At 53.5% G+C, this 141781-nt stretch overlaps 1 protein-coding gene across 1 annotated transcript; it reads left to right on the forward strand.

Moving 5' to 3' along the window:
• Positions 1 to 39322: 39322 nt before the first annotated feature.
• Positions 39323 to 116966, forward strand: KCNK3 (potassium two pore domain channel subfamily K member 3). Its single transcript, XM_073335530.1, has 2 exons — positions 39323 to 39672; positions 107835 to 116966. The coding sequence occupies exons 1-2, from the start codon at positions 39390 to 39392 to the stop codon at positions 108719 to 108721; spliced, it is 1170 nt and encodes a 389-aa protein (XP_073191631.1). The 5' UTR covers positions 39323 to 39389; the 3' UTR covers positions 108722 to 116966.
• The last annotated feature ends 24815 nt before the right edge of the window (positions 116967 to 141781 follow it).

Genomic DNA, 141781 nt, shown 5'->3' on the forward strand with positions numbered 1-141781 from the left:
TCCCTCAGCCTCTCCTCATAAGTCATGTGTTCCAGACCCTAATCATTTTTGTTGCCCTTCGCTGGACTCTCTCCAATTTATCCACATCCTTCTTGTAGTGTGGGGCCCAAAACTGGACACAGTACTCCAGATGAGGCCTCACCAATGTTGAATAGAGGGGAACGATCACGTCCCTCGATCTGCTCGCTATGCCCCTACTTATACATCCCAAAATGCCATTGGCCTTCTTGGCAACAAGGGCACACTGCTGACTCATATCCAGCTTCTCGTCCACTGTCACCCCTAGGTCCTTTTCCGCAGAACTGCTGCCTAGCCATTCGGTCCCTAGTCTGTAGCGGTGCATTGGATTCTTCCATCCTAAGTGCAGGACCCTGCACTTATCCTTATTGAACCTCATCAGATTTCTTTTGGCCCAATCCTCCAATTTGTCTAGGTCCTTCTGTATCCTATCCCTCCCCTCCAGCGTATCTACCACTCCTCCCAGTTTAGTATCATCCGCAAATTTGCTGAGAGTGCAATCCACACCATCCTCCAGATCATTTATGAAGATATTGAACAAAACCGGCCCCAGGACCGACCCTTGGGGCACTCCACTTGATACCGGCTGCCAACTAGACACGGAGCCATTGATCACTACCCGTTGAGCCCGACAATCTAGCCAGCTTTCTACCCACCTTGTAGTGCATTCATCCAGCCCATACTTCCTTAACTTGCTGACAAGAATACTGTGGGAGACCGTGTCAAAAGCTTTGCTAAAGTCAAGAAACAATACATCCACTGCTTTCCCTTCATCCACAGAACCAGTAATCTCATCATAAAAGGCAATTAGATTAGTCAGGCATGACCTTCCCTTGGTGAATCCATGCTGGCTGTTCCTGATCACCTTCCTCTCATGCAAGTGCTTCAGGATTGATTCTTTGAGGACCTGCTCCATGATTTTTCCAGGGACTGAGGTGAGGCTGACTGGCCTGTAGTTCCCAGGATCCTCCTTCTTCCCTTTTTTAAAGATTGGCACTACATTAGCCTTTTTCCAGTCATCCGGGACTTCCCCGGTTCGCCACGAGTTTTCAAAGATAATGGCCAATGGCTCTGCAATCACAGCCGCCAATTCCTTTAGCACTCTCGGATGCAACTCGTCCGGCCCCATGGACTTGTGCACGTCCAACTTTTCTAAATAGTCCCTAACCACCTCTATCTCCACAGAGGGCTGGCCATCTCTTCCCCATTTTGTGATGCCCAGCGCAGCAGTCTGGGAGCTGACCTTGTTAGTGAAGACAGAGGCAAAAAAAGCATTGAGTACATTAGCTTTTTCCACATCCTCTGTCACTAGGTTGCCTCCCTCATTCAGTAAGGGGCCCACACATTCCTTGGCTTTCTTCTTGTTGCCAACATACCTGAAGAAACTCTTCTTGTTACTCTTGACATCTCTTGCTAGCTGCAGCTCCAGGTGCGATTTGGCCCTCCTGATATCATTCCTACATGCCCGAGCAATATTTTTATACTCTTCCCTGGTCATATGTCCAACCTTACACTTCTTGTAAGCTTCTTTTTTATGTTTAAGATCCGCTAGGATTTCACTATTAAGCCAAGCTGGTCGCCTGCCATATTTACTATTCTTTCGACTCATCGGGATGGTTTGTCCCTGTAACCTCAACAGGGATTCCTTGAAATACAGCCAGCTCTCCTGGACTCCTTTCCCCTTCAAGTTAGTCCCCCAGGGGATCCTGGCCATCCGTTCCCTGAGGGAGTCGAAGTCTGCTTTCCTGAAGTCCAGGGTCCGTATCCTGGACATATCAGCTGCTGCATTAGCCTACGCATTCGCTGCACTCCTGGGTTGAGAGCCTCAGGCAGGGGCACCAGGGGGGCTATGCTGATTTTCACCAGCTGAAGATCTGGCCCCTGGGTCTGAACGCTGCCTGAGAAACCCCAGTTCTGCTCTCTTCCAACCCGCCTGAATCTCTGCAAAGCCCCATCTGGTGACAGCGATTTGTTCTTTTCTCCCCAGTGGCCTTGGCAGGCCAGGATTGCTCTGTGAAGCCTGGGGGAAAGCCGTTAGCGTTAGCACAGGGCGGCCCTCGGGGTGGCATGAAAGGGAGCCCCACCCCTCTTGCAGTCCCCAGCACCTGCTCATGAATGAACCAGCTAGCTCCACTTAAAAGTCTGCTGCATGCACCCATGGCCACTGGGCCACCCGGCAGCTGGAGCAGCAGCTCGAATGATTTGCAGATGCAAACACAGGGGAAATCATTACATGGAAATCGGCTTTAATCTTCTACTGGTACTGCTGAGGCCCGTGGCTGGGAGCCACTGTCCAGAGCAGAGAAACGTATTAACATTTTCTCCTCTCCAAGCACCCTGACTGGTTATCGTAGGATGTGATCTGAAAGCTCAGAGGTCAGAGCTGGGGACCAGCAAAACACAAGCAGCGTCGCTGGGCCTCCCCAAACCAGCGTGTAGCCCACAAGGCCTTGCAATATGTGATGCCGGATCCAAGGGTGTCAGTGCTGAGGCCGTGGCCGAGAGTCTCAAAGGGGGCCAGTAATTTTGGCAGCCACGGGTTGGAAGTGCCCAGCCTGAGATACCTGCTAGGGGCCTGGTTTACAGCGAGCAGGTCCTCAGCACTTTCTGGGAATCAGCGCACAGGTCTAGGAGGGGAGATAACCATGGTCCCGTCCTTGCTCTGCCTGCTTCAGAGCAGAACATGTGAACTCAGATGGGAACCGGTGCCTGAATTTGTCAACTCGTACATTTCAATTAATTCAGGAATGGGATAAATCTGGAGAGGCGCTGAGCACCGGCAGCTGCCACTGACTGCAGGGTGAGCTGCAGGTGCAAAGACAAGACGTGGCTGGAATGAATTTACAAGGGAGTCTTTGCTGAGGCACTGAACCCAGATTGACCCTGTGGTTCTTTCTGGCTTCTCACAACCTGAACTGCCTAATGTCACCACACAGGGTCTCCTTAACTCTGGCCTGGAAGGGACACCAGCTGGCTATGGGTGTGTTATGTTCCTCTCTAGTGGCTGGGCCACATGGGGGATAACAACCTACTACTGCTACCAAATAAGTAGGTTAAATGGTAGAGTGCTGACAGCACTACCGTCTGTGCTTAGTACATCTCAGCAGTAGGTGCTTTAAGCTCCTTGGATGGAATGTGCTATAAAATATCAAAATTATTTATTATACCCCTCCAGTAACCCTTTAAAAACAGAGTACTTAGACTAGAAGCTTTTTAGGGCAGTGTGACAGGTTGCCCACCTCCGGGATGCCACCTGATGTACTGGGGTACCACTGAGACTGCCCATTCCACCAGCCTGGGCTCCCCCACCATGTGCTGCTGAGCCAGGCCCTCAAGCAGATCAAGACTTTTAGAATGACACCTCACAAGGCAGACTTTGTACAGAACATAACCTAATTACATGACAGTGGTGAATATTGAGATTTCAGGGTGTCACAGGCAGGAACTGTCCTTTTCATGGCTGGTGCATAAACCACCTCTTCGGAGAAGCAAGCCTGCTGGCCTCTCCCCTTCCGCCCAAGGCCCTTCCCCTTCCGCCCCCCTCGCTTTCCAGAACCTGGAGCCCTCCACCATGGCAGGAGGAGCTGTGGCCAAACCAGCCCAGCCCCTGGGCCGCTGGCCAGCCCACCCCAGCTGCGCCAGCCAGCCCAACCCCCAGGCCACCGGCCAGCCCCGAGTCATCCCGGCCCGCTGCTGGCCAGAGCTGAACCTCCATTGGCTTCGGGGGAGAGGGGTGGCCTTGGGGTGGAGCATAGGTGGGGCCACGCCTGGGTTATGGGAGGTTTAGCCTCCCTGGCCTCTGATACCCGCTGCCCACGGTCCTTTTGTTCTGTGTTTATACAGCTCCTACCACAACAGGGTCCTGGTCCGCGAGTGCTGCTCCTCTGGCCTAAATTAGTAAAATTGAAAGCACTGTAGCAGATCCCGAGCAGTGTCCAGTGCAGCCTCCGGTGGCCTTCTTCCCCAAGTGATTCGGACCCAAACGGATTCTGTTTTACCCATTCCATCACGTCCCATTTCTTTGCAGTCTGCCGCATCATTAATATACACTGCTGCTCCGCCACCTTTACCTGGAGTTCTGTCTTTCCTGAACAGCACGTACCCTTCAATCCCTGCACGCCAGTCGTGACTACAGTTCCACCTTGTTTCTGTTATCCCTAAAATATCTGGGTTCACTTCCTGCACCAGGAATTCGAGCTCCCCCATGTTGCTACCCGGACTCCTTGCATTGGTGCGCAGACGTCTTCGTTGTTTCTGCTCGGCTTTGCCCAGACTCCTCCCCGATCGGGTCCAGTCATTCTACTGCCAGTATCACCCACCAGACTGTTAGTGTCACTGGTATCAGCGCTACCTTTCCTCTTGTCCATTCTCCTACCCTCCGCTGGTCCTTTCTCCATTGCTGTGCCCTCTCTTACTTGATTTGCCTCCGGCTCTCTATTAGAATCAGGCGTGGAGATTACATGAGCATCTCCCAGCCATCTCCCCCGAGTTCCTTGTTTTAAGCTCTTTTAATCAGTTGCGCCAACATCCCAGAAGTCGATTTCCCTCCCTACTCAGGTGGAGTCCATCCCAAGGGAACAGTTCTCTGTCCGTGAATGCCTCCCAGTGGTCAAACATCCCAAAGCTCTCCTGAAAGCACCACTGCCCGAGCCATCTGTTGAGCATCATAATCTTGTCTCGCCTTCATTATCCTCCTCCAGGGACAGGTAGAATCCCACTGACGATCACCTGAGCCTCCATTTCTTTAAGTATCTCCCCAGCCTGCCACAGTCTCCCTTGATGTGTTCCAGCGAGAATCTAGCAGGATCGTTTGTTCCCACGTGAAGGACAACCAGCGGATTTTTTTCCTGCTCCCATTAGGATCCTCTTCAGCCTCAGGTTCACATCCCGTATCTTAGCTCTTCTCAGACAGCACACCAGCAGCTCTGGTGACAGGCCTGTCCATCCTTCTCAGGCGGGAGTCCTCAGTCACATAGACCTGCCTCATTGTGATGGTGGTGCGATTCTCCGGCCTTCCTCCTGTTGTTTCTGGCTGCAAGTCTTCTTGTCTTTTGTTCTCCCTTGCCATCTTCTGTGAGTCATCCTCTATCCTCCTGGGCTCCAAATGTAGCTATCTCCATTGACTTTCCCCCTCTTCTTACAGGACTAGCCACTCTTCTCTTCTTCCTGGCCCTCCCACCTTCAGTTACAGCTTGCTGTGCCCTTTCTTCATTCTCCAGCTCAGCAAACCTATTCCTGAGCTGTATTCGTCCTTCACTCACAGGTCTTGTCCTCTGCCTGGTTCTCGTAGTCACATGCTTCCACTGGCCACTTTCTTCACCCAGCAGCCTACCCTCACGGTTCTGCAGTCCAGCTTGTACCTCCAAGTCTTGACTTTTCCCTTCAGCCTTCTCTCACCTTCTCTCCATCCTCCACTCGAATCCCCTTTGAAACTCAACCTCATTTCCACCTGCATCTTCAAACCTCGGATCTTCTCTTCCACCAGCTCTATCAGGTGGCACTTCATACAAACGAAGCTCTTTTTGGGTACCCACTCCAGGATAATGTACATCTTGTAGCTTCCACCTCTGGTCATCTTCTTTGTCTCTTCCATTCCTTGGGTCACTACCACTGCTACCTTTGTATCTGTCATAACCTTCCAGTCTAAGCTCCTGTCAAGAAAAACACAGGCTCACACAAAACAAAAACAGAACACCACAGACTCTCCCCCACTGTGATCATTAGACTTCAGAGTTAACGAGTCATCAAGTTGAACAGAGGTTGTCAATCACTCTCAGAGAGAAACTGTCCCCTCTAGCTCTCCGGATAGTGAAGTCCTCAGTGGGAGTTGTGACAAAGATGTACCTGTGCCTGGGTTTAGAGTAAGACCAGCACTTCCCTGAAATGAATGAGAGTCTTTCCATTGGCTTCAGTGGGTTTTAGATCAGGTCCCATTGACGTCAATGGATAGAATCCCATTCGGTTCACTGAGCCCAGGATCAGTCCCTTGGTTTCTGGTGGGTGAATAACTTACAGCAAGACGATGTATTTATAGCAGCCAACCCATGAGTTTTTAATTAAAATTCCATTTTCTTGTGCTCCAGATGTCATGAATAATGCTGCTCTCAGTGTTCTGTTTGCTTTTTAAAGAAGCACTAAATGTTCTGGGTGATTTTTTGCCCTGCGCAGCACGTCGACTCTCTTTACGTGAGTGAGGCAGGCGGTGAGGGTTTGTTTGTTTAAAGGAAGAACCCGGAATGTGGCTCTGTTCGTTACTGACCCCTTGCCCTGTCAAGACAACAGCATGGTCTCACAGGTGTCGTTCATCCAGTCCAAAGAGGAGGAGAAAGAAGACTTCAGAGCAGGAAATCAGATCAGGAAACCAAGCTAAATCGAGTTGGCTGGAGAGGCCATTGAATTACAGGGTGCGATGGTGGCCGAAAATAATCAACAGCGGCTGCTGCCTGAATGCTGAGTTGGGACGTGGGTTGAAGTTTGCACAGAGCCAAGGGAATGCTGGGATTGTCGGAGTGGCAGGAAAGAGGAATTCTGAGATGGTGGGGGGGGTCACTCACTACTTTATTTATTCCTACTGCTACCCCATGCCTTAGCCTTCTGTTTGCACTGTCCAGCTCAGTGGCTCTCAACCTTTCCCAAACCCATGGACCTGGGATCTAGCCGGCACCTCCCTCCAATTTAGCAATAGACAGGAACACGGGCATTGCCTGGTTGGATCAGCCCCAAGGTCCAGCTAGTCCAGTGTCCTGTCTCCGATGCTGGCCAGAAGCTAGTATTTAATTATAACCCCACTGAATACTCTTCCCACCCAGCCAGCTCCACTCATCATTAGCCTTTGCTTGGGATCCCTCAGCCAGCTTGTTGCCCACCTGACAAGCCAATCTGAATGCAGCTTTCCCGGGGGGTTCCAGGATGCTTCCTCCAACACTTCTCCAAAATCCAGATCTGCTGCTGTCCCTTCATCCACGAACGGCGCAGAATCTCTGCCGGGAAATGATCACGTTTGCCTGGCAGGATTTGTTCATTGTAAACCCACCCCGCTGGAAGTGCTCTTTCGGGTGGATCCTCGCTTTCCAACAAGCCCCTCAGGCCTTGCCCATGCTCACATCGGTTTAGCTAAAGCTGTTTTAAAACTGATTTAGTTAGACTCAGAGGTACAAGGTGGGGGAGGTAATATCTGCTATTGGACCAGCTTCTGTGGGTGGAAGAGACAAGCTTTCGAGCTTACACAGAGCTCTTCTCTCTCCCCCACAGAAGCTGGTCCAATAAAAGCTTTACCTGGCCCACCTTGTCTCTGTAATATCCTGGGGCTGACCTGGCTACAACAACACTGAAAACATCAATTAGTTAAACTCATGCAGGTCTGTGCTGGATGTTTAGTCCCCTGGCATCTCAGCCCAGGCGGACAGTGTCTGAGTACCAGGATGTGTGGGTTACTTCTTGGGCAGAATGTGCTACAGTAGCATCCCTTTGGATCTTCTCTGAATGACTCTGCAGTGTAACGCTTGCCAAGCAATGCCTCACTGGGGCAGCGTTAAGGACGAGTCCTCATTGTCGGCCTTCATCGATGAGCTGCTAACAGAGAAGCAAGAGCGCTCCCAACCCAGTCAAAGGAATTTGTGGGATGGCTTTGAGATTACACCCGAGGCCGTGATGGATGGTTCTGCCCTGTGGTTACGGCACTAGACTGGGACTCAGGAAATCTCTTTCTGGCTCTCTCTTAGGGTATGATACTGCTGCCCATCCCCATAGCATCTGGGCGACGTCCATGTAAAATGACTAGCAACAGCAAAGTCCTGAGTGGTCTTTGTGGAGTCTCTGGCTCTTCTGCCCCTGCCCCCACTATCCCTTTAAGGAAAGAGGAACTGGGCTGGATGGGGTCCCAGTTATTCCCTTCCAAGTTGCCCCCACCATACAAAAACTCTGGGGAGAGCAGGGGCAGATGCAGAGAGAGAAGTGGTCCTGGGTTAGAAATGAGACTCAGCAAGAAGAGGTGACTGTTTCTTTAAGACCCCGGAGCCAGGAACCTTGTAGTGAAGTCGGGGGGGGGGGGAGCAGGGGAGGGGCTCCCCTCCAGTCAATCCCCCACCTGGTCAGACCAAACCCCTGGAGGACGAGCAGCCTACGTAAGCCCCCCTACTCTCACTGAGATGGAAAGGGACGACCTGGGTTCTCCTGTCCAGGCTGGGGAGGCGGAGTCAAAGGCCACCCCACCGAGGAGGAACATGGGGCAGAAGGACCTTTGGTATCCAGGTTTGAGTTTCAAGTCATTTTTGATCTGGAAAGGCTGGCAGCCAAGCCAGGTGGAGCTGGGGCCAGAAAATTGAAAGGGCCCACCCAGAAATAGAGTGGATCCAAGCGGTAAGCCCATCACAGGGGCCTAAACTCTGCGGGGGCGGGGGGTAGGGCTGTGGGTTAAGGGTATTTTAGATTTCACCCATTTTCTTATGGTCTTGGTTGGGATTTTTGAGGGAAAGGGGGTGCTCAATCTTGGAAGGGTCCCAGAGGGAAGGCTTGTCAAAGAGAGAGGGGTTTTGCAGGGTTTCCTAAGTATGGCCGCACTTGGGATGTGCCCGATCTCTGGAAGTCTGTTCCACAGCCTGAACCCCGCGACAGAGGATGCTTTGGCCCCAGCTGTCATGTGCTTCGTCCTAGACTCTGTGGCCTGCAATGTTCCAGAGGAGCGCAGCTGCCAGGGTGCTTCATCAAGCAACATTGGGGGGCTTTAGCCATTAGTTGCTTTGAAGATTAGGACCAAAGAATTTAACAGGGGTCGGAAGCTGAGCAGGAGCTAGGGGAAGGACTGGAGCACAGGCCTAACATGCTCGCAGCAGCCTGAGCCAGGACGAAGGTGGGCAGCCATGTACCGGCTGGACCCTTTGCATCTTCTTCACGTTCAGCGGCAGAAACAGTGAATTACAGTGGTCCAGCCTGGATCGGACACATGCATGGACTGCTGTGGCCAGGACCTTCTCTAGGAGGAAGGGACAAGGTTTCCTAGAGATCTGGAGGTGAAAGGAGGCATTTTGGAGACTGAAACTACCTGGTCATACAAGTATAGTGAGGAGTTCAATAGGAACCCGAGGATTTGCATGACGGTGGCCTAAGCACCCCTTTATGCCAACAGGCAAGGGGGTGCTGGAATCTCCTGAGTCTGCTGTGTACATTCTGGTGCACCAAGGAATGTCTTGTGACACCTCTAATGAAAGCCGGTGTCACGCTGGTCATCAATACTATTGTGAAAGATACGCACAGATACTATGTAAGGAGTTGCGGACGTATACCGAAAATATTCTTAAAGTCTGCATCAAGGTCAGCAGCAGAGGTGACAAACAGGTTTTCTGTCACACGGGAGATGTCCATCCATCTACCTGTTTACATGTAAATTGACTATTGTCTGGTTCGCAGTGGGGCCCCTTATCACCAGCTTGAACTGACTGCAAATGAAGGAGCGTGAGGACTTCAAAAAGAAACTAACAGGATGAGATAAGCAGCTGGGGGGAAGCCCTTCGTGGAGCGTACATCAACGGTTTGCTTGAATATATTTGGGGAGACAAAAGGGAGACCGAGGCAGCCTTCACCGAGGAAGTAAAAGGGCAGTAATTTTGCTTAAGGAGAAAGGGGTCTCAGCCAGGCTTGGCTGAGAACACTGGAGAGACCTTTGGGTGCGATAAGCTTCTTTAGACAAGAGCGTGACTTGTTAGTTAAGTCTGGTGTCTTGAAAGCATGGTCTGATTTCGTTTCGCATGTAGCCATTTGTTTCCTATATCCTCGTTCACTATCCCTTGGCTCTCCAGTCTTTGACAATAAACCTGTTCTTCTTTTCACTATCCGTCTATCTCAGTGCTGTGCTGTGAGGCAAGGTGCTGGTGCTGACTTGGACCTTAGAAGCTGGTGTGTCCTGCTCCGTTGGGAACAGCAGGCCTGGCAGTTCCGTGAGTGTCCAGTGGAGAAAGGACAGAGACGCTCCAAGGACTTGGGGGCTGGTGGGGGCCTGTTGCTACCCGTACAGAGAACGAGGCAATGCTTGTGCTCCCAGAGGCTGTGGTTTCAGGGAGATGGTCCACAGCAGGCACAGACAAGCCTGCTTCATGCCAAGGGAGGTGACCTCAGGAGAGCGTCACAACCACTTTAACCAGTGGGGACTGTGTGCCTTCAGTGGAAGGTGGAGCCAGCTCTGCCCAGCTTTTCCCCTCTCCAGCCAGCATCACTTCGGTCTTGCCTGGCTTCTGCTTGAGCCATCGGCTCTCCAGCCACTAGCCAGGCTCCCCAAGGCAGTCTGACATTTGAGGAGCGGCGGAGAATGAGCCATCGAGTTGAGTGTCATCAGCATCCCGTTGGCAGCTAAGCCCTTGGCTTCTCAGGATCTCTCCCTGTGGTGTCACATAGACATTGAAGAGAAGCAGGATAGCATGGAGCCATGTGGGGCCTGGTGAGAGCCTTGGGCAAGGAGGAGCAGTTACCCGTCGTCACTCACTGAGTTCTGCTGGACGGGCATGATTAAAGCCCCTGTCACACTGGGCCACCTACTCCTGATGTGCCATGCAGGCGGGTTAGCTGGGCCTTGCTGTGTATCGTCAACGGCTGTGTCATAAATATAAAGGGAAGGGTCATAAATATAAAGGGAAGGGTAACTACCTTTCTGTATACAGTGCTATAAAATCCCTCCTGGCCAGAGGCAAAACCCTTTCACCTGTAAAGGGTGAAGAAGCTAAGATAACCTCACTGGCACCTGATCAAAATGACCAATGAGGAGACAAGATACTTTCAAATCTGGAGGTGGGGAACAAAGGGTTCGTCTGTCTGTGGGATGGTTTTGCTGGGAACAGATCAGGAATGCAGCCTTACAACTGTTAGTAAGTAATCTAGCTAGAAATGCATTTGATTTCCTTTTGTTTCATGGCTGGTAAAATAAGCTGTGCTGGATGGAATGTATATCCCTGTTTTTGTCTCTTTTTGTAACTTAAGGTTTTGCCTAGAGGGATTCTCTATGTTTTGAATCTGATTACCCTGTAAGGTATTTACCATCCTGATTTTACAGAGCTGATTCTTTTACCTTTTCTTTAATTAAAATTCTTCTTTTAAAAACTTGATTGATTTTTCATTTTTCTTAAGATCCAAGGGTTTGGATGTGTGTTCACCTGGACAGATTGGTGAGGATTCTTATCAAGCCTTCCCCAGGAAAGGAGGTGTAGGGCTTGGGGGGATATTTTGGGGGAAGACATCTCCAAGTGGGCTCTTTCCCTGGTCGTTGTGTAAGACGCTTGGTGGTGGCAGCATACGGTTCAAGGACAAGGCAAAGTTTGTACCTTGGGGAAGTTTTAACCTAAGCTGGTAAGAATAAGCTTAGGGGGTCTTTCATGCAGGTCCCCACATCTGTACCCTAGAGTTCAGAGTGGGGAAGGAACCTTGACAGGCTGCAGAGAAGCCCAGCAGTGGGAGCATGGAGATCTCAGCTGTGTCCAGGGCTCTGAGGAGTTCGGGTTTTAGTGCCACCAGGGTGGTCTCTGTGCTGTGCCCTGGTCTGGACCCTGGTTGTGAGGCATCCAGGATGTTGACTGCTGTCATGTGTTATTATCATGTGTCATGAGTTGGCGCTTAGTGGTTGCTACTTTCTCAAAAAAAGAAAAGGAGGACTTGTGGCACCTTAGCGACTAAAATTTATTTGAGCATAAGCTTTCGTGAGCTACAGCTCAGTTATTTTGCACAGGAGTAAGAGGTTGGAGATGGGCCAGTAGTCGGAGAGGTCTTCAGAGAGATCTGGGCTTGATTCCTGGCTCTGCCACAGACTTCCTGGGTGACCTTGGGCAAGTCACTTAATCTCTCTGGGCCTCATTTCCCTGTCTGTAATACAGTGATAATGCTTCCCTACCTGACAGCAGTGGTGCGAGTTGCTCAGATGCGAAGGTGACTGGGGCCACGTAGGTACCTAGAGAGGAGGCCAGAGCTGGGAGAGGAAACACTTCGTCTATCTTGCCACTGAGATTTCTCTCCAGGGGTCTTGCTCCTCAATTACTGCTGATGGTGGCAGCTGTGCCCAGGTGGAACGGTGCCACTTTGGAGCCAGCTGTGCCACAGAGATTGCACCTGCTCAGACGCTGACAGGACCAGATCACACACGCTGGGCTGCCCGTTGCAGCAGGGACAACCGCGCCCACTGGGCGTGCTGTGCTTCCACGGGGGCTGGGTGCCCGCAGACAGAAAACCCCAGGGCTGCTGCCAGCATATCCCCATTAACGTCCCATCGATTCCAGCCCCTCCATCTCCTGAGCCGTGGGGAACGGCGAGCCCATTGCTGCACGGCTGACCTGGTGCAGACACAGAACTCTGCCTCCGTCATGCCGGGACGAAAGGTCCGTTCCGATCACTCTTCTGCCTAAACGCCACCGCCGAGAAACACACGCCCGGCCTGGCGATCCTTGCAGTTTGCTGGCAGGCTCTCTGTGCTCAGCTGTTCCCTGAAAAGTCAGCGATGTAAATAGCCCATCCTGGGAGCGTGAAGCTCTCAGCCCCTGCCAACAAACCTGGCCACAGGGCTAGGATTGAAAATAACCAGCTGCTCTTTTGACTTTCCCTGCTCTAGCCTCAGCTCATAAGCTAAGCAGGGTCAGGCTGGTTCAGAACATGGATGGGAGATCTCTTGGGGCTGCTGGAAATGGGGGAGCTGGCCCTCCATGGGAATGCCCCAGTGTGGAGTTAGGGGGTGCAGTGCTATAGGAGGGAAGTCTTTCAACTGCAAGCACCTCTGGTCATTAAGGTCCAGATCCTCATGGGTGCCTAACTCCTATTGGAGTCAATGGGCGTTAGGTGCACACATCCCTGAGAAGATTTGGGCCTATGCCCCTTCTAATCGGGATACGGGTATTAAATGTGGGGTGCTGGCCACGTTCCAGCTCAGAGAATGACATTCTGCTGCTTTCCATGCCCCCTGCCATTTTAATTCCACACCTCCTGTCTGGCGGCATTGCTGTGCGTCATGCAACAGCTGCCGTGTCCCACCCCAGCCGCGGTGGCTGCATCTCAGTGGCTGCTGAGCTGACCGGGATGGGTAGTTTGTCAAGCTCATCTGGCATTGTGAGGCCCTGTGGGTTGAGAAGTGCAGGAGCCGTGGCACGCCCTTGGCGGGGATTGCCCGTCTGCAGCGTAGTTATAAGGGAACCCATGGCTGCTCCCCAAAATGAGGAGATCATCCTGGTTCACCCCAGATTCAGGCTCTTCTGAATTTCCCAGTACACTCTCTGGCTCTAGCATGAGTGTGGGTCCTCAGGGCAGGGGCTGCCTTGAACTGTGTTTCCTTGGCGTCTCTCTCTACTCCCCTCCTCCACCCGCCATCGTCACATGGGTGACCGACTCTCCAACCTGCGGACTCCTCTCCCTCCAGCCAGACCCACCGCCTGGCCTGTCTCCCTGCCGTCTCTGTCAGCCTGGACCCCCTTCCCTTGCCGGCTGGGAGCCTGGCAAATCCTTGCCTCCACCCTCTCGTGTGCCGCCCCCCAAGCCAGATCCAAATGCGGCCCCATCTTTCTTTGTGACAATGCTAAGATCTGCTCTGCTCTGTTCCATACCCATTGCTATCCTGTCCTCATCAGTGTGGTGTCTGTGTGCCTTCCTGCCATGCCCTGAGTGATGTGACTGACACTTGTCCTGTGTGGTTCTATCTTGCCCCTCTTCTGTCCCCAAGCTGCTGAGAAATAGGGCAGACACACCCCAAAACTGGTGGTTATTCTTCTATAAGATATACCCAACCAGCAAGAAACGTCAACTTCTGTCTCACCACACTGGCTAACAAGAAATCAGAAATGCACCCTGCTTAGGTATTCCGGTCCTGGATTCAACACCCAGACACTACACTTAATGAGGAGTGGTTATTTAAAACCAATTTAATGAACCAAAGGGTTCTTCTGATCCCAAAGGACCAGCCGCAAAGCCAGGTCAATATATAACTCAGATCTTACCCAATAATCACACTGTTGCCAATCCTTTAGTATCTAATAACTAGAGGTTTATTTATAAAAAGAAAGAAAGGTGAGAGTTTAAATTGGTTAAAGGAATCAAATACACACAATAATTGCAAAGTTCTTGGATCAGGCTTGAAGCAGTGATGAAATAAACTCTGGCTTGTTCAGTCTCTGGTTGCTTCCAAATGATTTGGAAGGTCCTCAGTCCCTTGGTTAGAATGCTCCCATTAGTATAAATCCATAATCCAGATATCAGAGCAGGAAAGAGGCAAAATGGAGGTGTTTCCAGGGCCTTTTATAGCTTCTGCCCTGTAGAGGGAAACCCATTGTTCTAGCTTGTGGAAAATTACAGGTAACAAGATGGAGTTTGGGGTCACATGGACTAGTCACACGTCCTTGCATGCTTCGCTGAGTCATAGCCATATTCTAGCTAGAATGTCCACAGCTCATCGGGCGTGGATAGGCGTCTTCCGTGGCCCAGTGCGAGTGAAGCGTTCTTTGATGGGCCATGCAACTTGAATAGTCCTTTCACACTGTGCTGGCTAAATACCTCGTGGGTGTTAGCCAGAAGCAAACACATCTGAAATACAGGTATAGAGCCAATATCCATAACTTTAGATATAAAAATGATGCATGCATACCAATAGGATAATCATATTCAGCAAATCATAACTTTCCCATTGGCACCTTACTTGACACACTTTGAACAAGATTTGTTGCGAGGGTATAACAGTGGTAGTTTAACCATATAACGCCATAGGGGGTTCTTTGGAGCTCTTGCATTTTGTCTTGTTTTTCTGGCTGCTCCATTCTGTGTGTGATTGACGGCGTCTGGGGCCCAGAGCGGAAGGTGGGGAGGTCAGGACTGTTTTTAGTTCCCGGGAAAGTTCGTTCCACAGGTTCGGACCAGCCCCAGAGGAAGTTGTGCTCAAATGAACTTTCCCCAGATGGCAGAAAGCTCCCTGAGGCCTAAGAAGCGAAACTGTTGCCCACAGCCCCCTCTGGATGCTCTGGTCTCTTTTCGGTACCCTGGGCATCATCAGAGCTCCCCCCTCTGCGCTGTCCCTGGGGGCACGGAGCGCCACTCCTGCACTGCCCTGTCCTTCTGCCAGTCCCGTGAGGCGATGGCTGCCTTGCAATTGCTGCTCGGCAAATGCTTGGAAAAGGGGTGTGCATCAAAGAGTCCATGTTGCCCAGTGGCTGGGGCCCTGGCCTGGTGCTCAGTAGCACCGGGTTCTGTTCCTGCCTCTGCCACAATCTCTTACGCGACCTTGGCCAGTCACCTCCCTGCTCTGTGCCCGTTTCCCCTTCTACCCATTGTCTGTGTAGACCCCGTGACTTTCCCAGGACAGCAAGTGTCTCACACGATGCGTCTCTGCAGCGCCCAGAACAATGGGGGCCTGTGACTGGTTGGTGCGACTGGGCAACACATAACAATAAACGGGGCTGCTAATTTTGGGAGCCCAACCTGAGGCACTTGGGGTTTGATTTTTCCCAGGTGCCCAGAGCCAACGATTTCAAACCAAGTTAGTGGGGGTTACGGATGCTCAGAAATCTTAAGATGGGCACTGAGAGGTCCAAAATCCGCGGTCCCTTTGAAAGCACCAGGGCTCAGATCCTCGACAATATATAGACACCTAATTCCCTTTGAACAGCTGGAGCCATGTGCCTTAGCGCCCTGAGTTCGGAGTGCGATTTGGATGACATGAGATGGATTACCAACTCACTCTCTTGAGCAAAATCAAGGGTAACTAGGAGGCCATCTGATATATTCCAAGAGCCATGGGCTACTTGACTTCTGCCAACTTGCAGAATACAGGACTGTAAGTACTTTGTGTTACTGCTAAGAACAAGAAAAGGCAAAGCTACCTCTATCAGCTACAAGTCGCCCCCCTACCCATGCCCCCGCCTTGGCACTCTCTAGGCTAGAAATCGCACAAGCAGCTCACAACTGCAGTCCGTGTGGGTGTGTTAAAAATGGCACCAACTAACCTGGGCATTCCCGCTGTACACTCTTCTCACATTTCTGCACACGTCCTGGTGCCTCAGGGACTGTTACTCTAAACACCTGCTCACCACTCGAGAGGGGTACGGCCGAGGTCCTCACCACTCATGCTCATTAAAAACCCCACGGCCCATTTCCTCAGAGCAGTGGTGCGTTAACCGCAGTGTCTCGGCTTAATTCCACGGTGACCAGTTGCATTCTGCCACCCTACGCTGCACCTGCAGTTTCAGCCGGACACAGGAGTCTTCTTCACTTCCATTCCTGAACTGTTCCTGCGTGCAGTTAAACAGCTGCCGCGCTTCTCCCCAGAGGTGGCTGCATTTCCAGGGGCGGGCAAACGGATTTCTGCCTGTTTGTGGCGAAAAGCACTTTGGCATCTGTCGGGATGCAACGGATGGGGATAAGCATCGTTAATGAGTCTTGCTCGTTGCTAATCAGCGTGGCCCTCGGTAATGAGCATGGCATTGCCTATTCATGTCCAGTGCGAGTTGTGGTTCATGGGCTGAAACTACCTTACGCTGGCACAGCTCGCCTGGGCTAAAGAGCTTGAGGAAACAATGCAGCGGAGAGGGAGGAAGAGGAACATTTTGGGGGGGGAATAAATGGCCTTGCCTGAGTGCAAATACATTTGTGGCTTTCAAGCTGCAGCCATACCTGGATCTGGACTGGGAGCACTGTGCTGGCTGGCAGTTCAGAGGGCTCCCACGATTCAGTCACGCACATCTGGGCTGGGACAGGCCGGCGGCCGGAGCAGGAATCACGGGACAGGGAGACTCGGCAAAGCTCTAAGAGTTGCTGTGCAAAACATTGGGTTGGAGCAATGTTTGCAATCATGGCAGATCAAATGCACTTTGTTCCATGGGAGTGGGGCAGGCAGACTAGGGACTGGGAGGGGAGCTGGTGGCTGGGATTGGGGGTGGATGTAGGGGATGGGAGGGCATGCTTTCTGAGCAGATCCCTCGCTTGTGTCCTTCCGCCTGAGTGAACCCCTCCAACCCTGAGCCTGCATGAACACCTCAGTGGCTGAACAAGCCCCCGACTCTTCTCTCCCACCCGTTTGGAGCATCAGCCGGAGATCAGGGGACAGCACCTGGCGAAAACGCCGGCAGGAGATTTTGCTGAGTCAACGTCCCTGCTCCTTGCTCACCCTTAACCCAAAATGCTGACTCACCAGCTCAGTGCTCCACTCTCTGACCAGGGGCCCATGGACACTGCTGGGCATTTTGACTGTGCGAGGACCGAGCAGGGAGCTATCGTGGTGCCCCGGGAGATAGGTTTTACAGCTGGGTAAACTGAGGCCCAAGATGGTTGCAGCCACACAGTGACTCAGTGGCAGGGTCAGGCTCAGACCGGAGCAGCCCCATGCTGGTGTCCAGCGGGGAGGCACATACTGGATTTACTCTCTCCGTTCCCTTCGAGGGCTGCCGGAGGGGTCGCCGTTTCCCCCTTGCTCTGCCCTGGACTGCAGCCTCCTCTCAGATAGCAACAGGAGCAGGGAGCCTCCAGCCCTGCAACAAGTAATCCAGATCAGCTGCCATCGACCCATCCCACACCTTACTGCTACTGTTGCCCACAGCTGGGTCCCCTGATCGCACTGAGGGCTTCTGCAAGTCCTAAGGCCTCAGCCGGTGCCACCAGGGAGGAAGGGGGAGACATCGGCAGAGCTGTAGGGGGCGGGTGAAGTCCAGGACTGGGATAGCAGGGGGCTGTGGGTCGGGATTGGGGGGCGTCGGCAAAGCTGTAGGGGACTGGGGAAGCCCAGCACGGGGATAGCAGGGGGCTGTGGGTCAGGATTGGGGAGCATTGGCAGAGCTGTAGGGGGCAAGGGAAGCCCAGGACTGGGATAGCAGGGGGCTGTGGGTTGGGATTGGGGGTGGTTGGCAGAGCTGTAGGGGGCGGGTGAAGCCCAGGACGGGGATAGCAGGGGGCTGTGGGTCGGGATCGGGGGGCATCGGCAGAGCTGTAGGGGGCGAGGGAAGCCCAGCACTGGGATTGCAGGGGGCTGCGGGTCAGGATTGGGGGGCGTCGGCAGAGCTGTAGGGGGCGGGGGAAGCCCAGCACTGGGATCGCAGGGGGGCGGCGGGTCAGAGCTGAGATGTGTAAGCCTGGCTGGAGGGTGTCAAAGCCCCCTCAGGCTTTTCTTTCACATGCGAAGAGACCCCTTGCCCCGCACACACAGGGCTGGACTTGCTCAGCTCACTGGGCCGACACTTCCCGGGGGCCCAGTACTGGCCATTCATTACGTGGATGACAACACCGCAGAACACAGCAGAGCCTGAGGGCAGCCTGCCCAGCACCATAACTCTGCCTGTGGGGTCGCGCTGCCTTGTGCCGTGCGGAACAGGATCCTAAACACCTGCGTCCTGACCCACCCTGACCATGGGCCCTCTGTTGGAGGAAGCTTCTGAAGAAACCTGTCGATCTCAATACGCTGAGGACCTAGATGGAGAGAGAACTAAATGAAATGACAAAGCCCTGGCTGGGATGATTTAACTGGGAATTGGTCCTGCTTCGAGCAGGGGGTTGGACTAGATGACCTTCTGGGGTCCCTTCCAACCCTGAGATTCTATGATTCTATGAAATGCAAAAAGAAAAGGAGGACTTGTGGCACCTTAGAGACTAACCAATTTATTTGAGCATAAGTTTTCGTGAGCTACAGCTCACTTCATCGGATGCATCCTGTGGAAAGTGTAGAAGAAAGTGTACACATAAAGCATGAAAAAATACCTCCCCCCACCCCACTCTCCTGCTGGTAACAGCTTATCTAAAGTGATCACTCTCCTTATAATGTGTATGATAACCAAGTTGGGCCATTTCCAGTGCAAATCCAGGTTTTCTCACCCCCCCCGCCCCCCCACACACAAACCCACTCTCCTGCTGGTAATAGCTTATCTAAAGTGACCACTCTCCTTACAATGTGTATGATAATCAAAGTGGGCCATTTCCAGCACAAATCCAGGGTTTAACAAGAACGTCTAGGGCGGGGGTTAGGAAAAAACAAGGGGAAATAGGTTACCTTGCATAATGACTTAGCCACTCCCAGTCTCTATTCAAGCCTAAATTAATTGTATCCAATTTGCAAATGAATTCCAATTCAGCAGTTTCTCGCTGGAGTCTGGATTTGAAGATTTTTGTTGAAGAATTGCAACTTTCATGTCTGTAATCGCGTGACCAGAGAGATTGAAGTGTTCTCCGACTGGTTTATGAATGTTATAATTCTTGACGTCTGATTTGTGTCCATTTATTCTTTTACGTAGAGACTGTCCAGTTTGACCAATGTACATGGCAGAGGGGCATTGCTGGCACATGATGGCATATATCACACTGGTAGATGCGCAGGTGAACGAGCCTCTGATAGTGTGGCTGATGTTATTAGGCCCTATGATGGTGTCCCCTGAATAGATATGTGGACACAGTTGGCAACGGGCTTTGTTGCAAGGATAGGTTCCTGGGTTAGTGGTTCTGTTGTGTGGTATGTGGTTGCCGGTGAGTATTTGCTTCAGGTTGGGGGGCTGTCTGTAGGCAAGGACTGGCCTGTCTCCCAGGATTTGTGAGAGTGTTGGGTCATCCTTCAGGATAGGTTGTAGATCCTTAATAATGCGTTGGAGGGGTTTTAGTTGGGGACTGAAGGTGACGGCTAGTGGCATTCTGTTATTTTCTTTGTTAGGCCTGTCCTGTAGTAGGTGACTTCTGGGAACTCTTCTGGCTTTATCAATCTGTTTCTTCACTTCCGCAGGTAGGTATTGTAGTTGTAAGAAAGCGTGACAGAGATCTTGTAGGTGTTTGTCTCTGTCTGAGGGGTTGGAGCAAATGCGGTTGTATCGCAGAGCTTGGCTGTAGACGATGGATCGTGTGGTGTGGTCAGGGTGAAAGCTGGAGGCATGTAGGTAGGAATAGCGGTTAGTAGGTTTCCGGTATAGGGTGGTGTTTATGTGACCATCGTTTATTAGCACTGTAGTGTCCAGGAAGTGGATCTCTTGTGTGGACTGGACCAGGCTGAGGTTGATGGTGGGATGGAAATTGTTGAAATCCGGGTGGAATTCCTCCAGGGCTTCTTTTCCATGGGTCCAGATGATGAAGATGTCATCAATGTAGCGCAAGTAGAGTAGGGGCGTTAGGGGACGAGAGCTGAGGAAGCGTTGTTCTAAGTCAGCCATAAAAATGTTGGCATACTGTGGGGCCATGCGGGTACCCATAGCAGTGCCGCTGATCTGAAGGTATACATTGTCCCCAAATGTGAAATAGTTATGGGTAAGGACAAAGTCACAAAGTACAGCCACCAGGTTTGCCGTGACATTATCGGGGATAGTGTTCCTGACAGCCTGTAGTCCATCTTTGTGTGGAATGTTGGTGCAGAGGGCTTCTACATCCATAGTGGCCAGGATGGTGTTATCAGAAAGATCGCCGATGGATTGTAGTTTCCTCAGGAAGTCAGTGGTGTCTTGAAGGTAGCTGGGAGTGCTGGTAGCGTAGGGCCTGAGGAGGGAGTCTACATAGCCAGACAATCCTGCTGTCAGGGTGCCAATGCCTGAGATGATGGAGCGCCCAGGATTTCCAGGTTTATGGATCTTGGGTAGTAGATAGAATACCCCAGGTCGGGGTTCCAGGGGTGTGTCTGTGCGGATTTGATCTTGTGCTTTTTCAGGGAGTTTCTTGAGCAAATGCTGTAGTTTCTTTTGGTAACTCTCAGTGGGATCAGAGGGTAATGGCTTGTAGAAAGTGGTGTTGGAGAGCTGCCAAGCAACCTCTTGTTCATATTCCGACCTATTCATGATGACAACAGCACCTCCTTTGTCAGCCTTTTTGATTATGATGTCAGAGTCGTTTCTGAGGCTGTGGATGGCATTGCGTTCCACGCGGCTGAGGTTATGGGGCAAGTGATGCTGCTTTTCCACAATTTCAGCCCATGCACGTCGGCGGAAGCATTCTATGTAGAAGTCCAGTCTGCTGTTTTGACCTTCAGGAGGAGTCCACCTAGAATCCTTCTTTTTGTAGTGTTGGTAGGGAGAACTCTGTGGATTAGTATGTTCAGAGGTATGTTGGAAATATTTCTTGAGTCGGAGACGTCGAAAATAGGATTCTAGGTCACCACAGAACTGTACCATGTTCGTGGGGGTGGAGGGGCAGAAGGAGAGGCCCTGAGATAGGACAGCTGCTTCGGCTGGGCTGAGAGTATAGTTGGATAGGTTAACAATATTGCTGGGTGGGTTGAGGGAACCATTGCTGTGGCCCCTTGTGGCATATAGTAGTTTAGAAAGTTTAGTGTCCTTTTTCTTTTGTAGAGAAGCAAAGTGTGTGTTGTAAATGGCTTGTCTAGTTTTAGTAAATTCCAGCCACAAGGAAGTTTGTGTGGAAGGTTGGTTTTTTATGAGAGTATCCATTTTTGAGAGCTCATTTTTAATCTTTCCCTGTTTGCTGTAGAGGATGTTGATCAGGTGATTCCGCAGTTTCTTTGAGAGCGTGCGGCACAAGCTGTCAGCATAGTCTGTGTGGTATGTAGATTGTAATGGATTTTTTACCTTCAGTCCTTTTGGTACGATGTCCATCTTGCATAATGACTTAGCAGGCAGTGTCTGTTCAAAATATCAGACCTGGTTCTGACATTTGGGATGGTTAATTTCCTTGTTTCATTGGAGAAGATACATCTATGAAATTATTTCAGTCTGAGAGAGAGAGACCAAGGCAGAAGATATTTAGGTGACTTACTCCTAGCATCTGCCATCTACATACTTTTGAGAATCTGGGCCAAGCTGGCTGCTGGTGATAACGCTTAGCTTCTCATCCGAACTGCACCACATCTGACAATAAGCATCTCTCCAAGATCTAGCTGCCTATACATTGAGAGAAGTAACAGTGTCTGTTCTATCATTACCTTGTGACTTCCAGTAAGGTTACACCACTGTGCTCAGATGATAAGAAATCGCCATCAGCTCCAGCTGTTCACTCAGCTTTAGCGCCCTGCAATAAGAATAGGATCTTACTTGCCTTATGTTTATCAGGGCCTTCTATCCCAAAGGAGCTCTAGACTGGGACTCAGGAGACCTGGGTTCTATCCCTGACTCAGCCCCTGGCCTGCTGGGTGAGCTCAGGCAAGTCACTTCACCACTCTGTGCCTCAGTTTCCCCATCGGCAAAATGGGGATAGTGATGCTGACCTCCTTTGTAGAGCGCTTTGAGCTCTATGGGTGTAAAGTGCTATGTAAGCGCTCAATGTTATTCGTGTGGCTCACACTCAAATGAGCAGTCTCAGCTGCTAGATTAAAGCTGTGGAGAAGTGGGAATTTGGGGTAATATTTTTATGAGGGCTATGTGTGCCTCAGTTTCCCCTATATGCTGCATTGTTACCCAGTGGGATGGGAAAGGACCACTTGATTTCAGGGCAGGCTAAGACAGGTGTGAATGTAGCTTGGCTGTCTGGGACTACGTGGGTCACTGGAAAAGGCCAGCTGAGGCCAACCCCAGAGCAATGGAGAATCATAGAATCATAGAATCATAGAATATCAGGGTTGGAAGGGACCCCAGAAGGTCATCTAGTCCAACCCCCTGCTCAAAGCAGGACCAATTCCCAGTTAAATCATCCCAGCCAGGGCTTTGTCAAGCCTGACCTTAAAAACCTCTAAGGAAGGAGATTCTACCACCTCCCTAGGTAACGCATTCCAGTGTTTCACCACCCTCTTAGTGAAAAAGTTTTTCCTAATATCCAATCTAAACCTTCCCCACTGCAACTTGAGACCATTACTCCTCGTTCTGTCATCTGCTACCATTGAGAACAGTCTAGAGCCATCCTCTTTGGAACCCCCTTTCAGGTAGTTGAAAGCAGCTATCAAATCCCCCCTCATTCTTCTCTTCTGCAGGCTAAACAATCCCAGCTCCCTCAGCCTCTCCTCATAACTCATGTGTTCCAGTCCCCTAATCATTTTTGTTGCCCTTCGCTGGACTCTCTCCAATTTATCCACATCCTTCTTGAAGTGTGGGGCCCAAAACTGGACTCAGTACTCCAGATGAGGCCTCACCAATGTCGAATAGAGGGGAACGATCACGTCCCTCGATCTGCTCGCTATGCCCCTACTTATACATCCCAAAATGCCATTGGCCTTCTTGGCAACAAGGGCACACTGCTGACTCATATCCAGCTTCTCGTCCACTGTCACCCCTAGGTCCTTTTCCGCAGAACTGCTGCCTAGCCATTCGGTCCCTAGTCTGTAGCTGTGCATTGGGTTCTTCCTTCCTAAGTGCAGGACCCTGCACTTATCCTTATTGAACCTCATCAGATTTCTTTTGGCCCAATCCTCCAATTTGTCTAGGTCTTTCTGTATCCTATCCCTCCCCTCCAGCGTATCTACCACTCCTCCCAGTTTAGTATCATCCGCAAATTTGCTGAGAGTGCAATCCACACCATCCTCCAGATCATTTATGAAGATATTGAACAAAACCGGCCCCAGGACCGACCCTTGGGGTACTCCACTTGATACCGGCTGCCAACTAGACATGGAGCCATTGATCACTACCCGTTGAGCCTGACAATCTAGCCAGCTTTCTACCCACCTTGTAGTGCATTCATCCAGCCCATACTTCCTTAACTTGCTGACAAGAATACTGTGGGAGACCGTGTCAAAAGCTTTGCTAAAGTCAAGAAACAATACATCCACTGCTTTCCCTTCATCCACAGAACCAGTAATCTCATCATAAAAGGCGATTAGATTAGTCAGGCATGACCTTCCCTTGGTGAATCCATGCTGGCTGTTCCTGATCACTTTCCTCTCATGCAAGTGCTTCAGGATTGATTCTTTGAGGACCTGCTCCATGATTTTTCCAGGGACTGAAGTGAGGCTGACTGGCCTGTAGTTCCCAGGATCCTCCTTCTTCCCTTTTTTAAAATTGGCACTACATTAGCCTTTTTCCAGTCATCCGGGACTTCCCCGGTTCGCCACGAGTTTTCAAAGATAATGACCAGTGGCTCTGCAATCACAGCCGCCAATTCCTTCAGCACTCTCGGATGCAACTCGTCCGGCCCCATGGACTTGTGCACGTCCAGCTTTTCTAAATAGTCCCTAACCGCCTCTATCTCCACAGAGGGCTGGCCATCTCTTCCCCATTTTGTGATGCCCAGCGCAGCAGTCTGGGAGCTGACCTTGTTAGTGAAAACAGAGGCAAAAAAAGCATTGAGCACATTAGCTTTTTCCACATCCTCTGTCACTAGGTTGCCTCCCTCATTCAGTAAGGGGCCCACACATTCCTTGGCTTTCTTCTTGTTGCCAACATACCTGAAGAAACCCTTCTTGTTACTCTTAACATCTCTCGCTAGCTGCAGCTCCAGGTGCGATTTGGCCCTCCTGATAACATTCCTACATGCCCGAGCAATATTTTTATACTCTTCCCTGGTCATATGTCCAACCTTCCACTTCTTGTAAGCTTCTTTTTTATGTTTAAGATCCGCTAGGATTTCACCATTAAGCCAAGCTGGTCGCCTGCCATATTTACTATTCTTTCGACTCATTGGGATGGTTTGTCCCTGTAACCTCAACAGGGATTCCTTGAAATACAGCCAGCTCTCCTGGACTCCTTTCCCCTTCATGAATCCATGAAGGCGAGGGCAGATCCAATCACCAAGCAACCAATGGCCACAGATTGCTCTACCTCTCTGTGGGAAGCCGAGCAGTGTGTCTCCAGGACTGGGAAGGTGGGAGGTGGGGGAGAAGCACTGGCTGCTGGAAGGAGTCAGGGCTCGCATGTGGCCAAGGTCGGAGGTCAGAGGGATGGAGAGACGAAGCTTCCCTACAGCTTGGCTGGGTCTGGGTCACCAGCCCAGACAAGGCTTTAGCCTTCAGTTGTCTGACTACCCAAAGCACGGCCTGGGCTGCGTGCCAGGTAACAAACAGTCCCTGAGGAGCAGACACAGCCTCAATGGGCCACGTAGAGAGGAGTTCCCGGGGTGAAGCAGGGGTGCTGAAGGCCCAGAGGTCCCATCTAAGGAGGCAGTGAAGCCGTGTGGCTCACCCTGGAGGAAGAGAGAGACCCTGGGGTCTGGCATGCTGAAGACGTTCCTCCTCTGAGCCTTCAGTTCTCCTGCGTCACCCCGTGAGTGCCACTCAGCGGGTCCAACTGAGACAGACCCTGATGGAGACTTGGCGGCTCTGCAGGGACAAATGCACCTCTCCCAGCATTTGCAGTGGCCCTCACACAGCATTGTCACAGCTGTCCAGTTTATGCATTAGATGGGACAGCCACTTGGCTGCTTGGCTTCCTGCAGAGGTGGCTGGGTATGTGCGGGGCGTGCCAGGGAGCCGGGGGTGGCTGGGAGTGGGGTTGGCCAGCATGGTCTCTGGGTGCGGAGGCAGCCTTAGCTGTTGGTTTCCTTGGCCCAATTCTGCTCTAAGTTGCAGTGGTGTAAATCAGTCGCCATTCCCTCCAAGGCAGTAGCTAACTCCAGGTGCACTCTTGCTGTGGCTCAGAGCTGAATCTGGCCCCTTGGGTTTTGGTGACTGTCCTGGGGACATTGAGCATGTGAGCAATCCTAACTCTAAACTAACAACCGGGGGGGATTTCCCAGGCAGAGGTGATGGGGGGGGCAAGCCGGGTCTCGTGCCCCCCAACCCCAGATTTCTACTAGGGTTTATATTTTTATTTCTTTTTTTGCGGAGAGTTTCTCCCACAGAACCTTGAAATTGTCCATCAGCAGTTACGCATTGCCTCTGGCCCCAGGTGTTTGGCTACGTATCTGCATGGACCCTGGTCATTATTCACTTGGCCGTGAACATCACGGATCAGCATGGCCCTCCCCATGCCCTCGAAGAGCCCCCAGCCCTGGCTCCCAGCAGAGCTTCCCCTCAGTCTCCCAATGCCCCCCATTCATAGCCCGTGCGGCCCCAAAATACTCCATCCCACCCCGCCCTTCTCCCCCACTCCCTCCCAAAGCTCACGGCTCAGCATCATCCCCTCCCACATGCCCATTCCTGCCCCACTCAGCCCCCCAGCCCAGCCCCTCTCCCTGCACCTCCACATCCCCCTATGCCGCCACGTGGGCTCCCTGGGGCGCTGCTGCCTGATGCACAAGCTGCAACACTGGGCCTTGCTCCCCCAATCCTCCATCTGTCCCCAGTGACCCCCACCCAGACCCCCTCCCGCCACTGCCCAGTCACCCCCACTGGCTGCCCACAGGCTCGGTGCAGGGCAGAGCCGGAGGAGTAAAGAAGCGGTGCTGGGGAATGGCTGTAGCCAGAAGAACTACTTGTGTCTCCTAGCAGATTGCAGCAGCCAAGGGGAAAGGCTGCTCCTGCGTCCGTGTAAACAGTGGTGGAGCTGGAATGGGAGAGGAATGGGAGCTCACGGCTGCTCTGTCTCCTCTTTCAATGGTTTCTCTGCCTCCGCTAGGGAGGGAAAAACACATGGTAGAACATGCAAGTGGCCACAAACCCCCGTTCCCGTTGTGCCCCGGATGGCTCCTCCCAGCCTCCCCTTCCCCCCAGGCCTCTGGCAGCCTGGCACAAGGTAGAGCAGCCAGCAGGTGGCCCTGATTTGCGCCATTTGGCAGAGTTACTCTCGGGCTGCCGGCAGAAGGGCATTGAGGCGGCTCAAAGCCCCTGTCCCCGACTTGCTGGACCCAGCAGGGCCTGGGGAGGGGAGATCCAATCCTTAAAGTGAGAAACCGGGATTTTTGGAGCTGCTTCGAGGGCACCCGTTGCTATGGAGCCGCTCCCAGTCCCTCCCTAGGCTCCCTGAGACGGGCTGCGGTCCCGGCCAGGTGTCTTTGCCATCGGCACCACCCCAGCCCGCTTCGCTCTGCCCAGAGAGCCAGCCTGCTCCTGGCAGGGCTGTGACAGATGGGCAGCGAGGAGCTTAAGGCCGGGCCGGGAGTGGGTTTAATGCTGTTACAGGGCCGATGACGATCGCACGGGAGCGGCCTGATCCCTCTCCCCATGGCAGGCTCAGCTGGCCGGGAAGTGTGTCCCCCACACGTGCCCCTAACCCCAGCCTGGCACAGGGGCCTCTGCCTTAGCCCACAGGAGCAGGGAGGTGGACCCCAGGTCTAGATGCATTCCTTCTGCCCAGTGTTGTTGGCAGCAGCAAGGGCCGGGTTCAAATCTCTCAGGGATCCCCTTGAATGTTGCAAGCACACTGGTTCGAGCCCCAGCCCAGAAACCGGGGCAAGACCTAGACACCTCTCCTGGGGGTAGCGCTTCCCCTCTGCCACGAGCACCGAGTCTGGCCAGGAAACAATGACACTTCAGTAAGGGGGAAAGGGACAATGCCCTAACTTGGGAAAACTCAGCACCAATAAATCCACCAGTGACTCCCCCTTTGCCTCAGTTTCCGCAGCTGCCGGTGTGAATGTCTGATGGACAAATATCCTTTTAACACCCCACTCCTCCCATTGCACTCATGGGGCCTGTTGGGTGGCTTCCATGAACAGCCCCTGGCTGCCACCTCTGTCCTGTCCCTCACCACGCTGCTGCCCCTCACCATGACGCCAGGTCGGGTCAATAGGCTCCACCCTGTAACCCAGCACTGGTGATTTCAGCTCTAGGGACTGCCAGACGAAGGGCCCACAGCCCCAGGTCTCTAGCCCCCCGTTGTCACACTCTAGGGAGAATAGCATTGGGTGATCCCAGCGCTTACACAAAACCTAACCAGAAGGTCCACACTGGGACGGTGCCTTTGAAACACGCAAACAAGGTCTGAGTCTTTCTGTCTCTCCCTCCAGTTCACCAGTAGATGATGGCAGAGAGTGCCCTTGCCATGCATGCCCCTCGATTTACGGAGCAGATCCAGGACATGACCAGCATGCGCTGCACTGCAGCTGTTCTCTGCTTCCCAGTGGCTGTGAGAGGCAGAGTGTATGTTAGAGCAGCTGTGGGGTTGCTCTAAATTACACCAGGGGCTGGGCAGGGTCTTGCATTGTTCTAGAGTACAGAGACAGCCAGGATGACTAATAATAATACCTGGCTTTTATATAGCACTTTTCATCTGTAGCTCTCAAAGGCAGGTTGGTATCATTATTGCCAATTTACAAATCGGAAAACTGAGGCACGGGGAGGGATGTGACTTGCTGAAGGTCACCCAGCAGCAGAGGTGGTAATAGATCCCAGGAGGGTGGTTATTTGACCTCTGTTTTTGGCAGTGATGTGACCACTGCTGGAATCCCGTGTCCAGTGCTGGTGCCCACCGTTCAAGAAGGATGCTGATAAATTGGAGCGGGGTCAGAGAAGAGCCACGAGAATGATTAAAGGATTCGAAACCTGCCTTACAGTGACAGACCCATGGAGCTCAATCCTTTTAGCTTTACATGAAGAAGGTTGAGTGGTGGCTTGATCACAGTTTATCTGTACCTACAAACACTAGATAATATAGGGCTGTTCAGTCTAGCAGACAAAGATCTAACAAGATCAAATGGCTGGAAGTTGAAGCTAGACAAATTCAGACTGAAAATTAGCCAGGATGGGCAGAGATGGGGTGCCCCTAGCCTCTGTTTGCCGGAAGCTGGGAATGAGCGACGGGATGAATCACTTGATAATTTCCCTGTTCATTCCCTCTGGGGCACCTGGCATTGGCCAGTGTCAGAAAACAGGTTTCAGAGTAGCAGCCGTGTTCGTCTGTATTTGCAAAAAGAAAAGGAGGACTTGTGGCACCTTAGAGACTAACCAGTTTATTTGAGCATAAGCTTTTGTGAGCTACAGCTCACTTCATCGGATGCATGCAGTGGAAAATACAGTGGGGAGATTTATATACACAGAGAACATGAAACAATGCGTGTTACCATACACACTGTAAGGAGAGTGATCACTTAAGGTGAGCTATTCAAGGTGGATATAAATCTCCCCACTGTATTTTCCACTGCATGCATCCAATGAAGTGGGCTGTAGCTCATGAAAGCTTATGCTCAAATAAATTGGTTAGTCTCTAAGGTGCCACAAGTCCTCCTGTTCTTTTTGTCGGAAAAAAGGATACTGGGCTAGATGGACCCTTGGTCTGACCCTCTATGGCTGCTCTTAAAATAAGGGGCAAATATTTAACAGGGAGGGTAATTAACCATTGGAGTAATTTACCAAGGGCCATGATGGATCCTCCATCCCTGAAACTTTTTAAATAAAGACTGGATGTTTTTTTTTATAAATATCTGCTCTGGTTCAAACTGGAATTAATTCCAGGGCAGCTCTATGGCCCTGGTTCACACTAAATGATCGAAGTCATCTCTTCTGGCTTTATTATCTACTAATCTATGGGGGAAATGGTTTCCCCTGTCCCTGGCACAGAGGAGACCGTTTTCCCACATAGATTTGCAGATAACCCACTATCCACTAGGCCACACTGCCTCCGGGTGGCTTAAAGCCATCTCCCAGCCTGCTCCTCTTGCCAGCGTAGGAGCAGGGTAACTGAGCGTCAGGCCCACGTATTTTCCGAGCAGAGATTCCCACTGAACTCAATGAGAGTTTTGCTGAGCAGAGGACCCCAGGTTGTGGTTTGAGCTCCTGGCTGCTTGTTCCTAAGACAGCCCGAGAGCCGCAGCGGTGGGGGCGGTGGCAGCTGGCAGGGACAGATTGTGTTGCTTTCTGTTCTGTAACGCTGCCCGGCACCATCTGGCAAACAGCAAGGTGTTTGTGGTAAGCAAAAACAGAGCTGCATGGGGCCAAAACCTGCTCTCAGGCAAGCTCCAGAGTGAACAGCAATGGGCGGCTTAACCACCTTGCTGGGGACTCAGCCTCCCGTCCCAAGATCATCCCCACACCCTGACCAGGGAGCAATTGGTTATTCCCCCAGAGAGGGACCCAATCTCGGCCTGGTACGCCACTCTCTCTCCTGCCAAAGGAACAGTCGGGGCCACGTACCACAGCTTTCACTCAGTCCTCACCTGGGCAAAACTCCCATTCATGCCGTAATGGTTTTGGCAAAGTAGGAAACAGGTGAGGACTTTGGGCTTTGCAATGGGTCTTACGACAGTGAGGTAAAGGCCCCAGCTGAGATCAGGGCCCCGGCGCACAAGGGACTGCCCAGATACACAGGCAGAGATGGTGCTTTTCCAGATGCATTCACCATCCGGCGAGAAGAGACCCAGAAACTCACCTGAGGTTAGTGCTGGAGCCGGGATTCAAACCCATTGACTCAATGGCCCGCCCTTGATAACAAAAGCAACGTGCCCAGAGCTGTACATTTACATGGGCTTGTCCAGGTGTGGGGCTCAGTCCCACATCCATCCAACAGCCACTTAGCCATCGGCTTGACCGGCTAGATCCTTGGCTTGTCGTGCTTGCAGAGCTCCTGGAGTGACTGAGAGCAGCCCCGAGGCCGTCCACCCTGTTCCCATTCCCCAGCCCCTGGCGCTGGGTTTGTATCGCTGCAGTGGGACTTGAAGAGTTGCAGCCAAAGGACCGGATTCAGAGGGGAGGCTAAGTTGGGGGCAACATACATCTGCTTCCTCAGCCAGCAGCCTCCAGCCCCACAGCGCCTCAGACCCCTTATGCAGGGCCTAGCTCTGCCCCTTCCAAGGCCCGACCCAGTCTGGCCCACTGACTCTGAGCTGGTGTGACTCACTCAGCGAGGAGCTGTGAAGGGGGGGTGTGGGGGCAGAGGAAAGGTCTGAACCGGAGGGAGTGAGAAGGCGAGCGTTAAATCTGGGCATGCCCCACGGGAGCCTGCCCCTGCTCACACTCCCGCCTCTTGCCCTTGGTGCGTGAGTTATGCCCACAAACGTACTCAGCAGGCTCCGGTGGACAGTGGTGCCCGCACTGGGCCGGCCTGGCGACCCACGGGGCAGCGCTCTGAGGTGGGGGCTGTCTTTGCTGTTTGATGGGAGCGCGGCAGTGACTGGAGCCGGCACTAGATGCTCCGGCACCCTGCGCCGTTGCTAAGCAGTGCGGGAGAGGCGGGGTGGATGCAGGGTATCACCTCCCAAAAGGCACAGAGGCCCTGGTTGGGAGGGAGCAGCTGGGCCCCAGACAGGTTAGTTCAGAGGTTCCCAGCCCTGGCCAGGGCTGCATACCCCTCAGGCCAGCCTTGGGCATCACCTTGGACTAGCCTAGGAGAATCCTCTCTTCTGCTCTGCCTGAGACTTGCAAGCCCAGGGATACTGAGGATCCCAGCAGACATGCGGAGGGCAGGACAAGGTGTCCCCCAGTGACAGGGCTGGGAGCAAAGCATGGGACCTGCTAGGGAGAGCAGGCAACCCCCAAACAGCCATTTCCCCTGCTGCAAAGCACCTTGGTTCCTTTGATCCTGCTGATCGGGGTGCTCGCTGCATGGCTAGAGGAAGGGGTGCAGCCCCATCATCTCCCTAGGGACACAGCAGGCTGCGCCCTGACAAATCCGTTTGGAGCATTTGAGCAGACAGGGGCCAGCTGTTTGCTGCGAGCTGCCCTTCATCCATTCTGCCTCGCGCTGCTTGTAACCACTTCGCAAACAGCCAGCTCTTTCCAGCTGCCACGGCAGGGGGCAGGTATCTTGCACTGGCGCAGATCAGGTTAGACCTGGGCCCCCCGTCACTGGCTTCTACAGGCTGGAACATTTAGCATCATGTTATTGCAGCAGGTCGGCTTTTTCTCCTGGGGTATAACTCACCCCTTGCTCACCTGAGCTCTGCGTGCATCACACAAGCCCAGACTGAGTCCTCAAAATAGGGTGGTCAACTGACTTAGGCTCCCACTGCGGGGCTGAAAAGAGCAGCTTAGCTCATTGGGATTGGGCTTGGAGCCTGAGCTATGAAACCCAGCCAAGGGGGAGGGTCTCGGACCCCCAATGTCTCCACTGCCAGTTTAGCCCTGCAGCATGAGCCTTGCAAGTTTGAGTCAGTCGACCAGGGCTCTGAGACTCACGGCCATGGGGGTTTGTTTGCTGTGCAGATGTACCCTTTGTTAAGCTAAAGCTCCTTGACTCTGTCACGACAAGGCAGGTTTCTAATCCTTTAAACATTGTCATGGCTCTTCTCTGGCCCCTCTCCAATTTATCAACATCCTTCTTCAACTGTGGGCACCAGAACTGGACCCAGGACTCCTGCAGGGTCACACCAAGAACAAATAGAGAGGTCAAATAACCTCTCTGCTGTTACTCCAGATTCCCCTGTTTATACATCCCACAATTGCATTAGCCCACAGGGAGCTCATCTTTGGCTAATTATCCACCATGACCTGCAAATTTTTGTCAGAGTCCCTGTTGCTCAGGATCGAGTCCCCCACCCTGTAAGTGCGGCCTGCAGTCTTTGTTCCCAGATGTACACGTTTACATTTAGCTGCATTAAAACCCCTATTCGTTTGCATTACATTTAGCCATGCTAAAATGTCTGATTAATTAGGCTCGTGAGGAACCCGCTCTACAGGGGCAAATTTCAACTCAGCCAGACACAGCGCAGGCAGACACCTGTAATGCAGCCCTGATCATAACAGGCCTCTTCTGCTGCCCCCCAGAGTCAGTAGCTGAATGGCCAGGGAGGTCACTGAGATAGCTAGAAGCTGGGGAGCGGCCGAGAAGAGAATCCCTTTCTGTTACATTCAGATTTATTAAATATTAATAGTCAATTGTTGCCGAATTTCACAGTTTCAATGCGCCACTCAGGCTGTAACAGGTACATCCGTGGCTCACTTCCTCGAGTATGCATAGCCCTCATTAGTGCCAAGGGGGGCTTGTTTCCTCGATCCCTTGATGTCAGGAGTCTGGTGGCCATGCAGAAGTGCCATAATTCCTCACCTGTGTGTCATAGCTCCTGTACCAGCAGCAGCTTGGGGGAGATTCTCCTATCGTGCAAGCGGGTGGCAGCAGCGTGGGCTTTTGGAGCAAGAGGACCTGGATCCGATCCCCGCTGGCAATGGGGAAGCTCTGAGCGATTGCAGTGTGCCGCATGGCGACAGCTCAGAGCTCCTGGGTCACTGCAGTAATGCATCCACTCAGCGTTTCCTTAGCAAGAGCGGGCTAGGCTAGCAATAGTGATTGATAATCCTCCGTGGCTGGCAGCCAAAGCCAGATGAATTAAGGTGGGGAATAAGGTGCGAATGTTTAACTATGAGGGTGATTAACCTTTGGAACAGCTCAGTATGTGGGGGCGTTCTCCACCACCGGCCCTGTCAGCTCACAGCTGGAGGACGTGCTAAAAGATATGCTCTAGATCAAAGTGGGATGGCGTGGAAGCAAACCAGGGCGTTGTGTCGGTCCAGGACTCCAGATGTCTGGGGATGGATCTGGCTTCCTCCAGACACGGGAGGAGTTTGGTAAGTCTCCAGCCTGGATTTCTGTCCGTCTCAGAACGCGGTAACCCTAAGGCAGCGCTGAGGGTGACACTGCCTATGGGGCATTCTGCGGTGCTGGCCCTTGCTGTGTGCCAGTCACCCCCTTGGCACTGAGTGGGGGGCAAATCCCACCCACAGGGCATTCGCCTTGGTCCATGCTGGGCAACTCTCCATGCCTCTGTGCCAGGCTGCTCAGCTGTGTGCTGTTGAGACAGGCAGGCTCAGTAGAGGAGCTATGGCTGACAGCCCCCACACACCAGGACCAGGAGGCTCAGGGGCCCCTCAGCTAGGCTCTGAGCTCACTCACATGGGAGTCAGTGAAGTTGCTGCCTATTTACACCAGTGTACATGAGATCAGGGTCTGGCCCTAGGACTTGACCCCTAAGGGCAGCGAGGTGGCTGGCTGCCGGGGAGCTCTGCGGCTGCTTCAGGGCGGGGAATCCATTCTGGCTGATTTGGTTCCGGTGCCAGATCCCCAGCTGGGGCGAATCAGCAGCGCTTGCGGCTACGCTGTTCTATGCGTGCCTGGAGCCTGTCAAACGAGTGGATTTTACATGTCGAAAAATATATCGTTTTTTTAAAGTGAGATGTGAACGCTAATTGTTCCCTCTGCGGGCCAGGGAAGCTCCCCGAGGAGGGACAGATCACGGTTAATTTACCTTGACCATGTAGATACCCGTTGGTGCCCTGTTCCGGTCCAGGAGCGACGGTGGCATTAAATCATTCTCCTGCTTTTCCATCCCCATGAGCCCTGGTCGCGTCTGTTCAGGGGAATTTTCACACTCGGCATTATTTGCATTCAAACCATGTTCAAGCAATGTCTAAATGCAGTTTTAAAAGGGAGCTGCTTGTCTGTGAGTGGAGTCGCCCGGTAAGTGGAGCAGAACCTTAGGAGCCAGGACTCCTGGATTCTAGTCCCAATATTATCACAGACTTTGGCCGCTGTGGGTGACAATGCTGTCCTGAACTGCACACATTCAGGTATTCAAAGTACTGCTATATGCAAGCTGTACAATTGTAATATATTTCTGGTGTTGGCAGCTGATTACCTATGTGCTTAAGCCCACTATTTGTAATTTATCATTTTCTTTGTCCCCGATGTTTGGCTGCTAATAACATTCCTTCCAGTTTTAACAAAGATGTTTTCATTTCAGATCATGTGATGTTGTCGAGAATACCGATCAGCTCATCTGTATTATGATGAAGAGACACCAACACCGTAGCTGTCTTAAACCCAGCTATGTATATATATCAATGACACACAACCTCTCCTCCCCCCCCAGTAAAGGAACATTCAGGTTGCAAAGTCAAGCACTCAAAAGTTGGGAAAGGCCAGAATTAAGGTGTGTCCCCCCCACCGCCTCTTCTCAGGGATCTGATCTCCGTTTCCTACACTACCAACTGATTCCCAGTCCCCTCCCCACCCCAGCTTCCAGTCTTAGCCTCCATCCCTAGTCCCAGTCTCTTTGCCCTGCAAGTTCCAGCCTCCACGTCTCCACCCCAGACCATGGCTTTTCCTTCCCCCATTCCACTCTCACCAGGCCCCTTGTCCCATCTACTCCTTTCCCTCCCACCTCTAGGCTGGCTCTTTTCCTCTCTGCGTTCGGCTCAGGTGGCTTCCACCTCCAAACCGCGTGGACACCAGGGAGCGGAGTGGGGCGGGGCGGGGCGGGGGCCTGGGAGCACAGGAGAGCGAGCTCCGGGGCTGGATCACGCTCAGTCACCCTATGGGCTAGGGCTGTGGGAGGATGCAGCGTGCTCAGTGAAAACAGAATCATCAGAGATGGTAGCCGTGAAATTCTAAGACGTCTCCACCGAGCGTGTGTGAACTTGCAATTTTTCGAAGGCTTAGGTTGCTCTGATTTTGGTGGATTTTCACAGGGATGGCAAAAGGCATGTTCCTGACACCAAGGCCAAATTTCAAGTCCCTGCTCCAAAGGAGAGGGGTGCAACCGCATTTTAACAGTATTTAACGCATTTAAACGGCTCGTCCGTTTTTTTTAAATGGCACACTCGCCCGTTGTGTTGCTGCCCTTGTTCTCAGACGCAGCTGATCCATTTCGGCTGAAAAATTCCCCCAAACTTCAGCCCGAGGCAGGCACCCAGCCGGCAAATTTCAGCCCAGCTAAAGTTTGGCAAAATTATAAGCAACACAAGGTGTTAAGATGGGAAGAGTTGAACAACTGTAATTACAGTTACTGCTACCAGATCCACCTATCATAAATGCCCGTCACACTCTGGGAGATTTCAGATCCTGATCTGGTTCTGGACTTCGCAAGATGTGCCCATTTCCAGTCTAAACAGGCATAAATGATCGTTGTTTGCTTGCCAATGACAATGTGCTTGGTGCTGTATATGAAACAGATCAGAAAGGCATGTAGAGTCCCCAAGAATTTACAGTCTGTAGCCTGGTCTCTGCTAGTAGAATGATGCACTGCCGAGAACGGGGGGTCAGCTAGACCTAGGCTGACTGCAAGAGTAGAGAGAGCCAGACTGATTTGCACCAGTTCAGGAACTGTGTGCAACATGATAGACCTGCTCCGGAGGGGGTGTGAAAAGAGCCCAGCCCAGCAGCCCCCTCTCTTACAAAAATCCCATTCAAGTCAGTGGGAGCTTAGCATGAGAGAGGACTGGGGACCTGCTTTTACGCTCACTTAAGCTGCTGGAAAACCATATGATTCCAAAAAGAACAGGAGGACTTGGGGCACCTTAGAGACTAACTAATTTATTTGAGCATGAGCTTTTGTGAGCTACAGCTCACTTCATCGGATGCATTCCAGTTTTCTATCCACGTAGGTGCTTGTCTGGCCCCATTACCGTGGTATCTGAGCCCCCTACTGTCTTTAATGTATGTATCCTGACAATACCCCTGCAAGGCATTATCACCATTTTACAGATGGGAAACTGAGGCACAGATACCGCGCCCCCCCCCCCAAAAAAAGGACAGTCTGTGGCTGAGCCAGAAACAGAGCCCAGATCTCCAAGCCAGTGCCCTGTGTGCTAGCCCAGCCTTCCTCCCACCCCTGCTGCTTTAGTGGCTCTGACCCAAAGCTTCCCGGCCAGAGCCCAGGAATCAAACTGCTTCGAAACCAAATCTGCCCTGGCACCCAGAGTGTTACAGAGAGCCGGATCCTCCTGCCGGGATCCCTGCCAGGCCCCTCCCCAGAGCAGCTCCCACTGCCCTCACCCCATTCTCTGGCCAGCTCTCTGGCTCTCCCTGCCCTGCCTGCTTTCAGCCACCAAGGAAGCGTTCGGTGGGCCGAGCCCCTGAGCCTGGTGGCTGCACTTTGACTGGAGTCAGACTCCCCTGGGGGTCTCTGTGACTAGTGGCAGCCCTGGCCCCACACCAGACCCAGGCCAGAGGCAGTGGCGGGGGTGGGGGGGAGGGGGCTGGGACGTTAGATGCATGTAATAGACACTCAGCTGTCTCCCTGGGCATCCCCCTCTACCCACCCCCCGTGTGTGTCCTTGTATGTGTGTGATCTCCCCCCCCATGTGTGAACTCCCCCTCCTTGTGCGTGTGTGAGCTCCCCGGCGTGCGTGAGCTCCCCCTCCCTGTGTGTGTGTGATCGCCCCACTCTGTGTGTGTCTCCCTGCTCTCTGTGTGTGATTTCCCCCTGTGCGTCCTTCTGTGTGTGTGATCTCCACCTCCTTGTGTGTGTGTGATCTCCCCGCTCTGTGTGTGTCTCTCCCTATGTGTGTGTGTGTAATCTCCCCACTCTGTGTCTGTGTGTGTCTGTGTGTGTGTGTCTCCCTGCTCTGTGTGTGTGATCTCCCCACTCTGTGTGTGTGTGTCTCCCCGCTCCGTGTGTGATCTCCCTGCTCTGTGTGTGTCTCTCCCCACTCTGTGTTTGTGTGTGTGTATGTCTCTGGAGGTGTGTGTGATCTCCCTACTGTGTATGTGTGTGTGTGTGTGTGTGTGTTCTCTCTCTGCTCTGTGTGTGTGTGTCTCCCCACTCCGAGTGTGTCTGTGTCTCTCCCTGCTCTCTGTGTGTGTTTGTGTGTCTCTCTCCCTGCTCTGTGTGTGTCTCTCCCGGCTCCCTGTGTGTGTGTGTCCGTGTGTGTCCGTGTGTCTCCCTGCCCCGTGTGTGTGTGTGTGTCTCTCCCCGCTCTCTCTCTCTGTGTCTCTCCCCGCCCCGTGTGTGTGTGTGTGTCTCTCCCCGCCCCGTGTGTGTGTCTCTCCCGGCTCTGTGTGTGTGTCTCTCCCCGCCCCGTGTGTGTCCGTGTGTGTGTGTGTCTCTCCCTGCTCTCTGTGTGTGTCTCTCCCCGCCCCGTGTGTGTGTGTGTGTCTCTCCCCGCCCCGTGTGTGTGTGTGTGTGTCTCTCCCCGCTCTCTGTGTGTGTCTCTCCCGGCTCTGTGTGTGTGTCTCTCCCCGCCCCGTGTGTGTCCGTGTGTGTGTGTCTCTCTCCCTGCTCTCTGTGTGTGTCTCTCCCCGCCCCGTGTGTGTGTGTGTGTGTGTCTCCCCGCCCCGTGTGTGTGTGTGTGTGTCTCCCCGCCCCGTGTGTGTGTGTGTGTCTCCCCGCCCCGTGTGTGTGTGTGTGTGTCTCTCCCCGCCCCGTGTGTGTGTGTGTGTGTGTCTCTCCCCGCTCTCTCTGTGTGTGTCTCCCCGCCCCGTGTCCGTGTGTGTCTCTCCCCGCTCTCTCTGTGTGTGTCTCCCCGCCCCGTGTCCGTGTGTGTCTCTCCCCGCCCCGTGTGTGTCCGTGTGTGTGTGTGTCTCTCCCTGCTCTCTGTGTGTGTCTCTCCCCGCCCCGTGTGTGTGTGTGTGTGTGTGTCTCCCCGCCCCGTGTGTGTGTGTCTCTCCCCGCCCCGTGTGTGTGTGTGTGTGTGTCTCTCCCCGCCCCGTGTGTGTGTGTGTCTCTCCCCGCCCCGTGTGTGTGTGTGTGTGTGTCTCTCCCCGCTCTCTGTGTGTGTCTCTCCCGGCTCTGTGTGTGTGTCTCCCCGCCCCGTGTGTGTGTGTGTGTCTCCCCGCCCCGTGTGTGTGTGTGTGTGTGTCTCTCCCCGCCCCGTGTGTGTGTGTGTGTGTGTGTCTCTCCCCGCTCTCTCTGTGTGTGTCTCCCCGCCCCGTGTCCGTGTGTGTCTCTCCCCGCCCCGTGTGTGTGTGTGTCTCTCCCCGCCGTGTGTGTGTGTGTGTGTGTGTCTCTCCCCGCTCTCTCTGTGTGTGTCTCCCCGCCCCGTGTCCGTGTGTGTCTCTCCCCGCTCTCTCTGTGTGTGTCTCCCCGCCCCGTGTCCGTGTGTGTCTCTCCCCGCCCCGTGTGTGTCCGTGTGTGTGTGTGTCTCTCCCTGCTCTCTGTGTGTGTCTCTCCCCGCCCCGTGTGTGTGTGTGTGTGTGTGTCTCCCCGCCCCGTGTGTGTGTGTCTCTCCCCGCCCCGTGTGTGTGTGTGTCTCTCCCCGCCCCGTGTGTGTGTGTGTGTGTGTCTCTCCCCGCTCTCTGTGTGTGTCTCTCCCGGCTCTGTGTGTGTGTCTCCCCGCCCCGGCTCTGTGTGTGTGTCTCCCCGCCCCGTGTGTGTGTGTGTGTGTGTCTCTCCCCGCCCCGTGTGTGTGTGTGTGTGTGTGTCTCCCCGCCCCGTGTGTGTGTGTCTCTCCCCGCCCCGTGTGTGTGTGTGTGTGTGTCTCTCCCCGCCCCGTGTGTGTGTGTCTCTCCCCGCCCCGTGTGTGTGTGTGTGTCTCTCCCCGCTCTCTGTGTGTGTCTCTCCCGGCTCTGTGTGTGTGTCTCCCCGCCCCGTGTGTGTGTGTGTGTGTGTCTCTCCCCGCCCCGTGTGTGTGTGTGTGTGTGTGTCTCTCCCCGCTCTCTCTGTGTGTGTCTCCCCGCCCCGTGTCCGTGTGTGTCTCTCCCCGCCCCGTGTGTGTGTGTGTGTGTGTGTGTGTGTGTCTCTCCCCGCTCTCTCTGTGTGTGTCTCCCCGCCCCGTGTCCGTGTGTGTCTCTCCCCGCTCCGCGTGTCTCCCCGCGTGTGCCCCTGCCCTTATATGGCCGGCCGGGGCGCCGCGGCGGGGCGCGCCGGCTCTCCTGGGGGTGGTGCTGAACGAACAGCTCCCCGCGGCGCCCGCCCACCCCGCGCCAGTCGGCGGCGAGCGCAGCCCGGGCCCCAGCGCCGCTGCTCGCGGGGTGCGTCGGCGCAGCCATGACCCAGGCCAGCCCCGCTCCCGCCGCCGCCGCCGCCGCCGCCGGACCCTCGCCCGCCGCCCGGGCGCCGCCGCCGGCCGCAGCATGAAGCGGCAGAACGTGCGGACCTTGGCCCTCATCATCTGCACCTTCACCTACCTGCTGGTGGGCGCCGCCGTCTTCGACGCCCTGGAGTCGGAGCAGGAGACCTCGGAGCGGCGGCGGCTGGAGGAGAAGCAGCGGGAGCTGAGGGGCAAATACAACCTGAGCGGCGACGGCTACAAGGAGCTGGAGCGGGTGGTGCTCAAGCTCAAGCCCCACAAGGCCGGCGTGCAGTGGAAGTTCGCCGGCTCCTTCTACTTCGCCATCACCGTCATCACCACCATCGGTAAGGCCGGCGCGCCCATCCCCGTGGCGTCCGGGCGGCGGGCGGCTCCGCCCCCCCCACCCCGCCCTCCCCAGCGGCTTTTATGGAGCGGCGGGGGGGGGAGGTTATTGGCCGGAGAAAGGAGGCTGCGACTGCTTCCGCGTGGTGGGAACCCCCCCCTGTGACGCCCCCCCCCCCCCACACTCTCTCTCCATCCCCTTTTAATCCCCGTCCTTAAAAGCCCGGGTTAGTTCGCTTTGCACCGGGGGGGGGGGGGGAGGGATAGCTCGGCGGTTTGAGCATTGGCCTGCCCAACCCAGGGCTGCGACTTCAGTCCTTGAGGGGGGCCCGTTAGGGATCTGGGGCGAAAAGTGGGGGATGGGTCCCGCTTGGAGCAGGGGGTGGGACTAGATGACCTCCTGAGGTCCCTTGCAACCCTGATCTTCTAGGGTTGGACCCCTTCGGAGTCAGCCCCAGTCCTGGGCTACTTCCAATTCCCGGAGGCCTCCCCCGGCAAAGGGGCCCGGAGCAGGAGTTCGGGCCGTGGTGTAGGGAAGTCGAGTTGATTGCAGGGAAGGCGGCGCGGGGTTTGGTTGATCTGGGTAACGAAGGGGGGTGATTAGCGGGGAAGAATTGGAAAGCGCCCTGCAGCCCGTCAGTCCGCTTGTGGGGGGGTGCCGAGGGCATGGGGCAGGCACAGGCGGGAGCGCCCGAGCCGAGGCGCCGGGCCTGACTTGGAGGGTTTGCAAGCTGCTGGCAAGGGACTGTTCCTCCCCGAGAAGCGGTCTGGGACCCCCTGGGAAACTCCAGGCTGCGTTTTGCTCTGGGGCTGGGTTTTCTGCACGGTGACACGCGCACGCACTTGTTTTGCAATTTGCAAGCGTGCAAAAAGGGGAGGGGGGGGCGGATTGTTTGCAGATTCGCCGCTTGTTTTGCCGTTCAGCAAGGCATGAAAACAAAGGCGGGGCGGGGGGGGGGGGGCGGCTTTCCACTCCCCGGGGCTTGGCTTTTGTTGTTGCTGGGGCTGCGGAGGGTTCCTCCCTCCTGGGTATTTTTAAAAGGTGTCGTGTAGAAGCAGAAGCGATTCCCAAAGTGGGACCTCGCGCCCTCCCCCACCCGGGCATGGCTCTTCTCAGCCGGGGAAGTTAGCAGGCAAGAGCCCCAACCCCCAACTCAGCACTGATTTGGCCCATTTGCTGCCGGGCAGGCTTGAATGGGATCTCACGCCTGTTTTAGGCTCTTATAGCGCCTCCGGGCTCCCGTGCAGTTGCTCCTGATGTACCGCGGCGTCAGTCTGAACAGAATCCGGTGCAAGACCGCTTCTGAAACAGATGCAGATTGGTGCAGTTTGATACAGCGAGGAAGGGCCAATTCCAGCGTCCGGATTCATTTCTGACCCCCATTTTTACACCGGTGTGACTCCGGTTGAGCCACTCCTGATTTACACCGCTGCAAAATCTGGAGTAGAATCAGGTGCCAGGCGCCTGGGGTGTTAGTGAGCAAACTGGATCCAGAGCCGGGAGCAAGTCCCTTCCGGATTCCAGATGATGTTGCTGCAACCCAGGCCGGGTCTAGTCTCGTCTACTCTAAACTGCTCTTTTTTAAAGACTCCGTTGGCAGCTCTTTGTGAGCTCCTGTGTTGAAGCAAATCTCCCTGTTGTGGGGTTGATTTAGGACATCCCTTTGGCTGAGGACGCGTTGTCTGCCCGGGCCGTCTTGGTTGCAGAACCTCATTAAATGGCCTCACATTGTCTGCATTTGCCTTGTTCCACCGAGGGTTATCTCTGCAAACGGCTCCAAGGAGTTCGAAGATGATCATCCCTTAGAATAAAGCCGCCTTGGCCGTCACTCGCGCAAGGGTCTTGTTTTGCTACCAAGCCCCATAAAAAAACAACCCACTTCTGATGTTTTCCCTCCCACTGTTGTGGTCTTCGATCTTCCTTTGGTCCCAGGAAAGGGAGGGATTCGTGGCAGACGCAGTGGCCCCGTCCGCACTAGGGAAGTTGCCTGAGTGTTCCCCCCTTTGGCTACCCCCTGCCGAACTCCACCAGCGTTAGCAGCCCCGTGAGCCCTGGTGTAGACAGGAGACTGGTGTTTCTAACCCTCTGTCATGGAATCCGGCTCAGAGCAGGATTCTTCGATGTGGTGTTAAAACCCCCGGAGGTGGCGGGTGGCTCCTAGCTCTGCTGACACCGGAGCAGGTGGGCTGGCATGCAGCCATCGTGCAGACAGCGACAGTGAGGTCAGACGTGGGGCAGGCCTCAATCAGGAGCTGGAATAGCACCTGTTCCGGCTCCAAACCAACCTGCCAGGGCACCTCAACCCTTAGCTGCAGCACCCCCTGCTGGCCCAGTGCTGCCCCGCTGTGCCAACGCCCTGCAGTCCTGACCCGCAGCCCCCCCCGGTTCCAGTCCTGTACCCCTCCACACACACACCCTGACGATGCCCCTTAGCCCTGCCCCAGCCTGCTGAGCGGGCAGCCAGTTGTCCCAAATCCTGCTAAGCTGTGTCGTGTTTTCCTCTGGAGCGGGAGCACACGGGGATGGACTCACACCAATTATCAGCCCTACGTCTGGACTCCACGCTGCGGCTGCCTGAGCTCCTCCCTCCTGGCTGGCTTCGTTCTTTCCTTCTCCCACTCCCCTCTTTCCCCCTGCCAGCCCCTTCCCTGCCCTCTGCTTTCCTCTCCTCATTCACCCCGCTCCACTAACACACATGCCCTCTGGGGGGCCTTTCCAGCCTGGCTATGCAGGGGGTGGGGGGCAGGTGGAGAGCCAGGCTGGCTGATTTGTGGCTCTGCAAATATACTGGCCCCCCCACACTGAAGTGCAGCAGCCATGGGGCGGCTGGTAGCTTAGGGTGCCAGAGTGGCTCTGTTCCGATCCATGGGGTGGGGACAGGATCCCTCCTGTAGCAAGCCTGGCTATTCAGGGTTGGGTCCCATGTCTACTCTAGACAGTCTTTTCCCTAGCGGTTTCCATCATTACAATATCGAACCCTGGGGCAACCCAAGCCAAGGAGTTCAATGCACAGACCCCGCAGGGCCATGACTTCCATCCAGTACCTCACAGGGCTGGGCGGCTCCTTCCTTCCGGAGGGCAACAGAAGCCAGGGCGCCCAGCATCTTGCAGGAAGCAGATGGTAGCTTGCAGCATGGGGCCTCTAATTTGCATTAAACAGAGCAGGTTGCAGCTGGCCTCCTCGTGGGTACAGAGGTGCAGGCCGCAGCATGCACAGTGTTGCCTGGATCCAAGTGGCCAGGCATGTCTCGGCTCCCAGTGGAGCATTGCGTGCTGGGAGCCATAGCCCTCACCGGCTGCACATCTGTGTTGTTCATCTGTGTGGTTAACACCCAGGGGCTGTGTTTAGCTGCTCGTTGGCCTCCCTCTCTCCATCCCATCCTGGAGATCTGGGGTCCTGCCATCCTCTCCCCTCACCCTCGGGACAGTGTCTACAGAGGTTTGACAAATCTGCCCATCTTCCCCCCACGACCGTCCTCCACTGTCTCAGCTGCCTGGTTTTCCGCTTTCCTCCTTGGCCAGCTGGGAATACGCTCCGGCAGCCTTTGACTGTCAGCAGGAGTCATCTGTGCTGCTGGGCGTTGCATGCGTTCCCTCCTCCTCTAATTACCCTTTTAAATTGCTTACATTTATTACCATTACTGATCTCGCAATCCATTTCTCCCTACCAGGGAGACTTCCCATAAACACTCCACTGACAGTGTCTGTTCCTTCCTGTGGTAGAGTTCTTTTGCCTGACACACTTCTCTCTGGACCAGCATTTCTTGTCCCTTGGAAATCAGCTTCCTGAAAGAACTGTCAGAAACTTGTGCGGCTTTGATAGGAACCATCGGACAGGAGCAGATCCCAGGTCCCTCGGTTCCATGCCCTGTGTAGCACTCAGTGGCTCAGAGGAAGGTGCAAAGATCTCTGCAATGGGTTGTTAGGGAGTAACCACTGGGAACGTTTCTTCCTGCCACACAGTAGTGAGAGGTCTCGGCTTATGCCCTGAAGCAGGGAGGTTGATAACTAACCCTTCCAAATTCTTGGTTGTGTGTGAATTCTTCTAACTCTAGATGTTCTCAGTACCCACATAAATGCCCAATCCCTTGTTTAAATCCTGCTAAGCATTTGGCCATAGTGCTATCCTATGGCAGTGGGTTCCACAGGCCTGCTCAGTGTTGTGCAAAAGTGTGTCCTTTGCTCTGTGTTGAACGTGACACATTTTGGTTACTTTGAGAGCCCCTTGTTTTTGTGTTATGAGCCAAGGCAACTGCCAGTACTCATGAAGAGCCACAAGAATGATTTAAAAATTAGCAAACATACCTTATAGTGACAGACTCAAGGAGCTCACTGTATTTAGCTTAACAAGGAGAAGGTTAAGGGGTGACCTGATCACAGTTTTTAAGTACCTACATGGAGAACAAATATTTAGTAATGAGCTCTTCGGTCTAGCAGAGAAAGGTCTAACAGGATCCAATCGCTGGAAGCTGAAGCTAGACATGTTCAGGATATAAGGCGTCCACTTTTAACAGTGAGAGCAATTAACCATTGGAACAATTCCCCAAGGGTCGTGGTGGATTCTCCGTCACTGACAACGTTGAACTCAAGACTGGCTGTTTTTCTAAAAGCTCTGCCCTGGGACTTACAGTGGGGCAGGTCTCTGGCCCGTGTTATACAGCAGGTCAGACGAGATGATCACAGTGGTCCCTTCCGGCCTTGGAATCTATTAACCTATTGCAAACTACTGCTCTGGAGCCCCACGTCTCTGCTGTTTTAAAAACAACGCCATGCTGAGCCAGGTCAGCATTTGGTCGGACGACTCCAGTGGTAAAGGAATAATTTAGGATCCGTCTTCTGTGCATCAGGCTCTAAGAGACAAAGCTGGCATCTCCTGGGGGAGGCAAGGGTCAGCTGCTCGTGTTGGACATCAAGGGCGCTCGTTCAATGAATGCTTTGTTGAGATGATGGAATTGGGATCCCCAACACGTTGACGCTTTGGGCTTTGCGGCTTGTATTTCTCTGTGCAATACTCCACTCCTGCTAACGGAGGTGGCTGGGACAACACTTGTATTTTCAGTGGGTTACGGTTTGTAACTGTCTCAAACCATTGCTCTCTGGGGTGAGTTTTAGCAGTTTGGTCTACAGAGGTGCCATTTTTCTGGTGGCTTTAATTCAAGAATATGGAGGGGAGGCAAAATTTAAATTAAACGCAAGGAGTTATGAAGACTTAGAACATAAAAACATAGGAACGGCCATACTGGGGCAGACCAATGGTCCATCTAACCCAGTATCCTGTCTTCCAATGGTGGTCTATGCCAGGTGCTTCAGAGGAAGTGAACAAAACAGGTCATCTTATCAAGTGATCCAACCCCTGTCCTCCATTCCCATTCTGGCAATAAGAGGTTTAGGGACACCAAGAGGATGAGGTTGCATCCCTGCCCATCATGGATAATAACCATCAATGGACCCATCCTCCATGAACTGATCTAGTTTGTTTTTGAATCCAGTTACACTTTCCCAACATCCCCGGGCAACAAGTTTCACAGGCTGACTGTGCGTTGTGTGAAGAAATAATCCCTTCTGTTTGTTTTCAACCTGCTGCCTATTCATTTCCTTGTGTGACCCCTGGTTCTTGTGTTATGAGAAGGGGCAAATAACACTTCCTTATTCCCTTTCTCCACACCAGTCATGATTGTACAGACCTCTAGCATATCCCCCCTTAATCGTCTCTTTTCCAAGTTGAAAAGTCCCGGTCTTATTAATCTCTCCTCAGACGGAAGCCGTTCCATCCCCCTACTCATTTGTGTTGCCCTTTTCTGAACCTTTTCCAGTTCCAATATCTCTTTTTAGAGACATGGCAGCAATAAGTGCAGGCAGTATTCAAGCTGTGAGCGTCCCATGGATTTACATAGAGGCAATAGGATATTTTCTGTCTTACTATCTCTCCCTTTCTTAATGATTCCCAACTTTCAGTTCGCTTTTTGGACTGCCGCAGCACATCGAGTGGATGTTTTCTGATAACTGTCCACAATGACTCCTAGATCTCCTTCTTGAGTGATAACAGCTCATTTAGACCCCATCATTTTATATGTCTAGTTGGGATTATGTTTTCCAGTGTTCATTCCTTTGCATTTATCCACATTGAATTTCATCTGCCATTTTGTTGCCCAGTCACCCGGTTTTGTGAGATCCCTTTGTAACTCTTCGCAGTCTGCTTTGGCCCTAACTATCTTAAGTAATTTTTCCCATCTGCAAACCTTGCTTCCTCACTGTTTACCCCTTTTTCCAGATCATTTATGAATATGTTTTACAGTATCGGGCCCAGTACAGACCCCTGGGAGACTCCACTGTGAAAACTGACCATTTATTCCTCCCTTTGTTTCCTGTCTTTTAAACAGTTACTGATCCATGAGAGCACCTTCCCTCTTATCCCAGGATGTGCTGTTGAGAGGGGATCAGGTGGGTAGTATAAATGGGAAGAACCACGGTAAACCCGGATTGGGCTAGCCATTGTAAAAAAAGCTTTCACTTTGATCTGACAATCTGCACTCTAAAGTCCCTGATCATCCTGCCATTAGCACAGCCAATCCAGGAGACAGAAAAATTGGGAAAGAAGGCTATGTGGGTTAAAAACACATCTTGGCTTAGAGAGGAAGTGAAAGCAGCTATATATATATATATTGCAATATGGCATGGCCAGAGGGCAGCAGGAGTGTGATAGAGGGGAGATATGTAAGCCCCAGGATGATGAGAGCCTTATTCCCTGTAGAGGGAAGAGAGGTTGCTATAGATTCATTAGAGCACCTGAAGCCAGTCACCTGATAAAACCCCCCTCCTTCATTCAGACAGTTGGAGAAGTTGAAGCAGGGTGGTTGGTGTTGAAGCAGAGAGCAGTCTGAAGGAGAGCAGTTTGGAGGGAAGCAGAGGAGAGTTTGGAGAAGTGCTGTGGCGGGCCAGAAGACCAAGACCCGAGGTAAAGGGAAACCCGGCTTGTGCAGAGCAGAGGGACTCCACAGACACAAGGGGTTGGGAGAAACCTGGCCCAAGCAGAGAGAGGGCAGGAAGCCCCACAAACTGAAGGGCCGGAGAGGGAAGTAGCCCAGGGGAAGGAATCGCTAGTTCAAGTGGTTTGCTGCTGTCCCTAGGGCCCCTGGGCTGGGACCCGGAGCAGAGGGTGGGCCTGGGTCCCTCCCTCTCCACTCCCCTTCTCTGGGATACTAGTGGGACAGCTGATAGCAATTGTCATGGACTCACAGGACTCGTGCTCTCTCCTGGCTCTGTACGGTCCCTGGGAGGAACCCCCTTCAACCTTCTCTGGGGTTAAGCTGTTGGCCCCTCCACCTCCTGGAACCTCACCTCTCTAAGCCTTTGCAAGCCTGTCTCTCTCCGTGGGCCCCCTCAGGGAGTCCACTCACTCTGGACCCCCGGGCCTCTACACCCAGAGGGAATAATGCCCCCCTGTTCTCTAGCCCGGAGCGACTCTCAGCCAGCGTAACACAGTAGGGCTTATTGAGCGTCCGAACCCAGCACAGCCTCAGGCCTGGCATCCCTCAGCACAGTACGTCTAGGTCTCCCCAGCCTCCAGGTGGGTTCTGGCTGCTCTCTCCTCCCAGCCCAGAACCCCCTCCTTCCAGCTGGGCATCTGATATTACCGTCCCCCAAGTCCTGCCTCCATCCTTTGTCTCCTGTTCCAGGTAAACAGGCTGCCTGGGCCTCCTCTCCTCTCAGCCTCTCCTCTGATCCATCCTTTGTTTCCCCTCTGGCTGGAACTGGCTGGTTAGGTCACCAGGGTCCTCTCTCCGCAGCCCATTGTTCTCCCACTGGCCAGAACCGGCTGTGACTCCCGAGCGGGGCCTCCCAGTCACCAGGTCACCAGTCGCTGGGGTACCCATTCTCCAGGCCATTCACTGCCCCTCTGTAACAGCAAACTCCCTCTCCTACCACCTTGTTAAACCAGTAACATACAAGGAAACTGAGTCCCACGCCCTCTGCATGCAAACCATTGAAAACAATAAGAAAGCCACCTGCTTCATCACAGTAATGAATATAAATTAGAAGCTAGGAACTGCAGAAAATTGATCAGGGAAGCAAAAGGACACAATGAGAAATGAATGGCCACCAGAGTTAAGGACGACATGGAGTTTTTTTAAGTATATTAGGAATAAAAGAAATCCCAACAATGGTATTAGTCCATGACTAGAAGGAAATGGTAGAATTGTCAATAATAATGCAGAAGAGGCAGAAGTGTTCACGAAATATTTCTGTCCTATATTTGGGGAAAAAGTAGGATAATGTATTCCTAGCATATGATGATGAAATATTTTCCATTACAACAGTAATTCAGGAAGATTCAGATTCAGTAATTCAGCTACTAAAGTTAGACCTTTTTTAATCTGCAGCTCAAGAGTTTTAAAAGAGCTGGAGATCTCTGGGCAGTTCGTGTCGATTTTCAATCCGTCTTTGAGCACTGGGGAAGTTTCCAAAGACGGGAAGAAAGCTAACGTTGTTGCCAGTAGTTTAAAAGAGTATAGGGGATGACCCAGGTAATGATAGGCTTGTCAGCTTGATGTCAGTCCTGGGCAAAACACTGGTACAGGACTCAATAAAGAATTACAATCGGGTTCTATAGCTAATGCCAACCAGCATGGGTTTATAGAACATAGATCTTGTCAAACTAACTTGGTATCTTTTCTGGATGAGGTGACAGGTTTGGCTGCTAGAGGTAGCAGCGCGGATATAATACGCTTAGACGTCTGTAAGGCTTTTGACTCGGTACCATGCGGCATTTTGATGAAGAAGCTAGAACAATACACAGTCAACACGGCACATATTAAATGGATTAAAAGGTGGCGAACCGACAGGTCTCAAAATGTAACTGTAAACGGGGAATCCTCGTCGAATGGGTGTGTTTCTAGTGAGGTCCCGCGTGGCTCGGTTCTTGGCTCTACGCTATTTAACATTTTTATCAATGACCTGGAGGAAAATCATCACTGCTAAAGTTTGCAGATGACCCAGAGGGTAGGGGGGATGGTAAATAATGAAGTGGACAGGTCACTGACACAGAGCAATCTGGTAAACTGGGGGCAAGCAAACCCCATGTGTTTGAATATGGCCAAATGTAGAGTCCTGCCTCTCAGACCAGAGCATGTAGCTGTGTTCACAGGATGGGGGACTATGCTGGGAAGCAGTGAGGGTGCTGGGGGTGGATAATCAGCTGAACATGAGCTCCCACTGCAACGCTGCAGTAAAGGAGGTTAAACCAAAAGCACGTCTCTTCTGAGAGCACCGCCTTCCCGGCATGAGCTGGGGCATCGCCTGGTGCCTGGGGCTGCCTGCATATTGCCAGCTCCGTCCCCAGTGTAACTTCAGCGGAGTTGCACCACAAGTTAACTTGGCCCCAGACGCCACCACGTCAACTGCCCCACGCATCTCAAATGCTCTTAGCTCTGAGCCCGAATGGCGAAAGACCTGTTCGAATGTCTTTGCTCTTTCACTGCTGAGCCTTTCAGCAGAAGCTTTTGGCTGCGCTGGGATTGCAGCTGGAGCTGGGTAAACTATCACTGCTCCGTCCTTTCCCTGGTCCAGCCGCCCCTCCAAACTCTGCTCAGATGGGTGCTTAAGTTAACTGTATGGGGCCAGATCCCCAAGTGACTTCCCTACAGTGATGTTGATTTAGGTCAGCTGAGGATCTGGCCTGTAAAGTCCAAGAAAGTTTAACGGAGCTGAAGTGATCCAACGCCATCTGCGAAAAGCTTGCTGCTCTGCTGACTCTCTCTCTCTCCTGCACACACTTGGAGGTGGTATTGTCTTCGCACACTGTTTTATCTGTCTACACGACGTGGGCCTGCTGCTGCTCTCCCGCTGGTTTTAGGCAGGTGGTACTGCACTGACGTGCATTGACGCCCCCGCTGAGTCCAACCCACGGGGTGTGGAGCATGGATCTGGGGTATTGTCACTTCTTCATATGCCTCTGAGCCTTTGCCCAGCACCAGTTGCATCTGTGGCCCTGCACGTCAGGGGGCTTGGTGAAGCCACGCTGCGCGAGCAGCTCTTTGTCCGACTGCACCGTGGGGCAGGGAGGGAAGGTGAGCACAGCATCGGGTGCGTCCACACAGCCAGGTTCTGAGTCTCTGGTGCGTTGCGGCCCCATAAAGCTTCCGTGCACTGTACAGAATGTACGGCATTCCCGGTATCCCTGCGCCTGGCATTAGCATTGCAGCTCTGCTCACTGCGGGCAATTACCCCGATCAAAGTCCTGGCTTTCCCGCAGGGCCACCCTTATCTCTGTAACCACTTCCTAATCTGCTTCTTCGGTGGCCCTGGAGATCTCTATCATAGCTTATAATGGCCACCTTATTACCCAGCTTGTGTTCGCTCCGAGCCCTGTCTGAACTGCCAGCAAACACGGAGATGTTTCTTTTCGAAGCAGGAGGCATCGGTCCCGTGACAATGGCTCTGTCCCAAAGGGTTTGTTTCTTGTCCCACCGCCGGGCTCCTGGAAGTTCAGCCATCCGAGTTGGTGGCTTCATGCCCACGCTCAAGTGACAGGTGCTCGGATTTCCTCATTCGGATTGGTGCAGAGCGCAGACTTGCTGGGTGTTTTCCAGCCAACCAGAGGAAGGCTGTTGATCTTAAAGGCAGTGTTACCTAGTGATCAGAGCAGGGGGGCGGGGATTCAGCACTCCTAGGTTCTATTCCTACATTTCCATGCCTCGGTTTCCCTATCTATAAAACAGGGACAATAGAGGAATTATTGACGTCCCTTAGCAGGGCTGGGCGAGCGGGGCTTAGGGAGAGCAAAGGGCTCCACTTGGAAAGCTCTTTGAATGGGGAAAAGGGCTAAAAACAATGGAAGACAAGGCCCTTTGCTAAGTTTTATAAGGCCCCCAAGGGATTATTCGGACAGTCCCAATCTGCGAGTGAATAGCCTCCCAGCTCTGCCTCTCCCCACTGCGAAACGGAGGCTTTCCCACGATCACTGGACGCGCTTCCAAATGAGCGTCCCGTGAAGCTTCTCAGGTGAGTCGGTCGTGGGATGAGCCGCAGCGTACCCGCCTTCGATGAATTTTAAAACCGAGATTCAACCTGGTTTCTCCCAAATCCTGCATCGGAACACGGGTCTGCTGGAATTGCCTTGAATTTGGGCACCACTTTCTCTGCTGGCAACAAGCCCTGGGTGCAAAATGGCTTCGTTTGGGCGGTTCACAGGCAGGCTTATAATGGAAATCAAGGGCCTGAGCCGTTACTGCATCACTGCAACCGAACACCAGTGCAATGGTGCTGAAATCAGTGAAATGACACCGACAGCTAGCGTGAAAAATCAGGATGGGGGGGGGGGGGTAATAGGAGCCTATAGAAGAAAAAGCCCCAAATATCGGGACTGTCCCTATAAAATCGGGACATCTGGTCACCCGAGATGCAGGGATGAAGCCAGGCCCAGTTCTTGACCTTCACCCCGCAGGTGGGGCTGGTGGAATGTTCACATGATTGCCAAGCCCAGGTGTTTAAAAATCGTGAGGCAGACCCTCCCCCCGTCCCCTCCCCCCACCCCAAAAAAACCCCTGGTGAGATCAGCTTGAAAAAATCATCCTGTTAAAAATAACACATCACTGGTTCATCGTACTGATCTTCTGGCCTGGTACAGCCCAGGAGTCAGATCCTCAGGCTTTGTTCCGCAGCCCTGGCTTCCTTACACATGGAAGCTGAGATTTTCACATCCTCCCGCGTCCCAGAGCTGAGCCTTTAAGGAAAACAGCGAAAAGCATGAGATGCGAGAACACCGAGAGAGCTGGCAGTACTGAGCCGCATCACAACCTGGCCACCACCACCGGTGTCCGGGTAGCTGGCAATCAATAGACTGGGGAGTTTTGCTGGCAGGTTTTAGAAGAGGGAATCTCTTCCTTCAGCTGCTTATTCTTCAAGTGCTTTCGCAACCAGGCTTCTTTCTGTCCAGCTAACGGTTTGTTTTCAATGTATTTATTACACTGAACTTTGCTCCGTTATTAAGGGATGTGTGACTGTCTGCCCTTGCTCCAGCTGGGCCGGAAATCAGACCTGTGCACGGTGTATCCAGCGGAAGGGGATTTAATTCATGGGCTGGCTCATTGAAAGGCGCTTCTGAGCTGCTTGCAGTGGGTTTTCCTGGGCTCTGCAAGGACAGACTTCCAGTTGGAATGGGAAGAGGGGGGTGAATGGGCAGCAGAGTGGGGCGATGGGGCTGACATAAATTGAGTATCCCACCCCCGCTTTGCACGCGCATGGGCGCAGAGATTTGCAAGGTGCGCCTGGGCAGCATTTTGCTGCCTTTGCACCTGGTGAAAGTGGGACTGGGTTACCCGTTCAGGTGTAGTTAACATTGAACCGGATTCTGGTCTCATTTAATCTGGTGTCAGTCCAGAGCAATCTTGTGAACGTCCACAGTGCTGGGCAAGCCACTGGTGGGTGCCGCTGAGCGTTCCTGCACGGAAAAGGAAGACTGGCCAAGTGGTTAGAGCACTAGGCTGGGCGAAGGGAGACCTGGGTCCAACTCCCAGCTCGGCCTCAGACTGATCCTGGGCAAGTCACTTAGCCTCTCCATGCCTCAGTTTCCCCTTCTGTGCAATGCGAATGGCAGCCAGGATAAATATGGTAAAGCCTGCAAGGTGCTCAGACACGACAGCGGTGGGGACAGGTAATGCCCTGAGATGCAGAAGGGTCCCTGAGCAGCCTTGGGAGGGAGGGCTGACCACTCTGCAACCCCTCACTCCTAAGTCTAAGATAGAATCTAGGCTAGCCCAGGCTGGTTATTCCCCCACAACTTGCAGTGGTGGAGAAGGGCTTTGCCTGCCTAATAGCTCTGGGCGCCAGCCCTGAGAGAAGGAGAGTCTTGTCTCTGCCACCTTCCCCCTGCAACCTCCTGTGCACCCCCCCCTCGCCTCCCCAATCTTCTCTGCTGCACAGAGGCAGAATTGACGTAGGTCCCAGCACCTCCCAGCTCTGGTTCTCCACAGGGCCTAGCATGCTGCAGAGCTGGGATCCTCCCCACTGCTGGAACAGATCTGTGGGGGCCACGTCCCCTCCTCCCCTGAATGCACAGAGTCAGGGAGCCACCTGTGGGTGTCTGCCAGGTGCCGGGTGCCCCTGCGGAAGGCACGGGCTGAATCAGAGGGATGGGGCAGGGCTGAGCGCTTTGGGAAAATTGGCTTGGCAGGAGACCGTCCCAAGAACCCACAAGTTGGGGGAAATCCTCACCAGCCCCTAGCCAGGAGGGACGAGGGAGGCAGCTCCGCCATGTGCAGGTTATTCATGAATTACTGAGCGGCTGTAGCAGCTCGTGCCTCTGAAGCAGCTGATGCTGGTCAGTGTCTGAGGCGGGCCACTGGGCTACATGGGCCCCTGGTCCCATCCCGCCTGGCAGCTCCCTGTGAGCTCAGGCTTGGGATCACGGCGCTGCAAACCGCTCCAAGCGGCTGACAGTCTAGCTGGCGTGCTCTTCTTTGGGGCAGGTGGCAGGAGCAGGCAGTGAATACTAAGGACAGCGTCACCATCTGTTGTGTCCTTCCCCAGCCAGTGGGTTCCTTACTGCCCTAGTCACTGCTTGCAAGGGGCCTGGGCTGCCTCGTCCAGCCACGGGGCTCGTTTTGAGCCAAGGAATTAACTCCCTGTGTTTTGCGCTGGCTTGTCGTTTGATCTGAGTTGTGGCCAAGAGAAGGAGCTTTCTGAGACCTCTGTGGGGCAGACCCCAATGGGTAACGGCCCTGCTAGGTAGAGTGGCTGCCCCTTTGCTAATTGCAAAGCTCTGCCTCAAGCTCCTGCGTCTCCAGGAGCCGTGACGGTCCATAGTGCGCATGCATGCAGGGTGCGTGTGCGTATTGGCATGTGCATGTCCGGAGGGGTTGCGGGCACTCGAGGGCACCCTCTCCCTGCATGAGCATGCATGTGAGTTTACAGGTGCACATGCCAGGGCATCAATGCACGCCAAGTGTGGGCAAAGCAGCACGTGCCTGGGGCATGGCTGGGTCCGAACCGGGCACTGACCACATGGCCTCCAGCCGCACGTGAAGGGGGCATGCAGGTGCATCTCCAGGAGAGCGCCCGCGTTTCCTGCTGGGGGCATGCACCTGGGCCACGGCCTCCTTGCGACTGGCTTCCTGGGTGACAAGCCTGTTTTCACTCTGGCTGCATGGGGCCGGCAGCCCCTCCTGCCGCTGCAGCCGGGGGATGAGGGGGAAGAGCAGGGAATCAAGCCGCAGACAGAGCAACCGCGGAGCTGCTGCTAAAGGGTGCGAGATCCTCGTCTGTGGGTGGATCCCTCCCAGCCCCCGCAGCGCATATCCCGCCCCGCCCCCCCGGAGGCTCCTTCACACGGGAGATCCCTCTGCCCCTGGGCACTTCGTGTGACGTGCTCCCACCCCTGTCCATACTCTTCCCCCTCTTGCCACCCCCCCAAAAAGGCCCATCTAACCCACCCCAGCTCCCATCATCCCCCACCCCAGGTGGCTTTCCTACCGCACCCCTACTCCTGCGTAGCTCAATCAGAGACAGGGGGGTCCCCTGGCTCCGTGCACTGTTTGGGAGCGACCAGGTCCCTGCCCCAAGGCTGCTTGCAGTTGGACCCGTTGGTGCCCAGAGGGAGGTGCAGAGACTTGGGAATCGGCTGTTGTTTGGGTCGGAGCCCACCCAGGGGTGGTTCTCCACAGACGTTCTGGAGCATCATTCCCTGGCCAGGAGGATGCAGGCCCCACACGAAAGGGACCGGGTGCAAATCTGGCTTGTGGGGATCTGGCCCGGAAGAGCCAGGCTGGGCTGAACCCGAGTCCCTGTGAGCTGGCTCCGCCGAATAATCTCTGTGGCGCTGCTGAAGGGGATTTGGGAGCAGCTGTCCTCTCTGCATCCCGCCAGTGTTTATCATTCCAGGCCTGCTATTTGAGCCGGGCCACATGCCTGGATCTCGCTGGCCGAGCGTCATCAGTCCTGAATATCCCTGGCCTTGGGTCATCTCCAGCGACAGCCACATGTTCCTCTTTCCTGATTGCTTCTGAGCCCGGAGAGGCCAGCAGCTCTCTGGTGTCTCCCCCAGGGTCAGACGCCCCCCTCTTCTACCTCTCGGGGCAGATCCTCAGCCGTCAGCCAGCAGAGCTACCCTGGTTTACACCCGCTGGGGATCCGGCCCATTATCCTAGGCACGGATCCGACCTGCGAAGTCTGCAGCGAGATCCTAGCGCTTTGGTGGCTGCAGAGCTGAGGTTTTGGTTCCGGCCCGTCGTTAATGGCTCGCTTGCAAAGCACACGGCACGACACCCATTGCACCTGATGGATAGCGCCCGGTTAGGGTGAGTCCTTTCAGGCCTAGATCTGGCCCCCCTGCACTGACTGAGTCTGTACGGCACGGCCCAGCCTTTGGGGCAGCAGGTCTGATGCTCTTAGACTCCTAGAGATTGGAGATGGAAAGCAGCTATGGTTCATCTCCATGCCTTTGCCCCTCCCCTGGGTATCTGGGCAGCACCATTCCCTACGCTGTATTCTCCAAGGATGTGGCCAATCTGTGGAGTTGTCAGGGAGAGGGCTCAGGTGAGGGCCGCACGGCGCAGGGAGATCGCTGGATGCCGTGTGTATGGAGTATCTTCCCCTGAGCGCAGGCTTAAGGGGGAAGGGTGTGGAGAGGTCTCCGTCTCGCGTCCAGAGCGTCTGTCACTGAGCAGATGCCACACAATCGCCTGCCAGCTGTGTAGTGCTGGGTAAAGCCAGAGCCCCCGCGGCTCTGAGCACCAGCTGCCCCCCAGAGGGACTTGCTGGCTCAGGGGAGCCTCCCACACTCAGCCGGCAATCCAAACGCCCCTCTCCTCTGCTTTGCCGAATTTCCCTTTGCCAGGTTTGCTCAGGGCTTGACAGGTTTGTCACTCAGGCCTTCCACCAGCCCCCCCAGCTCTGCCCCCCGCCCCCTGCCAGTCTCATACCCTGCTCCAAGGGGCAAAGTAATGACACCACAAGCAAAGGCTTATCAGCCTAGTGTAATGATGGTTGGCATGCACACATTTCATAGAATCATAGACTATCAGGGTTGGAAGGGACCTCAGGAGGTCATCTAGTCCAACCCCCTGCTCAAAGCAGGACCAACCCCCAACTAAATCATCCCAGCCAGGGCTTTGTCAAGCCTGACCTTAAAAACTTCCAAGGAAGGAGATTCCACCACCTCCCTAGGTAACCCATTCCAGTGCTTCACCACCCTCCTAGTGAAAAAGTTTTTCCTAATATCCAACCTAAACCTCCCCCACTGCAACTTGAGACCATTACTCCTCGTTCTGTCATCTGCTACCATTGAGAACAGTCTAGAGCCATCCTCTTTGGAACCCCCTTTCAGGTAGTTGAAAGCAGCTATCAAATCCCCCCTCATTCTTCTCTTCTGCAGATGAAATAAGCCCAGTTCCCTCAGCCTCTCCTCATAAGTCATGTGTTCCAGTCCTCTAATCATTTTTGTTGCCCTCCACTGGACGTTTTCCAATTTTTCCACATCCTTCTTGTAGTGTGGGGCCCAAAACTGGACACAGTACTCCAGATGAGGCCTCACCAATGTCGAATAGAGGGGAACGATCACGTCCCTCGATCTGCTGACAATGCTCCTACATATACAGCCCAAAATGCCATTGGCCTTCTTGGCAACAAGGGCACATTGTTGACTCATATCCAGCTTCTTGTCCACTGTCACCCCTAGGTCCTTTTCCGCAGAACTGCTGCCGAGCCATTCGGTCCCTAGTCTGTAGCGGTGCATGGGATTCTTCCGTCCTAAGTGCAGGACTCTGCACTTGTCCTTGTTGAACCTCATCAGATTTGCACTGCACTATTTGTGTTTGTTTCCTGCATGGCTCTGCTGTGTTTCATAGTCACTATACTGAGCAGAGCTGGTGGGGATTCTCCTTTCACCCAGCTGGCAGGAGCCTGTGCTGTTTGCAACAGGAGGAGCTAAATTCCATCCCTGCTGCAGTATAAGGGCAGCTGTGAAGTCCTAGGGAGTAATATTGTTTCTGGCACTGTTTATGTGGGACCCATCACGGTGGTGCTGATCATGCTTCATACAGATCAGAGCAGTGCCAAGCAATGCGAGTTGTCACTTCATGTCCTGAAGGGGCAAAGGCCCGAAAAGGGTGGGGGGGTCTAGAGTGGTCTGGGGAAGGAGGTGTTAGCAGTGAGCACTGGGAGCTAGGTCTGCCACTGACTTGCCGTGCAGTTTTGGACAAGTCCCTTCTCTGGATACTTCTCGCACGGGGACACTGGCCGTTGCTGAACAGTAAAGCACTTAGCAAGCCTTCAGCGTGAGGAGCTAGCAGAGGGCAGCGTTTCACCGGGGCATCCAAGGGTCAGGGAATAAAAACGTGCAAAGGGAACTGGAGGTGGACCCTCAGGAGGTGTTTTCTGCCAGTGATCTATTGCATAGGGGAAGAGTCACCGAGGTGTAGGGTGGGAACCCCATCACTTGGGACTGGCCACCCCCCTGGGGAATGCAGTGTAGGCAACAGTGCTGCCCTGATACCCAGGTGAGGGGCTTGAGCAAGGAGATGAACAATAGCTCCTCTCCTGAGGTCTCTTCCAACCCTAATCTTCTATGATTCTATGAATAGCTTCAGTCCATCTCTAGGTGTCTAAGAACACCAGACCCACCTGGCTGCCCTGAGACACACCCCGACCCCCTCCCTCCAGGAGCTCCTGCTTCTTTCACCAGCCTCTCCCAGGAACAAACCTGAGCCTCTTCTCTCTCTCAGTATCCCGGGTCCCAGAGCGAGCGGGAGGATGTTGCAGGGGATAAGGCCAAGGCCTAGAGCCAGCCTCCATCAGTGTGTCTGCAGCTGACTTTCTGTATGACCTCAGGGCATGGCTGTCCCACCTGGGTGCCTCCAGACAGGCCCCTAAATTCACATTTGGACCCTTAAACAAAGGACCTGATGTCCAGAAGTGCTGCCAGCTCCCCCAGTGTGACCTCAGGTGAGCGCTCATGCCTCAGTTTCCCCATCTGTGGGAGGGAACTCACAATGCTCCCTAGGAGCCATGAGGCTGAATTCCTGACTATCTCTAACATTGCTAATTATGGAGGGCACGGAGATCCAAGAGGGTCCAACTGGGAGCCAGGAGATGAACTGGAGCTGAGAAGTCTGAGGCTCCCGAGGGACCAGGCTAAAACCACATCACTTGGGACAGTTCAAAGCAGCCTGGGCTAAACCCTGGAGAACAGAGTGTAGGGAACGATCCCGCGCTGGCCCCGGGGGCTGGACGAGATGGGACCCGGCAGAACTTTCTGTTTATTCTGATGCTCCCGGCAGATTGGACCAAGGTTCGTGTTCAAGGCTGCATCCCACTCAGGCAGCAGAGATGCTGAGAAACCCAACACAGCCAGAGAGCCCAGCCAAACATAGACTCCTTTAGCATCTCCTGTGCGTCTCTATCCTGATCCCTGGCTGGTTCACGCTGGGATGCCCTGACGCTCAGTAAATGAGCCTTAGCAAGCAGTCGCGACGCAGCCGAACTGTGCATGGTATGATAGAGCATGGCCAGAGGGCAGCAGGAGAGGGTTAGAAGGGAGCCTTATTCCCTGTAGAGGGAAGAAGTTTGCTACAGATTAATCAAAGCACCTGAAGCCAATTAGAGCCCCTGAAGCCAGTCACCTGCTAAAACCCCCCTGCTTCAATCAGACAAGGGAAGGAGTTGAAGCGGAGCGGATTGGCGCTGGAGCAGAGAGCGGTTTGGAGGAGTTGAAGCGGAGCGGATTGGCGCTGGAGCAGAGAGCGGTTTGGAGGAGTTGAAGCGGAGCGGATTGGCGCTGGAGCAGAGAGCGGTTTGGAGGAGTTGAAGCGGAGCGGATTGGCGCTGGAGCAGAGAGCGGTTTGGAGGAGTTGAAGCGGAGCGGATTGGCGCTGGAGCAGAGAGCGGTTTGGAGGAGTTGAAGCGGAGCGGATTGGCGCTGGAGCAGAGAGCGGTTTGGAGGAGTTGAAGCGGAGCGGATTGGCGCTGGAGCAGAGAGCGGTTTGGAGGAGTTGAAGCGGAGCGGATTGGAGTTGGAGCAGAGAGCGGTTTGGAGGAGTTGAAGCGGAGCGGATTGGCGTTGGAGCAGAGAGCGGTTTGGAGGAGTTGAAGCGGAGCGGATTGGCGCTGGAGCAGAGAGCGGTTTGGAGGAGTTGAAGCGGAGCGGATTGGAGTTGGAGCAGAGAGCGGTTTGGAGGAGTTGAAGCGGAGCGGATTGGCGCTGGAGCAGAGAGCGGTTTGGAGGAGTTGAAGCGGAGCGGATTGGCGCTGGAGCAGAGAGCGGTTTGGAGGAGTTGAAGCGGAGCGGATTGGCGCTGGAGCAGAGAGCGGTTTGGAGGAGTTGAAGCGGAGCGGATTGGCGCTGGAGCAGAGAGCGGTTTGGAGGAGTTGAAGCGGAGCGGATTGGCGCTGGAGCAGAGAGCGGTTTGGAGGAGTTGAAGCGGAGCGGATTGGCGCTGGAGCAGAGAGCGGTTTGGAGGAGTTGAAGCGGAGCGGATTGGCGTTGGAGCAGAGAGCGGTTTGGAGGAGTTGAAGCGGAGCGGATTGGCGCTGGAGCAGAGAGCGGTTTGGAGGAGTTGAAGTGGAGCGGATTGGAGTTGGAGCAGAGAGCGGTTTGGAGGAGTTGAAGCGGAGCGGATTGGCGCTGGAGCAGAGAGCGGTTTGGAGGAGTTGAAGCGGAGCGGATTGGCGCTGGAGCAGAGAGCGGTTTGGAGGAGTTGAAGCGGAGCGGATTGGCGCTGGAGCAGAGAGCGGTTTGGAGGAGTTGAAGCGGAGCGGATTGGCGCTGGAGCAGAGAGCGGTTTGGAGGAGTTGAAGCGGAGCGGATTGGAATTGGAGCAGAGAGCGGTTTGGAGGAGTTGAAGCGGAGCGGATTGGCGCTGGAGCAGAGAGCGGTTTGGAGGAGTTGAAGCGGAGCGGATTGGCGCTGGAGCAGAGAGCGGTTTGGAGGAGTTGAAGCGGAGCGGATTGGCGCTGGAGCAGAGAGCGGTTTGGAGGAGTTGAAGCGGAGCGGATTGGCGCTGGAGCAGAGAGCGGTTTGGAGGAGTTGAAGCGGAGCGGATTGGCGCTGGAGCAGAGAGCGGTTTGGAGGAGTTGAAGCGGAGCGGATTGGCGCTGGAGCAGAGAGCGGTTTGGAGGAGTTGAAGCGGAGCGGATTGGCGCTGGAGCAGAGAGCGGTTTGGAGGAGTTGAAGCGGAGCGGATTGGCGCTGGAGCAGAGAGCGGTTTGGAGGAGTTGAAGCGGAGCGGATTGGCGCTGGAGCAGAGAGCGGTTTGGAGGAGTTGAAGCGGAGCGGATTGGCGCTGGAGCAGAGAGCGGTTTGGAGGAGTTGAAGCGGAGCGGATTGGCGCTGGAGCAGAGAGCGGTTTGGAGGAGTTGAAGCGGAGCGGATTGGCGCTGGAGCAGAGAGCGGTTTGGAGGAGTTGAAGCGGAGCGGATTGGCGCTGGAGCAGAGAGCGGTTTGGAGGAGTTGAAGCGGAGCGGATTGGCGCTGGAGCAGAGAGCGGTTTGGAGGAGTTGAAGCGGAGCGGATTGGCGCTGGAGCAGAGAGCGGTTTGGAGGAGTTGAAGCGGAGCGGATTGGCGCTGGAGCAGAGAGCAGTTTGGAGGAGTTGAAGCGGAGCGGATTGGCGCTGGAGCAGAGAGCGGTTTGGAGGAGTTGAAGCGGAGCGGATTGGAGTTGGAGCAGAGAGCGGTTTGGAGGAGTTGAAGCGGAGCAGATTGGCGCTGGAGCAGAGAGCGGTTTGGAGGAGTTGAAGCGGAGCGGATTGGAGTTGGAGCAGAGAGCGGTTTGGAGGAGTTGAAGCGGAGCGGATTGGCGTTGGAGCAGAGAGCGGTTTGGAGGAGTTGAAGCGGAGCGGATTGGCGCTGGAGCAGAGAGCGGTTTGGAGGAGTTGAAGCGGAGCGGATTGGAGTTGGAGCAGAGAGCGGTTTGGAGGAGTTGAAGCGGAGCAGATTGGCGCTGGAGCAGAGAGCGGTTTGGAGGAGTTGAAGCGGAGCGGATTGGAGTTGGAGCAGAGAGCGGTTTGGAGGAGTTGAAGCGGAGCGGATTGGCGCTGGAGCAGAGAGCGGTTTGGAGGAGTTGAAGCGGAGCGGATTGGCGCTGGAGCAGAGAGCAGTTTGGAGGAGTTGAAGCGGAGCGGATTGGCGCTGGAGCAGAGAGCGGTTTGGAGGAGTTGAAGCGGAGCGGATTGGCGCTGGAGCAGAGAGCGGTTTGGAGGAGTTGAAGCGGAGCAGATTGGCGCTGGAGCAGAGAGCGGTTTGGAGGAGTTGAAGCGGAGCGGATTGGAGTTGGAGCAGAGAGCGGTTTGGAGGAGTTGAAGCGGAGCGGATTGGAGTTGGAGCAGAGAGCGGTTTGGAGGAGTTGAAGCGGAGCGGATTGGCGCTGGAGCAGAGAGCGGTTTGGAGGAGTTGAAGCGGAGCGGATTGGAGTTGGAGCAGAGAGCGGTTTGGAGGAGTTGAAGGGGAGCGGATTGGAGTTGGAGCAGAGAGCGGTTTGGAGGAGTTGAAGCGGAGCGGATTGGAGTTGGAGCAGAGAGCGGTTTGGAGGAGTTGAAGCGGAGCGGATTGGAGTTGGAGCAGAGAGCGGTTTGGAGGAGTTGAAGCGGAGCGGATTGGCGCTGGAGCAGAGAGCGGTTTGGAGGAGTTGAAGCGGAGCGGATTGGCGCTGGAGCAGAGAGCGGTTTGGAGGAGTTGAAGCGGAGCGGATTGGCGCTGGAGCAGAGAGCGGTTTGGAGGAGTTGAAGCGGAGCGGATTGGCGCTGGAGCAGAGAGCGGTTTGGAGGAGTTGAAGCGGAGCGGATTGGAGTTGGAGCAGAGAGCGGTTTGGAGGAGTTGAAGCGGAGCGGATTGGAGTTGGAGCAGAGAGCGGTTTGGAGGAGTTGAAGCGGAGCGGATTGGAGTTGGAGCAGAGAGCGGTTTGGAGGAGTTGAAGCGGAGCAGATTGGTGCTGGAGCAGAGAGCGGTTTGGAGGAGTTGAAGCGGAGCGGATTGGCGCTGGAGCAGAGAGCGGTTTGGAGGAGTTGAAGCAGAGTGGGTTGGTGCTGGAGCAGAGAGCGGTTTGGAGGGAAGCAGAGGAGAGTTTGGAGAAGTGCGGCGGTGGGCTCAGAAGACCAAGACCCTAGGTAAAGGGACACCTGGTTTGTGCAGAGGGAGGGCGGGAAGCGCCACAAGCTGAAGGGCCGGAGAGGGAAGTAGCCCAGGGGAAGGAACCGCTAGTTCAAGTGGTTTGCCGCTATCCCTAGGGCCCCTGGGCTGGGACCCGGAGTAGAGGGCGGGCCCGGGTCCCTCCCTCTCCACTCCCCTCCTCTAGGACACTAGTGGGGCGGTTAATACCCCAGTTCAGGGGTGAGAAACGGTGCGCTGACCCCCCCCAAGAAGAGAGAGCACGAGACCCATCAAAGTAGTGCGGGCAATTTGCCACAGTGGAAAGGCAGCTGTTACGGATTTGGCTTGGCTCCACCAGGCTGGGCAGGAACGGCCTTGCCTTGCGGGGTGAGAGAAGGGGCTGAACCGGCCCCTGGCCCAGCTTGGGTAACAATCCCCCGACCTCAGTGCAGGTTCTAATCCTGGAGTTGTACTTCCCAGCTGGTACCTGCCCCGCTTTGAGAGCTCCCTGAGCAGGGATCATCAGGGCCTCTGAAATCAAGCCCCCGGCATAAACAGGGGCCTTCCTCTTCGCAGCGGGGAGGGTCTGTAAGGGAGGCAGGTTGTACCCCACCCCAAGAGACAGCAATGGCAGAAACAGTGCCGTTCAGATCCGCCTTCTGCCAGCTGCATGCATACACGCACACTCACAAATCCAGAGACATTCACACGCATCCCACGTGTGTGCACACATTCACCCCGCTGTGCACGCACCCCCATATATACCTGGGGTGCACGTGTCCTGCACCCGTCCCCTTCCCTCCATACTCATGTGCCCTGCGGCAAACGGATCCTAACTCCAGCTACTCCCCAGTGCAGCAGAGCAAGAATTCTGGGACAGACTCAGGTAATTGGAAAAGCTGGAGGGGTTTTTATTAAGTTAAATATGAAAATGAATAATACACTCGGCACAGCTCCCCTTGAGCAATTCATTTTACTCTTCAATTTCATTTATTTTACCCCTGCTCCTGCATTTTTCATCTGCCGCTGACTTTTGTATCGACAGCACAGAGCTGCGTTGTAGCAGCTGTCAGGGGAGCAGGCCAGTGCGCTCTGGTAGCTTTGGTAAGGGGCAACGGGGCCAAGCAGCCTCAGATGGTGAGATAAAAGTGGAGGCTGGCCAATTCCGCTAAAATATTCAGCAGTGAAAGAGTGAACACTGGTACCATTTAACAGGACACCATTAGGTTTCAGAGTCAACACCCTCCTGAGATGAACAGGGCCCTTCATACCTTTCTGAGCAACTGTTCCAGTCTGGCTGCAGACTCAACAATTTACATTTGGTGCGTGGCTTTTCGGAGAGTTTTCCCGTCCTCAGGGGCTGAAAACAGCCTTTATATTTGTGAAATGAAAGCCTAATTCTGTGGCCAAGGCCTCAGAAACAGACATGTGGCCTTCACAGCATCCTGGGTGGTTAGGTGTGGGAGCAGCCCTCTGAGCCTGTTATAGGCTGAAATGCTTGTATGGTGCTGCATATATTGATCTCACACTTACAGTATTGGTAGCCTGTGGTATAAAGTTACACTGAGTGTTTGGATTGGAAACCTCTGTAATTGTGTTGGAACGGAAAGAAGCAGTAATTAATGTACAGTGCTTGGCCTGCCCCAAGAAGGGCCAGTGAAAGCAAATGAGCCATTGGGAAACATCAAAGGACAAAGACTTTGTTGATTGACACCCCCTTCCCCTCCCACCGCCCCAACCATAGAGAGGAGACAGGCGCAGACGCTTGACCCATAAGTTTGAACTGTGGGAGAAGGGAACAAAAATATGTGACCTGAAAGAACTGGGTCCCTGAGCTGCTTGGCTCTGGAGAGGGCAATATTTCTAAGCATAAGCTGCAGTGCAGGTTCACTCTAGAGGACATGGAAAGTTTGCACTTCCTAGCCCCGTTCGGAACCTAAGACTGTCACTCCCTGGTGTATCTCTGTTTACCTGCTTTAACTTTGGGAAGAACTCTCTTTCTTCTTGTCTCAGTGAAGAAACCTTTACTTAGTTTATTAGAGGGTTTGCCACAAGCGTGGTCTTTGGTGGGAGGTCCAAGGTACATTGGACCTGGCGTAAGTGACTGGTCCTTTGGGACTGGGAGTAACCTGAATACTGAACATAAGAACGGCCACACTGGGTCCATCCAGCCCAGTATCCTGCCTGCCGACAGTGGCCAGTGCCAGGTGCCCCAGAGGGAATGAACAGAACAGGGAATCACCAAATGATCCATCCCGTCGCCATTTCTAGCTTCCATCAAACAGAGGCTAGGGACACCATCTCTGCCCATCCTGGCTAATAGCCATGGATGGATCTATCCTCCATGAACTTATCTAGTTCTTTTTTGAACCCTGTTATAGTCTTGGCCTGAGGAGTCTGGCTCGACCACCTGTGGAGCCGACCGAATTGATCTGGACCCCTGTGCTAGGGGCTGGAGCCTGGGAACAGACAAGGACAAAGGCCCTTTGGCTGGATGCAGAGACCCACCTCCAGAGGGGAGGTGTCAGGAGTGAGGACTTCCCGCTGCGCCTGGCCAGTCTCTGGGCAGCCTAGGAGCACAGCAGGGCCGCCCGAGGGACCGCTCCGCCTGACTGGGTGGGATCAGCCAGGCTGAGCGGGAGACCAACTGGCTGCTCACTGTTCACGCCCGCAACTGGGCTCGCTCCTGGGCCTGCCCTGCTCATACCTTCCTCCAGCCCTGCTCCCCACCCTGCTCCCTACTCTGCTCCTGCCTTCCTCCAGCCCTGCTCCCTACCCTGCTCCCTTCCCTGCTCCTGCCTTTCTCTAGCCCTGCTCGCTACCCTCCCCCAGCCCTGCTCCCGCCTTCTTCCAGCCCTGCTTCCCACCCTGCCCCAGCCCTGCTCCCGCCTTCCTCCAGCCCTGCTCCCCACCCTGCTCCCGCCTTTCTCCAGCCCTGCTCACTACCCTGCTCCCCACCCGGCTCCCTACCCTTCTCCTGCCTTTCTCCAGCCCTGCTCGCTACCCTGCCCCAGCCCTGTTCCTGCCTTCCTCCAGATTGACAGACAGTGACTATACTCTGCCCCAGTGCAGTATCTTCAGCCCAAGGATCCCAAAGAAGTTTAGAAACTCCTGAGAGGGTCAGGCTACAGATGGGGAAACTGAGGCATGGGGAACACAAAGTGACTTGCCCAAGGTCATCCACCAGGTCAGTGTCAGAGCTGGGAGGTTTTGTGATGCCTCTAACTACTAAGCCATGCTACCGCTGTATCTTTCTGAACAGATGGCTTGTAGATCTCACTGGAGAAAAGGAGCGGGGAGGGGCTACCGGCAGTCTCAAGGAGCAAAGGCAGCCTCCAAAAAACCTTCAGGTTGAAGGCAAAGCTGAGCCTCTAGCCGGGGAGGCAGAAATGCGCTCAAGCCCGGCGGCCGGGCGTGCTTTGGTGTGGGGTTCTGCAACCCATGCTAACGCCGATCAGACTTACCCTTTGGGCTGGCAGTGAGCTGCCAATGCAGCCCTTGCTGTTGCAAAGTCTGGGCACCCGGGGGCTGAGTTCTCCTCTTCCCGGCTTTGTGCCAAGGAGTGGGAGGGGGGTGTTGGTGCAGCTTGTGAATAATGGAAAGAGTGTGGCTGTACGGGAGAAAGATCAGGAGCACAGTGGGTGCACGCGTGTCTGGCTCTCCCTGGGGGTCTAGATCTCTGTGTGTACGTAATCCCTCCAGGTACCTGTCTGAGTCTCCCAGTGCTTCTGTGATCCTCCGCCCTGCAATATCGGGGAGCCTGCCTCTCTCCTTCTATCAGATCCCTCTCTACTCTGTATTTCTACTGCACCTCGGGCCCACCTCCCTGGTCTCTGATCTCTCTAGTTTCTGCCTCTAAACTCCCTCTCCGTCTAATCTCTCTAACCCTTGCTGGTCTCTCGCCCTCTCCAGCTTCTCTCCTCTGTGTGGGCCTTTATCCCATTCTCCTCCCACGGTATCCTTGTCCCCTACAGAAATAGGCAGATACCCCCAGGAGCCTCATAGCAGCTGATACATGCTTTTTTGCTCCTCCAATCCTCCTCCTGCAGGTTGCATCGCTCCGGGAGCTCGATGGGGGCTTCTTGTCACTTCTGCTCCCGAGGTCCCCTGAACGTCATGCCCCCCCACAATCAGAGCCCCATCTGGCTGGTGAGCCACACCCACCCCACAGCAGATGTGTTGGGGGTTCGAAGGGTTTGGCACGGTCCCTGGTGGCGACGTCCGGCCGACACTCTGGCTGGTGACTTCCACCAGCGCCCACGCCCCCAGAAAGGATGTGTTGCTGGACCGTGATGGGTCACACAGCTCACCCGCGGCTACTCCACTCCCTTGCTCCCTCTCAGTGCCCGGCGTGCGCCTCGTTAGCGGCTCCTTCAGGGGGTCTGGGTCTGAGCAGGCCCTGGGCTCTTCGCTTTACATCGATGCTACGGCCCTGAGTTATGCAGGAGATCAGATTAGATTATCACATCGGTCCCTTCCTCTGGAGCATCTTCGCCACATCTTGGTGCCCCCTCTAGCTCCAAACCACCCCTCGTGAGACTGCCCTGGCTGCGCGCCCCCCGGCTGGGATCCACTTTGCAGGGAAACCCTTCCCGAAACAAAAGCCTCTTGAATTTGCTTTAAAACCTGTCAGCGTTCTGGGCTTGTCCTGCCCAGTCTATAAGACTTCTCCTCTGTGTCCCAAAGAGATAACACCCATTAATGACAACAGAGACTCCAGCCTGCCCCCGCCTTGGCTTTTCAGGCCTCTGCCTCTTTAAACTTGCCAGGAAAAGGCTGACTAAGCGCGACACATAAACAGCATGTGCCCAGGGAACAGAAACGCGGGGGGGGGGGGTGATTTATTTGCTGATGTCAAATTGAAAAAACAAGGGTCACTACAGATTCAGAGGGCTCCGGCGGCCGGGGCTGGCAGTGGAAACCTACGGCGCATTCTGGCGTGGCGATCGCTCCCCGCGCCCTGATTTATGCCGCCAATTAACTATTTATCAAGCGGCTTTCATGCTGAAGTGACGGCAGCTCGCTGGATTTACGGCGGGCGCTGGCTCCTCGAATAAATCCCCACGTGCCTCATGGGGAGTTTAATGTCACAAACGGTAGATGAGAGCGTTCATTTGGTTTCCTGGGTTTGAATAAAATTTGGAGGGGAGGGGAGGAGTCTCTTGTGAAGGAGAAAAAGAAGAACACAGCCCATTGTGCTGACCAATATTGTTTCCTTGTACTCGCCCATCTGTCTGTCACTATCTGTCATCTCTTGTCTTATTCTTCAGTTCTCAGCTTTTTGGTGTCTTTTTGTGCTGTGTTTGTACAGCACCTAGCGCGACAGAGGCCTGATCCAGTGATACCAAAGCACAACAATAATGATCGACAAAGACACAAATGCCACCAAAGTATTCGTTACAACTGCTATCAGAGTGTGTTTGTGGTAGGTCAGGGGTCAGCAACCCATGGCATGCGTGCCAAAGGCAGCACGTGAGCTGATTTTCAGTGGTACTCTGCTGCCAGCCTGGGGTCCCGGCCCCTGGCCCGCTCAACCCGCTGCCAGTCTGGGGTCCCAGCCCCTGGCCCTGCTCAACCCGCTGCCTCCCTGGGGACACTGGAAAACTCAGCAAGGAAAAGCAAGGGCAAGGATAAGACCAGCATTTTAATTTAATTTTAAATGAAGCTTCTTAAACATTTTCAAAACCTTGTTTACTGTACATACGACAATAGTTTAGTGATATAATATAGTCTTATAGAGCGAGACCTTCTAAAAAGGTTAAAATGTATGACTGGCACGCGAAACCTTAAATTACAGTGAATAAATGAAGACTTGGCACACCACTTCTGAAAGGTTGCCGACCCTGTGCTAGGTACTGTCCAGAAGGCAAATCCTAACAGACAGTCCCTGCCTTTGAGAACTTAGCATCTGCATAGATAGCACAAGCCCAGGGTGGGAGAAAGAAAGGGTTATTGTTCCCATTTCGTCGATGGGGAAACTGAGGCAAAGTGAGATTTTTTTTTTCTATTTTTTTTTTGAAAGGGGCAGTTTCACAAAGGCACCAATGGGAGTGACCCCCTTTGGAAAGCTCTCCCCTGTGTCCCTGACCCATGGCACAGCCAAGAACTGATTCCCAGTTCTCCTGCGTCCCAGTCCACAGCCTTCCTAAAAGAGAACGACCAAGGGAGAGGTGTGAGCAGGGCTGACGATCATAGTCCTGGGAGATGGAACACCGGCATTCGCTCCCTGGCTTTGCCACCGACTTGCTGTGGGACCAGAGGCAGGTCATTTCCTCTCGCTGTGCCTAAGGCTTGTCCGTGCTGGAAACAATGGAGCAGCAAGAGCACTATTGTGCTTAGTGGAGACCGGTCCTCTGGTTTGGGGATCGTGATAACCACCGTCTCTACGTCCCAGAAAATCTTCTCCGTTTATTCAGCAGCAGTCACTTTAACAGGTTGGCGAGAGTCACTTTCCCGGCTCTTGGGGAATAAATTAATTAATGAGGGGTGTGAAACAATTGGAAATGCTGCACATTGTTATTTGCTCTTCCCTTCTGTAACAGGAGTGATCGTTTAGACCTGGTTGACCTACGGGTATTGTACAGTGAGCGATTTATAGAGCTCAGTCTGGGGGTTGGGGGACAATTTGATCTGGGTTTATAAGTACCCATGTGGCGGAGAGGGCTCTTCAGTCTAGCAGACAAAGGCAGAGCAAGAGCCAATGGCTGGAAAATGAAAAGCGACAATTTCAGACTGGAAATAAGGTGCCATTTTTTATCAGGTTAATTAACCGTTGGAACAGCTCAGCATGAAGCCTTTAAATCAAGACTGGCTGCCTTTCGAAAAGGTGCCCATGAGTTCAGCCCGCTGTTATTGGGATAGATATGGGAATAAATGAAATCTCATGCCCAGTGTTATGCTGGAGGTCAACCTAGATGATTGTAAAGGTCCTTCTCTCTGGCCTTAAACCCTAGGGATAATATATGATAGGGGACGTTTGAAGTTTTTAATCTGAGGGCTGTGGCAGGGTTGTGCTCCTGGGACACAAACAGGAAATTAAAAGGTAACCAATTCAGAAATAGATAAATGAGATACATGTAGTATGTTAACCCGTGGAACTCATTGCCACATGATGCAACTTAGCAATATTTTCTTAAAGGGTTGGGTCAGTTGGCTGAATGAGAGCAGACTCTCCAGAGGATCAAACTGCAAAGGCTGGAAATCCTTATTCTTCAGGGCACAAACAGGTCACTAGCTGGGGTCAGGAAGAAAATTGATCTTCTTGGTGCTGCATGGTGGGGGTCACACTTCCCTCTGATGCAGCTGACATGGGCGACTCTTGGGGATAAGCTTTGAGACTAGTTGGACCACGGGTTTTTTCTGGAACTGGAAGGGTGATTGTCCTGTGTTCAGCTATTATTTGAGTTGCAGTGCACCCAGAACTCCCAACCAGAGCTGCGTGCATAACCCATTGTTCCATTCACTGGCAATGCCAAAAAATTGGGGGGGGGAGGGAATCATTTCAGGTTGAACCAAAACCAAAATGTTCCCAAATTTTCCGTGAATTGAAAAGTAAAAAAAAAAAAATTAAAATATTTTGGGTTGGACTAAATGTTTTGTTTGGCCCAAACTGAAACGTTTCCTTTGGATTTTGAGCATTTTTGAGCGGTTTTTAAAAATCGAACTGACATGGAAAGTTGTTCTGCACCCAAAAATCAGAACGTTTTGACTTTTTTTGGAATCCGGGGCTGTGTTGTGGTGGTTTCCACGAACAGTCTGGTGAAATGAACACCCGTCTGCAAAATGTTTCCTCCTCACTGAATCTGCGGGGGGTTTTTTGGAATCCGGGGCTGTGTGGTGGTTTCCACCAACAGTTTGGTGAAATGAACACCCGTCTGCAAAATGTTTCCACCTCACTGAATCTGCGGGGAGTTTCTTTGCCCAAAAAAGGTTTCAAGCTGAAAAAATTCTCCCATCTCTATGCCCTACCAAGACCAGTGGGCTGGCTGCTGTACGAACGCATCCAGCCAGCCCTGCCCAGAAAACTTACAGTCTAGCTAGACAAGATAGACACAGGGTGGAAGGGGAAACAGAGTCGCAGAGCAAAGAGATGACTTCACTGAGCTCATCCATCAGAGCCAGCAATAGACCTCAGGTGTCCTTGGCGCTAGACTACACTGCCTGCCTGGAAAGTCAATGAAATAACCAGCCTGCTGATCGAGTCTGTGTCATTGTATCACCGGGGCCATGGTTTGGACAAACTGCTTGTTGTTAAATATAAAGTTGTTGTGGGTGAGGATGGAATGGATGAGTCTGGTGAGATATTTGAGGTGGATTTCCGAGTGTTGTCCATCATCTTACCATGGAATCATAGAAGGGTAAGACTGGAAGGGACCGCGAGAGGTCATCTAGTCCAGTCCCCCACACTCAAGGCAGAACTACGTAATAACTAGACCATCCCCGCCAGGTGTTTGTCTGACCTGTTCTTAAAAACCTGGAGATGGAGACTCCACCACCTCCCTAGGCAATTTATTCCAGTTCTTAACCACCTAGCTAGTTAGGAAGTTTTTCCTAATGTCCAACCTAAACCTCCCTTGCTGCAATTTAGGCCCATTGCTTCCTGTCCTATCCTCAGAGGTTAAAAAGAACAATTTTTGTAACAATGTTTTATGTACCTGAAAGCTGTTATCATGTCCCTGGCTCAGTCTCTCATCTCCTGACTGGAAGATATCGGAGGCAGGCAGCAAAGTTGTCATGGTGAGGGATGTTGGTGTATAGGGGAGGTGATATCCATGGCAGTAAGGATGGGGTTCTGAGGGAGGTTGTTAATGTTTTAGAGTTTCTGGAAGAAGTCAGTTGTGTCCTGGAGGAAACTGACCCTTTGTGTGGTGAGTGATTTGAGGATGGATTCTGTGAGTCCTGATATTCCTTCAGTAAGAGTGCTATAGCCTGATAGGATGGGTCTGCCTGGGTTCCCTGGCTTGTGCCTCTTGGGAGCATGTAGAAGGTCCCTGGGGTGGGTTTGTGGGGGATGAGGATGTAGAGTTTCTGGTGGAGTTTTTTGGTGCAATCCTTAAATTCCTATGTGGATTGTGGCACATGGTCTTCTTTGCGTTCTGTAGAATAGGTGTTGTCGGAGAGCTGTTAGTTGGCCTAATTAACATAGTCACTACAGTTGAGGACTACGATGGTTCTCCTTTTGTCTGCTGCTTTGATCACTCTGTGGGGGTTGGATTTCAGGGACTGTATGGTTGTCCTCTCGCTGGAGGAAAGATTGAATGGATGTGACATTTGTGAAGGATTTCTGAGACAATTTTTTTCCTGAAGCAATCCATGTAACGGTAAAGTGGGTGGTTCTGGCTGCTGTGGAGTGTCCAGTCAGATGGTTCTCTTTCTTATGACTGTTGGTGGGGATGGGGTAGTTGTGGGTGGTGTCATCTTCGTTGTGAACGAATTCTTTGAGAAAGAGTCGGCAAAAGAATTCTTCTAATTCTCCACCTGTTAGCACGGTACCGGGTTCTGTGGTGGGGCAGAAGCTCCGTCCCTTGGAGAGAACAGATAATTCAGTCCAGTGAGGGGTACTCTTGACAGGTTGATGACGCTGGGGGGTTGTGTAGTGTCCATGTGGTGGGTCTGGGTGCCCTGGTTTCTCCTGGAGGTGGTGCTTTGTGGCGTTGTTATAGCTGGTTCCCCTTTTTGTCTTTGTGTTGGATGGGTGTCATCAGCAGTGTTGATCCTTGTTTTGGGTCTCTTGCATCGTTTCCAGGTAGGGTGACCAGATAGCAAGTGTGAAAAATCAGGGCTCTTTTTGGGGGTGTTGAGGAGGGGCGGGGGGGGGAAATAGTAGAGTATATAAAACAAAGCCCCTAATATCGGGATGATACCGATCGTATTGAGACATCTGGTCACCCTATCTCCAGGTTGGTTTCCTAATCCTTTTTTTCGTACAGTGGGTGGGAGCATATGATGATTTCTTGTTTTGAAGTAATTATTTAATCTAATCTATCTCTCGGTCTGTCTGTGTGTCTGTCTATCTCCATACACCCCCTCCATCTATCTATCTGTCTATCTATCTATCCCCATACACACACACCCCGCTCCCTCTCTCTATCTGTCTATGTCTGTGTGTCTGTCTGTCTGCCTACCCACACTCCTTAGGGAATGGGTACAGCCCTGGGTAGGCTAGAGAATTGACCCAGTCTATCAGCCCCGTATTTCAGGGTGGGATATGCAGGGGGAGCGGGGCAGGGGGCGCAGGTCTCCCGGTGGCCATGGGGAGGGAGTTCCAGCATGGAAGGAGGCGTGAAGACGAGAGCGGGAGGAGACAGGAGGAGCAGCTGCCTGGGGGCGAGGTGTTCATGACCAGGTCACAAGGTACAGCCCTGACTCCTGGCCTGCAGGGTGCCCAGTGCAGCTATGCCTGGGGGTGAGCAGAAAGCTGAGCACCCAGGGGTGAATGCAGCATACGAAAGAGCAGCTACCAGCCCTGCTCAGGCCACACAGCTCTGCCCACGTCCCGGGCTCAGTAGCTCAGAAACAGGAGGCGATCAGACAGCGGAAGGTAGTTTGTGGGGCTGAGGAGGGTTAGGAGCTCTTGTGTCTTGGGCAGGAGTTTGGATTGCTGGTAGCGTAGCGAGAACAGGCCACACTCTGGGAAGGAGAGTGCCGTGCCTCCAGGGCTGAAATAGGGCAATTTGGGGCCCTCGGCACAACTCTCATCCCCATGCTACGCCTCGCCCCTTTTTGGGGTGGTGGCAAGTTTCAGGATCACTACAAATGGGGCCACTCACACATCTTAGAGCTCTTGTTTCAGGCTCTCTGCTGACTCAGGCAGACATTGGTTACCCTTGTGAAGTTTCCAAGCTTTTCTTTGCATCCATGAAGGCTGGAAACAGAATCTTTTAAAAAGAAAGTTAAGATTCTGACCTTGTCTTGCTCCAGGAGCTGGCACCCAAGGCATGAGGCTAGGATCCCTTTTGTTTTACTCCAGCCCCGTGGGCCACCTATTTGGATCATCTGCATCCAGATTCCAAGATCCAGAGAGCCCATCTCTGGGGTGGGGGCGTGTCTCTGAGAAGTAGGGTGAAGGTCCCTTGCAGCAGATGCTGCTGGATACTGGAAGAGATGGGAGGCAGCCCAGTGTACTGGGAGAGAGACAGAAGGAGGCCTGGGTTCTCTCCGGAGGTTAATCACTGAGCTGCTTTCTCAAGTCAGGTCCCTGCTCTGTGCCTCAGTTTCCCCATCTGTAAAAGGGGGGTCATGTCTGGCTGGAAAGGGCACTCTCACTGTTGATGGGAGGCAGGCTGTGCTGACCCAGATGGACAAGCATCGCTGGAGGAGAAGGATTGCTTGGCTTCCCCGTCCCAGGGGGTGTAGAACGTGAGTGTGACACCAGCTGCCTTTCAGCCCTCCTGGAACTGGGCCGCAGAGCAAGTCTGTGTCCCCACCTCTGAACTAGCCTGGCCCGGGGATTAACAGGGAAACGCCTGGCTCCCAGACCTCAGACACACTCTACTGCCCTGGCTCAGCAGCAAGACACCGGGAACTAACCACGCCCTTCCACGCCTTTGTCAGCGCTCCCCTGGCAGGCGGGCAAAGCCTGGTTAATTAGCAGATAATTAGGTTGCTCACCAACTGCTTGTGTAAATAAGCAGCAGGAGGTCTATGACGAATGGCAGTTTCCTCCAGTCGCTTGTGTGAGACAGCAGCATGTTGGGCCCCGGTTCTTCACTCACCTCCCCAGGGAGAACTCCCCTCCGGGCTAGGGGGAAAGCAGCTGCCAGCGACCAAACCTGGGACTCCCAGAGCTCAGAGCATGAACCCCTTGTGCTAAAGGCCGGGTCCTCCTGTGCCAGACCGGGGACATGACACACACTGAGTAGTGCCACCCGGCTCGTGGCCCAAGTGTTTTGAATGGGGATGTTGCATGTCAGGTGACCCAGGCCACTGTCACAAAAGCACTGGGGGCTCCCGGTCCAACGCCATCCCTGTTTCAGGGGGGTAGGCTTTTCTGCTCTCCGTCCTAAACTGTTGTGTGTGCGGGTAAACAGCTGCCTCGTTGCAGCTCAGAGGTGGCTGCATGTCAGTGAGGGGTGAGTTTGCACCGGGTGTGGTTTGCTGCTCCCCTCTCGGGATGAGAGGGGCTGTGTGATGTACCGTTGGCTGACGAGGCGCTCACTGCCCCCTGCCTTGCAAAGCTGCTTTCAGTCCCTTGGGGGTTGCCTGGATTTTCCCCATCCCCGGAGCTCTTCTCCAGGGTCAGGACCAGAGACACCGCCGGCCCCCCTGTCAAGCAGACGGGCTTGCAGGGACCCTCTTTACCTTGAGTTTAGTTGTTCAGCCAAACTCTGCTTCCCTGATCATTCCACAAGGAATTGTCGCCAGGTGCCCACCCAAACGGCGGGGGGGGGCGCCCTGGGGGTTTGAAGGGGTGGATAACCAAGGGGCACAGTGGGGATGATACCAGGAGGACTGGGGTGTGGGGGAACAACTCGGAGGCGATGCAGGGAGCAGGAGAGGCAGCCCAGGGCGTTGATAATTGGGTTTCTGGGGACACGCTACCCACAAAATTTCTGGAATTCAGGGCCGGGCGGGGTGTCTCCTGGCATTATTGGGCCAGGGGCAGGGAGACAGGTCTGGCCCCAGGGTCAGGGGCCTGGAGTGAGGGGGGCCTGTTTTGGGAATTGGGGGGGGGGTTTCAGCCATAGCTGGGGATGTCTTTAAACTGGGGGGGGCTGCAGGAGGGGCAGCAGGTTCTATCCATCAAAAGGTGGCCACCCCCAGCAGCACAGCACCCCCGCTGGCCGGGCAAGGGAAGAGTGTTCACCCACTTCTGGCAGCACCCGGGGGTGTCATTGGTGGTCTTCCACCCAAGCACTGTCCCGGCTTCGCTCCTTTATGGGTCCCTGGCACCCTCTAGCTCTGTCTCCCCTGTGTGAGCACCCCCTAGCTTTACGGGGCCTCCAGCTCTGGCCCCTTTGGCCGGGCCGTGACGTTGGCTGCTGGCCAGGCGCCCTTTCGGCCAGCGACCACAGGCCAGAGCTGTCCTCAGCCGCTGGGTCAGTCATTATCTCCAGCCGTGGCTTAGCTGAGCCACGCGGGAGATCACCCAATCCCGTCGAAATCCTCGTGGGGGGGGGGCAAGGCGGGGGGCAGGTTGTCACGGTTTCTATTATGTAACCCGCCGTCCCTGTCAGCTGGAGTGGGAGGGCTGGTGGCAGGTTCGGGGCAAACGGCTGAGCACCCAGACATGGGCACCCGCACCTATGCAAACGCACATATGTGCAAACATGGACGCACGTGGGGGGGCGGGAGGGCTCAACAGCCTCCAGGATCCCTTCTGAGCAGGGCTTAAATTCTTAAAGATTATTTCCTGGAGGTCCCCCCCACCCAATTCAGTGCTCTGGGCTTTAGTTCCGGGGGGGGGAGGGGGCTTGGGGCTTTAGCCCCATCAGGGGAAGTAAGGGGGCTTGGGGCTTTAGCCCAGCGGGAGGGGGAGGGGCTTAGGGCATTAGCCCTGCAGTTTGGGGGGAAGGGGGCTTGAGGCTTTAGTCCTGCAAGGGGGCTTGGGGCTTTAGTCCTGTCGGGGAGAAGGGGAAGGGGGGCTTTAGTCCTGCAAGGGGGCTTGGGGCTTGGGTCCTGTCGGGGAGAAGGGGAAGGGGGCTTGGGGCTTTAGCCCCATGGGGGAGAGGAGGAAGGGGCTTGGGGTTTTAGCCCTGCAGGGAGGGAAGGGGGCACTGGGGCTCTGAGCTTCAGCCCTGCGACATGTGCTGGGACTCGGGACTGACGTCTCATAGCAAGTGCCGGGGCTGAAACCCCAAGTCCCGGCGTCCCCCGTGGGGATGAAGTCCTGAGTCCCAGTGCTTCCCTAGAATCTCATGCCTCAGGGTTTCAGCTAATTACTGGCAGGGGTCAGGAAGGATTCTCCGCCCCACTCCCCCAGGCATTGTGTGTGTTTGTTTTTCTCCTTCTGAAGCATCAGGGATGTCCCTGACTGGAGACGGGACGTTGGCTGGGGTGGGCCAGGGCTGTCGCTCAGGTGCTGGCTGGTTTTTGCTCACAGGCTCAGGGCCGAGCTGATCCCCGTACGTGGAGTCGGAAGGAATTTTCCCCCAGCTCAGATGGGCAGTGACCTTGGGATGTTTTCAGCTTCCTCTGCAGCGTGAAGTGCGGTTTGCTGGCTGGGATCAGCTGGCTGGATCTCACGTCATTTCCCTGCTATCATGAGGCCTCGGGCACTGCTGCACCCTCCTCTTCTCCCCCCAGGGCATGTCACGGTCGAGTCTCCGGGGGGCTGTAATAGCGTGGCCCAGTGTCGGTTGGCCTCGGGAAGCAGGGCCAGCTTGGGCACCCCATTCTCTGCCTGTGGCCCTGAAATCCCCTGAGCACTGATGTGCTTTGGTCTCACTGGCGATCTTTGGGCTCCATAGAGGGGCAATTGCCCGTGCTAGCCTGGAGGTCAGGCTTGGGGGGTCTCACAGCATCTTCTGGCCTTAAACTCTGTGGACAGATGTTCTAACCCGGAAGGGGGCGGGATCTGAGCAACTGGGAAAGAGGGAAGAATGGCAGAGCCTCTTGGGAGGCTGCCAGGGGGAGAGGAGTAAAAGCCACCACGGGCCTGGGACACAGAGAGCTGGATGTGGGGGTTCAAGGCCGCTGACTTGCTGCCCTTTTCTCATTTCGTTGGGTGTGTTTCCAATGTGCCCATTCCCATGGTCTCCCGCCGAGCCCATTAGTAACCCAGAGCCCCCATGGCACTCTCAACACGGCTCCCCTTTGGGGCTGAAGTCCCCATCCTTGCACTGCCCAAGTCGCCTTCCGAGCCCCTGGATCCTGGTGGCTGCACAGAGCAAGCTGGCTCGGGGGAGAGTTGTGGTCGCAGTGACCCCATTGCACTAACAAGAGGGGGAGGCACCCGGCGAGCGGGGTGGGGGTGTGATTCGAGGAATGTTTGCCTGGAGCTGGGGAGAAGGGCTTGGAACGAGACCCACACAGGACAGGCCTGGCCAGGCTCCAACACAAAGCGAAAAATTGCCAGTTTCTGTTGGCACAAACACTCCCCTTGGCTGCCGCTGAGATTTTCCATGACACTGGCCGCTCCCGTGTTTGCTTGGCTGGCCCCCAGCTCGTGGAGGGTTCCATCTCCCTAGCAGACGACGGATCTGAGCTGACAGCAGGCGCGGGGCTGCAGGACGGACCCTGGAGGAACAGGGCGGGCGGGAGGACAAGAGAAGAAGGAGGAGGAGGTTGGGAAGGAGCGTCTCTGTGGACATGCATGCGAGCCTGGTGCCAAAGGTGAGGCTGGGCCCGGGGAACTGATCCACCGACCCACACATGACACAAGGCTCTGCCCGCGCACCTCCCAAGCTGCCTGGTTCGCTGTCCGCAGATCCAACCCAGACTCCCGCCCCGGGCCATCCACGCAGCTCCCAGCCCGGTCTGGCTCTTGCTCACCAGACCCCTGGCTACGCGGGAAGCAGATGGTGCTGGACCCTGGCCATCAGGGGCGTTCCAAGCAATTGAAATGGAAAGTGCTAGTCATAGAATCATAGAATCTCAGGGTTGGAAGGGACCTCAGGAGGTCATCTAGTCCAGCCCCCTGCTCAAAGCAGGACCAATCCCCAATTAAATCATCGCAGCTAGGGCTTTGTCAAGCCTGACCTTAAAAACTTCTAAGGAAGGAGATTCTACCACCTCCCTAGGTAATGCATTCCAGTGTTTCACCACCCTCCTAGTGAAAAAGTTTTTCCTAATATCCAACCTAAACCTCCCCCACTGCAACTTGACACCATTACTCCTTGTCCTGTCCTCTTCTACCACTGAGAATAGTCTAGAACCATCCTCTTTGGAACCACCTCTCAGGTAGTTGAAAGCAGCTATCAAATCCCCCCTCATTCTTCTCTTCTGCAGACTAAACAATCCCAGTTCCCTCAGCCTCTCCTCATAACTCATGTGTTCCAGACCCCTAATCATTTTTGTTGCCCTTCGCTGGACTCTCTCCAATTTATCCACATCCTTCTTGAAGTGTGGGGCCCAAAACTGGACACAGTACTCCAGATGAGGCCTCACCAATGTCGAATAGAGGGGAACAATCACGTCCCTCGATCTGCTTGTTATGCCCCTACTTATACATCCCAAAATGCCATTGACCTTCTTGGCTACAAGGGCACACTGCTGACTCATATCCAGCTTCTCATCCACTGTCACCCCTAGGTCCTTTTCTGCAGAACTGCTGCCGAGCCATTCAGTCCCTAGTCTGTAGCTGTGCATTTGGTTCTTCCGTCCTAAGTGCAGGACCCTGCACTTATCCTTACTGAACCTCATCAGATTTCTTTTGGCCCAATCCTCCAATTTGTCTAAGTCCCTCTGTATCCTATCCCTGCCCTCCAGCGTATCTACCACTCCTCCCAGTTTAGTATCATCCGCAAATTTGCTGAGAGTACAATCCACACCATCCTCCAGATCATTTATGAAGATATTGAACAAAACCGGCCCCAGGACCGACCCCCTGGGGCACTCCACTTGATACCGGCTGCCAACTAGACATGGAGCCATTGATCACTACCCGTTGAGCCTGACAATCTAGCCAACTTTCTACCCACCTTATAGTGCATTCATCCAGCCCATACTTCTTTAACTGGCTGACAAGAATACTGTGGGAGACCGTGTCAACAGTTTTTCTAAAGTCAAGAAACAATACATCCACTGCTTTCCCTTCATCCACAGAACCAGTAATCTCATCATAGAAGGCGATTAGATTAGTCAGGCATGACCTTCCCTTGGTGAATCCATGCTGACTGTTCCTCTCATGTAAGTGGACCTGCTCCATGATTTTTCCGGGGACTGAGGTGAGGCTGACTGGCCTGTAGTTCCCAGGATCCTCCTTCTTCCCTTTTTTAAAGATGGGCACTACATTAGCCTTTTTCCAGTCATCTGGGACTTCCCCGGTTCGCCACGAGTTTTCAAAGATAATGGCCAATGGCTCTGCAATCACAGCCGCCAATTCCTTCAGCACTCTCGGATGCAACTCATCCAGCCCCATGGACTTGTGCACGTCCAGCTTTTCTAAATAGTCCCTAACCACCTCTTTCTCCACAGAGGGCTGGCCATCTATTCCCCATGTTGTGATGCCCAGCGCAGCAGTCTGGGAGCTGACCTTGTTAGTGAAGACAGAGGCAAAAAAAGCATTGAGTACATTAGCTTTTTCCACATCCTCTGTCACTAGGTTGCCTCCCTCATTCATTAAGGGGCCCACACTTTCCTTGGCTTTCTTCTTGTTGCCAACATACCTGAAGAAACCTTCTTGTTACTCTTGTCCACGCCTGCGTTCCCATCATCCCGTCCCAAGGCCATTGAATAACACTGAGTTCCTGTATCTAAAGAGCCTCCTTTTTTGTGGGACAGGCGGGATTTTAGGGCGTCTTCATTTCTGGGGGCTAGGATCTGGGCAGATCTAAGCGAAGCATGGTCAGGCCTAGCAATGTTTGGCTAGGAGAAACGCAGGGTGTTGCAATGAGTGGGGAGGATCTACAGGGGGTGCTCTCCGGGGCTTAATTTGTAATAAAAGGGGTGCCACTTTTTTTTACATTCATAACTGATGTGGCAATCCCAGAGGTGCTCGGGGCTCTGAACTGCCAGGCCCAGAGGTGCCGGGGCTCTGAACTGCCGGGCCCAGAGGTGCCCGGGGCTCTGAACTGCCGGACCCAGAGGTGCCGGGACTCTCAACTGTCGGGCCCAGAGGTGCCCGGGCTCTGAACTGCCGGGCCCAGAGGTGCCGGGGCTACAAACTGCCGGGCCCAGAGTTGCCGGGGCTCTGAACTGCCGGGCCCAGAGGTGCTGGGGCTCTGAACTGCCGGGCCCAGAGGTGCCGGGCCTCTGAACTGCCGGGCCCAGAGGTGCCCGGGGCTCTGAACTGCCGGGCCCAGAGGTGCCGGGGCTCTGAACTGCCGGGCCCAGAGGTGCCAGGGCTCTGAACTGCCGGGCCCAGAGATGCCGGGGCTCTGAACTGCTGGGCCCAGAGGTGCCCGGGGCTCTGAACTGCCGGGCCCAGAGGTGCCCGGGGCTCTGAACTGCCGGGCCCAGAGGTGCCGGGGCTCTGAACTGCCGGGCCCTGAGGTGCCGGGGCTCTGAACTGCCGGGCCCAGAGGTGCCGGGGCTCTGAACTGCCGGGCCCTGAGGTGCCGGGGCTCTGAACTGCCGGGCCCAGAGGTGCCGGGGCTCTGAACTGCCGGGCCCAGAGGTGCCCGGGGCTCAGCCCTGGCAAGCTGTGGCACAAATGAAGCACTGGCAGTCTCCCCTCACAGTCAGCGCTGCCCCTAATGCAGCACAAATGGGCCCGGTGTTTCAGGGTGTACGGTGGGAGACTCGACAGCATGTGCTCCTCCAGGGGAGTCAGTGTGGACTCGGGTGCCCCGGCACCACGCTAAGGGGTGCTGTGCTGCCGATGCGTCACGCTGCAGGGGGCGCTCTCCCTTCTGAGCCTGATGCCCCCTAGGGGGCGCCGTTCTGCGGCGTGGAATCTGTCCCACGAGGTGGAAAAATGCGGCCCTAAGCATTCGTGGCCCTCTCCTGAGAGTCAGCACGTTAGACCCCAGTGTCTCGGGCAAATGCCTACAAGGAGAATTACCTTCTGCCTGACAAGGGCTCCTGTCCTATCCCGTTGTGCTAGGTTGCCATCGTGTTCCACCCCAGAGGTGGCTGCCTTTTGTGTGGCCAGTTTGTGGAGCCCCCTGGGGTGGGAGACCTTGTCCAAATGTCAGCTCGTTGTCGTTGTGAGTGGGGCGGCTCCCGGGGTCCTGGGTGGAGGGTGCAGAGGGCAGAATGGGGAAGGGCGGGCTGCTGCTGGGTGCCTCTCCTGGGGCTAGCTGGGAATGTCTCTGCCTCCCAAGCCGCCCCCCGTGCGTTATGAGTGCAGCCCTCAGGCACGCGCTGAGACCAGCTGCTGGCCACGGCGTTGGCCTGTGTGAAGGAGAGCCTGGAGCACCCCCAAATCCCTCCAAATAGAGCCCTGGCATCCTGCCGGCGCCTCACAGGGAAATGGGGGGATTACCAGGGAATCAAGCGTTCCGGGACTGGAGGATTACGAACGTTTCCAATTCCACTCCCAGCGGCCCCAGCCGCCTGTTGGGCCTCGGCAGCCCCCGCCTTCCCTCGCTCTGGTCCAATGCCTCAGCCCCCCCCCCCCCCCGCCCCGGCCCTGCCCCCCCACGTCCCAGGCTTAGCTGCTCCAGCCCTGCGCTGTGGCTTGTGCTGGGGGAAGCTGTCTGCGATATCCTCACTCCCTCAGCCCCCAAGCTGTGTACCAGCCCCTACATCCCCCCCACTACCCTCTCGCAGGACGGGGAGGAGTCACAGCTGGCTGCCAAACCCATAGCAAGGACCCTCACTCCTGGGCACCTCCAGGGAGCAGAGGGTGAAGTTATGGCAGGAGCGTTCATTCCCAGATGGGGGGTTCCCCATTTTCTGTGGTGGGGAGAGGTTCAGGTCTCATACCCATATGCCGTGATGTAAGGGATGTTATGCCAGGTACCCACAGAAGCTGGCACGGCATTACATTAGGTTCCCACATGCCAGGGACCAAGCAGACCCCTGCACTCCCCCTCTCCTTGCCAGCTTCCCCCCGCCCTGCCCCCCCCCCCAGCATCTGAGCCAGCCGTGCATCCCTCACCAAGTGGTGCCACCAGCCTGGACACAGAGAGGCTGCTGAGCGCTGGTGGTCATGGGCCATGGGACCTTTGTATAAGTCGGCGTGTTAGCCCGGGCATGCCAGCTCCCCTCGCTCGCAGCCCTGGAACACCTGGTGGCTAAAGCCCATCATTATAAGAACACCAATGATACTGCCAAGAATGACCTTGAGGGGGGGTCACTGCAGACTATGTGGCCTCTCTGGGCCCCATTCCTTCTCCACCCCAAGGCCCAGCTCAGCCAGCTGCAAAAAGCACCTGAGTCACTGGCCATGCTGCAGTGATTACCTGTCTAGTATTAGGTCTATCGCAGCAGCCTTGGCCAAGATTGAGCCTTCGTTGCGCCGGGCACTGTACAAATGCTGAGATGGCCGCTGCCCCAAGAGGCACTTCAGTCGCCTGTGTTTGGCGAAGGGATTGGCCCAAGGCCACCCAGGGAATCGGTGGCGGAGCTGAGGGCAGAACACAGCCCTCCAGGGTGGACTCTCCGTCACCGGCCCAGCACCCATGATGTGCAGTGCATCACAGTGGGCAACCAGCCTCTGCGTCCTCTCTGCCTCGAGCCCTTCCCGGCACATAGGATGCAGAGGAGACAAACTCCCTTGACTGGCGCCTTCTCTCCAGAGGGCAGATAAATCGGAGTTCAATCTTAGTTTCCGCAGATAAACGTCTGCATCTCAGTTCAGAGGGAGCGTCTCCCTTTCATCTCGGGTCCCGCCACGCCTTTCATTGCATTCAGTCTTGTAAAGGACGTTGTTTGTATGAAAGAGACAGAACCCTGGCAGGAGCCGGGCTGGTTCCTCATGAGTTCGTTCCGAAGACGTGTGCCTCGTGACGTTCAGCTCCGAGCGTCTAATCGGGGCTCTGCAGGGAGCCAGCTGGCTACATGGGGCTCAGCGCCGCTAACATAGCTCCCCCTAATCCCTCCTTTCCCCCCATCTTAGATCCTCACCCCAGACAGACTTCACCTCCCAGCCTCACCCCAGAGCCTGCTTCCACTCCTGAGTCATTCATCTCCCCTTCCAAGCCCGGGCTAGGTCTAGCAAGAGCAGAGTCGGAAGTGACAGACAGCTTGGTGCTGGCTAGGGTTGGCTTTAGAAATAGGCGGATGCAGGTGATTAAATTAGCTAATTGGCATTTTTAATGCGAGATAAATGATTCTCCTCCCTCCTTTCCTTACATGTCACATCCCTGGCCAGCAGCTCAGAGCTGTGATTAAAGCGACCCTAGCAATGGCCACCCGTGCTGGATGCTGCGTGTGTCCCAGCACCCTGACTGCAGCTGTGGCTGCTGGGTCCCTCTGCATACATGGCTGTCCCGCAGGTGCGTAGTCTGTGAGGGTGGGAGGCGCTCAACCGTACCGTCCATCAGCAGTGCTCAGAAATGCCAAGCTCGGCACGGCAAACGTGCTGGCACAGAAGGAATCTCAAGGTTACTCTGCAAGGCTTGAGGTTATTTTTGCCTTTGGGTTTTTGCCGGGGCCCAGCTGCAACAGGCCTGCGCTTCACAGCTGGCTGCAGATCCAGAGGCCGTCCTTGCCTCCCCTCAGGGTGCCTCGCTGGGCCAGCACAAGGGGACTTTGTTAGCCCAGTGCACTAGGATGTTGGAGCTGAGTTGGCCCCAGATGGTGATAGCATAAGGGGTGAGATGGGACAGCAGAGTGACTGGACCAAAAGGACCATTATATGAAGTGGCTGGACATGCTCACCTGGCTACTGTGTTCGTTCTGCTTGCTCACCTTGCTTCAAACAGGAGATTGCAGAAATAGGCGTGGTTTAGAGATGGGCAACAAGATGGAGTCAAGACCTGAAGCGCCATCCATCCCATGGAGAGACTGAAAAGCCCAGGCCGGTTCGGTTCAGACAAGAGGCGAATAACAAGAGACGTGACACACAACAATGAACGGTGGAGAGAAGGCCCAGGGGCCACTCCTGTTTGCACTCTCATCATCACAAAGCCAGGGGTTGGCCAATGGAACACTGCAAGTGGTAAAAGGAAATGCTTTTTTACTCAGTGCAGAAGGAACCTGTGGAACTCATTGCCACAAGAGAGTGTTGGGACTAAGAGCTTAGCAGGATTCCAAAAAGGACAGGACATTGATAGAGAGAACATCCAGAGTTCTGTTAGAGGAATAGACCTGCATGCTTTTAGCTATGGTCTTTATCTGGCCCCAGCACTGAAGTAGCTTGTGAAACCCTATTGGACAGATGGGGAACTGAAGCACATCAAGTCTAAGTAACTTGCCCAAGGTCACGGAGAACTTCTGTAGCAAAGCAGGAAATTGAGCCTACATCTCCTGAGTCCAAGGCGAGTGCTGTAGCCACTGGACCGTTTTGCCGCCACTCCGGGGTATTGACCAACCTCTTCCTGGTAGGGGTTAGAAGGAAAGATTCCCTTGGTGCAGGCTATGCCGTCACTGCAGGGTTTATTTCGCTTTTCTCTGCAGCAGCCGTCAGAGGCAGGGGGCTTGGCTAGATGGCCCCCAGGCTGGCAATTCCTAGGGTTGCTATTATATTCTTTACTAAAGCAGAGCAGAGTTTGACTTGGGTCACGCTGCCGTTTCTCAAAAGACTCCCCAACCCCCAGCCATTCGTTTTTAGTATCACGCATTCTGACGAGCTGTTTTTCCTCTCTATTTAGTGTCAAGTGACACCAAAACCTGACAACTTAGAGGGGAAAAAATAGCCCATATGCTATTAATAGTCAGCCGAGGAAACGTACCATGTGCTAAAGATACAACTGAACAGAATCTGGTTATGTATTATTCAGCAGAGGCAGAATTTATAACCCAAAGTGGCATTTAATTCTACTTTGCTGGCTGAGACGTTAATGATTCTGCTGGGCTGGTTGGTTGGTTTTAATTTTTGCACTGAAAATCAATGCCGCTAAATGGGCAGCTCACTGAAATAGCCGCTGGGAGGGTCAAAATGCAGCCTGCAGGCCAGATACAGCCCACGCGGCTGGTCTCACCTTCACACAGGCACCTGCAGACACTGCAGAGCCGAGCATGCAATGCACCAGCTTGCCATAAGGAACCAACGCCCCCGCAACTATTCAGAGCGAGAATTCCTGCAGCGGCCCTCACCGCACTGGGCTTTGTCCCAGGTACAGCTCCTACAGCTACCTGGATAGAGACCCCCAGGGAGGTCAGGACCCCATTGCGCGAGGCACTGTTCATAGATGTGGCAAGAGACAGCCCCTGGCCCAACGAGCTCATAATCTAAACAGAAAAGACAGACAGACAAAAGGGGAGGGAAACGATGCAGACAGGAAGGGTAGGCAGTGACTGACTTCCTTGCAGGGGCCGTGTTTCTCTGCTTTCCCTTAGCTCCTCATTCCCAATATCTCATCCCACTCCCTGAAGTCGCTCCTCCCCGGATCTGGCGCTCCCTCTTAGTGCCGTGGGTTTGTTGTGTGTCGTGCATGTCACGTTTCACGAAGAGGCCTGCCATGCTGAAAGGAGCAGCCCGTGTGAGAGCGGGGCTGGGACGGATCAGCCCCGGCATGCTGGGGTCCGTCTTTGGTGGCAGGGCTGCCATGCTGCAGCGTCCCCAGAGCCAGCAGCGGCTGCCCTTGGCAGAAGGACACCCCCGCCCATGCTGCTGATGCGGGTTGGATTAGCACCCGTTAGTGCTGCAGCTCTGTCAATTTCAGGCCGAAGGTAACTGGGATGTAATGCCATCGCCAAAGGACATGAAGCCTTTTGGCTACAAGGCTAAACCGGCTCCTAATTCCCCGCTGGCTGCCGAGCTCACTGCACGGACCGTCACTAGCCCGAATCAGCATCTCGCATTGGCCCCCTCTCGCGAAATGTGCCGTGGTAGGAGTCTGGCTGGAGCGCAGGGATTTCTACTCACCCTGCCCCTGGGGCTTCTGGGAGAGAGACAGCCTGGTCTCAGCCTGGGCATGGCCTCTACCTCCTCTGGAGCACCCAGCCCACCCCCCAGCTGACCCACTGCCACTGAGAGTCTGTCTTCTCCATCCAGGGCCGGCCCACAACATTTTGGCCCCTGAGGCGGGGAGCTCAAATGCCCCCTCACTTGGGCCAAACCTTCGAAAGGCTCTCTTCAAAACTTTGAAGGCTCACCGTGGACATTCGTGTCTATGTGTCTCAGGAGAGCTCCTTCCTGCTTAGACAGAAAAGCTTCCTTTGCTTGCTTTCTTTTTCTGAATGCTGCCCCCAAGGGGCGTTTTCTTCTTTCACTCCTGGCTGCTGTTCTGTGCCCGCGATAGTGGCTCTCAACACTCAGCTGAAGGGGACAAATAGGCAGGCTGGTAGCAGGGCCTGAGCGAGGGAAGTTGTCAGCATCTTAAGGGCCTAACTGGCTCCTACTACTTCAGCTGACAGCCTGTTCTCCTCAAGTGGGTCCGGGGAAGCAGCAGGACACAGGAAGCTCCCTGAGAAGCTGGAGTTAACAGTCCAGGCTCCTGCAGGTGCTAGTGAGGTACATAAGAGGCTCCTCCTCCTCTCTCTCCCTGCAGCTCCTGCTGTTTTCTGTGATTCCCTCTCCCCTTTTCTCCTGCCTGCCTGTTCCGGCTCTTGTGCCCTCCTCCCTCCAGCCCAGCACTCCCCCCTCTCTGTGCATCTCCAGCAGAGAGAATCCAGATGCACCAGCAGCAAACACAATTTTCTACACTCTGGGTCCTAGCGGCGCCGGAAGTTGAGACTGAGCATTGAGGGCCAGGTTTCACGGCCTGCTGTTCGCAGGCTCCGCATCCGGAGCTGGGTTTGCCAAAGATCGCTCCAGCAGATTTTCAAAGGATCTGCCCCCCCAGCGTGCATCCGGCGTGCAGAGCCGCCCTGCAAAGCTGGCCCCACTTGTGAGCCCGGGGGGCCTCTGGCCTTCATACCACACCTGGAGCAGCTGAGGCCTGGGGAGGGAGATGGAGAGGAAGGATGATGGAGCATAGGGGCGCGAACAGCAGCTAGACGCAGTGCTTCTCAAGCTATCTGATGTGGGGGACTGGCATTTTTTTTTTCTAATGTGCGTGCAGACCGGCTGCTGGTGGCTCGCGGACCAGCACCGGTCCACGGACCACCACTTTGAGTAGCACTGAGCTAGAGAACAGGCTGGGGGTAACGCAGGGCATGCTGGGAAGTTAGCTCAGCAGGGCTGAAGTGTAACCGGGCGAAGTAGGCAGAGCGTGGAGAAACGCGTGGGGGTCGGGGTCTCTGGGCAGCGAGCGCATTCCAGGCTCTGCACACAGAACTGGAGAGCCCTGTCGTAACAAGGAAAATGCCGGCCAAAGAGTCTGACCTGAGGAATGCGGCCCGGCCCAGGGAGCTGTGAATCTATCAGGGGATTCAGCTATAAAGTGTGCGTCTTTTATTTTACCAGGCCGCGGATGAAGCAAAGCCGTCTGTTTGGCTTGGCAGGGGAGGCGGCTTTGTCACATTCCCAATATCTTCCCAGAAGCATGGAGGGGCCCCGCGGGATGCGGCCAGCCTCTCCATCACATCCCCAAAGCCATGTCGACTTTTTGAGAGCGGCCGGCTCTCCCCCTCCTCCAGCCCACAATAACCTCTGGGCCCTGGACGCAATCACACTGTGCCAGGCCCACTAACTCCCGCAGGGCTATTCTGAGATGACACCGGACGTCACGCCGGGCCTGCTCCTGGCGCGAGCAACAGTCTCTTGTAGCACCGACACAGACCAACCCCGTGGTTCTCTCGAGCTCCCAAGCTGATTAACATGGCACGAGGGTCCAAAGGTAGAACGTAGCTGGAATCTGACCCACACTGATGCCCCCGTTCTGCAAAAAGTGCCAGGCAATGCACAAGCGGGCAGGATCCAGTAGAAAGGTGGCACCAGGCTAAGGACGACTTGAGGGAACTGCCACTTCCTGCAGGCCCCTGGATTTTCCCCTCCAGGAGCTGACCTGTCCCACCAATGCTCTGCTCGTGCAATCACAGCAGCTGGTAGCTGTTCCCACAGCAGCGCTGGATCTGGCCTGGCATTAAGGAAAGCTGTCAGCTCCCATCTTGCTGCCCAGAGGAGCCCCATGCACAGGAGAGGACAGCGCAGCCATGACATTCTCCTGGCCAGCTGGGGCCAGGCAGGCAGACTGTGCCTTGGGGATGCGACCAGTGCACTGTTACATCGATCGTTCGCCCAGTATCAGGGGGTCAGTCCAGTTCGGTACCTCTGCACCTAGCCTGCAGGCTTTAGCCTGGTGTTCCACCCCGACCCCATCTCTCCAGGCCGTCAATCAGATAACATCAGTGCTGCTGATGCATTGTACAGTCAGTTGTTTGACCGCTCTTTGGTTCGTTATGACGTACACCCGAGAGACCAAATAGCCAGTAACACCATGGTACAGAAAACCAGTTCTGTACGATACTGTCTGCGGGAAGCCGGCCCACGCAGCGGTGTTAGGTGCAGCATACACTGCAGGTGTGCTCCCAGTGTCACACGTCAGCTAGGAGGAGTTATAGGATGATTTCACAAGCTACAAAACTCTTTGCACATCGTTCACATCCGACCCATCAGTTCATCCCCGTTCCTGACCTTATTGTTCTGTGCCTTGTCTGGGGTGCGAGCATTCCAGGGACTGGTCCGGGCAGGCCCCTCTTGACCTTGTACTAAGACACAGAACGACTGGAACTTGGTTTTGATAAGTTTTCTATCGGCTTGTGCCAGCTGCTGAGTTGTGGAATCGCAGGGTATTGTGGGACGGAGTTTAGCTGGAGTGAACAGCACTCTGGGGAACCCTACGCCAGTTCAGTTCTTATCACAGCCAGGCTTTGGTATAGCGTGGTCCGTACTAGCCGAACCTAACTGTTCTCGAACAAAGAGCCCCACTTCACGTCACGTGCTTAGTATATCTCGGAGGAACAGAGCAGGCGACAAAGTCCCGGACTCCAGGGTTCTGTCTGCTCTTACATATGGCAGCGACTTGATGTGTGAGCTTGGCCGAGCCCTTCAGTCCAAGTGTTTCAAACTGAGGTGCCTAAATTTAGTATTTAGGTGCTTGAAGAATCTTATGTAGGTGACTAAATGCATTCCTTGGGGTTAAGCCCCAGAGGGAGCGCTATGCCCAGCCAGTCTGACCTCCCTTAGAGCACAGGGCAGGGACTTCACCCAAGTGATTCCTGCACCCAGGGCAGCACGGCCAGTTGAGCTAGAGTGTCTCTTTACCAAAGAGCCGCCCTACCGTGATTTAAAGCCTCCAGGTGACCGCGAAGCTGCTCCGTGCCACGGGAATCTGTTCCAGGAGTTAACTTTCCAAAAGGGTTTTGTTGCTTTTCTTTCAAGACACTTTTTGGCCTTAGCTGCTCTGCGTCTCAGTTTACCCATCTGCCCAGTGGGGATAATGTTCCTTACTCCCCAGGTGTCTTATCTGTAGAGTCCTCTTAGGTGGCAGAAGAGGTCCCTAAACGAAATGGGAGATGACCCAACGGACGGTCCGGGGGGAGAACAGACTGCAGGCAACAACCCAGCATTGGCTGACTGTCAGACTGATGCCCTAGCGGGACTTTTCCATGTGCCTAGGACCTGCAGGTGGAAGGAGCAGCAAGTCAGGCTGGCTCTAGCTCTGGTCCCAGCACAGAGCGGTACTGGCCCTTTAATAAGCCCGGCTGAACTCAGCAGTAGTAGTTTCCTGCTCCGCACGTGCCTCTTTCCCATAAATAAGCCTGGCATGTGGGCATCGGGGGCGGGAGTTGGCTTGGGGGAGGGGATTAATTGAGACTCCTCGTCTGTAAGAAATAGCTTGCTTGAGGGACGGGGGAGCTGCTTCTTCTTCCAAGCGTCTCTGTTGGCCTCTGGCTCAGGATTTACGATGCTACGGCGCCCGGGTGCATGAGCCGAGTCTTAAGAGGCTTAAGAATTCGGGAAGGAAAGCAGGCCCTTGGCTGCAGATTAAAGGCCCCGCCGTGGTCCCAGCTGGGGGCTCGGTGCGCTCCAGTAACAGCTGCGTCCCATTCCTGACGCGTTTTTGCTGTCAAGGTACTGAGGAGAGCGGGCAGGGTGAGACCAGGAGGCGACTGGCCAGAGTGGCTGCAGAATACTTCAGACCCAGGGGCCTGGTTCCCCCTCTCCGCCCGGCTGCGAGGGACCCAGAGAAATCTGTGCAAACTCTAAGCTGCCGGCTCCTGGCCTGATTGCTGCACCCGGATCCTCTCTGGCCTCCCTGCATGGGGTTAGCATTAAGCCACCGGGCTAGGACTCTGGAGTTTGCTTTGCCCCATGTAACAAGCCTGTGACTTAGATCGCAGCTCCTCAAAGGTACTTAGCCTCCTAACTCCCATTGAGTTCAAAGGAGGTGAGGCCCCTAATGACCGTTGAGTCTTTGTACCTCAGTTTCCCCATCTGTAAAAGGGGAGTAATGACCCTTCCTTTCTCCCAGCCATTGTCTGTCCTTCCCCAGCTCCGGCCTTGACACTTGCAAACCTACAGCCCTAGAGAGACAAATGCCCATGAATACTAATGAGCCAGATCCACAGCACTTTGGCTCAGACTTGCAGACGGGATTAGTGATTTTTGGTGCCTCCAGGGCCTTCCGCTGGCTTCAGATCAGGCTGGATGGGCAGAAGGCTGGCTCGGTGGGCAAGGCACTGAACTGGGCCTGGATTCAGGAGAGGATCAGGTGTTCATTGGCACTGTGAGAACACCCAGGATGGCATGAGCAAGGATCAAAATTCAGGAGGGAGGGGCCCCTCAGGCCGGGGCCTACCTCCAAGTGACAGGACGGGGCACTTCCAGTGTCCTCAGCAGAACCAGGACGGGGAGTGGATGATGCTCTGGTCTGACGCCCTCTGGCAATGCCCAGGTTCCTCTGCATAGGGCTGGTTGCAGCTGGGTTAGAGATTCAGGGGTGGCATCTGTCCATAGATTCAGGGCTACCTTTGCCAAGAAAAAGTCTGAAAACTTAATTTTAACTGGAAGCTGAGATTTGTCTCCTTGGGGACCTAGTAACAGGAGGCTCGCATGACCCTCCTCTAGCGCCTCAGGGCTTTGGATCAGCCTATATGGATAGCAGTGTGGATTAGTGGTTAGAGGACCAGACAGCCATTTGGCAGATCTGGGCTCTATTCCCAGCTCTGGCCTACTGAGCGAGACCTTGGCAAATCACCTCATTGCTCTGTGCCTCGGTTTCCCCCCACTGTAAACTGGGGATAATGATCCCAAACTCTTTTGTAAAGTACTTTGAAGTCTAGTGATGAGAAGCATTCCTTAAGTGCTAGGTTTCAGGGATCGTGTTTTAGTCCGAGCCAGAGAGAACGTCCAAAGCTTGAGTCTGAGGCTGAGTTCAGAGAAGTGCTCGAAACTCCTGAACTACCAAAACTGGCCTCCTATCCCATCAGGAAATCTCAGGAGGGCCCCTGGGTGGCCCGGCAGAGCTGGAGGAATGGGAATCTGGAAGATTTCAACAAAACCTCTTCTGAGTGACGTTCTAGGGCCGTTCTTATTTTACCCTAATTCTGAGACCACCTAAATCTCGGCCACATTAGATATGTCTAGACTGCACACTAACCCTGCGCTCTGGCTCAGGTTTGACCCCCCCAGCCCTCTTTATGTCAACACACACATTGCTCTGACTGGGGTCAGGAAGTGCTCAGGACCCAGGTCCGAAGACCCTGCTAGGGAGGTGGGTCGGAGCCTAAGTCCCGCTGTGACTCAGGTCCAAAGCCTGTCAGTTTAAAGTGTGGACACAGCTCAAGCTGCAGACTCAAGCCAAAAGGTCTACACAGTGCAATGTGGATGCGTGAGCATGGCTATAAGACCCGGGGCCAGCAATTGTAAGCCCAGGTTTACAATGCAGTGTGGATGCTCAAACGTGGACTCGGACTGGCTCCCACAGACCCACATTTACAATGCAGTGTAGACGCATCCATTGAGGCTGCTGGATTTACAGAGCAATGATTATTCAAAGTAGAGAAACGAGCATTGTCCCCCGGGTGCTTCCATTGAGGAAGGAAAGCCTATGGGTTAGGATGCTACTCTAGGACTTGAGAGATCTGGGTTCAATTTGCTGCTCTGCAACAGACGTTCTGGGTGACCCTGGGCAAGTCACTTGGCCTCTCTGTGCCTCAGTTTCCCATCTGTACAAGGGGGATAATCGCCCTGCCCTGCCCCACAGGGCTGCTAGGAGGATAAACACAATGCAGATTGGGAGGTGTTCAGATACTGCGGCAAAGGAGGCCATCCAAGTACCTACGATAGACTGGCCAGATGGGAAACGGTACCTCCTCCAGGCTGGTCCCCCATGCTAGCTACTCACAGAGCCACTGGGGAGGAGGGATCCACTGGGGAGGAGGATCTGTCAGTTCCCGGCATTCGGTAAAGACTCCAGTGCACCTCATTCAACCCAAGGCAGGCTGGGCCTTAGAGGGTAGGAAGGGCTGGGGCAGCAAGAAGCTCCCCCCCCAAGAGTGGCCCCTGGGCGGATGTAGCCAGCCAAGCAGGAGATGTGTTTGTGGGAGCCCCATGCAAGGGCTGGGCAGTCACCTCTGCAGAAAGAGGAGCAGGAAGCCCCTCGTGGCCTGCCTCAGTCGCCTGCCTCTCCCTGGGGTCGGGAGCTCGGCCGCCCCCGGGTGCTGGGGTCTGTGATACCGCCTCGATGGCCGGATGGTTCGTAGCCAGGGATCAGGGGCAGGGAGCAGCTGCCGGAGGGCTCTCGCCAGGGAGTTTTCAAAGGCTGCGCGGTTCTCAGAGGCACTCGCGGGGCCGTCAGCTGGGAGGGCAGGGACAGGGATGGTGCAACAGCAGCCAGAGCGACGGGGTGAATGGGGCGGGCACAGCAAGCACTGGGGCCCAAGACTGGGGCGGGCACAAGCCAGAAAACTTGCCCTGGGCAAGTGGAGATGATTGGAGTGGCCGAGGGGAGGTGGTACCCCTAGGTCCATGGCACTAGGCCACCTCCTTGCCTGAGGGGGTCATTCCCATGGCGCGGGACTTGCCAGGCCCCCCTTAGACTCCCAGCAGGAGGGCTGGAAATTCAGTGCCGCCTGGGGAACAATCTGTCCCCCTCCGGCACAGACTGGATGGGACCCTGTGGGGGATCTGCCCTCTCTTTCTCCCCCGAAATGGCTCCTCCCACCCCCAGAGCCGAAAGCACAGCAATCCCCCCAGCCATTGCCTGCCAGCTCAGTGCCAAGCAGCTCTCACCTGGCAGCCCGTCTCTCGTCTCATTAGAGCGAGAGGGATTAAGGGAGGAGAGAAAGTGACCCCAAGGCAGAGGACCGGGCCGGGGGCTGAGCTGCTCCTGGGAGTGCAGCAGGGCCGCCCAGAGGGGGGCAAGTGGGGCAATTTGCCCCAGGCCCCACAGGGGCCCCCACGAGAGTTTTGGTGGCAATTCGGCAGCAGGGGGTCCTTCCGCTCCATGTCTTCAGTGAAGTGCCCCGAAGACCTGGAGTGGAAGGACCCCCACCGCCAAAGACCCCAGGTCCCCTGAATCCTCTGGGCGGCCCTGGAGTGCAGCCCCCCGGATGGGGCGGAGGGGAGAACACCACCCTTGGATTTCTGCCTGGGGGCCGGCATGGATGGGAGGGGTGTGCCCCTAAAGCAAGCTGGCACCTCCTGCCCCTTCCCCACCCTGCGTCTCCTCCCACCCCTGGCCTTCAGCACAAAGGCCCAGCAGAGTAGGGCTCACCTCCTAGCATCTGGAGACGGGACAGGTCAGGTCCCATCTATACCAGCTCCCCAGGGCTAGTGCAGCGTGTGTCCCTCTTCTCCAGGGCTCTGGGCAGTCTGGGGAGACATGTCCCTGCATTTCCCCAGTTGAGGAGACTATTCCACAGCCTCAGGGCTCCCGCTGGCAGGCTGCTTTCTGTGACTCTGTCCCATCCCTCAACCCTGCCTGGCAGGCACCGCCTCTGGGGCAAGATTGGTCTCCAGGGACCATCCCACCCTCGGCCTGTCGACTGAGGCCGGCCCGTTAGTGCTGGTCCTGGTTCGCGGGTCACCAGGGGTTAGGTGACGTGGGCAGCAGCCCATTAGGAAATGGACAGAGCCCCCTCCGCCCCCCAACACACACACACCACCAAACAGTGCCCAGGGCAGTAACAGCTGTTGGGTGCTACTCGCCGGGGCTAGATTTGCATGAGGCCACCACCCGATTGAATCCAGTGGAGCAAAAGGGTGTACAACAGGCAGGCATGGATTGTGTTATACAGGAGGTCAGACCAGATCTACTGGTCCCTTCTGGCCTTGGACTTGAGGAATCTACCTGTGACCTCGATAAGTCAGAGAACTTCAGGTGTCCTGTACCCCACAATTCTTACTGAAGGTAGCAATCCATGCAGTGCTGGCCCCTTTGCTGAATGTCTCAAGGGAAGGTTGGTTTTATGGCTAAAGCAAGAGACCTGTGGGTCCTATTCCTCGCCCTGCCACCAACGCCCTGTACAACCTTAGACAAGTCACTTATGCCCAGAGTCACCATGATATTTAGGTGCCTAACCCACTGATTTTAGGCACCTTAGGGTGATTAAGGTGCCTTAATCACTCCCTGCCTCGGTTTCCCCATATGCAAAATGGGGATTTCAGCTTATTTGGGTCTGACTCTTTAACCTTTTCAAAGACCTGCAAGAGGTGCAGAGTATTGTCAAAATTGGACAGCCGGGGTTATCTTAGGTTTCCTACCATTTCTTTTATAGTGCCCGAGAGAGAGAGAGAGAGAGAGAGTTCAGCTCTTTCAGGGTTAAAGAAGATGAAACAATGGGTTAGGGAACATGGAAGCCGGATAGACTGGGGTGGAGGAGTTGCCTGTGCAGATTGCAGTTTCAAAAAGAGAGGTTGCTAATTATCTCAGGGCCCTTGTTTGCAAATAATGACGTCACGTCGAAAGGGTTTTCACACATAGGTGAACGTGACTTCATCTTTGATATTTGTCGAGGTATTTAACAATTGAGCAACGCGGCACTATAAATAACGTGGCAGGAAGCGCGCCAGGCTGCATTCTCCCCTAACAGCTCACACAGGAATTGCCAGAGCCCTGCACAGCTCCAAGCGCTCTGGGGCGGGATGGTTCCCCCGGCCAGGCAGCGGGGGAACTGGCCGAGGTGTCAGGGGGTTGGAGAAGAAAGATGAATTCAATATTGGGCAGGCTGGGGATTGGGGCTGGCCCGAAGTCAGATTGCTGGTTAGTAGCAGAGGTGGGAATAGAACCCAGGTTGCAGGGAAGCAAATCTGGTGTCTTAGCCACTGGACAATGCTACCCGTTAGTTGCACAGTGTATTATGTATTTTTCCTTGTAGCTCCTAGAGGGCCCAATGGAGATCACAGTCCCGTTGGTGCTAGGTGCTGTCCATACATACAATAGGCGATCGTCCCTGCCCCAAAGAATTTACAATCTAATGATCCCATTGTACAGTTTAGGCACAGAGACATTAAGGGTACATGTTTCAGAGTAACAGTCGTGTTAGTCTGTATTCGCAAAAAGAAAAGGAGGACTTGTGGCACCTTAGAGACTAACCAATTTATTTGAGCATGAGCTTTTGTGAGCTACAGCTCACTTCATCGGATGCATACCGTGGAAACTGCAGCAGACTTTATATACACACAGAGATCATGAAACAATACCTCCTCCCACCCCACTGTCCTGCTGGTAATAGCTTATCTAAAGTGATCATCAGGTGGGCCATTTACACTTTCTTAGAGTCCAAGGCCAGAAGGAGCCACTGTGATCATGTAGTCTGACCTGTATAGCACAGCCCAGAGACCTGCCCCACAATCCTTCTAGAGCAGATCTTTTAGAAAAAGAGCTGGTCTTGAATTAAAGGTAGCCAGTGATGCAAGTCACGGGCAGTGATCGCACCTCTCTGCTCGGCACTGGGCCAGCTCCAGTTTTGGTCACCGATGTAGAGAAAGGATGGAGAGGAACTGGAAAGGCTCCAGAGGCGAGTGACAAAGATGATCAGAGGATTGGAATGAAAGCCATGCGAGCAAAGGCTGAAGGAACTAGGTATGTGTAGTTTGGGAAAGAGGAGATTAAGGAGGGACATGACAGCTGGAAAGCTGCCCTAAAAAAGATGGAGAAAAGCTGTTCTCTCTTGCCACAGAGGGCAGGGCGAGAGGCAGGGGGGTCAAGCTCCAGCTGAGCAGATTTAAATTAAATCTCAAGAAAAACTTCCTCACTGTAAGAACAGCAGGACATGGAGCAGACGCCTGGGGAGGTCGTGGAAGCTCCTTCCATGGAGGTTTTCGAAAGGAGGCTGGAGCCATCTCCCTTGGATGGTTTAGACACAACAAATCCTGTGTCTTGGCAGGGGTTAGACTCACGGTCCCTGCTAACCGTATGATAAATTGTTCCAATGATTAATTACCCTCCCTGTTACAAACCTATCCCTTATTTCCCGTCTGAATTTGTCTAGCTTCAATTTATAGGATTGTGTTAGACCTGTGCTAGATTGAAGAGCCGATTATCAAATATTTGTTCCCCACGTAGGTATTTAGAGACTGATCAAGTCACCCCTTAAACTTCCCTTTGTTAAGCTAAATAGATCAAGCTCCTTGAGTCTATCGCTATATGGCAGGTTTTCTAATCCTTTAATCGTTCTCACAGCTCTTCTCTGGACCCTCTGCAATTTGTCAACATCCTTCTTGAAAAAGCCAAGGCAGGTTTAGGATTTGAACCCAGAACCCGCCACACCCAAAGCAAAAATCACACCCTTAGATCCTCCCCCAAAGCCAGCCGCTGTGTAAGCTAAAGATGAAACCCAGGTCAGCTGGTTGGAAGGCAGCGAGGCTCACCACTAAGCCATCACCTTTTTGAGCCAGAGGGGTAAGTTCAAACTCGATGCTAGTTCTGATCAAGCTAATGTGCTAAAGCTAGCCCGAAGCCCCAAGCGGCTAGCCACCACAAGTGCTCCAGACCGATCGGAAGTGCCAGGTGCACACTCGGGTGGTGAGTCCCCCCAGCCACTCGCACCACCATGGCTCCACGTCTGGTTTTAGCACGCTAGCTCGAGGAATGCCAGTGCAGGAAGTACACCTCCAGCATAGGCCTACCCCACGTGACCTGCCCAGCATCCCATGGGGAGCCAATAGCCGAGCTGGGAAACGGGCCCAGCTTTCATGAGTGCAGTGTCTTAGCTCTGAGACCATCCTTCCTCGTCACAGGAGACAGGCTTGTTTCTCCTCTTGAGTGTCCCTCCAACTCAACAGGACAAAGACTGAATTCCTCCTCCCAAAAGCCTCCTGTCCCTCACATTTCTCTGTCCACAGCTCCAGCCTCCTCCCCTTCAAATCCTCTCGCCTCCCCACAGATTCGGTCACTAAACCCAGCCCCTTGCTCTCCGGCGCCTCCTCTAGGCCTTGACCACCTTGTGTCTCAGCTCCAGCCACTTCTTCCTTTCCAGCCTGACCTACCCCTAGCTCCCTCCTCTCCACCCAGCGCACCAGCCAACGCATGTCAGAAAACATCTCTACTTCATCTGATGCTGCAGCCACGTCCAGTCCTGCTCAGACCACCTTTGGTGGCTTCCTACCATCTCTGGAATCACAAAGAGGCACCCGGGCACATCCCTGGCAGTGCACAAGTGAGGAATGGCTCATGGTGGCGGGAGTCCTATCATGCAAAATGTTATAGAAGCAGCATCTGTTGGACGCTTGTGATCCTGGACTGAAATGCCAACGGGAAAGGGAAGCAAGGCCTGCAAATGTCCATAGAGATCCACCCTCTGGCTCTGAATTTTCCCCTGGTTAGCGGGTGCCCAGTGCTAAGATGTTGGTTTATCCCATTAGAGAGAGAGGCAAACCAAGCCACAGAGTAGTACTTCCCTGGCGCTCGGGGTGTAGAACTGGCCAATTCTGTGGCACTGGAGTCCTTGGGAGTCTTTGCATCAGCTTCAACAAACCAGGCCCCGTTTGTAGGATGCTAGCACCCAGAAGTCCGGGTCAGGCCCCCTTGTGCTGGGTGCTGAACAGACACCTCAATCAAATCATCTTCAGGGCCACTCCGGGAGGGACGGGGGTTGGGGGCAAAAGGGGCAGTTGGACCCTGGCCCCCCTTTTCCAAGTGGCATTGTGACTTGGTCACAGCACCACTCAGGTTTGGCCCAGCTGCCCCTCTGTCATGACGGGGGGTGGCCAGGCCAGATTGGAGTGAGCCATGCTGGGGCCCCATGCGCCAGAGCACAGCCCCCAGAGCGGGGAGCCAGGCCCAGCCCCGCAAGACAGGAGCCATCCCTGGAGAATGAGCATGGGCCAGGCTCGCTCTCCAAATCATCCCCCTCCCCACGGTGGACATTTTCTTGGAAGGGTGCGGGACGAAGTCTATAAATCAAGACTGGGGGTCTAATTCTAAAAGCTACACTCTGGCTCAGCCAGAACTCCTGGGCCAGGTGCAGGCAGCTCATTCTGCAGGTCAGACTAGATGGGCGTACTGGTCCCTGCTGGCCTGCAGATTTAGGCATAAAAGGCAGCCCCTCCCTCTCTGAGAGCTTCCAGTCTCCCTCAAGACACAAGTCAACTGGTGGGTGCAGAACTACAAAGAGAAGAGGAGGGCACAGGGCGACAAGCGGTGCCAGGACAGGGTACCCAGGGCTGGAGAGATTAGCTTTGTGGATACGTTCCAGGCTGTTTTATTTCAGGCCACAAAGAAGTGAAGAATAAATCTTGATGGACCCATAAGGGACCACTCGTGTAGCCGAGTTTGCTGGGGAAGTTAGGAAAGAAGCGAGGCTGTGATTGCCATCTGCTGTAGCAATGGTTTGTTGGAGGTTTGGTGGTGGGGGCAGTTGGATAGATATTTAGGTCAGAAGGGACCATTATGATCATCTAGTCTGACCTCCTGCACAACGCAGGCCACAGAATTTCACCCACCCACTCCTACGAAAAAAAAGCTCACACCTATATCTGTGCTACTGAAGTCCTCAAATCGTAGTTTAAAGACTTCAAGGTGCAGAGAATCCTCCAGCAAGTGACCCGTGCCCCATGCTGCAGAGGAAGGTGAAAAAACCCCAGGCCTCTTCCAGTCTGCCCTGGAGGAAAATTCCTTCCCGACCACAAATATGGCGATCAGCTAAACCCTGAGCATATGGGCAAGATTCACCAGCCAGATACTACAGAAAATTCTTTCCTGGGTAACTCGGATCTCACCCCACCTAATAGCCCATCACAGGCCATTGGGCCTATTTACCATGAATATTTAATTACCAAAACCATGTGATCCCATCATACCATCTCCTCCATAAACTTATCAAGTTTAATCTTAAAGCCAGATAGAGCTTTTGCCCCCACTGCTTCCCTTGGAAGGCTATTCCAAAACTTCACTCCTCTGATGGTTAAAAACCTTCATCTAATTTCTAGTCTAAATTTCCTAGTGGCCAGTTTATATCCATTTGTTCTTGTGTCCACATTGGTACTGAGCTTAAATAATTCCCTCCTCTCCAGTTGGGTCATATCCCAGCTGGGATCCTTGCCGTTCAATTTTCTCGGGGCTTTTTTTCACACAACACACAGTTTTTCACACAACGCACAGTCAACCTGTGGAACTCCTTGCCTGAGGATGTCGTGAAGGCCAAGACTATAACAGGGTTCAAAAAATAACTAGATAAGTTCATGTAGGACAGGTCCATCAATGGCTATTAGCCAGGATGGGCAGGGATGGTGTCCCTAGCCTCTGTTTGCCAGAAGCTGGGGATGGGCGACAGGGAATGGATCACTTGATGATTCCCTGTTCTGTTCATTCCCTCTGGGGCACCTGGCATTGGCCATAGTCGGAAGACCGGATAATGGGCTAGATGAACCTTTGGACTGACCCAGTCTGGCCGTTCTTATGTTAAATGTCACTGAGGTGTTCCCCTAACAACTGGGGGGTCCATTGAATGGGTGTTGATCGCTGTGTGAACTCCGATGCTGTTGTATAGATGGCAGGTTACCAGCCTTATGCTCACAGGAAAGCATGGGAGGGGGCCAGGGATGGAAGTGCTGTCAACATCTGCAGGGCCCTGAAGAATTTATTTGGCATCCTATTACAGTCCTGAGGCATAAGTCTGATTTAAGATACTGTTTTGTCCTGGGCCCTGCCTCGTTGCCGCTGTATATGCCCGCCGCCTCGCTTGGTTGGCCACCAAGGAGCAGCCAACCTTGGGCAAAGATCCCGCGGGTGAAGTGTCAAGCGACTCGGGTCCCTTGTGGGGAAGTTAGTGAAGGGACTGGAAGAAAACCCAGGAAACTTTGATCCTAACTGGGCTGAGACTAGAGCCGACTGGGAAATTCCCCATGGAAAGGGTTGGCTGAGGGACTAGTGCTTTTCGACAGAGTGGCCATTTTGGCCAATAAAACTCCAAATGTTTTCCTTGAATAATTGTGAGGTCGTGTCGAAAAGCCAAGCTCAAGAATTGTCAAGCTGGGGGGCTTTGGCCCAAATTTGGACAAAAGCAAAAAGACTCACAGGGAAAATCATCCTCCCCCAGCCAATTCTGTGCAGCATCTTCGCCTGCAGGGTCGGGCTGGGCTGAGGGCAGGCAACCAGGCTGCATTTTCAGCAGCTCCCTGCCCCTGAGATTCCCCTTGCAAAGCGGGCTGCGACCATCGGGGAGCAGGATGCCAGGCAGGCGTGGGGGGCTGCAGAGACCTGACGGGCCAACATGCAAAGCTTGGCTGGTCTTTAACCAGCCGTCTCTGTCGGTGACTTATGCGTTCCCTGCTTCTCTGCAGTGAAGCAAACTGACAGAGCTCCCTGCAGACTGAGGACTCATGAGGACAAGCTGCCTGTGGGAGGGGGAGGCGAGCACTGGCATTCGCATCCCCTCCCTCCCCACAGCTTCCCCGCCTCAGCTCGCAGGGTGATGCATCAGGACATGGCAGCTGGGAAGGGGGATGGGGAGAGGGGGAGTGCTGTGTGCTTCCCAGCAGCTGCCTTTGCAGCATCTCCCTGAGCCACAGGTGTCTTTTGGGGACCCCCGGGCTGCACCGTGGGGATCCTGAGCTGAATCAGGCCTCCTGAGAGCGGTGCCGGAGGGACCGTCTGCAGAGCTCTCCCAGAGCACGCTGGGCCACGTGGCGGAGAGCTGAGATTTCTAGGGATGGGGGGCATCCTTGTGTCTTACTCAGGCCACCTGGGTGGCCTTAGAAGCCACTGCCACGAGATGGGGGTATGCAGTGAGGAGGGCCCCACCCAGCAGCAGCGGGCCAAAGGTCTGCCCGCAGAGTGCTGAGGACGGCAGATGCAACATCTGTTCCCCACCCGCGCACAAGGCTCCTGCCACCTTCCCGTAGAAGGATGGGGCAGGGTTGTGTCCACCCACCCTCTGGCTGGATGCACCCCAAGGTGGCCCTCACACTCCGCCAAGAGGTGCAAGGAATAGGATTCAATCAAAGGCGATTGAGAGGTGACTTGATCAGTGTAGCAGGGCCTGCATGAGAAGACACTGCTGGTTATTAAACTATTTAGCCTAGCAGAGACAGGCAGAACAAAGGACCAAAGCTGGACATTAAAGCAAGACATTCGAATCAGAAAGAAGCCACAAATCGTTCCCAGTGCAGGCGATTAGCCATGGGAGCAAGGTACCAAGGGAAGTGGTGGATTCTCATCTCTTGATGTCTGCAGATCCAGATGGGATAGCTTTCTGCATGGGCGGCGGATACAATAGGCCAGGGCAGGCTAAGCCTCCCCTAACACAGGCAGTGGCCCCACCCTCACTCCCCCGAGGCTTGTGCCAGCTTGTGCCAGCAGCCTGGAGCTCGGGGCAGCTGGGACAGGAGGGTGGGTGCTCGGGGCGGTTCAGCCAGGGCTCCTCTAGCCATGGGATGGGGCGGGAGGGCTCGGGGCTCCAGCGGGCGAGGGGAGACAGAAGGGGCAGGGTATGGGCAGGGCTGCGGGGGGGAAGGGGCGGGGGTCCCCGAAGTGGGGGGGTTCACATGCCACCCGGTCTTTTCCAGAAGCCGCTTTAGCCAAGCGCAATCTGTTGGGCTCAACGCAGGCGTGCAATTTGGTGAAATTTAATGGCCTGTGCCATGCAGGTGATCAGACTGGATGAGCGGCTGGTCCTTCCCTGCCTAAGAATCCAGGACCCAATAGACAATGGTGGGATCTGGATTTAGAGCAGACCTTTTTTCAGAGTAACTTTCTAGCTCCTTTTGGCTCTAGGGAAACTGTGTGGGGAGCCATGCAGGGCTGGGGCAGAAGCCAGATGCCAGGCTGTCGATTTCAGTCGAGGGCCAACCACTCTGAGGTTGGCTTGGGTTCCACACTGCTGCCGTGGTTGTCCTAAAGCCCTGGCACGAAGGGCTTTCAGGCAGGAGTCTTCAAGGTTCACAAAGCTCAGGAGAAGCAGCTTGTCCATTCGTGTGCCCTCGCGAGCAACGCTCGCCCATCGCGCTAGAGCCAAGCCCAAGTCTAGAACCTCCCACCTGAACGCTGGAGCTTGGGGTATAAAATCAAGCCCAGCTACAAGCAAGCCCTTGCTTTGGTTCCGCACACCCGCATCCCTGTCTGCCCAGATCCGGGGGGAAATACGTCGCCGGATGCCACATTTTGCAACGATACAGCTTTGTAGACGTTACCCAGAACCGGAGAGTCAGCTGCACCCCCCCACACCATCCCGGATCATTTATAATCCTGATCCAGAGCCGGGTTGAGCTGCCCAAGCACCTCATTCAGGGCAACAGGACCTGTGGGTGCTCAGCACCTCTCCAGATCAGGCCCCGAGAGCGACTGAGAGCCCGGCCATGACAAATCTCCTGCTGATTTCAATGACAGTAGGGTCAGAGCCCAGGAGCTGCAGAAGCAGGAGGGGGTTATTTTAGCCCCAGCCTAGAGGTGCTGTAATGGGTACACAATTCCCTCCCCGCACGTGGTGAGTCGTGGTTCCCACCACGGCAGGACCTAGCCAGATGGACAGGGTTAGTGCCCTGACACAGCACTGCCCGTCGTGCGTTTGGTGTGCTTCCACCCTTCCCCTCCTGGGCTGCTGCCATAGGGGTAGCCGTTGGGATTCGAGGCGAGGCATTGCTGGCGGGTGTTACGAAAGGTTTCCGCACAGAGGTATTTATGGAAGCAAAAGGGAACGGCCTTTTGATCTGGTTAGCAAAGCTCCATCTGCAGTTCCCGGAGCTTCGCAATAAATAAATACAACGTTTTGAAGAGAGAAATCAGGGTCTCGCTGCAAGGCTCATTTAGGCACCAAGAGTTGGATCCTCCGCTGGCGGATCTCTGCACAGCTCCGCTGAAGCCACGGGGGTGACACCCCGGAGACGTCACCTGGGGTTCCAGGCCTCAGACCAGACAAACCAGATCAGGCTATCTGGTATCCCACCCCTTGCCACACTGCCTCAGATCATTGGCCCAGCCCGTCCAGTCTTCTGGCATATCGGAGCAGATGATTGGCCCACCTGAGCTGTCACACCAGATCCGATCATGGTCCCATCTAGTCTGGTATGTGGTCTTTGGTAGGGACAGGGCTGCGTGGGAGATACCAGTAATGAGGGCAGCCCTGTCAGATGCGGGAGAAGTTCTTCCTGATCCGAGCTGGTTGCGATCTTATGCCCTGAGGCAGGTGAGCCATAACCCACCACCGTTGGGCTGTTCTGTTAATGACACTTTCAAGGCACCTACGGCCTGATTTTCAAACCGCTTGGAGTCAGGTTCAATGGGAGTTTGGGAGCTCACACCGCCAATAACTCGCCCCGTCGAACCTTCCATCTCAGCACCACTCAGGAGCTACATATGCAGCCAACTTTGGAAATGCAGCCAACTCTGGGGTGGGAGACAGCCGCCAGCTCACTGTAAACAAATCCACTCACCGCTAGCCACCCCCTCGTGGCCAGGCATGGCATGGCAGCTCTGTCCTTTCCGTAGGGCCGCCTGGTGGATGGGTGCTCTGGGGCTGTGACTTCTGGTGACTCAGCCCCCCCTCAGTGGGGTCACCATCTCACGTCCACCGCTTCTGGCTCACCCTCTACTCTGGGTCCCTATACTGAACAGCTAACTCCACTCCTCCATCCTTTGCGGATGACACTAAGCTGAGGGGAGAGGTAGATATGCTGGAGGGTAGGGATGAGGTCCAGAGTGACCGAGACAAATTGGAGGATGGGACCAAAAGAAATCTGATGAGGTTCAACAACGACAAGTGCAGAGTCCTGTGCTTAGGACGGAAGAATCCCATGCACCGCTACAGACTAGGGACCGAATGGCTCGGCAGCAGTTCTGCAGAAAAGGACCTAGGGGTGACAGTGGACGAGCTGGATATGAGTCAGCAGTGTGCCCTTTTTGCCAAGAAGGACAATGGCATATTGGGCTGCATTAGTAGGAGCATTGCCAGCAGATCGAGGGACATGATCGTTCCCCTCTATTCGGCACTGGTGAGGTCACTTCTGGAGTATTGCGTCCAGTTTTGGGCCCCCCCTACAGAAAGGATGTGGACAAATTGGAGAGAGTCCAGCGGAGGGAATGAAAATGATGAGGGAGCTGGGGCACATGACTTACAAGGAGAGGCTGAGGGAACTGGGCGTATTTCATCTGCAGAAAAGAAGAGTGAGGGGGGATTTGATAGCAGCCTTCAACTACCTGAAGGGGGGTTCCAAAGAGGATGGAGCTCGGCTGTTCTCAGTGGTGGCAGATGACAGAACAAGAAGCAATGGTCTCAAGTTGCAGTGGGGAAGGTCTAGGTTGGATATTAGGAAACACTATTTCACTAGGAGGGTGGTGAAGCACTGGAATGGGTTCCCTAGGGAGGTGCTGGAATCTCCATCCTTAGAGGTTTTTAAGGCCTAGCTTGTCAAAGCCCTGGCTGGGATGATTTAGTCGGGGATCGGTCCTGCTTTGAGCAGGGGGTGGGACTAGATGACCTCCGGAGGTCCCTTCCAACCCTGATCTTCTAGGATTCTATGATTCCTCCACCTGTTCTGCAGTTCACCCAGGTCCCTTTCTACCGAGACTCTCAGCTTCCTCTTCCTTCTCCTCCTTTCTTGGTCAGGGTCTCTCCCAGGGCACTGTGCCTGGAGACCTTATCCTCGCTTGGCTTGGAGTCCCCCCCAGCTTTCATTCTTGTGCTGAGCTTCTGCCTGGATAAGAGCCTCCCTCCTGGGCTTTCTCACCGCTTTGCCTGGCTCTCCCTCGTTAGTGCAGCCACCTGCTTCTCTTAATGGCCAAGTGCCTGATTCCCCTCAGGGTGGCGGGCTCAGGTTGGCCTAGCCCCAGGCTGTCCAGCACATGGGGCAAGCCACCTTGTGGCTCCAAGAGTTCAAACCTGCAGCTCAGACCCCTAAGTCGCCCCCTCCAACCTGCCCTTGCTAGCTGTGACATAATGAAAAAGCTGAAAGACTGACAAGGTATGATATGGGCGCAGGAAGCTGTTAAATTGCAGCTCCCTCTCTGTATGCATGGTGTCCATACAGCATTATAAACGGGGAGGAGGTGTATCATGGGCTTCTGCAGAGACCAATGGCCAGGATACTCCGTCAGGAAGGAGCAGACTGTTACCAGGTTTCTTTGATCCCTGCCAAATCTCTGAGTCAAGCACATTTCCCACAAGCACATTGCCTCACCTTGAAGACCATCACCCCACCCCAACCCGCGCTCTACGTCACCCATCTCATTTCCTCCTGCTCCTGCACTCTGCCGAGCCCGCAGGCTCCACTGGATACAGATAATTGGGTGGCAGTCATAAGGAATAAGGCCTTTTACCAGAATTTGGCACGTAGTTTGTACCGTGGAGAAAACAGATTAATTGAAATCTGGATGGATTCAGGGGCTTTGCGTGAACATTATATCCCCGGGGCACTGCACAGGTGCCCCCGACTGCCCCACATTCTCACCGAGGCAGTGTCTAGGAACCCCAGCCCAGGGCAGAGCTCCCATGCATTGGAGGCTGGGTGGGCAAGTAACAAAGATGCCCGTCCCCACTCCAGAGAGCTCACCCTCAGAGGAAATGATGGGCATTTCAAGGGAGCCAGGATACAGGCAGGAGAAGGGGAGATGGAGAGAGAACATGCTGGGCTGATGGAGTTTTTCCCCACCCTTGTCTTACCCCTTGGCTAAATTCAAGGACTCATAGGCTTTAAGGTCAGAGGGGACCATCGGGATCATCAGAAGGGACCATTGGTTGTCTCTTTGCCTTCATCAGTTTAACCTTCTCTCTGGCTTTTCTGCCTGGCCACCCACCCTGTTGGTGCCTTTCTCACCACTGCTACAACCCTGGACTCTCTTCGTCTCCAGCTCTTCGGCCTCACCTTGAAGACCATCACCCCACCCCAACCCGCGCTCTACGTCACCCATCTCATTTCCTCCTGCTCCTGCCTTTGCTCGGTCTGCACCTCTTCATCCCTTCCTCTCACACACACTTTCATGCCTTCGCTCATGCCTGGGGGAAGTCTACCTTTTCCCTTTGCACTTGCCTTCAGACTCCGCCTCTTCCACTAGCCCTCCTCCCACCTCCTCAGAAACAGGCAACTCAATGGCCCGCTCAGTTCTTGGCTTTGTTCTGCCCATAACTTACGTGCGTTGTAAGAATCTGGGGGTGACAGTGGATCATAAACTGAACATGCGGCAACCATGTGATGCAGGTGTGAAAAAGGCTCCATCTTGGGTGTATTAACAGGCGTGTCGTATGTTAGATGAGGGTGATAAGTGTCCCGTCCTATTCAGCACTGGGGAGGCCTCAGCTGGAGCACTGTGTCCAGTTCTGGGTGCCGGACTTTAGGAAAGATGTGGGCAAATTGGAGAGAGTCCAGAGGAGAGCACAAAACTGATCCAAGATTTAGCAAACCTTACTTATGAGGAAAGGTTAAAAACACTGGACCTGATTAGTCTTGAGACAAGAGGATTGAGGGGGGACCTGATAACAGTCTTCACATCTGTTCTGGGCTGTTTTAGAGAGGATGGTGATCAATTGTTCGACATGTCCACTGAAGGTAGGACAAGAAGTACATTAGAACGGCCATATTGGGGCAGACCTATGGCCCCTCTAGCCCAGTATCCTGTCTTCTGAAAGTGGCCAATGCCAGGTGCTACAGGAGGAATGAACAGAACAGGGTAATAAGTGAGTGATCCATCCCCAGTCATCTGGATGGGCCCTTCTCCAGAATTTTGAGGGACGTTTAGATCCAGGGGTTCGGTTCAGCATTAGATAAGGGGTGAAATGTCAAGTTCAGACCCAAATTTGGATCCAATCTCCTGCTTGTCTTCACTAGATAATGAGGCCATGACCTTCAAAAGTCACATTACCTAAGAGGTTAAACATGACTTCGTTGTCAGTGTAGACGGGCACTGTGATGTTTAACACTGTGTCAGCTGCTCATGGGTAAAGCCTACTAGAACCATAGAGTTAACCAGATCACCACCCACTGACATGATGTTAAATGCCCTGGCACCCATCCACACTGAGTGCCAGTCGTGTGGGTGAAATCCTGGCCCTACTGAAGTCAGTGGGAGTTCTGCCTTTGACTTCAGCCGGGCCAGTGTTTCACCCCAGGTTAGAATCATAGAACCATAGGGCTAGAAGGGACCACAAGGGCCATCTAGTCTAACCCCCTGCCGAGATGCAAGATTTGTTGTGTCTAAAGTTAGTTAACGTGATTCCTCAAGGCTGTGTTCTAAGACAACCTAGTATTCAAACAAAGGTAGGGGATGGTGAGCTTCGAGGGTTTGGTCCTGGCCCATCTCTCGGATCAGAGCAACTGATTACTAGCAAACCTTTTCCTACAAGCCAGAGGCAGCAGTACAGTCCCTAAAGGCCCGTGAATCTCTTGGAACCCAGGTCTTCTGATCCTCTGCTGGTTTTTTGATCATGCCAGGGGCTTTATATGTTCTTTCTTTTTCTTTTCCTTTTTTGTTTGTTTGTTTGTTTGTTGAGGTCATGCTATCCTCTTAGTCTGTAAAACCATCTGTAATTATTTCTTGTAACTGCAGGATGAAGATAAAGCTGATCAGCTGCAGGTTTTTATTGCTGTTGGACTCAGTCCAGAAGCAATTCCTAATCATCCCTTGAAGAAGCTGCAAGTACCGCAGCAGCAGATGTCTTAGGCACTGTGCATTTGTCTTTTCTCCCACCCTTTGTCTTGTCTGTGTAGATTGTAATCTCTCTGGGACAGGGACTGCCTCTTTCTGTGTATCTGTGCAGTGCCCAGCACAATGGGGTCCTGATCTTGGTTGAGGTCTCTAGGAGCTTCCATAATAAAGATAAATAATAGTGATATCCTGCAGAAAGGATTCGTTGAGTCACAGAGTTTAAGACCAGAAGGGACCGTTAGATCCTCTAGTCTGAGCTGTATATCAAGACCAGAGAATTTCACCCAGTTATGTCTTCATTGAGCCCAGTAACTTGTGTTTGACTTACAGCATCTTCCAGAAAGGCAGCCATGAAGCCATCAAGATATGGAGAATCCACCACTTCCATTGGTAGTTTGTTCCATAGGGGTATCCATTGGTATGGCCAATCTGGGTACCCCCAAACAATAGCTAAGGAAGGGGAAGGTGGGAAGAGAGTAGGGTTTGGAGTGTACTAACCAGGCAATGTGCTTTGTATTTATGGTCCGTAGGGTACGGCCATGCAGCTCCAAGCACAGACGGTGGGAAAGTCTTCTGCATGTTCTACGCCCTGCTGGGGATCCCGCTCACACTCGTCATGTTCCAGAGCCTGGGTGAGAGGATCAACACCTTCGTCAAATACCTTCTGCACCGCATCAAGAAGTGCCTTGGCATGAGACGGACGGAGGTGTCCATGGCCAACATGGTCACTATTGGGTTCTTCTCCTGCATCAGCACCCTGTGCATTGGGGCCGCGGCATTTTCCTACTACGAGCACTGGAGCTTCTTCCATGCCTACTACTATTGCTTCATCACCCTCACCACCATCGGCTTCGGGGACTACGTGGCACTCCAGAAGGACGAGGCGCTGCAGACCAAACCCCAGTATGTGGCCTTCAGCTTCGTCTACATCCTGACGGGGCTGACCGTCATCGGGGCCTTCCTCAACCTGGTGGTGCTGCGCTTCATGACCATGAACGCCGAGGACGAGAAGCGGGATGCCGAGCACCGAGCGCTGCTCACCCACAACGGGCAGGCCAGCAGCGTGCACACCACGGACACCACCTCGTCCACCACCGCGGTGGGAGGGGGCGGCGGGGGCGGGGGCGGATTCCGCAACGTCTACGCGGAGGTGCTCCACTTCCAGTCCATGTGCTCATGCCTGTGGTACAAGAGCCGGGAGAAGCTGCAGTACTCCATCCCTATGATCATCCCCAGGGACCTGTCCACCTCGGACACGTGCGTGGAGCAGAGCCACTCCTCGCCTAGCCGCTACCCCAACACCCCCTCCAACAGATGCTTCTGCAACGCCCAGCGCTCGGCCATCAGCTCCGTCTCCACGGGACTGCACAGCCTCTCGGCCTTGCAGGGACTCATGAAGCGCCGCAGCTCTGTGTAACTCCCCCGCCCCTCGCCCCCCGCCCCCACCATGCACACACAACACTGAGGACCCTTCGTTTTTAATATAGAGAGGAAACTTATGGAGACCAGCAGAACCGGGTGAAGGAAAACGGTCAGATTTTATTGAGATTCAACAGACCGATTCCAAAAGGGACAGCCCGAGAGACGGGGAGTATGTTGGCTGCACAAATGTGCGTGCAGACGAGTGTGTCTGTGCGTGAGTATATGGACGTATAGCTACAGATGTACACACGTGGGGAAGCTGGGAAGCTGTCTCTAATGCTCCTTTCATTGAGAAACTCTTTTGCATCATTTTGCAACAACTCCGTGAAATGTGAAACTTGAAGCGAATACACGGATAGCTTTTGAAACAGCCAACGGAGGGGTGCGCATCGGATCGGCTCTGGTACAGGCAGATCCCGTCTACGTTTGCATCTCTCTATTTATACCTCTCTGGACTGACAGGTGGACCTAGTGTCCTCTTAGCACATCTCCCTGCCCACGCCCTGCCCTAGATAAATACCTGGGCTACGCACCCCGCTGCACTTCTAACCTCACCCCACGCTGTCCCGGTGAGCCGGACGCGCCGGTATGTCATACACTTTGGGGGTAGCTTCGCAGCTGCACTGGAGGTTAAGAGAGAGTAGATGTGTGTGTGTGTTCGTGCACACGCCCAACTTTGTACCTTTCATGCAGGTCAGTCAGTTACACACACAAAATATTCCCAGCCAAAGAAGCAAGTAGGGGTCTTGGACAGGGGCTTTCTTCCTGTTTCCATCTCCTCCTCCCCAGGAGCTTCGCTGTGTTTCTGTAAAAGATGCACTGCCAGTTTCCCAGCATCTGCCGCATACCGGCTCACAGAGTGGCCACGCAGTCATGTCTGCCTCTTAACATCACGCCATGGCCTCGGCGCTTGGCTGCATCGTTGTTACATGGCGTGACGTCAATGGCGTTGTGACATGACTCCCAACATAATCCCTTCGGTAATCCCATGGGCTGGTCCCAAATCCCATGGGACGCAGGACTGTGCTGCGACCTGCGGGGAGGTCTGGCACCAGGGACGAGTCTCTGCTCTTAGGCCAGCTGGAAAGGATTGTATGTTTTCTACTGGGGGATCAAAGCCAGAGGTGATATAAACACTGGGATCACTGACACATTGATAAGGCAGAGTGGGTCGTAACTTACACGCCATAGGGGGAGACGTAGTTGATTCTATGTCTCCGACTAGAATGGTGCCACCCTTGCTGACACCCTTTCCACCCTAGCCGCGGGTAAGTTACATCAACCACTTCTTGATGGTTCCCACCTTTGACTTTCGGATCTAAGAGCATTACTAGCCGCGGCCCACCTGCTCATTCCTCCTCCGATAGTAGTCCCTGTCCCCTCGACATCATTTGCTAACATCGGTTCAGAAAAGAAAGGGGGGATTCCAGGGCAGCAAAGCCTCCTGGTTAAAAGTCGTGGCTGCATCACCGAGCAAATCAGGCTAAGAGGGTCTTAGGCAGAAGCTTTGTATATTCCTATGCACGTGATCCTGCCACAACAAGCTGGGTGTCACGTAGCCGGCTCTCTGATTCCGGCAGGACTGGGATGGAAATCAGATCTGGGCCAGGAGGAGTCCTTTTTTAACTGGTTCTAATTCACCAAACCGCAGGTTTGTGGCTTCTTATATATCGCAGCTGAGAGGTGGTTGAAAGCTACAACAATCCTTGAAGATGAGGAGATAGGCACCTCCTCTTGCATTTGGGCCAGCACCCCCTAAACCAAACCAGTGTATCCATCCATGTCAGGAAAGCGTAGAGACCCGCCCTAGACAGTGCAAGACGAGCCTGGAAAATAAAAGCGACCGACCCTTTCTGTTTATTATTTAATACAACCCTGTTGTGTTCTGAAGAAGGGTGTATCTGCTCCATGGCTGATAGTGTCTAGGTCTCTTCCGTGGTGAGCAATAATGAAATGGGAGTGGGTGTTATGGACAAGTTTCTGTATCTAGCCATTTACGCATGGGTGGCTAACAAAACCATCTGTCTTCCCGAGTCTTAGCCACAAAGGGATGGGAATTGCACGTCGCTGGGCTGGGGAGACTTTCCTCCTAAGACGCTTGACGTTGAGTCCGGAGAAGCGGCTGCTGTGGCCTCCCCTTACATTTGGTTCTGCTCCGAAAAGGGACGGTCCAAAAGCACTCACTTCAGTGCTGCCCTTCCTCGTGGGATCTGGGTTCTTTCCTTCTCCCACATCAACGACCGCAATAGTTCAAGCGTTCGGTTGATGGTGAAAGAACAAATTCCAACCCCCCTCCTCGACAGCTGTATTTGCTCTGCTGGGCTCATGGGAATAAAGCATATATTTCCCACCATCTACCGCAGATAGGACTCTGGGCTACCCCGGTGGAGCAAATCTGATGGGTAAGAAGGGGCTGTTTTTACATAGCTATGCTCCTTTTCATGACCACAACTGCATTTTCATACGAACTCTGAGCAAGGGATCTGCAGGTAAGATCTGCTGCTACTTTGTGGCTGGCGGAGAAGAGTCGGGACTCGAGTGGGTGGGGCTACCGCATTCACACAGAGGGTTGCCACGTCCCCTTTTCTCCTCCCACACCCGCATCTGGGGAGTACCTCCCCGGTGCCGACTCTCAATATGCAACTTGTGCAGGGAAGCAGCTGCCACGGGGGTGAGGCTGGGGCAGGCAGGGCTCTGGTAATTGTTTGTGGGCGCCCCATGGCATTGGGTGCCTTTCTTTCCCTTTCACAAGAAGAAGAGTTGATCAGAAATTCTGTACCTAGGTCATTTCTTCAGTTCAGTTGCCGATCTCCTGCTCAGCTTTTGTCCCCGTTGCTCCGTCCGGCAGTGGCAACGCGAGATGTCTGGGTCAGGAGGACCGCAATGGACAAACGCAGCACAGGGCAGGTGAGGCGGGAACCATCCCAAACACGACCCCAAGAGCTGATGCCCCCCAACAGGTGGAAGGCTCCATCCAAGTGCCAAGGAGTGCCATGGGGGGGATGGGCAGGGCGGAGAGGGAGGACTGCTTCGGTTACCGCCCGTCTCCTGTGGCTAAGGGTTAATGAAAGGCACCCTGGCTTTGGGGAGAAGCAGCCTGCCCTCCCCTCAGGCAGGTTCGCCCGCCCTTGCCTCTCCTTTCTGCACTCTGATCTCAATCCCATCATCAGCATAACCCAGGGGAGATCTTAGCCTCAGGGGTAGCCGCTGCTGGGCTGGAGAGGGCTCTGGGCAGGCAGGGGAGGGAATCATAATGTCAGTCGTTCCCAGGGACAGAGTCTGGCATGGGATCAAAGGCCCCTGGCGGGACAGGAAGCTGTGAGGATGCCAGGAGCAGCCCGCAGCCTCGCCCAGGATTTACCACCCCCCTGCACATCTCAAAGCAAGGTGGGGGCTGCGGTGACATCCTGCCCCTCCCAGTGAGCCGAGGGCTTAAAGAGGCAGCAGTAAAGACGGATGGGCCCCAAATTTGACCTGCCTTTCCCCCTTCCCCTGATTTGTTTCTCTCTTTGCACATTTCTTCCTGCTGAGGATCTCAAAGAGCTTCACAGATGTTAATGGGCTGAGCCTGCCAGCCCCACTCCGGGGCGGGGACGGGTCATTTGCCCCGTCCGACCCAAGGGAAACGCGAGGGGGCAGAGCGAGGTTATGTGGCTTGCCCAAGGCTGAAGGGAAGGTCAAGTAATAATGTGGAAACATACCCCAGCAGGTCTGAACAGCTGGTTCCCTGCCTGACTGGGGCCCAGCACCTGTTCATGGGCCCTCGGCACCCGGAGCGCCCATTAACACCTCTGTGTCAGCACTTAGGCTGGCTCAGGGACGGAGGGAAGGTGGCTCACGCTCTCCCAGTCCTGGGGCAGTCATGGCCCCCAGTGCAAGCTGGGACAGCCCTGAGGGTGTGCTACCCTGTGCCCCTTCCTCAGTGGCTCCTATCGGTCACAAAATACCCACGACGTAAGAATCCCCAGGCCAAACCTCCACTTGCATTTGTCCACTCCCCACCCCTGACATGCTCCTATTCTGGGGCTCCCTTTGAAGTGGTGTAGAGATGGTGGAACCGGCTCTGCATCGGGCACGTGGAGACCACTTGCATGGGGGAATTCCCTGGGAGGCAGTTCACCCCTGGCCTCCAGCCCCTTTGTGCCAAGCCAGCTGTTGGGCAGGTGTGACTGCAGCCTCCAGGGTGCTGAGAACATGCAGGTCCCATGGCTCCTTTTGCCAGATCCGGGGAATTCCTTCTTCCAGTTCCGTTGCTCAGCTTTTTCCGAACGAAAACTGTGAAATAGACGCGTCAAATGAGAGAAAGCCTTGGCTCCAGACAGGCCATTTTTGATACGTCGCACAAATGAGAAACTTCATTTTCCTCAATAAAAAAATGATAAGGTTCCGCAATACAAACGATCCACAACCCCTCCCCCCCACCCGAGTTAGGGGAGAGAGATTGCCCACGAGATTCATTTCAAAACGTAGCCAAATAATATGTCCCCAAAAGTTCCAGGGTGAAATCCTGGCCCTCCCTGACATCAGTGGGCTTTTTGCCATTGATTTCAATGGTGCCAGCATTTTACCCCACATTGGGCCAGTCTTCATATCTTCTTCTTTCGACACAGATGCTTCCACTGAGGTTTCATCCCAGAGTGTGTCTGTTTGTCCCACGTACTGCAGCACAGAAGGCCAAAAACAAAACCAATTCCCCAAGTCATAATCAAGGGGAGCAAGGCAACGAGAAATCTGTCTCAGTTCTCTGTGAGGCACTGCCCAAATGCACTGCTGCATCACAGAGACCTCTCTGTCCAGGACGTGCATTAAAGAGCTAGCAAGCCACGCTTCAGTGCACTTGCTAAACTAAAATTGACAACAAGCAGTCAAGTCCTATCAACCCTACATCGGCAAACAAGTGTGCACAGCCCAGCACTCCTGCGCAACTCCAGTCTAAACAAGTGTGTATGGCCCAGTGCTCAGGAGCAACCCTGCAATAACAATCCCTAAGGAGAGGGAAACGACCCTGAAAGGAAACAAGCTTCTGTTTCGTGTTCCCTGTGCCAATGCATTATCCATGCATCTTGCTGCAGAGAAAAGGCGGGGGGGAGATACCAAGTCCACAGCTGGACCAGAAGTGCCCAGAGTTGAGGGTGGATTTAGACCTGAGGGGCTGGTTCAGCCCATTCTAAACTTAGAGTTCAAGCACAAAGTTCAGACCCAGATCTCAGGGCTATTAGGATCCCAGGTTTTGGTCCAGCAATGGGGGTGGCCTTTCGGGGTATGTCTATACTGCAATGTAAGCCCATGCTTGAGCCCTGGCTCCAGGCTAACCCCCTTTGGGTCTATACTGCAACCGTGCTAACCCAGGGCTCGGACCCAGGGCATGGCAGCTCCCAACAAATGCAGATAAGGTCAGCTTGTAGGTAAGAATGTATGGGCTGGCCCTAGGGTAAACAGAGATCGTCTATCAGAGAGGTCGCCGTGTTAGTCTGGATCTGTAAAAGCGGCAAAGAGTCCTGTGGCACCTTATAGACTAGAATCATAGAATCATAGAATATCAGGGTTGGAAGGGACCCCAGAAGGTCATCTAGTCCAACCCCCTGCTCAAAGCAGGACCAATTCCCAGTTAAATCATCAACTAACAGACGTATTGGAGCGTGCGCTTTCGTGGGTGAATACCCACTTCGTCGGATGCCTGCAGTGGAAATTTCCAGAGGCAGGTATAAATATGCAGGCAAGAATCAGGCTCGGGATAACGAGGTTAGTTCAATCAGGGAGGTTGAGGCCCTCTTCTAGCAGTGGAGGTGTGAACACCAAGGGAGGAGAAACAGCTTGTGTAGTTGGCGAGCCAGTCACAGTCTTTGTTTAATCCTGAGCTGATGGGGTCAAATTTGCAAATGAACTGAAGCTCAGCAGTTTCTCTTTGAAGTCTGGTCCTGAAGTCTTTTTGCTGTAGGATGGCCGCCTTTACATCTGCTAGTGTGTGTCCAGCGAGGTTGAAGTGTTCTCCTACAGGTTTTTGTATAGTTGTCACGGAGTCCCTGGGCGATGCTCTGGAACTGCTCCCCGTGAAGCCAGTCAGGACTCTGGGGCAGTCGCCTTTCTGGGAGCAGCCTGTCTGCAGGACAATCAACTCACACAGCTTCCACCTTCCTGGGTCTGACCTCGGAGCATTCAGCATCCTCTGCCCCTCCGTGCGCTTCCCCCAGCGAGTCCGCTCAGGCGGGGCTCCTGAGGAAGCCAGAGGGTCCTGCCCCCCAACTCCGCAGTCAGACGGGACTCTCAGCCAGCCAGTAAAACAGAGGTTTATTAGATGACAGGAACATGGTCTAAAACAGAGCTTGTCGGTGCAGAGAACAGGACCCCTCAGCTGGGTCCATTTTGGGGGGCAGTGAGCCAGACAACCACGTCTGCCCTTCACTCCATGTCCCAGCCAGCCCCAAACTGAAACTCCCTCCAGCCCCCCCTCCTCTGGGCTTTGTTCCTTTCCTGGGCCAGGTGGTCACCTCATTCCTTTGTTCTCCAACCCTTCAGCTTTCACCTTGCAGGAGGGGAAGGGCCCAGGCCATCAGTTGCCAGGAAACAGGGTGTCGGCCATTCTCTGTGTCCAGACCCCTGCACATACCTGCCCTCTAGGGCTCTGCAATGATCATACACCCTTACCCCACCCCCTAGATACTTAAGAACTGCATAGGGGAAACTGAGGCACCCCCACAATATTCAGAGGAAACATTAAGAACAGTCTCACTTCGTCACATTGCCGTTCCTAATATCTGCTTTGGGTCCATTTATCCTTTTACGTAGGGCGATTTATCAAGTGATCCATCCCCTGTCGTCCGCTCCCAGGTTCTGGCAGTCAGAGGTTTAGGGAAACCCAGAGCATAGGGTTGTGTCCCTGACAATCTTAGCTACAGATTTTCTTATAGACAATAGCTATAGACAATCTTAGCTGTAGCCACTGATGCACTGATCCTCCATGAACTTATCTTGTGTCACTGGAATCTGGTATGCAGCTTGCCCTTAAAAGCAAGATGCAGTCAAACAGGCTGATGTACTGCATAAACCCTGACTATAAGGGTGCGGTCGGAGCGGGGACAGCAGGCAGAGGTGGAAACCCTCATCGGTAAAGGTGCATATTTATGGAAAAGGTAAAGGAGGGGGAGGGAGATCAGTGGCACTTGGCTTCCTGGGGGAAACTGGTTTTTGCCTAAAAAATGGAAGCTACTGCTTTACACACGCACACACACACATGGACGGGGAGAGCACACACAAAGCTCAAACTATGGAGGGGAAAAGGGAAACATTTTGGACACAATTTTTTAACAACAACAAAAAAGAAAAGAAATCTAGACTGGTTTTCACCAAACCACCTGAAAAACTGTCACTGGGGGAGCCCAGGCTCTGCCCGGATAAGAAGCTCCATGGGCAATGAGATAAGGCAGAAGTAGTTTGTGCCCAGGGCTCCAACCCCCAGCTCGGTGCAAGGCAGCTGCAGAGCATTTGGGCGTTCTACGTGGGTGCACGTAGAGAGCCGTCTGGTTTCATTTTCCTGCCAAGTGTTTTGCAAAGCAAAAGCAAAATCTCTCGTCCCTCTCACCTTCCCTGACCCCTTCTTCCCAATCGATAGTCTCCCGAGTTCCATCCCTCCACAGACACCAAAGCCATGAGCAGAGATCATATTCGGGACCTTCTGCACCCAAAGCACAGCGCTCTGCCTCCTTGGGCAAAAGGCGCCCCTCTGCTAGCTGCGAGTCCATAGCAGGCTCTTATAACTGTTGGCACCTCCAGGGCGGGACACGGTAACACGCACTAAGCAGCGGATTCCCCACACTGGTGATTTTATAACTTGAGATAGCTGGGTTAGCGGTGACAAACAATGTAACACAACTGTTCCCAGAGCAGCATTTTCAAAGCACGAGCCAAACCCATGTCTCACCTTTTAATGAATGAAAAATGTGTTTCTAATACTTGATGACATGTACATACTGTTAGATATGAGAAGATATTTATTATAGATGAAGGTATATTCATCATATCTCTATAAATATATAAATATCGATCGTAAAGGAGCATTTGGGGGGAATTTGGAACGGGTTTTAATGACTCTGGGACGTTTTCTCTTAGCATCTTTCTCATCTTTAGACATGGAGAGAGTTAAACACCGTCAGACAAAGGTTATCTGTTTCTCATGCCAAAGCATATTTGTACTGCTGTTTTACTTTCATTATAGAGAGAAATAAAGTCTGATTCAAAGCTCAGCGTTGCTTCTGCCTTTTCTTCTCAAGGGACAATCTGGATTATATTCAGATTACTTATGAGTCTTTGCACTACTGTTGCAGCCCTAATTGAGATCACAGCCTCATTGTGCTAGGTCAGGGTGTGCAAACTTTTTGGCCCAAGGGCCACATCTGGGTATGGAAATTGTATGGCGGGACATGAATGCTCACAGGATGGGGAGGTGGGGAGGGCTCTGGCTGGGGGTGCGGTCTCAGGGGTGGGGCCAGAAATGAGGAGTTCACTATGTGGGAGGGGGCTCCAGGTTGGGGCAGGGGTTGCGGGGGGAGGAGAGGGGAGGGCTCCAGCTGGGGATGTGGGCTCTGGGGTGGGCCTGGGGATGAGGGGTTGGGGGTGCAGGGGGTTGCACTGGGCTGAGACAGAGGGGTTCGGAGGGCAGAAGGGGGATCAGGGCTTGGGCAGGGGGTTGGAGTGCAGGAGGGGTGCAGGCTCCAGGCGGTGCTTACCTCAAGCAGCTCCCAGAACCAACGGCATGTCCCGCCCCCAGCTCCTATGTGGAAGCACAGTCAGGTGACTCTGCACTCTGCCCTGTCTGCAGGCGCTGCCCCTGCAGCTCCCATTGGCCTCAGTTCCCAGCCAATGGGCGCTTTGGGGGCAGCGCTTGGGGCGGGGGCAGCATGTGAAGCCCCCTGGCTGCCCCTATGTGTAGGAGCCGAAGGCAGGACATGCCACTGCTTCCGGGAGGTACATGGAGCGGGGCAAGCCCCCAACCCCACTCCCCGGCTGGAGCACCGGAGAAGGGCAAGCCCCAGACCCTGCTCACTGCCGGGAGCTTGAGGGCCAGATTAAAATGTCTGGAGGGCTGGATGCAGCCCCTGGGCCGGTGTTCGCCCACCCCTGTGCAAGGTCCTGTAAATGCCCATAGCAAGAGATAGCCCTTACCCCAAAGAGCTAAATAGACAAGGAAGAGAGGGGAAGGGACTTGCCCTAGGTCACTGGCAGACATGGGACTAGAAACTAGGAGTCCTGAGGCCCATGCCCTGCCTACTGGACTACACTGCTTCTCAGGATCAAACTGGAGCTGAATTTTATCTTCACAGTCAGCAGATAAGTTTATGAGAACTATCTGCTACAGGCAACCAAGCTGCAAGATGCTGGCCTGGTCCCTTACCTGAACTCCCCCTTCCAATACCTTCTGCAGTACTGCACCCAGATTTTTAATTAGCTGTTTCCTTCCTGAAATTGTTTCCTTCCCTGGCTTGTTGTTGCAGAGCTGCCTGCAAGGACTGGGCTGCACACGCTGCACGCGAGAAGGAACAAGGACCAGGAGAGATGGGAATTCAAGGAGAGACTAGGAGCAGCTGGATAGAGAAACTAGGGTGTCACTCCGCGAGCTGCGAGTCCATAGCGGAGGGGGAGCCAGCAGAGCAAGGGGCCCCTCAGCAGTTAGAGAGAAGTCTGGGAACAGAGAAAGAACCCGAGAAGAGATGGAGAACAAAGGGGAATGGGAGCAGAAGGGACTAAGGGGATGGGAACGAAGCAAGCAAGGAGTGTGGGGGCCTGGGAACCTAGATCTTGGAGTCCAGGGATCTAATCCTAAACCAGCTGTCTGCCAGTGGGGTCCAGGCATCTGCCATTTCTTTGCACTTGTATTTATTTTTGCATCTCTGAAATGTGAAGGTTTCTTAATTAGAAGAGCCTGTTCTCCTGCCTCCTGACATTTCCCATGGAAAAAGCTGAAGCCTTGTGTTTTTCCAGGACTTCTGCCTCGTTTGACCAGCCCCTGGATCTTCTCAGAAAGTCCTGGGGCCGCTTGTGAAGGCAGAAGCCTTCAGAGTTATTGCCGTCGGAGCCTGTCACCACAGTAACACTGCGACACAAGGGGACACGTGATGGCAGGGGCAGCGTAGGCCACATCATGCAGGCCTCAGTCCGATCACCTCCCTCTGAGGAGCTGAGATCTAGCTAGCTAACGTCTTCTACTGCTGTCCATCAGTGGAGCAGGTCAGCACTTATGATCTGATGGGAAATATTTTTTTGCCAGATAAATTTGATCTCATCTTTCCTCCCCGCCTCTGCTTTGTTTGCAACAGCACTTTTTTCTTCTTCTTATTATTATTATTTGTCTTACCATAGTGCCTTGGAGTCATGAACCAGGACTCCATTGTGCCAGGTGCTGTACAAACACAGAACAATAAGGCAATCTGGACCGGCTCTTATTCTGTGTTAATAGCACACCCTAGCTATCTATCTTCAGTACCTACACAGCACCTATTACCCTAGTTTCTGAGCACCTCACAGTCTTTATTGTGTTTATCCTGATAATTCTGCTGTGAAGTGGAGCAGTGCTATACTCCCATGGTGAAGATGGGAAACTGAGGCACAGGGTGGATAACTGACTTGCCCAGGGTCATGCAGGAGGCAGAACAGGAAACTGAGCCATCACTCAGCCATCCTTTTCCTCCACCCTGTTCCTGACTCGGGGTTCTGCATCTGACTGTAACATGGTAATTAATAGAGCACAACAGTATCTGAGGGGCTGATCCAAAGCCCACTGAAGTCAATGGAAAGATACCAAGGACCAGCTAAGTTCTCACTCCTGCTTCCTGGCAAGGGTGCTGCAAGGTGCAATGCTCGTGTCCCTGGACCTTCCAGTGACTGAGCTCCAGCTCAGATCCCGTCATCCCCAAATCTACCAGAGAAAGCTAAAGACGGGCTGGAGCCCACCAAACAGGCGGGCGGATCAACGAAGCTCAGGGCAGTGGCAGGCGTCACTGAGGCAGGGAGAGCCTCTCTTGATGACGTGGTTGGCAAAATGGGTCCAAGTGCCTTTTGGGGAGGAGGGGGAATACCTGGGGACTGGCTGTCCTACAGCACTCCATGTGCTCCTCCACCAGGGCCCCTGTGGGGAGGGTACGGGGGACTCTCCGACAAGCCACCGGGTGAGGAATCCCTGCTCCTGCCCCTCGCAAAACATTTCCTCTTCCGGGCCGTGCGGGGTCCCAGGCAGCTGAGTCAACTTAGAGGGGAAAGCAGGTGTCCCGTTGCAGAGCAAGGCTCTAAGAACTTCCTACCCAGCTTCTTTCTGAGGCCACCCTTCTAACGCAGCTGAGCTGCCCAGTTGTCACCCCACCCTCCATGTCTGATCAATCCAAACAAACTGATGCAGTAAATTCATAACTTCCACAGATCCTTTGATAAAACAGCTTTCCACTCACAGTTCCTCAGCCACCCCCCAACTGCCACGATACCGTCAGAGCCCCAACTTTCCACTGACAGCCCCTCAGCCACCCCCCAACGGCCACGATACCGTCAGAGCCCCAACTTTCCACTGACAGCCCCTCAGCCACCCCCCAATGGCCACGATACTGTCAGAGCCCCAACTTTCCACTGACAGCCCCTCAGCCATCCCCCAAAGGCCACGATACCGTCAGAGCCCCAACTTTCCACTGACAGCCCCTCAGCCACCCCCCAACGGCCACGATACCGTCAGAGCCCCAACTTTCCACTGACAGCCCCTCAGTCACCCCCCAACTGCCACAAAACCTTCAGAGTCCCAATGTTCCACCCAACGGTCCTAGGCCCCCAACTCTCATGGGTCCTTTGGGGCCCGAGCCTTCCACCAGACAGACCCACAAATAACCTCAGCTGCCAAGAACTTTGTGGGAAGGTCAGGGGGACCCCAGGGCCTGTTCAGGGGGCGAGGACATGTGCCCCTGCCCATGCTGTACCTCTTCTGTGGCTGAAGCAGACTGATCTTCTTTCCGAGAAGATTGTGCACAGGCCCTCACCAGGTCCACACGGGGAGACGTAAGCTCCTTGCTCCGTGCCCTAATAGGCCCAGCGGCTTGGTTTTTTGAGCCCACTCACCGGAATTCGTTTTCCAACATTAAGTAACATTAGGAGATATTAGGATATTTTTGCTTCAGTACCCAATCCCTGCTTAGCAGGCACCCAGCTGTCAATTGGGAACGTATGGAGGTGCCACCCTGTTTCCGGCGTGGAGAGGGAGACACAAGAAATCAAACACATCCTGGCAGTGGGGGTGATTTTAATCTCTGTATTCCAAAGGAGGGGAGGGGAAGGAAAGGAAGGGAATTGCCTGCGATGGGATTTGGCCAAGACCTGGAGGCTAGCACGTCTTCTTGGAGAGCAAACAGCACAAGCTCTGTAATGACCGTGTGTGGTCAGGAGCTCAGTTTTACGTCTCATCCAAACGACAGCACCTCCCGCAGGCCCAGCACAGCACCCTCTGGGTCATGTGCCCTATTGATTGAGCAGCAGCCGCACTTCCCACCGCATCCTGGGAGGTCTCCCACTCCAATACTGACCAAATCCCATCCTGTTTAACTAGTGAGACATGGTGGGTTCCCAGTCCATGGCGCTTGTCCCCTGGCTCCTTGCCTGGGCCAGGTTTCAGAGCTCGCTGAGCCACACACCAACACACCTGGCGATAATCTTTCAAATAATTGCCCTTTTCTGCCAGTTTCGCAACCGCTTTTCTTTTTACGTGGATAATATGTGCTCAGTTCACACCAAGTCGATAGCAGCCCTGAGACGCCCTCTAATCTAATAACATTAAGCCCTGAAAGGAAGAAATCTGCCCTGGCTTACCGCGAGAGCTGCTTATCTCATGAGCCGCTCCACCCCCAGTGCACACAGGGTTCAGGCCCGACCAGGCTCGGGTACCAGACGCTCCCTGAAAGGTATATGCCAGCAAAGGATTTTTCTCCCCGGTTGCTCCCCTTGTACCTCTCTGAATTGTAGCAACCCACCATCCACTCTGCCATAAGAGCCCCCCAACACATTCAGAGTGGGACGCTCGAGGGCAACATTAGCTATTGACTTCAAGGCAGCAGCTGCTCCTCTTGCCCACCGCAGTAGCTCCCAAAGCAACAGAACATTGGATCCCAAGGTCCCAGCTCACCTCTGAGCTGCCATAGACATAGCACCCCTGTGACGCTGGCAGGCCGGGTGCCAGCTCATGCCCAGGTCCCCAGGTCTTCATGGGACACTGACAGATACCTAGCTAGACTCACCCCTGTGTGTTAGCCCTGCTGAAATGGGTACCAGAGTGATCAAAAGGTGTTTAGTGTTCAGACTTTGTCGAATACTTGGTGAGTTGCTGCATCTCACTTACTGGCATCCCACCTTGTAAGGTCAGATCTGAACAGTTGTATTGTGAGCCCAGACAGGAGAGAGAGGTAACTAGCAGGAAGGGTGATCTTCGGCAGTAGGTGTTACGCCCTTCCCAAAAGGAAAGGTCTGTTGATACCAGAGGAGCTACTGTGGGACATGGCAACTGGAATTTCTCTACCTATCATCAACAAGAGGACAACAGACGTTTTTGTTGTTATTCTGCCTCCTCCTATGATGATGAGTCACGCAGGGAACTGCTCCCATCAGCCAGAAGAGACTAAAACCCCTAAGAAGAAGGAATTGCTGAGCCCGCTGCTGCTTGGACTCTATGGGGCAAAGTTTTCTAGGTATAAATAAGAGATCCCAGCTGCTTAGCCTGGGTTAGCCCTAAAGGACATCTAGAGCTTGCTGATTATAGAAGCGTCTATTACCTTTTAAAACTTAAGAGTATAACTCATTGGTGTATCTATTTTTACCTGCTTTAACCTTGTCAATAACTCTCTGGTTTTCTTTTCAATCAACCTTTATATAGTTTATTATAGGATTGGCTACAAGCATTGTCTTTGGTGTGAGACCAAAGGTGCAATTGACCTGGGATAAGTGACTTGTTCTTTGAGACTGGGAGTAACCTGAATACAGCTAAAAGAACAGGAAGACTTGTGGCACCTTAGAGACTAACAAATTCATTTGAGCATAAGCTTTCGTGAGCTACAGCTCACTATTTGTTAGTCTCTAAGGTGCCACGAGTCCTCCTTTTCTTTTAGTGGATACATACTAACACGGCTGCTACTCTGAAACCTGAATATAGCTGTGATTCTTGGTATCAGGAACCCTCTATCACAAAGGCAGGCTCACCTGGGTGGCGAGACAGGTCGGTGTACCCAAGGGGACTGTCTGGGACTCCATGTGAGGGCTATTATAGTGCCTGGGGACTTTACACTTGACCACTGGTTGGTGAGATCTAAGTATAGAACTCACAGCCAATGTGGGGTTTGTGCCCTGGTTCCTACCGGTCTGACCTGAGATAGGCACCCATGCTTTTGAGTCACTGCAGGCAGTGTTACCGGTGTCTCTCTTCTATCTCTGCAGCACCTTTCCATCCTAGATCACTTTAGAAACTCAGTGCAGGGACCATATCACTCGCTGCTGAAATGCAGCCACAGAGATCAAGTACAGCAGGAGGTTGACAGCACCCAGCAACCTCCTGCCCTGCTTTCCTGTCCAGGGCCTTACGAGACTCTAAGGGTATGTCTACATTGCAATTAAACGTCCATGGCTGGCCCAGGTCAACTGACTCAGACATGTGACGCTCAGGCTGTGGGGCTGTTTGTGATGGAGGTGTTTGGGCTCAGGCTGGGGCCTGGGCTGTAGGGGGGAGGCTCCAGCCCAAGTCCGAACATCTACAATTAAACAGCCCCGTAGCCCAAATCAGTTGACACAGGCCAGCCACCAGGGTTTAACTGCAGTGCAGACGTACCCTAAGACACTGCTGTGGTGAACACAGGTCTCGCCCCTCTCCTGCGCATTTCCTACCAGCTAGCTTAGCTACCAGCTAGCTACCAGCCCCTCAGCCACCCCGCAACCAGCTAGCTACCAACTCCCCGCTCAGCTTGCTGGCTTCTGTGACGCCCTTTCTCAGGGCCTGTCTGCACTTGGAAAGCTACAGCCGTAGATACTACCTATGCCAACAGGAGGGGTTCTCCCGTAGGCAATCCACCTCCCCAAGACGCGGTAGCTAGGTCGACAGAAGAATTCTTCCACCAACCTAGCCCTGTCTACAGGGGAGGCTAGGTTGGCTTCGCTACACTGCTCAGGGAGGTAGAGTTTTTTATATCCCTGAGTGACGTACCTTTTGAAGGTAGACCAGGCCTCCGGCACCGAGCTCTTCCACACAACGCATGGGGAGCCAAGGCTGAGGATTCTCAGCCAGCCCAGTCCTGGTTTCCGGAGCGAGAGCATTGGCTTCTGATCACCGCAGGAAATCCAGCACAAGATCTAGGCACCCACTAAGTCCTATTTTAGCCCTGTGGGCTGAAGTGGGACTTTAATGCTGCCTACGCATCACATTCAGTCCCCTGGACAGGGATGAATTTCACCCCGTGAGCGCTCCCATTTCTTTGTACATCCCTGTACAAATATTTACAATCCACTGTAACTATTTAAAATTCTTCCCTGTGATTAGGGAGCACGGCGGCCTTCCTGCAGCGCATTAGCTGCCTTGTAGGAGAATTAGTGGTTATTTATGCTACTGGCTTAATTTGGGAACAAGATGCAAATGATCCCAGGAAAATAAGAAAGGAGAAGTCTTGCCATCCCCTCTCCTGCTGGGGTATCTGTCTGGTTCTCGTCACCAGCTCGTGGTGCAAACGAAAATGCTCCTGAGAAACCTGTGCTGGCAATGAATCTCGTGGTGGCTTGCTAACCAGAGACGCACAGGAGCAAGGGATGGGGTGGGGAATATGTGTCCCCTGCAGTGTGGGTCTGTCTACATGCATTGTAACCTGGGCTCCGACTCAGGTTTGAGCCCAGCATCCCCTACCGTCCCCCACAAATCTGCCTGACTCAGGCCAGGAAGCACTAGACCCAGCCCAAGTCCTGTGGTGAGCCAGAAGTGTGCTGTGGCGTTCTGCAGTGTGGATGCAGCTCAAGCCACAGACCCGAGTCAGAAGGGGAGTGCTGTACGGACGTGTTAGCAAGGCTGTGAGGCCCGTGTCCAGCAATTTGTAAACCCAGGCTTACAATGCAGTGTGGACAATCACGTGCAAGCCCACGAGCCCATTCAAGTCTCTAAGCCTGGGTCCCACAGACCCAGGTTTACAATGCAACGTAGACATACCCTGTAACGCTAATCTAGTCTAGCTATGGGATTTCCCAAATATTTGCCACTTGGGAATCTAAGCACTGGCCCTCCATTGAGAGAGAAACGGTTGTCTAGTGACTACTGCACTGAACAGGGACACAGGAGATCTGTTTTCGGTTCCTGATTTAGCCACAGGCTCCTTGTCTGCCCTTCGGCCACTCACTTCATTGCGCCCCTGTCTGAAAAGGAGAGAACAACCTAACAATTGCGAGCTTTACAGGTAGACACCATCTCCCACTATCTCTCCGTTTGTGCAGCGTCCGGGCATTCTGCAGCTTCTGCCTTCGGGCATGGGCTTTAGGCAATGGAACTAGACTGGGTCACTTCCCCCTTTCAGTTTTAGTGGAGCTGCTCAAAAAACGCCAAATAAGGTTTGTGGGAGACTTGGGGGCAGGGGAGGGGGTATTTGTTTGGTTTTTTAATTTTCCAGGGGGGAAAAAGCAGGTTTTTTTAAATGAAAAAACAAAAGTGAAAACCAAACATTCTGGTTTTTCAAAGCAATTTCCAGAATGTTTGGTTTTCACTTTTGTGAAAGGGTTTGGGTTTTAAAAAAAGGCTTTTCATTGAAAATTTTGACCAAAACACTTTTGTTGAAAAGCCACGTTTTTGTTGAAAAAAATGATTGGATGAAAACGTTTCTCCCAGCTCTGGTCAGTTCCATTTTCAGCTTCTCATGCATTGTTACAGTGTGGCGGAAATTCTGATTTCTTAAGACCTACTTTTGTTGGGGGAGTTTTTAACACCCCTGGAAATCATGGAATCATAGAAATGTCTGGCTGGAGGGGACCTTAAGAGACCATGTAGTCTGACCCTCTGCGCTGAGAGGACCAAGCAAACCTAGACCGTCCCTGACAAGTGTGTTTTTCCAGCCTGCTCTTGAAAAGCTCCAGTGAGGGGGATTCCACAACCTCCCTTCGAAGCCTATTCCAGAGCTGAACTCCCCTCAGAGTTAACAAGCTTTTCCTAATATCTAATCTAACTCTCCATTGCTGCAGAGTAAGCCATTACTTCTCCTCCTACCTTCAGCGGAGACGGAGAACAACTGATCCCCATTCTCTTTATGACAGCCCCTGACACATCTGGAGACTGTTATCAGGTCCCTCAGGTGTTTTTTGTCTTTAAACTAAACATGCCCAATGTTTCTCCTGGTCCTGAGGTGTGTGAAAACAAGGTCAAATTGCAACTACCTCAGCAACAAGATTTGAACTTGGAAACTTCGCCACTACACAACAGACGACTACTAGCTGGGCTAAGGAAGAAGCTGTAACAAGCTGTTGTGTGTTGGCCCCTTAAAGGGCCAACACACAACCCTGCCAAAACCAGTGTCTCTTTCATTAAAACTGTCGAAAATTTGCTTGATTGTGGCATTGTCCCTTTAAGAAACATACCAGAGGTACAGCTAGACATGTTCTGATCTTGTTCCCTAGGCTGTCTGGTAGGTTCATATTTGGTCAGGAAGATAATTAAAATATTCAAATACCTTTAATTAAGGGAGTTAATTGACTCTAAATCCTTCCACATGGCTGCAGAGAAGCCATCGCAGGAGGGGTAATTGATCAAGTTTGTTTTTAACAGGATGTGTCCATAAGGCTTAGCTAATACAGAGAGGGTGACGTGAGGCCTGTGTGTTTTGGATGCCGCAGTCTCTCTGCCTGCAAACATTAATCTTTCATGGAGCCTTTGCTTTGCTGCGCTCGGCTGCTGCTTATACATTGTGACATGTCTCGAAGCACGGCTCCAGTGGTGCACTTCCACGGCCTCCGTATAACAGAAATTCCTTTCAGAGCGCCAATTCCTTCACGCTCCTGATTAGCCCTTGTCCACGCCCCCCCCCCCCCCCCCCACACACACACACACTGTCTAGGTCGCAGCTGGTGCTTTCAGTACGTTTTCATATTGGTGCACAAACAAGCATGGGACTTTTGCAACTTTAAAAATGGCTGATTATTTAGGGTGCCCCGTACCACAGGAATCCAGAGGCCAAATGAATTTAAATGTTCCTAATAATGTCTACCCTGGACCCTGACCTGACCTCTCACTTTTCAGGATGATCAGACTTTGGGAGCAGAATTTAGAGAGGGTGGAAAATTCAGCTTTCCGCAGCTTCAGATCCATCTCTCGAGAAGGTACCATGTCTCCATAATAAAAGCAACACAGCTCTTAAGATGAGAACCTACTCTCAGAGCTGAGGAATGACGTGATCTGTTCCCATCTCCCTGTCTCTCTTCCTTCAGTCTGTTTATGGCCCTAATTCAGGTCATTTTCCCTTTAGATTATAAGCTCTGTATGTTTTGTACTTGTTAGCAATATAGGACTTATGACACACAGTACGGAGGTTCTGATTCCAACCACTAGAGGGCAGTGGTACATAAGAACATAAGAATGGCCATACTGGATCAGACCAAAGGTCCATCCAGCCCAGTATCCTGTCTGCCGACAGTGGCCAATACCAGGTGCCCCAGAGGGAGTAAACCTAACAGGTAATGATCAAGTGATCTTTCTCCTGCCATCCTTCTCCACCCTCTGACAAACAGAGGCTAGGGACTCCATTCCTTATCCATCCTGGCTAATAACCATTAATGGACTTAACCTCCATGAATTTATCTAGTTCTCTTTTAAATCCTGTTATAGTCCTAGCCTTCAAGTCTCCCCCTCCCCCCACGCACACACACACACCAGTTCATTACAATCCCTTGCACTTCTGTAGCACCTTCCATCCCAGGATCTCAAAGCACTTTACAAGGCCAATTAAATTAGCTTTGCAATGAGCCTGTGCACTAGGGATCATTAGCATCAGTTTATAGATGAGCAAAGCAAGAGGCTAAGTGATTTCCCCAAAGTCAGACAAGATATCAGCTGCAGAGATGGGAAACGAAACCCCATTTCCTGACACCCTCTCCTGCATCTTAACCACAAAGGCTGTAATTTTGCCGGCCTGCTTTTTCTCCTCCGGATGAAGGCTTCAGCGACTGCAGTTTAACAGTTTGTGCCAGTGCAAATTAATCTAGATGTTAGCGTCTGAAGGAGCAGCCTCCCAGTCCCCATTTCCAAGCCGCAGATCTCCCACCTCCTTTTGAAGAGTCCCGAGAGCTGTTTGCAAAGCTCTCTGCATGCAGCCAACCCGCGGTGCATCATGCCAGAAGCATCAGCTACAGAGATGTCACGGTGATGTGGTCTAATTGCTAATTGTGCTCAGGAAACAGCAGCCTGCCTCTATCCACGTTGTCACCCATCCCAGAGAGCATCTATGTCATCGTCCTAGGAGAGAGCCAGGCTCGGACGTCAGACGCGGGGATCTGCGTGCCGTATGGCGCCGTTTAAGCAGCAGTGATCCTCTGCCAGGCAGATCGGCCTGGGGACTGAATGCGTTTGCACAAGCTGAGTAGACAAGGTAGCTTAGCTTTCCCAGATATAGAAACTGGAGGGTGGGAGCAGTCAGCAGGTGAGAAGCCAGCTTGGAATGTGACACGGCAGCTAATAAGAAAAGCAAATGCTCCCGACTCATCCATTGAAGTCAATGGAGATGAATTGGGCCCAGTGCGTTTTGGGCTACATAGAGCAGGGACATGATAGTCTCTCTAACGCCATCCAGTGGCTGGAGGCTGAAGCTAGACACATTCAGCCTAGAAGCCAGGCATGGGTTTTTTTACCCCAAGGGTAATTAATCATTGGCACAATTTACTTAGGGACAGGATGGATTTCCAATCACTTGGAGTCTTTAAATCAAGACTGGGTGTGTCTTTCTAATCCACCTGCTCTAGGCAAGCACAAGTTCTGGGTTTGATGCAGGAATCACAGGGTGACACCCCCTGGCCTGAGCTCAGCCGGAGATCAGGGGAGGGTAAACACAGGTGTAGTGGGGATGGCTGCCCCACTCCTGCAGAACAGGGGATAAAGGCAGCCCTGGAGAGGGCTGCAGCTGGGAAAAGCAAGGCTGACTGGGGGCCACAGCCGCAGCCACGCCCCAGTCAGGCCACAGCTGGCCCTATGAAAGGGCTGTGAACTCTGGAGGGAGAGGGCCTAGCTGCTGGGGAACATACGGTACCTGAAACTGGAGCAGTGCTGGGGATTAGGGCAAGAGGAGCTGGGGAGCTCCAGCCTGGTAAACCCCCAGGCTGCAGGCCTTGGTGAAGGCCTCCAGAGGTACTGGGGCTGCAGAGGGGCAGCCCGGGGATAGGCGGAGGCAGCAGGTCCTACCCCCTTGCTGGTGATGGGTGGCCATTACCCATCTGCCCCAGTGAGCGGGGGCTAGATGAGGACTGGCAGTAGCCACTGAGGCAAGGTGAGTTTAGAGGGGAGACCCAGAGCGTGGGGTTACTGCTGGGGCAGAACCCCGAGGTAAAGGGCACCGGGGTCCGGGAGGGACACGGGGCCAGAGGCAGACGAGACACCAGCCTGCAGAGGGCGCGCCATAGGCTGGAAAAGAGCTAATTCCCAGACGACCAGCAGGAGATGCCGTGCCAGCGAGTCTTCGCTTTGCTACAACGGGTAAACAGTTTACTCATTTGGGGAATATGGCACTTTACCCACCTCTCCTTCACGGAATAAAGCATTTACTCATTCCCACTCTGCTGTGACAAGCAAATCCGAGCCGCACAACCCCCACAGCTGACGTGCATGTTACGTACTGGCTGGTTACGCTCAGCCAGAAATATATTTTAATGGCACGTCTGGTTTTTGCCCCGCTGTCATCCTAGCCTAAACCCAATTCAGCATAAAGGCATCGCTGCACGGCTTTCCTGACTATCGTACCACTGCCTAAGGTTAGTTTGCCCTCTTCTTTGTTTACCGCTACGGCCCTGCCCAGCCTGGGTGGGCATGACCGTCCCTTCTGGCCTGAACATCTATGGCTCTGCTGAAGGCTCCAGTCAAACCAGCTCCGCAGTCGTACCTGTGTGGTAGGGGCAGAAACACACGCGGGAGGGAAATCAGAGAAGAGCAACAAAAAGGAGGAAGGAGGCGGCAGATAGTTCAGCGAGACATTCATTGGGCAAAGAAGTCACATGGGTTTGTTTTTTTCTGTTCACTGATTAGATAAGCAAAGTATGGTTCCAGGTAATGGTTCTCAGGGTACTCCAGACCATGTTACCCCCAGCCTCACCTTGTTACTCCCGGCCTCCCCCAGGAGAGAATCTGGTTTGAGTTTAGCTAGCTGTCTGCTTCCTAACACCCCCAGCCTGTCAGCCACCCAAGCACTCTCCTCTGGGCTCTGCCAGTCCTTACTCTGCCTTGCAGGTTAAGAATAGGTGCACCCCAAGCCCGAGTACCTTTGAAGTGTTCGATATCCAGCCCCTGACATTGGCTACTCACAAAACTACCAGGTCTGCTTTTCCCACAGGAACAGGACACGTCAGCTTGTAAGAGTCAGGTCAGGACCAGCACTTTGCTGAACACCAGAGCACTGAGGTATATTGATAGTGACATTTGATAGAGTTTAAAACATATTTCCAGTATATATACATAACATGAAGGATCAGTGAGCCACTGCCTTTCATTTGAGCCCCCATATGACATTATTTCATGAACTAGAATGTACATACCAGAATCAGGCTATTCCTGTAACCCCCTGGCCAATTGGCATTAAGAGGTTCTTGGGTCTCATCAAGGTTTGGTGATAGAACCCATGACCTCTCAAGTTAAGAGCATGAGCCTTTCTAGGTTGAGCTAAAAGACAAAATCTCCTAGCTGGGTCCTGTAGCTGACTTGCATCCTCTGTGGAGGAAACAGAGAGAGGGGTATGTGAGAGGGCGCTTGGAAGGCCAGGTGGCCTAGCAATTAGTGCATCTGTCCTCCAGCCCCTTGGCTCTCTGTCAGGGGAAGTAGAGGTGCCTGGTTCCTGCCCCTGGATGGAAGTATTTTGGCCCCAACCTGCATCTGGACCTTTGCTCTTGGGTAGGGTGTGGTAGAGGGACCCAGACCCTCCCTCTTCATCAGGTCCCACTGGTAGAGTCCTTCCTGCTAGGGTGACCAGATGTCCCAATTTTATAGGGACAGTCCCGATATTTGGGGCTTTTTCTTATATAGGCACCCATTACCCCCCAGCCCCTTCTCGATTTTTCACACTTACTATCCAGTCACCCTACTTCCTGCAGAAAGTCTAAGTCTGCTACCCTGGGCTACTTCTTACTTATGTGATCCTTCAGATAAGGTCTAAAACAGCCAACTTTTCTTTTCTTTTCGTTTCTTTTCTTTTCTTTTCTTTTCTTTTCTTTTCTTTTCTTTTCTTTTCTTTTCTTTTCTTTTCTTTTTTGGTTAAAACTAAGGAGCAGGGCGCTGCAGGACCTGCTGGTTCTCAAAGCAGGTGCTGGTTGGAGAAGGCTCAGCCTGTGGGCCTCACCCATTCTGTGTTCCCCTCTTCAAGCTCAACCATCTGTCTGGCTTTCCAAAGGAGTCCTCTCTCCTGCAGCCTGTCCAGCACCTTTACCTGGGCTTCTGAGCTCCCTTTAACCCGCTTCTCCAGCTGGAGCATGAGCATCAGGACCAGAGGGACGGGGCTACCTGAGCCCATTTAACCCCCTTCAGGCCCAGTTCAGGGTCTGTATACCTCCTAACTCAGACTATTAACACTTTGAGGCAGGGACTGTCTTTTTGTTCTTAATTTGTACAGCACCTAGAACAATGTGCCCTGCTCCATGACTGGGGCTCCTAGGTGCAAAGACAACAATATTATAATAATACAAACTGGGCAGATACATATACCTCTCACAATCCGTGTCCCCAGTACAAAGGCAAATTTGAATTTCACTTCCCATGAATATTCCCCACTCTTCGTTCAAAACCCACCGTTTTCCCTGGCTCTCTTGACAACAAACTCATTCAGCAGAAGGTTTATGGGCAATGAACACAAAGGGGGCAGGGACACAGGCAAAGCAAACTCATTTACAAATTCAAACCAAAGTCTGCAAACCACTTTTTTTCTCCAACTGAGCTGGACTCACACTGCAGAGATGGACTGGGTCAAAATGCTAATCTCAATGAGCACACATCAGTCAATGCTATTACCCCATTTCACAGGTGGGGAAACTGAGGCAAAGGGAGAGGAAGTGAATTGTGCAAGGTAGCACAGCATATTAATGACAGATCTTGAAATAAACCCCAGGGCTCCTAACCTCTGGGCCCCTGTTCTCTGGACCACACTGTCTCAGATAACACCCCCACTAGGAAAGGAGTTCATGAAGTAGTGTCTTTATTCCCAGGGTGACCAATACGCTAGACCCCAGCCCTGATTCTGATCTCACATCAATTTTATCTACCAATCAAGGTTCTTATGTGGCTCTGATCGCTGTTAGCACCTCACAAAACACCCCTTTGTGGTAGGGAGGTATTATCAGCCCCATTTCAGTGTAATACGTTGGTCTAATTTTGATTGTTGGGTTCCCTGTGCGGGTGTTGGGTGGTGTTGGTGGCCTTTGATCTACAGGAGGTCAGAGGAGATGTCCTGATGGTTCCTTCTGGCCTTAAACTCTATGACACACAGATGGGGACTATGGGACCCAGGACGATTAAATAACTTGCTTAAGGCCACACAAGAAGTGTGTAGCAGAGCTGGGAATTGCCACCAGCTTTCCCAGTCCCCCTTCAGTCCCATAAGATCAATCCCATCCTCTGTCCAATGGAACCATTCTAATTTCAGTGGAGTTAATCCTGAGGCATGTGAGCAGAAAATCAAACCCTGGTGCTTTTATGGTCACCTCCCAGAGTCCTTGCTCTCAGAACTTCCCTCCTGGAGACCTGCAGGGTTGTCCTGCTTGGAGGGGCTCTGTGGGAATGTCCTATTTCAGAGGCAGCTGTGAGAATGGAGGGACCTTGCGATGGACAGGGCAATTTCTTGCAATATCCTTGAAACAACCTTATCAAATTATGTCTAAGTGTGGCCAGAGTCCACTGTATTCAATGCAATGGTCATGTATGTTGGTGGGCCTGGATGGTGAAAGGACTGTATTGACCAATGTGGTGGACAAGAACGGTCTTATGGGATAATGTGTGTGAAGTTGATTTCTTGGGAAACATCTAGTGGGAGGTGAATGCAAATCCCACTCCCACCCCCAGTGATTCAAAAACCCAACCTTTTGAAGCTATGCCCTATGGGGGCACCATGGTCTGCTGATTACCTGTTCCTGGAATCTGAAGATCAAAAGCCCAGGCTGTATAAAGGAAACACTGAGCTATTCAAGGGGGCCCTGAGCTAAGGTTGTTATGGGCTTGTAATGACAGGAAAAGCCCCTTGGTGGGATTGGAAGGACCAACTCCTCCTAGAGCCCTTGTTGGAGCTGGGGTGCCATCTGGTTAGCCTGTTAGCAGGCAGTGTCGGTTCTTTTATTGTTTTTAAGATGTTTTCTCTTTCATGCTTTCACCTTAAGAATAAATGTGCTTGCTTAGAAAGGGCTGGGTGGTAACTGACAACTGCTGGCAAGTGCAGCTGTTCACAGCCTTTGGAGAGAGAGCAAAGCACGGACGCTGGCCTGTTTAGGCAGTCTGGCTTGCTGGGGATATCGCAGTGTCAGCCAGGAAGTGGGAAGCCTGGGAAAGCCCCAGTGAGGAAGGAGAGAGATGTGAGTCTCTATCCAAGAGAGGTGGTGGCAGAGGAGCCTGGGGTTTAGGGATCCTGGGCAGATCATGAAGGGGAAATACAGGTGCCATGTAGGGTCTCTGGGATTGCTCAGCCCTGAGGTACCTACAACATGACCGCTGGGACTTGCGTGGATCTTCTGCTCCAAAGGACTCTGTAGGAGTGTTCTGCCTCCGGATGAGCCACTGGAAACTGCAAAAGATGAAGGCCAATACGCGTCAGGGAATGTGCCGCATAAGGGACCCCTTGGCCCCACAGGTAGGCTGTGAATTGAGGGGGCCTGGGGCATTACTCCCCACAGAAGGAACCACTGGGAACTGGTGGGATGTTCTGCTGTGAAGGACCCATGGGAACGAAGGAAAGCTCCATACAAGGGCCCCGTAGGAATTGCAAGAACACACTGAAGTGGGAGGTCCCTAGAAGCCGCCCAGCACCACGGGAACCTGCAGGAAAGCTTTGCAAGTTTACAGCTGTCTCTGGAGGATAATCAGACAATTTTAAGCAACTGGAATCGAGCCAATTTTGACATCTGCGGAAAAACCTCCCTTGATCTCCTGCCGCGTTTCTCCTCTCGGGCAGGGTGACAGGATGGATTTGAGTCCATTTGTCAGACGAGGATTCTGGCTTGTCTGGAGAGATAAATGTCTGGTTTGACCCACACACTGCATACATGGGGAGGAGCCTGGACTGGACAGGGCCCTGTTATTGCTAAGGCAGCTATCTAACATCTCCAAGTAACAGCTGGAATCTGAGCCCAGTCTCTGTATGGCAAAAAGATCGCTAGGAACTGGCACTATAAAACTCCGGGTGCAAGTAATCCCCATGCAGAGGGCTGGCAGTGCGGCTTAATCAGTGCCTGGGGTGAATTTCACCCCCGAGACTCACTGGAATAACAACACATGCTTCCTCAAATCCAACCGCAAATCTAGTGGGCTTCACGGCTAACACCTTCAAGGCACCTGCATCCGCTCATGTGCTGCCCTCGCCCTCAGCCACCCTGGGGCAATGATTAGCAATTAGGACAAACTGGGCCAGGCCGCACAAAACATGTTGTGTGTGCTGGTTTGTTATTGTAGGATTGCTCATGAGCACTGGGCTAAGCACACCGGTTAGTGATTATAAGATTGTTCACTTGAGGTGGGTTGCGTACGTTGGTTTGTTATTGTAGGGTTGCTCAGCTGGGACAACCTGCATGCAGGGGATTGTTATTGTAGGGCTGTTCAGTTAAGAAGATCTAAATGCATGGATTTGTTATAGGTTTGCTTATTTAGAGTGGGCTGATTTCTCCAATTTGTTATTATAGGGTTGTTCAATTAAGGTGGGTTGTGTACATTGCTTTGTTATTGTAGGGTTGCTCAGTTGGGGAGACTACATACGTTGGTTTGCTATTGTAGGGCTGCCTGTGAACTCTGGCCTGCATGCACATGAGTTCTGTTGGTTTGCTTTCTTTTTTTTTCTTTTTTAAGAAATAAGCATTGATGCATTAAAGGAATGGGAATCAAAGAAACTGCACAGACTTTGCAAAATGGGGAGGTGATATTCTGAGCCTTCCAACCCTGACTAAGGTCCTGGATCGTTACTTTACTATTTGTTTTGCTGCTTCAGACAAGAACCAGAAAATGCTGGCTTCGTGTCTCTCTGGTTCCCCATCACCCAGCACAAATATCAACTTCCAATTCATGACCAGTGTCTTAGGGTGAGCCTGTGCAGAGCTGCAAGCTAAGGAAAAGATCCAGCATGCAAATGATCATGGAAACACCAGATTCTGTACCCCACCTCCTCCCTTGTGGGTAGCAATAACAAAACTACCATTCATACAATGCCCATTTACAGACAAACAGTTGCACATGCAGCCACCTCTGGGGTGGAACACAGCAGTGTAGCGCAGCATGTTGAATGATTCTCTCTCCAGTGGACAATGTGAAGGGAATTGTAGATAGGCAGTATTATTACCCAAATGTGACTCTGGCCAGGACACCCGAGTTAACACCCCTCCTCAGGAGATCAGGCGGAGTCAGGACTTTGGTTTTAGTTGCCCTCTGGGCATCGCTCATGAGCACCATCCTAGCATTTGAGTTCATTGCTGACCCAGATTGGTTCATGGCTCAGTCCCTGCAGCAGTCTGCTGCATTACCCGTAGCAGTCTCTTATCCACACACTAATCCAACCTGACCCTGCTTCGCTTGCAGGGTCTAAACCGATCCGCATGACAGACAAGGGCGCTGTCCCCTGATGTGGTCAGAGGCAGACCATTGCACCCCGGTGACCCTGCGGAGGTTAGACCGGCAGCTTCCAGACTCTGCTGCTGCCCCGTGCCCCGGCTCAGAGCTGCCCTTCCAGGCGTGAAACCAACATTCCGCTTTCTAGCAGATCAGGTCCAGGGAAGAGCGGCTGTTGGCGTCCTCAAAAGAGATGCTGATAGGCCAACAACCGAAGAGGGCGCCTAATGCATTTATGAACAGCATTCTGTGCCTGCAATAGCAGGAGACTGGGTTTGATGACCTAGGAGGTGCTGTCCAGTGCTATGCTCATGGTCCCTGGCTGATCCCCTTCCCCTTCACAAAGCCGACATGCGTTCCAAGCTGGGAGCTGGATTTTTCAGCCCCATCAATGTATGGGTTTAGATGTTTGTAGGTTGGAGTCTGCCCTGCTGTGACCATGCAGCTCTGCCCCCTTGGCCTGTGTCCATCTCCGGGTCAAATCAGCTGACCCTACGGACCAAAACAAGAGCTCGCTGCCTTCTAGGACTGCTGGCCCTGCACAGCTCAGGGAGAGCAAGCCGGATTTCACTCTGGCCCTGGCATCAGCAACAGATTCCCAAGCCGAACTGCAAATGCAGAGCCAGATGGTACCCTCGGTTACACGGGAGTGATTGAAACCAAGGGGATTGCCCGGGTATCGTGGAAACCAATGGCTTCCCAGGGCAGCACTGGACCTGAAAAATCTCTGTGACTAGGGTGAGGCCTGAGAAGGAAAAAACCCAGCTTGACTCTTAGCCAGATCCTCAGCTGGGGCTGCAGCGTCTTCATCTCCTCCCCGTCCTTTTGCTGGTAAACCGAGCGAACGGGCTGTGGAGTCGCTGACAGATACCAAACAGCGCTCTTTCTGAGGCCAGAGAGCCGCCCGCCACGGGCTGGGACTGGCTAATCCAGGAGGAAAAGGAAGCTACGTAACCCAGTTCAGTCCTCCTCGTTAAGCTAACTGGCGCACTCCACTTAGGAATAAGGCCAAATGGGAGGGGATTCAACCCCCAGCTCTGGCTGGGGATTTGGCCCGTCTCTGGTCGGAAGGAGCACAGTGATCCTTGTGCCTCATCTGGTGTGGCCCTTTCCAAAGCCAATAAGGACCTGTGCAACAAAGGCAGCTCCTGAAGGCCAGGGCGGCGCAGTGCTGCTCAGCGGAGAAGTGGAGGGGGCTGGGGAAGGGTGGCGGGGTGCCCTGCTTAGCCCACCTTGCCCGTGCAGCCATGGTGGCCCCTCGGCAGAACTAGGGGCGACTGGGAGTCCATGTTGCGGCTGAGTCCATTGAAGAGGACTGCTCTTCTCTGCCAGAGCTCAGCCCCCTCGCACGGTGCTGCCACTCATCGCCAGAGAGGGCCTGAGTCTGAGGAAGGGAAGGGCTCCTGTTATCTGGGGCTCCCGTCCACTGCCCATGCCCCTAGCCCCCAGAACACCCATGGCCAGCATCACACCTTGGCCTGCTGGATGGGCCTCATCTTTGGAGGCCTCTCCTACAGTGGGCGGCCACTGTCCTGCTTCCGAGCCTCCGCCCCCTTCTTGGGCCCATTTGTCTCCTCTTGGGATCACAGGGTATCTCCATCAGCTGACCAGCTCTTCAGCTCCAAACCTACAGGCAGGGCTTAATTTGTGCCAGGACTTGCCAGGGCTGAGCCCCGGCCCCTCTGGGCCTAGCGGTTCGTAGCCCCGGCCCCTCTGGGCCTGGTGGTTCGTAGCCCCGGCACCTCTGGATTTGCCGCATGTAGCCCATAGGATTACTTTGCTAGCTATTATATCCTACTAATCCAGCCAGGTGTATCAAATAATATGTTTCTCTTTCTGAATTAATCCATTTCGTATATGATTCTTATATTTTATTAGTATTAATTCCTATGAAATTAGGATGTGTTGAGGCATACAATATGTGTTTCCTAATAATTATACATAGAATAAATTTTGCTGAAATGCAAGAAGCCTCCCGGCCTGTATCCAGTAAAATCAGCTAAATAGCTAAAAGTATGATCAGTTAAGAGTAAGTCAGCATAAAGGCTGGCAACCTTTGACACAGATAAAAATGGTCCCTGAACACAACACTGAATAGGTTTATCCGACATCTGCAACCGGTTGGTAACTGCAGGGTAAATCACAAACCTGGAAGTCACCAAGAGAGCCTAGGCTGGCAGTTTTTGGAGTGAGACAATCCTTAATATGTAGAGAGTAAAGGTCAGAATCCACTAACCGTAGGATACGGAAATAAGATTTGGGTATAGTAGATTGGGCCTGAATTACATAGTGTCAGGACCCTATATAATACCATGTAAGGATATCTTAGGGAGCGTTTTCTTCTCTTTGTTCTCCTATAGTCTATAGACTATCTTTTTATCGACCCGTCATTCTATCTTCCATCACGCTATCCGCTAAGCTTGGGCAGTACAGTATAACTACTCAACATTCCCAACTACTTGGGGAAGCCAGCACCATCATGTTATCGGGCATGCCAGGAATAAGGCTGGTCCTTCACCTCCTATTACCGGGCCCTCAAGGAAGGGTGTGAGTATTTTAGGTTAAAGTACTTATAATAGGAATGTTACCACTAGGAGTTTTGCAATTCTTTTACTGTTTTGTAGTCATAAGTTTCACAGCATTTATTATTCTTTTGTTAATCTCAATAAAGCTTTTATCAATTTGGTATTGTCCTCAGTGTAAGTGTTTTTGCCAAGCACCCCAAGAGTCCTCTGCCGATATAGAACTCTCTGAGTTCTTGGACCCTGCATTGGACAAAAACCTATAAATCTTCTAGTTGGATGCTATCAGTAGCGAGCCATAACAACTAACGCATAAAATTCAGGTCAACACACATCAGTTATGAAATTAAATAAAAGTGCTTGGTCCCCAGCAGCTCTTCCATGACAAATCAAGCCCTGCCTATGGGAAAGGGGGAGCAGGATCTCAGCAAGGTACTGGCAGCTGGGGTACACCAACAGGGGGATTTGGGGCAGGTAGAGACAGTTCCCACTCCTCAGTGCCTTACAAGAGGTGAGGCTGGACCCTGGAAATCAGCAGAGCTGTGGCTTCGAGGAATATGTGATCAAGGTGCCGGAGATCCAGTAGCGGGCACTCTCCCTTCTGAGTCAACACCCAGGCATCATGCTCTCTTTTGAATGAGATGTGAAACAGAAGCCCTGCTCACTTGTGCTGGATAAAGAGTCCACAGTGCTTTACAGGTGAGTAGAGGGGTTACCCTGGGTACTCAAAGCAAAATTTCAACTCTAGCACATCCATTCTGCATCCCTACATGCCCCCTGAAATGTCAGTGTGACATCTTCTTCTTCCCTTCCTGCCCTGAACTCTTGTGCGGTGTTGCTGTGAGCTGTTAAACGGGTGCTGCATCTCGCCCCCGAGGTGGCTGCATTTCAGCCATGGCAAAGTGTTTCCTCTACAGGTGTGGTTTCCAGTCTGTGGAGCCTGGATCACACTAGGGATCTGCAGAAGTGGGGTCCACGGAGAGCTGGCTGGTCACATGGGGCTGGTGCCTGCTTGTATCCAGCTGCCCAATCACATGCAAAGAAGCAGAAAACACTAGCATCCCTTTTACCATGGCCAGCAGCCACTGTGGTAACCCCAGGATGTCATGGAATCAGGAACTGATGGGGAAGGTGGGTCCAGGGAAGAATCTTTCCATGGACAGGAGGTCAGCCCTAGGCAAAGGTTTGGGAAGCTCTGCTCTGACGAGTAGCTTACAACAACATGGAAATACAACAGCATTTCTGAAGTGTTTTTCATCCCTAGATTTCAGAGCGTGTTAGAAAGGGAGAAACAGGATAATTATTCCTTATTCACAGATGGGGAAACTGAGGCTCAAGACCGTTATGACCCAAATTTCCAAAAGTGGCCACTGATTTTGGGGTGCCTAACCTGAGACACAGCCCATATTTCTACCCACGCACCCCAGAACAGGGGATCACCGGGGCTGATGTGCTGAGCTTCTCTGACTCCAACGGCAGCAGCAGATATGTGGCTTTCTGCAGATCAGACCCTACCACAGAGAACAGGAGGAGAAAGGCTGGAGAATTGCACCAACACCAAGAATAGGCAGGCCTATGCGACTGAGACCTCCATACTAAGAAGAACAGACGGGCCTGATCCGGAGAACAGAAGGGTGTCCTGTCTGACAGGAGCTAAGATACAGGATGTGGACCTGAGGCTGAAGAGGATCCTAACAGGGAAGGGAAGACTCCACTGATTGTCCTTCACGTGGGAACAAACGATCCTGCTAGATTCTCGCTGGAACACATCAAGGGAGACTGTGGCAGGCTGGGGAGATACTTAAAGAAATGGAGGCTCAGGTGATCGTCAGTGGGATTCTACCTGTCCCTGGAGGAGGATAATGAAGGCGAGACAAGATTATGATGCTCAACAGATGGCTCAGGCAGTGGTGCTTTCAGGAGAGCTTTGGGATGTTTGACCACTGGGAGGCATTCACGGACAGAGAACTGTTCCCTTGGGATGGACTCCACCTGAGTAGGGAGGGAAATCGACTTCTGGGATGTTGGCGCAACTGATTAAAAGAGCTTTAAAACGAGGAACTCGGGGGAGATGGCTGGGAGATGCTCATGTAATCTCCACGCCTGATTCTAATAGAGAGCCGGAGGCAAATCAGGTAAGAGAGGGCACAGCAATGGAGAAAGGACCAGCGGAGGGTAGGAGAATGGACAAGAGGAAAGGTAGCGGTGATACCAGTGACACTAACAGTCTGGTGGGTGATACTGGCAGTAGAATGACTGGACCCGATCGGGGAGGAGTCTGGGCAAAGCCGAGCAGAAACAACGAAGACGTCTGCGCACCAATGCAAGGAGCCCGGGTAGCAACATGGGGGAGCTCGAATTCCTGGTGCAGGAAGCGAACCCAGATATTTTAGGGATAACAGAAACAAGGTGGAACTGTAGTCATGACTGGCGTGCAGGGATTGAAGGGTACGTGCTGTTCAGGAAAGACAGAACTCCAGGTAAAGGTGGCGGAGCAGCAGTGTATATTAATGATGCGGCAGACTGCAAAGAAATGGGACGTGATGGAATGGGTAAAACAGAATCCGTTTGGGTCCGAATCACTTGGGGAAGAAAGCCACCGGAGGCTACACTGGGACACTGCTGGGTGTGGATAGAGACCTCTTTAATGTCTCCAGTTAAATAAATACTACTGGGAATTGTGTGATTATGGGAGACTTCAATTTCTCAGCTATAGATTGGAGGACAAGTGCTACTAACAGTGGTAGGATCCAGATTTTCCTAGATGTGATGGCTCACAGATTTCTTCACCAAATAGTCAGTGAATCAACAAGAGGTGAGGCCATTTTAGATTTGGTATTGGTGTGTATTGAGGCCCTCACAGAAGAACGGGTGGTAGAGGACAGCCTTGGTTCGAGTGATCATGAGCTAATTCAGTTTAAACTAAATGCAGGAAAAGCCAGTAATAGGTTTGTCACTAGGGTTCTTGATTTCAAAGGTGCAAATTTTAAAAAATTCAAGGAATTAATTAGTGAAGTGGATTGGACTGAAGAACTCAAGGATCTGAACATGGAGGAGGCTTGGAATTATTTGAAGTCAAAGTTGCAGAAGCTAGCTGAAGCCTGCATCCCAGCAAGGGGAATAAATTCATAGGGAAGGGTTGCAGACCAGGCTAGATGATCAAGCATCTCAAGCCGGTTATTAAAAGGAAGCAGAAAGCCTACAAGGAATGGAAGAAGGGATGAATCGATGTAATGAGGCAGGCTGGCCTCATTCTGGCACAGAGGGGCAGGGATTTCCCTACACACACCCCCTATAGGGGGTGTATACCTCCCTGAATTTCCCCAACAACCCCCCACCCCCCGTTTTGGGAACTAGTTACATGCAGTGTTGCCAATGTAGGGATTGTTTGGATGTTTGAATTGAAATTGAAACATTAATACACACTTAAAAGCATATACAGTATATGATAAAATACATGTATCTGAAAAAGTATCATAGATTTGCAAAGTATGAACATAGACTAGCTTCCTTATACCGCTCTTGTTTT

Source organism: Lepidochelys kempii, chromosome 3 (assembly GCF_965140265.1).
Source record: "Lepidochelys kempii isolate rLepKem1 chromosome 3, rLepKem1.hap2, whole genome shotgun sequence".
NCBI classification, from domain to species: Eukaryota; Metazoa; Chordata; order Testudines; family Cheloniidae; genus Lepidochelys; species Lepidochelys kempii.

Coding starts and splice junctions, on each gene's coding strand:
- KCNK3 (XM_073335530.1), top strand. CDS start 39,390: ATGAAGCGGCAGAACGTGCGGACCTTGGCCCTCATCATCTGCACCTTC. Junction 39,673..107,834: donor CACCGTCATCACCACCATCG/GTAAGGCCGGCG, acceptor TATGGTCCGTAG/GGTACGGCCATGCAGCTCCA.